This window comes from Oncorhynchus nerka, linkage group LG2, assembly GCF_034236695.1.
Source record: "Oncorhynchus nerka isolate Pitt River linkage group LG2, Oner_Uvic_2.0, whole genome shotgun sequence".
In the NCBI taxonomy this organism is placed as follows: Eukaryota; Metazoa; Chordata; class Actinopteri; order Salmoniformes; family Salmonidae; genus Oncorhynchus; species Oncorhynchus nerka.
In genome coordinates this window covers 70,238,530-70,382,708 of record NC_088397.1, presented here as the reverse complement: position 1 = coordinate 70,382,708, position 144,179 = coordinate 70,238,530, and the positions used below count along the sequence as shown (strand labels likewise).

The window sequence follows — 144,179 nt, the reverse complement described above, 5'->3', positions numbered from 1 at the left end:
TCATGTATCTCTACCAGTAGCTAATGGGTCTTCTGCCTTCACTCCTCATCAATCAACCAAAGGTGACACCGTCGTCCGTCTCTGATCAAAAGCGCATAATTTAAAAACAAAAAAAGGACCAAAAGCATCACTTTGGTGATGACAAGTCAAGACCTTTGACGAGGAACCCAACTTCGAGACACCAGGAGCTAGCTGGCTGTGGTCCTCTGGTTGACCCATGGCGCCACTGTGTCCAGGAAAACCCTGAGAGGAAGAGACCAAAAAAAGACGTGGTCCCAGTTAGCAACCTTCACACCCTCCACGTCTGGTTTTCCATTTAGCCCAAAGACTTCATTAAGCTCTTGAACATTGCTTTGCCTCACTCCACACGTTTCCTGTGAGAATCCACATCCTGAAGAAATATCACAGTGCAAACCAGTTGTGGAACTTCAGACGCGCTGTCGGCTGTGTAACTGGCAAAAGAGATGATATTAATAATAAACTGTTTTGATTGCTTCTCTACCGTTGTAAAAAATACAAAACAACATGATTGTGAACAGTCTCGCTATCAAGCACCAGTTTCTCCATCTGGTAAACCAATGTGAGTGTCTCTCGCTCTGCCTCTATCTCCAGCCCACTGCCACCAACGCAACTCTTCCCTGTAGGCAATGAATGCATGATCAAGTACCCAAGCATCTTCTATGACCTATATTCATGCAGCAACACCAGAGACTTGTCAAGTTGTCACTGATCCCCACTCTTTACCATTTGGTATTTTAATTAAGCAATGCTTTCCTGACAGTTTCTGCCACTCTCCCAAGGCTAATACAAGATACCATATGACTTTTTGACTGTCACCTACATTAAATTAGAGCATCTGCATTATGATTATGACCAAATGTAATACATTACATGCACTCCATATACATTGAGTATACCAAACATTGGGAACACCTTCCTAATATTGAGTTGGGTGGTGGACCATTCTTGATACACACGGAAAACGGTTGAGCGTGAAAACCCAGCAGCGCTGCAGTTCTTGACACAAACCGGTGCGCCTGGCACCTACTACAATACCTCTTTCAAAAGGCACTTCAATAGTTTGTATTGCCCATTCACCCTTTGAATGACACACATATACAATCCATGTCTCAATTGTCTCAAGGCTTAAAAATCCTTCTTTAACCTGTCTCCTCCCTTTAATCGACACTGGTTGAAGTAGATTTAACAAGTGGCATAAATAAGGGATCAGAGCTTTCCCCTGGATTCACCTGTTCGGTCTATGTCATAGGAAGAGCAGGTGTTCTTACTGTTTTGTACACACACATATATGCATTCAAGAAAGAGATGGTCCGAGAGAGTCAAAGGGGAAAGGAGTTACAGAGTCAGGGTAGGGCCCAAGAAAGAGTGAAGGAGTGACAGAGTCAGGGTAGGGCCCAAGAAAGAGTGAAGGAGTGACAGAGTCAGGGTAGGGCCCAAGAAAGAGTGAAGGAGTGACAGAGTCAGGGTAGGGCCCAAGAAAGAGTGAAGGAGTGAATGAGTCAGGGTAGGGCCCAAGAAAGAGAGGAGTGAATGAGTCAGGGTAGGGCCCAGGAAAGAGTGAAGGAGTGAATGAGTCAGGGTAGGGCCCAAGAAAGAGTGAAGGAGTGACAGAGTCAGGGTAGGGCCCAAGAAAGAGTGAGGGAGAAGTACCTTGACAGAGGGACAGACAGCTGGTTACATCTGCATGGAAGACTTTGCAACTTGGCATTGAGTGTGCTTCAATGCCCTGTAATCTGGTTGAGCTAGCCCCCACCGAAACATACACACTGATGCTCACACTGCTGCTCAAGCTCACACACACACTAACCATCCAAAAGGTAGTGGAGCAGGCAATGTGTGCGTGCACCAAGTCCACTAGATCAAATCGCTTGTTTCTGAGCAAGCAGTCATACATCAGGCCTAAAATACTGTGGGGCTCAACGGTCGGTCACACATCCCAAAAACTGCTTGCCTTAGTGTAACACAGCTATTGTTCCTAAAACTCTATTCGAGTCACAAGGTTTTAGACTACTAATATACACACTTACATTTTCCAATATCTGTTTATATAACATTTGTGTTTGGTCAGAAAACTGTCCCCCTTTCCTGTGACAATCAAATTCCATCACTCAGTTGATGCCTTAAGAAATGTATTGAAAAAGGCATTTTTGCTTTTACTGTACCTGCTTTCCCAATGTTTAAGCTTTTTTCCTTATTCATGCCGCAAAATGTGCAAATATGCCAAAACGGCTACTTTTTGTCAGTTGAAGACTTGTACTGTGATAGAGGTGATCTTAAAGAGTTCTAAATGTGGTTTATACGACTACCAATGATTTATCGTTTGTATATGCCACCAAATATAGAACCAAAGAAAGAAGGGACTTTCTCCCAGAAATGAGTGTATATCTGAGAACTCCCCATAATGCACTGCTCTCCCACCCCACCCCACCCTTCCTTCCACCCATTAGGTCATGGCACACACCTATACAAAAACATTGCCTTCGCTTGTACACTGTTGACCAGGATGATTGAGGCAGGAGAGGGGGAGGGGTGGAGGAGGGAGGGAGAACCAGTGCTTTCCTCACATCTGCAAGTAATAATCTATACTATGTGAATGCTTGTGGGCTGGATTAGCAGGCCTGTTGTTTTAAAAGCACAGTAACCGCAGAGAGACACTGGTATTAACGGTGGGGTAGGCGGGGTAGAAACCAGAGGCTGTTAATCTTCTTAAGGGAATGCTTTGGCCTTGATTACCAGACCACTGTGCTCTGACAGACGACCCTTCCCTTTTCATTCTGCCACAGACATTCCATACATACAGTGGGGCAAAAAAGTATTTAGTATTTAGTGGGAGTTTCATCTGACCATATGACTCGTCTTTTTAAGTGGGAGAACTTGCACAATTGATGGCTGACTAAATACTGTTTTGCCCCACTGTATGCTGAGCACTTGTTGGCTGCTTTTCCGTCACTCTGCGGTCCAACTCATCCCAAACCAATTTGGTTGAGGTCGGGTGACTGGAGGCCAGGTCATCTGATGCAGCACTCCATCGCTCTCTTTGGTCAAATAGCCCTTACACAGCCTGGAGGTGTGTTTTGGGTCATTTGAAAAACAAATGAGTGGGACTAAGCGCAAACCGGATGGGATGGAGTATTGCTGCAGAATGCTGTGGTAGCCATGCTGTTTGTGTGCCTTGAATTCTAAATAAAATTAGTGTCACCAGCAAAGCACCCCCACACCTCCTGCATGCTTCACGGTGGGAACCACACATGCAGAGATTGTCCATTCACCTACTCTGCGTCTCACAAAGACACGGCGGTTGGAACCAAAAATCTCAAATTTGGATTAACCAGACCAAAGGTCAGATTGCCACCGGTCGAATGTCCATTGACCATGTTTCTTGGCCCAAGCAAGTCTCATCTTATTGGTGTCCTTTAGTGGTTTCTTTGCAACAATTCGACCATGAAGGCCTGATTCACACAGGTCTTGAAATTTTCAGGATTGACTGACCTTCATGTCTTAGAGTAATGGACTGTCATTCCTCTTTGCTTATTTCAGCTGTTCTTGCCATAATACAGACTTTGTCTTTTACCAAAGAGGGCTGTCTTCAGTATACTACACCTACCTTGTCACAACACAACTGATTGGCTCAAACGCATTAAGGAAAGGAATTCCACAAACTAACTTTTATCAAGGCACACCTGTTAATTGACATGCATTCCAGGTGACTACCTCATGAAGCTGGTTGAGAGAATTCCAAGAGTTTGCAAAGCTGTCATCAAGACCATGGGTGGCTACTTTGAAAAATCTCAAATATATTTAGATTTGTTTAACACTTTTGTTGGTCACTACATGATTCCATAGGTGTTATTTCATAGTTTTGATGTCTTCACTATTATTCTACAATGTAGAAAATAGTACAAATAAAGAAAAAACCTGGAATGAGTAGATGTGTCCAAACTTTTGACTGGTACTAATATATATATATATATTATATATATATATCTCTTTTGGGGGGGGGGTGCACACCCCTTGCGCACCACCCCTACTTGGTTTTGTCATTGTGACATTCCTCGTAAGGATGTGTCGGCACGTCGCCAACTGATCCAGAGATCATATCAGTCCTCGATGTGCAGCCTAACAAACAGGGAATGCGTCCCAAATGGCACCCTATTCCCTATATATAGTGGACTACTTTTAAATGGGGCCTATAGGGCTCTGGTCAAAAGCAGTGTACTATACAAGCAATAAGGTACTATATAAGGAATAAGGTGCCATATTGGGAGGCAAACAGGCTCCTCGCATAGAGAAACAAAACTGATCAAAAGGCTCTTTATGACCACATCTACTGCAAACCTAGTGATGATGAATATCAAAGATGATGTGCTAAAAGGTGTCAACACAGACAGACACAGTGCCTTCTGCACATCAAGAACAAACCCCGTCTATAAATAACTCTGGTCCCTTTGCGTTTCACACAGCCTTATGTAACAGCACAGCAGCTCCAGGTTTAGAAAGACACACACTAATAATAAAAGAGCAAGAATGAAATATACATTAGTTATGTGTAATGTGACGTGATAGAGCTGGGCAGAGAGCCTTTGAAATATACTATACATTAGTTATGTGTAACCTGGCATGTGATGGAGCTGGGCAGAGAGACTTGAATTACGTCCCAAATGGCTCCCTATTCTCTATATATAGTCCACTACTTTTGACCAGGACACATATGGATCTATGTAGGGAATATTGTACCATTTAGGAGGCAAACAGTGTTGTAATCAGAAGCTTTGGGTCTTTCATATCACCTTCCTGCTGGTTGACCACAGGAAACCTCTATCTGGGGACAAAGCAGAGCACAACTCCATTGCCTTGCCACCCTCCAATAATGCAGATTACACATTCCAGATGTGAGATCAAATGGATGAATCCAGTGGATGTGCTGTTGGATATTTCATATGAAATCCAACAGGCCAGAGTCACAGAGAACACGCATTCAAACGTGTTCTCAGGGAAATGTGCCGAGCAGATGATGTTTCATGGAATGGCTCATTCAACATGGCTGCTGGATAATGAGGATGACTTATTGAGTCACGGCCAAACAAAGCACATTCCTATAAAGTCAGAAATCTGGGCTGTTACATTACCACGCATGCTGTAAGCCAAATTCAAATTGCTGCTCACATTCACTGCTCACAGACAAGAGACGATTCAGTGTGCAAAGTGCCCTGGCAGACAGACATGCAGTGCACTTGGAACTTTTAATAAGACCCCATTCTTTATTGCAACTTACTTACAAAATCTGTAACCAATGTTTTGAATGATAACGCCCACTGTGGTTAAATCAAGCTCTGCTATCCCACATGCATAGGATGGGGTGATGACATTCAATTTTGGCGTGGATTTTCACAAGCTAGCACAGGAGGCTCAAAGTTCAATCTGTTTGCAGCTAGCCTATGGGGAACATTTCTCTCAACAACACTCTGATCAGTTCAGCTGACCTCATTATTGCGACCACCATGTCGACGGAGAGAGCATCCCAAATGGCACCCTGTTCCCTACATAGTGCACTACTTGAGATCAGAGTTGTTTAAAAGTAGTGCACTATGTAGGGAATAGGGTGCCATTTGGGGGACACACTATACGTTTGGAATATCTGGAATACATATTCATACACTGAGAGAACCCTTTCAAAACACAGTCTACAGGTCGACATTATAGCGTGCCTTCAGTATGAGAAGAAAATCAATTATTGGTTTGAATAAACCTCTTGAACAACAACAAAAGTCCACTCACTCCATCCATCCCACCCAGGCCATTGAACACGCAGCAAGGAGGGCTGTTTCTGCTGTCATCGAGGGCTGGGGCAGATCCCTTAAGCAGGATTTGGGATTTTAGCAAGATTAGAAAAGAGTTGCAGATCAGGGAGAGGAGGAGAGAATATGGAAACCAATTTCCTTCTATGGAGAACCAGCTGTGATGGGCATGTGAAAGTTCAGAATATACACTGAATGTACAAAACATTAGGAACAGCTGCTCTTTCCATGACAGACTGACCATGTGAATACAGGTGAAAGATATGATCCTTTATTGAGCCACTTCAATCAATCAGTGTAGATGAAGGCGAAGAGACTGGTTTTAAAGAAGGGTTTTTAAGCCTTGAGACATGGCTTGTGTATGTGTGCCGTGCAGAGGGTGAATGGGCAAGACAAAATATGTAAGTGCCTTTGAATAGGGTGCCAGGGGCACAGGTTTAAAAGTGTGTAAAGAAGTGCAACACTGCTGGGTTTCTCACACGCAACAGTTTGCAGTGTGGATCAAGAATGGTGCACCACCCAAAGGACGTCCAGCCAACTTGACAACTGTGGGAAGCATTGGAGTCAACATGGGCCAGCATCCCTGTGAAATGCTTTTGACACATTGAGGCTGTTATGAGGGCAAGAAAGGGGGTGCATCTCAACTCAGTATATATTGCTTGTGTGTTAATCAAAATAGGGCTGTGACGGTCATGGAATTATTTAGGCAAGATGCAGTAGATGGTATCGAGTACAGTATATACATATGAGAGGAGTATGTAAACAAAGTGGCATAGTTAAAGTGGCTAGTGATACATGTATTACATAAAGATGCAGTAGATGATATAGAGTACAGTATATACGTATACATATGAGATGAATAATGTAGGGTATGTAAACATTATATTAGGTAGCATTGTTTAAAGTGGCTAGTGATATATTTTACATCATTTCCCATCAATTCCCATTATTAAAGTGGCTGGAGTTGAGTCAGTGTGTTGGCAGCAGCCACTCAATGTTAGTGGTGGCTGTTTAACAGTCTGATGGCCTTGAGATAGAAGCTGTTTTTCAGTCTCTCGGTCCCAGCTTTGATGCACCTGTACTGACCTCGCCTTCTGGATGATAGCGGGGTGAACAGGCAGTGGCTCGGGTGGTTGTTGTCCTTGATGATCTTTATGGCCTTCCTGTAACATCGGGTGGTGTAGGTGTCCTGGAGGGCAGGTAGTTTGCCCCCGGTGATGCGTTGTGCAGACCTCACTACCCTCTAGAGAGCCTTACGGTTGTGGCCGGAGCAGTTGCCGTACCAGGCAGTGATACAGCCCGCCAGGATGCTCTCGATTGTGCATCTGTAGAAGTTTGTGAGTGCTTTTGGTGACAAGCTGAATTTCTTCAGCCTCCTGAGGTTGAAGAGGCGCTGCTGCGCCTTCTTCACGATGCTGTCTGTGTGGGTGGACCAATTCAGTTTGTCTGTGATGTGTATACCGAGGAACTTAAAACTTGCTACCCTCTCCACTACTGTTCCATCGATGTGGATAGGGGGGTGTTCCCTCTGCTGTTTCCTGAAGTCCACAATCATCTCCTTAGTTTTGTTGACATTGAGTGTGAGGTTATTTTCCTGACACCACACTCCGAGGGCCCTCACCTCCTCCCTGTAGGCCGTCTCGTCGTTGTTGGTAATCAAGCCTACCACTGTTGTGTCCTCCGCAAACTTGATGATTGAGTTGGAGGCGTGCGTGGCCACGCAGTCGTGGGTGAACAGGGAGTACAGGAGAGGGCTCAGAACGCACCCTTGTGGGGCCCCAGTGTTGAGGATCAGCGGGGAGGAGATGTTGTTGCCTACCCTCACCACCTGGGGGCGGCCCGTCAGGAAGTCCAGTACCCAGTTGCACAGGGCGGGGTCGAGACCCAGGGTCTCGAGCTTGGTGACGAGTTTGGAGGGTACTATGGTGTTAAATGCCGAGCTGTAGTCGATGAACAGCATTCTCACATAGGTATTCCTCTTGTCCAGATGGGTTAGGGCAGTGTGCAGTGTGGTTAAGATTGCATCGTCTGTGGACCTATTTGGGCGGTAAGCAAATTGGAGTGGGTCTAGGGTGTCAGGTAGGGTGGAGGTGATATGGTCCTTGACTAGTCTCTCAAAGCACTTCATGATGACGGAAGTGAGTGCTACGGGGCGGTAGTCGTTTAGCTCAGTTACCTTCGCTTTCTTGGGAACAGGAACAATGGTGGCCCTCTTGAAGCATGTGGGAACAACAGACTGGGATAGAGATTGATTGAATATGTCCGTAAACACACCAGCCAGCTGGTCTGCGCATGCTCTGAGGGCGCGGCTCTGGATGCCGTCTGGGCCTGCAGCCTTGCGAGGGTTAACACGTTTAAATGTTTTACTCACCTCGGCTGCAGTGAAGGAGAGGCCGCATGTTTTGGTTGCAGGCCGTGTCAGTGGCACTGTATTGTCCTCAAAGCGGGCAAAAAGGTTATTTAGTCTGCCTGGGAGCAAGACATCCTGGTCCGTGACGGGGCTGGTTTTCATTTTGTAATCCGTGATTGACTGTAGACCCTGCCACATACCTCTTGTGTCTGAGCCGTTGAATTGAGATTCTACTTGGTCTCTATACTGACGCTTAGCTTGTTTGATTGCCTTGCGGAGGGAATAGCTACACTGTTTGTATTCGGTCATATTTCCGGTCACCTTGCCCTGATTAAAAGCAGTGGTTCGCGCTTTCAGTTTCACGTGAATGCTGCCATCAATCCACGGTTTCTGGTTTGGGAATGTTTTAATCGTTGCTATGGGAACGACATCTTCAACGCACGTTCTAATGAACTCGCACACCGAATCAGCGTATTCGTCAATGTTGTTGTCTGACGCAATACGAAACATATCCCAGTCCACGTGATGGAAGCAGTCTTGGAGTGTGGAATCAGATTGGTCAGACCAGCGTTGAACAGACCTCAGCGCGGGAGCTTCTTGTTTTAGTTTCTGTCTGTAGGCAGGGATCAGCAAAATGGAGTCGTGGTCAGCTTTTCCGAAAGGAGGGCGGGGCAGGGCCTTATATGCGTCACGGAAGTTAGAATAGCAGTGATCCAAGGTTGCCAGCCCTGGTTGCGCAATCGATATGCTGATACAATTTAGGGAGTCTTGTTTTCAGATTAGCCTTGTTAAAATCCTCAGCTACAATGAATGCAGCCTCAGGATGTATGGATTCCAGTTTGCAAAGAGTCAAATAAAGTTTGTTCAGAGCCATCGATGTGTCTGCTTGGGGGGGAATATATAGGGCTGTGATTATAATCGAAGAGAATTCCCTTGGTAGATAATGCGGTCTACATTTGATTGTGAGGAATTCTAAAATCAGGTGAAAAGAAGGACTTGAGTTCCTGTATGCTTTTGTGACCACACCACGTCTCGTTAGCCATAAGGCATACGCCCCCGCCCCTCTTCTTACCAGAAAGATGTTTGTTTCTGTCAGCGCGATGCGTGGAGAAACCAGCTGACTGCACCGACTCCGATAGCGTCTCTCCAGTGAGCCATGTTTCCGTGAAGCAAAGAACGTTACAGTCTCTGATGTCCCTCTGGAATGCTACCCTTGCTCGGATTTCATCAACCTTGTTGTCAAGAGACTGGACATTGGCGAGAAGTATACTGGGGAGTGGTGCACGATGAGCCCGTCTCCGGAGTCTGACCAGAAGACCGCTACGTTTCCCTCTTTTACGAAGTCGTTTTTTTGGGTCGCCGGCTGGGATCCATTCCGTTGTCCTGGGTGAAAGGCAGAACACAGGATCCGCTTCGCGAAAGTCATATTCTTGGTCGTACTGATGGTGAGTTGACACTGCTCTTATATTCAGTAGTTCTTCTCGACTGTATGTAATGAAACCTAAGATGACCTGGGGTACTAATGTAAGAAATAACATGTAAAAAAACAAAAAACTGCATAGTTTCCTAGGAACGTGAAGCGAGGCGGCCATCTCTGTCGGCGCCGGTAGTGTCCCCCTTCGGCGCCGGAAGCGCCGGAATGTCCCCCTTCACCGTTTATAGCCAGTGTTGCCAACAATTTTTCAGTGAGAATCGCTATTGGCGCCTCGATTTGTCGATAGAAGTCGCTAGATGACGACGCTTGCTGATGTACAACTGTGAGAGCCTCATATGAAGCATCCTGTTCTCACTAGTTTATATTCTGCTTCGCAAGATCGGGATGTTAGTAAGAGGCTACAACGGCGGTCCTCGACGTAGCATTCACCCCCTCTCGCTTCTCTGCCTAAATACTATAAAAATGATAGAAATCCTCAGTGTCAAAACTCCTCAAAAGGTAGCTTGAAAAGTAGCCGAATCGCTAACCTCTTACCAATAAGTCGCTGGAGGGGTCTGAAAGCTTGCTAAATATAGCGACAAACCCTAGCAACCGCAGTAAAAAAGTAATCAAGCAGTGTTCATGCAGTTGCACAGATATTACGCCTGCTAGCCTAGCATAGATTTCAACTTCGGTTTTCATCACTTTGTCTCGGATTCACATTGATTTATAAATGTCCACACACCAAGAATGACATTTGGTAGTTCATTCAGTAGATATGGTGGCTTTTAGCATTGTTTTTGCATCTTTACAAACCAAATAAAATGTATAGCCAGAGCACTATGCATAAGGTAGTATAGCGGACTAAACTCCACGTGAAGTAAGTTTCTAATTAATTCCAACGGAGTAGAGGAGAGATGAGGGGTTGTGGAATTCAGCTCAAACTACATCAATTCGGCCAAGATCAATACTTTCAAAAAACAATATTATGAAACGCTAACCTTGTACCTTTGTTTCCTGAAATCCATACTTTATCAATAAATGTTAATCAAATACAACCACCGAATGTTTGCTCATTAATGTTGCTCTAAGATGGCAAATCAGCGCAAATGCATGTGCCAATTGAATCACAACGAAACAGTCAGTGGTTGTACAGTATTTGAATAACGTTATTTGAAAAAGTATGGATTTCAGCAACCAAAAAGGCATGCAACTACAGAGGACAAACATAGGTACAAGGTTAGCTTTTCAGAATAAAAAAATAATAATAATTGATTTTGGGCGAAATCGATGTAGTCAGGGCTGAATTCCAAAGCCTGGTCTCTGCTCCACTCCATTGGTCGAGTTCATCAGAAACGTCCTTCACTGGAGTTTAGTCAGCTAAAAGGTAGTAAAGATAAAGATCATGTTACAGCATCAACAAAACTCATGTCTACTCCCGCTCTCCTGCACGAGACTTTGCCGGTCTCCGGTCTACTTACCACCAATCCTCGCAACCCATTACGCACGCCTGCACCTCAGTCACACCTGGACATCATCACTTCCTGATTACTCCCCCTTTATCCAGCACGCCATTGTATTCAACCCTCAGGTAGTATTGATTGTTTCCTTGTCAGGCATTGTTCATTCGTATTAAAAACACTCACTAACTGCACCTGCTTCCTGACTCCCTACGTCGATGTTAAAAAAGTGAGCACATTTTTAAGGACATTGGAGGGAGGAGATGGAGACAGTTTGATGGATTAAGGTACAAAAACAATTGTTAGTTCATTTACACTACTGTTATTGGTTATATTGATAAAAATATAATTTAAGTAAATATATTGGATTATGACGGTTATTTTAATCACGGCCTTCATCCAAAATCATCGGTAAGGCTACACGGTTATACAATTACAGAGCCAACCCTAAATAGGAACAACCCTTGCATTCAATAATTAGAACACAAGAGTCACGTGGGATAGCCGAAAAAGACTGCAGCACGTTAGAGAGCTCCTAATACCCGAATGTAAATACTGAAATTCAACGGCATACACTTTCATTTATCTTAATATATTGACCTGAAGTACAATTTAATATAAAGAATTTACATTTTGAAATATCTCGCAAAAGTGGTGTTATTGGAACATCAACACACGCTAAACTTTCTGCCTAACACACGGTATTCACAGAAAGCCACCGACTAGCAAACAAACAGCAAATCCTCCCGAATCCCCCCACCAAGACATGGATAAACACGGAGACCCAGAGAAATCTGTAGGATCTATGAGACAAATGGGACAGATGAACACAATTTTGTTGGATGTTGTATCCCATGTCTCCACGATAAAAACAACTACCAAGATAAAGGAAAAAGGTGATGCGATACAAGAGGATGGTTGGGGAAGAAGGACGGATTTTGACAGTCGAGGATGCCATCTACAATCTGGAGAAGGGTAATGAGAATCATGAGAAAAAGCTGGATATATTGAGGAATCGTGTCAAAGAATTTGAGTACAGAAGTAGGAGAAATACGGTGAGATCTGTTAATCTGAAAGAGGAGAGTGAGGCTGGCGGTGGACTAATCTTGTGTGTGCAGAATAATTTTATGACAGGCACAAATTCGAAATTGAACAAACTCATCGCAGTTTAACCATGCCTGACGAGAATAGGCCCCAGAGAACAGTTCTCATCCGCTTCCTACAATCTACAGCCCGGGACAAAGTACTAATAGCGGCAAAATAAAAGGGTGGCGTTCAGTGGGAAGGCTGCCGGATGTCTTTTTTCCCAGACCTGTCCAAGGAACTGGCAATGAAGAGGAAGAAGTTTGCAACGGTGAAGAAACAACTACACGAGAAGAATGTCAGGCACACACTGGCATTCCTAGCGACCCTGCTCTTTTCTTGGAAGGGAAAGAAAATGATTTTAAGGACAATGTGGAGGTAGAGAGATTCTTGCTAGAGCAAGGTGTTTAGCCTAGATAAAGACGAGACAAGGTAAAAATACAAGTTGAATTGTATGCTGTTTACTATACAAATGAAGGTAGCCTGTGTTTGCGGGACTCTGGGGAGTGTTGCCAATTTAGCCTTGGCTCTCAAGCACCTCACGGACCATAAGTCATTTAGAGTTGACTAAGTTCTTCTGCAGCAGCAAAGACCGTTCTGTGATGATTGAATCATTGAGAAGCAACGTTCCGTTCCCACGTTCCCAGGTGAGATTTATTTTGGGATTGGTTTTCTGTTTATTTACACGGTTTTATTGTACTTCTCGAGTATATATATATATAGTGAAGTGTTATGACGTTCATTAGAGTTGTCACGTGTTAAATGAGCCACTTCACAGGCTATAACTACTCAGCGCAAATATGGCTAATGGTTATGTAAACACTCTTGGAATATAAAATGGTTGTGGTAACCAAGTGAAGAGGAAAAAGATTGACATTTAAAATAAAAGGCGAATATTGTGTTTATACAGGAATCATTTTTAACAGATAGAGGCACTGAAATTTAGGAGGCTGCGTTGCAGAACTTTATCATAGCTCTTCTAATTCCAAACAAAATGGGGTGAAAATTCATAATTTTGTAAAGTTGAAGCAACACTGAGTTTGGCAGGCTTATCTGCATTGAGGCTCTTATAAAATGGGATTAAGGTAGTATTATGCAACATTTATGCTCCAACAAGGAGGACCCCAATTTCTTTCCATGAGGTCAACGTTATACTAGGAAATATGGAGTGGCAGATCATCCTTGGAGACTTCAACCAAGTGATTGACAAGATGATTGATGTAAGTACATTTACAGGTAACTCCTCGCCAAAGTATAGACTTGCAATATATTTGCTAACAGAAGATATGGGCCTTACAGACATAAGGAGATTAGTCCATCCGAATGATAGAGAATACCTTTTCTCCCAGTGTCATAAGACACACTCCAGAATAGATTTATTGATATATTAACCAATTGCATGGTTAATAATGTGATTGATTGCAAGACTGGGCCTATTGCCCTCACAGATCATGCTAGATTAGAGTTACATAATGATATTGTCACAAACAGTCTCAAAGCCCATAACAAAAAAGGGAGACAACGTGGAGATAAGGAATAACAAAAATATATATTTATTAACAGAGGTAACCTATGTACAAATAAACAATGGTGTGTGTAGTCAGTAATCAGTAGTTGCATGTATAGATGTGATAACAAGGAGTGTTGAAAGATGCCAAATCACGCAAACAAACTGGCCACAAAAATGCCACAACCAAAATCAAACAGTGTCTGCATGGAGAGAGTCTCCTCAATGAATGGGGAAAAGGGTTATTTATCCCGGGACAGGTATGTCCCATTTCACTGATGACCCTCCCAGCTCCGTCCACCGACATCCTAATTTAGGAAAACAAGAGCAAAGAGAGAATTCGGCAGACAGAGTGGGAGGGTCGTCACACTCCACCCCATAAAACCCAGGGACCAACAAGGACCCTTGAACACCACACCAATCACACAAACAAAATACTGCCTCAATGACGCAGCCGGCGTCCCAAATGGCCCAGCCGGCGTCCCAAATCTATGAGGGGTACGTGTTCACACTTCCACTTGCCCCAGCCAACCTCGTCCTCCCCAGACCTCAGCAACCTTTGCACACAGAAAGCAACCTTTAAGAGGAAAGAAGAAAACGAGACTAGAAGGGAACAGACAGGAGCGACAGAACAATACCAAACAAAAGGTCAGTCACAGACATTCAGGAACAGGGCGCATGGGAGAGCGCGTCAGCAACAAGCTCCCAACGAAAAGAACATCTCAGGGTCCTTCTCATTAAATTTTGGCAACAACCATAAGTTCCCAACAATATCAAATGAGTGCGGGGCACGACAGAAGCGACCTAGGTAAATCTGGGTCACGTCCCCAGAGCAAACTTTCCCCTGAGAGCTTTCCTTCCCTAAATCTAGCCGCTCTTGATTTTAGTACACTCCAAATCCTGTTTAAATGCCAATTACTATTATTTATATTTTTAAGTCCTCGGCACAGGCTGCCCCAGAGGTAACTTCAATAATACCCCTCTCCATCAGAAAGGTTCATATTAAAGGCCAATGTTTTTGGGGACATTTGTCACTAATTTCATCCTGGTAGTGATCAGTGATCTTCAACAGCTGTTGTTTAGTACATAATTCTAACAGTTCCTCTGATGGAAAGCGAATGAACTTGTCTACACATTAAACGCCATAGTCACAAGTAAATACAAACACAAATCTCGCTCTTCCCCTCTGCTGAGCACACCAGACCACAACAAGAGAAATTAGATATTGTAGGATTTAGGGAAGCACCATATAACTCAATCTTAGTCTTTGTGCGGATTTGCGATCGGTAAATACGCACTGTAGCCGGCTGGGCATGGGGGAAAACAGCACGCTGGCAGATTACCCCTGTCACGAACCGGCTCAAATCCCGTAACAAAAGGGAGACAACGTGGAGATAAGGAGTAACAAAATATATATTTATTAAATAAGTAACTAAGTATGATACACACACTTTGTATAATCAGTAATCAGTAGTGTAAGTGAGTGTTTTGCATGTATGAATGTGATAATGCAGGGTGTTGAAAGATGCTAAAGCAAACAACCAAAAAACCACCAAGAAACACAACAAAATCTATAAAGGTGTCTGCATGGAGAGTCTCCTCCATGAATGGGGAAGTGGTGTATTTATCCTGGGAGACACTGGGCCCAGGTGTTTCCCATGTAGCTGACGACCCTCCCAACTCCACCCACGAGCATCCTAATAAGGAAACAACAAAGAGCGAATACGGCAGACAGAGTGGGAGGGTCGTCACATCCCCCCCATAAAACCGGGGACCAACAAGGACCCCTGAACAAAATACCAGCTTCTGAGTTCCAAATTTACACAGCTTCTGCGCCACAAATTGATGAGGGTTTACGTGTTCACACTTACAATTTGCCCCAGCCAACCTCCTCCCCAGAACTCAGCAACCTTCGCACAGGAAGCAACATGACAATAGGAAACAATGATCAGTCACGTAAACATTTAGGAACAGGGCGCACGAGAGAGCGCATCAGCAATTACGTTTTCAGTCCCCCGGATGTGCCGCACATCGAGATGGAATGATTGTAAAAATAAACACCATCGCATTATCCTCTGGTTTGGACACATCATGGAACTCAAAAAAGTGAGGGGGTTATGGTCGGTGTAGACCACAATAGGTAATACCCCCGACCCGACATACACTTCGAAGTGTTGTAGCACCCAAATGAGTGCTAGCGCTTCCTTTTCAATAACCGAATAGTTCAACTGATAATCGTTAAACTTTTTGGAAAAGAAACTAACAGGCCTCTCAACTCCAGACACATCGGCTTGCAACAAAACTGCACCTGCCCCCACATGACTAGCATCCACCTGCAAGGTAAATGACAAATCCACGCGAGGAGCGGCCAGCACCAGAGTTGAGGTAAGCAACCTTTTTACATCTTCAAAAGCGTGTTGACAACGAGTAGACCAAACGTAAACAGCCTTAGCTTTCAGCATATCTGTCAAGGGAGCGACCACAGTAGAGAAGTTATTACAAAAACTACGGTAATAACCAATCATGCCCAAGAAACGCATCAGTTCCTTTTTAGTAGTTGGTGGTGGAAAAGCATCAATAGCCACCACTTTAGCCCGAACAGGACACACTTCACCCTGCCCAACCACTTTTCCAAGGTATGTAACGGTCGCCTGAGCAAACTCACATTTAGCCAGATTGCGGGTCGCCTCACAATCAGCCAGACGTTCGAACAAGGCTTGAATACGGGACAGATGTTCTTCCCAAGTATCTGCATATATCACTACATCGTCCAGATAAACAGCGCACCCGGTCAGACCGGCGACAACCCTGTTCATAAGTCGCTGAAAAGTGGCAGGTGCATTACGCAGACCGAAACTCATAACCGAATACGAGTACAGACCAAAGGGTGTAATAAAGGCAGAGATTTCACGTGCCCTAGTCGTCAGTGGCACCTGCCAATATCCTTTTAACAGGTCATATTTGCTCACAAACTTAGTTGCACCGACTTGATCAACACAGTCCTTCATCCGAGGAAGAGGAAATTAATCTGGCTTTGTGACACTGTTTACCTTCCGGTAGTCTGTACAAAATCGGTTTGTTCCATCTGGTTTACTGACCAATATGCAGGGAGAAGCCCAACTGGAGAAAGAAGGCTCTGCTATCTTACTCTCCAGCATGTACTTGACCTCAGCATCCAGACAACGTAGTTTCTCTGAAGAAACTCTATAGAACCGCTGACGAATGGGATCAGCATCTCCAATGTCAATATCATGTTCTATTAAGTTTGTATGTGTAGGTGTATCAGAAAACAAACCTGGAAATCTCTGAATCAGACCAACCATCTATTTCCGCCCATCAACAGGTAGGTGAGTGAGAAGACTGTCTAAAATATCCAGTGTTTCTGAATTTTTCAATCTACCCTGCAATATACAATTGTCAGGACCAGGAACATCTTCCTCCTCGTGCACAGATCTAGCACGACAAGAACCCAAGGAAACAACGGTATCAGCCAAAAGAACAGGTTTGCCGTCCTCTGTAGAATCCCACTGTTCAGTCTGAGGAACGTGCATAATAGGGTTTTAACAGATTTACATGGCACAACTGGTGTGCTTCCCTCCGTTCTGGAGTGGCAACTAGATCATTTTGCTCAGTGTACTGGCGCACCACTGTATATGGACCTTGAAACTTGGCTTGAAAAGGAGAACCAACAATTGGCAGCAGAGCAAGAACCTGGTCACCCGGACTAAAGTGACGAGGCTCAGTTCGGCGATCAAATATGCCCTTCATCCTCTCCTGTGAAGATAACTTCTCTTTAGCCATTTCACCAGCGGCTTACAGCCGTCGCCGGAAATCACACACACATACGATAACAGGGACTGAGGAGGCTCGGGAGACTTCCAGTCATCCTGGAGAACAGCTAACAGTCCACGCGCCCTATGCCCAAACACAAGGTCATTTGGACTGAAACCCGTGCTCTCCTGTGAAACCTCCCTAGCGGCTAACAGTAACCAAGGCAACCCCTCCTCCCAATCCTTATCCATCTCAGTACAATAAGCTCTCAAAGACTTAAGTGTTTGATGGAAACGTTCCAGTGCTCCTTGACTTTGCGCGTGATAGGCGCTAGACAAATTGTGTTTAATATGGAGCTGTTGAAGAACCTGACTAAACAGATTAGAGGTGAAATTAGATCCTTGATCACTCTGAATGACCTTAGGGATTCCAAACAATGAGAGAAACGGAGTCAAAGCTTTTAACACAGATTTAGTCGTGATAGATCGGAGAGGATAGGCAGCAGGAAACCTAGTGGTCTGAAACATCACAGTGAACAGATAACTGCTACCCTTTTTAGAATGAGGCAGAGGACCCACACAGTCAATAATCAGTTACTCAAAAGGTTGGCTGAGTACAGGAATAGGAAACAATAGTATTGGTTTAATAGCTTGATTAGGCTTACCAGTTAATTGACAGGTGTGACAAGTTTTGATCAAATCAGAAACATCACTCTTTAATCTAGGCCAAAAGAAATATGAGATTGTAGGTTTTCCTCACCCCCATATGTCCAGCAACGTCGCTGTGAGAAGTTTCCAACACCAACTCACGAAGCTTAACTGGTACAACAACCTGACTAATTGCCTCCCCCAGAAAACCACTATCATGAGACACCCACTTTCTCATCAGGACATCCTCTTGGAGAAAATAGCCATGGGCGACATCTCCCAACTGTTCTACAGGCACAATTTGGTCACGCAACTCTTCCAACGTGGGGTCATCCCGTTGCGCATTGATTAGATGTGAGCAGGTTACAGATAACGGGATAACAGGGAAAACAGTGACATACTTTGTATTATTATCATTAGTCGGCGCAGTGACCAGTTCGCCACAGCGCATAGAACGTGTCACTGCACAAGCAGAGAATACCTCTGGGAAAATCTGTACACTCATCAGGAATCCCAACAAATGATGGCTTAGTGGAAACCACTAGAGATGGAAACACGACAGGCCATACACGCTCACCAGCCAAGTTATTCCCAAGGATAACGTTGATACCCTCAATAGGCAACGAAGGACGCACCCCCACAACAACTTCACCAGCCCACAATCCAACATCAGTTTATGCAATGGAACTGACAGTGTTCAAACCTATTCCCCTCTAATAGAACACTATTCCCCGAATCAGTCTCAGCAGAAAAGGGTAACACAGACTCCAACACAAATGATTCAGAGGCACCTGTGTCTCTCAGGATCTTCACTGGCACTAGGTCTTTACTTCCTAACAGACACAAAACCTTCCGTAATGAAAGGTAAATAGTCTGGATCAATATGGACTTTCACATTCTCCTGTGCCTGAGGAAATGAGTCATGAGTGAACTGATGTGGAACAGGTGCAGCTAACGCGGTAGGCTTAGATTTAGCGTAAGCACCCTTTGACCCGAGAAGTGGACATTCGTTTTTTCCAATGACCTGAACCTTGACAGTAGTGACACTCCTGCCCAAAGTCAGCTTTACCATGGGAGTCAGGCTCAACCCTAGTTGAATAGAACTCTGCCCGTGAACCAAAGTATCTCGGTGAGCGAAGCCCAAATCTATCCGAACGCCCCCACTCTTTCCGAATACGGGGCTCTGCAAAGACACTTTTGTGAGTCAACACATACTCGTCCGCCAAAACCGCAGCTTCAGCGACATTCTTTACTTTCTGTTCGTTAATATACGTGGCAATACGATCAGGAATTGTCCTTAAATTGCTCTAACATAATCAGATCACACAGCCCTTGGAAAGTCACAACTGCAGAGGCGAAACACCAGCGATTAAACTGTAAAGATAGTTGTCGAGCAAACTCAACACGAGTCTGCTTATCATCCCTTTTTAAAGTTCTAAATCGTTGGCGGTAAGCCTCCGGGACCAATTCATAAATCTGTAACACAGCGGTTTTAACTTTATCATAATTGGCACTGCCGTGTACACTAAGAGCTGAATATGCTTCCTGCGCTTTACCAGTCAGCACACACTGCAACATTAAAGTGCGGTCAGAATTAGGCCAACTCCTAGTGTCAGCAACCCGCTCAAACAACGAAAATAATTTCTCGAGGTCCCTTTCATTAAACTGAGGCAATAACCGTAAGTTCCCAACAATATCAAATGTCTCTGGGGCACGACCAAAAGCGGAACTACCCCTAGGTAAATCTGGGTCACCTTCCCAAAACAAACTCTCCCCTGAGATCTTTCCTTCCCTAACCAACTCTATACGTTCTTGTTGCAACTTGATTTTAGCACTCTCCATATCTTTGTTTAAATGCCAATTCCTTTTCATACTTTACACGATCATGCTCTCTCTTCTCCCGATCATGCTCCAGCTGTAACAGAAGCAGTTCTTTCTGCTGTTCAAAAAGAAGGCTACTAGGACTAACCGATGGAATGGCCATTGTAACTTTATGGGGAGACGACAAATCCTCAGCAGAGGCTGGCCCAGTGGTAACTTCAAGAATACCACTCTCCATCAGATTGGCCTTCAATATCAACCTAATAGAATTCAGACGTTTATCACTAATCTCAACCTTGTAGTGTTCAGCGACCTTCAACAGCTGTTCTTTAGTACCTAAATCTAACAATTCCTCCGATGGAAAGCGAATGAACTCATCTAAATAAGACACCATAAACACACAAAAAAATTCTCGCTCTTCCCCTCTGCTGAGCACACCAGACCACAACCCGAGAATTGACAATCACCCTGAGCACCACAGAAGAGAGATGAGATACGGAGCTTCCCCAAAACCTACAATAACTCAACCCTAGTCTTCGTGCAGATTTGCAGTGGGAATTTACGCACTGTAGCCCGCTGGCAAGGAAAAACTCCCCAGCATGCTGGCAAATTCCACCAAGCCACGGATTTGCCCCCGAGACAACTGCTCAGTCCACAGACACCACACAAAAATAACAAACATTAACCATGCCCAACATATTCCAAAAAATGAAACACTAAGCCTATCAGGGGAAAAAAGGCTATAGCTCCGGGTAGTAAGTTCCACTACCCTACCCAAATCTCCCACCGAGGTACACAGCCGATTACTCACCTCAGACTGACGTCCCAACAGAAAGTAGAACAAGAGTTCAGGCTAGGCAGGGCCTGTAAACTAACCATTATACTCTCTCCAACACAGCACACAAACCAAACAACAAAGGCAACCAATACTGGGCCTATCAAACTCAAACAAAATATGCAAACCAAACACGTACCTCCACGATCTCCCAAACCAATAGTTCAAATATCCCAGATGAGCCCCCACTTGTCACGAACCGGCTCAAAGCCCGTAACAAAAGGGAGACAACGTGGAGATAAGGAGTAACAAAATATATATTTATTAAATAAGTATGATATACAATAGTGTGTGTAATCAGTAATCAGTAGTGTAAGTGAGTGTTTTGCATGCATGAATGTGATAATGCATGGTGTTGAAAGATGCTAAAGCAAACCAAAAAACCACCAAGAAACACAACAAAATCTATAAAGGTGTCTGCATGGAGGGAGTCTCCTCCATGAATGAGGAAGTGGTGTATTTATCCTGGGAGACACTGGGCCCAGGTGTTTCCCATGTAGCTGACGACCCTCCCAACTCCGCCCACCAGCATCCTAATAAGGAAACAAGAGGGAATACGGCAGACAGAGTGGGAGGGTCGTCACACCCCCAAGCCACAGATGTGCCACCGAGACAACTGCTCAGTCCACGGACACCACACAAAAATAACAACCATGCCCAACGTATTCCAAAGTGAAACACATCGCAAAGCCTAACAGGGGAAAAAGAAAGGATATAGCTCCGGGTAGCAAATGGCACTACCCTACCCAAATCTATTCACCTCAGACCGATGTCCCAACAGCGAGTAGAGCAAGAGTTTCCAGCCTGGGTAGGGGCCTGGAAACTAACCAATGTACGCTCTCCACAACCAACTATCCACCGCAGTGGCAAGTTTACCAAACAAAGGCAACCAATACTGGACCAACCAAACATTACAAATTTAAAAAGCTGTCACAGATGCAAACAACACACCTACAGAGTTTAACATTAACTCAGTTGTTTTCTCCCAAAACACAAATACCAGTAAGCCCCAACAACACTAGTATTAGGCCACTGGCATACTCTACCAGGCAACACACTTGTTTAATGACATCAGTGGTTTTGGTTGTCCGGTGACATGTATCTAAGGCACTATACCACTATAACACTTAAGAATATGCCGTGAATACCAACCAAAGCTCATTCCAATAAGCATTAACGCATCATAATGCAACAAAATACTACACACAAAAATGTCTAGGAATCAACATTATGATCCCGGATGACTCGCACCACAACGCGAGAAACATACCTTTCAGATCCCGGGATGAGATCAATATCCTTCCATGATACCCGGGCCAGGTCGATTAGAAAGGCCTGCTGAAGTGTTTTAGGGAGCGTTTGACTGATGAGGGGGTAGTCATTTGACCACGGACCCATCACCCACACAGGCAATGAGGCAGTGATCACTGAGATCTTGGTTGAAGACAGCAGAGTTGTATTTAGAGGGCAAATTGGTCAGGATGATATCTAAGAGGGTGCCCATGGTTACGGATTTAGTGTTGTACCTGGTAGGTTCCTTGATAATTTGTGTGAGATTGAGGGCATCTAGCGTAGATTGTAGGATGGCCGGGGTGTTAAGCATGTGCCAGTTTAGGTCACCTAACTCGTACAGACTATGAAGATGGATGAAGGGGCGATCAATTCACATATGGTGTCCAGGGCACAGCTGGGGGCTGAAGGAGGTCTATAAGAAGCAGCAACGGTGAGAGACTTTTCTGGAAAGGTGGATTTTTATAAGTAGAAGCTCGAATTGTTTGGGCACAGACGTGGATAGTATGACAGAACTCTGCAGTAGATAGAACTCCGCCCCCTTCGGCAGTGCCATCTTGTCGGAAGATGTTATAGTTGGATGGAATTCAGGATTTTTGGTGGCCTTCCTAAGCCATGACTCAGACACGGCTAGGATATCAGCGTTGGCGGAGGCTGCTAAAGCGGTGAATAAAATATAAACTCTGAAAATGTGAGGAAGGGTAGATTTAGACTCAACACCATGCTATTACAAGAGATATTTAGCCAATGATCTTAGATCAACATAGGCTCAACAAAATATTTCCACAGTACAGGAAACCTCTAATGCATATATTAGAGGGAAATAATAGCACATGCATCCAAAAAGAAGAGAGAAGGGGCTGAAAGCAGTAAAGAAATATTAGAAACCGAGATATGTGGTTTGGAAAGGGATTTGGCAAGACATTTCACGGATATCACATTTCAAACTGACTGCAAATTGAACTTTTTGTTGCAAGAAATGTATAACCAAAAAAAGGCAGAACATGCACTGTTTAGACTTTGAACCAGTTTTTAATGAGGGAGGTGAGAAGACAGGCAGGCTACTAGCAAGACAACAAAAAATGCGTAACACTTCTAACATTCGTTCTGCCCCTGAACAAGGCAGTTAATCCACTGTTCCTAGGCAGTCATTGAAAATAAGAATTTGTTAACCGACTAGCTTAGTTGAATAAAAGGTTAAATTAAAAAATTCCAGCAATTAAGATGGACAATAAGATGATGATCTCCTCCAAAGAGAAAGTGTGTTTCAATGTTATGAAGATTTATATACATCCTGTTCAGCGAGCACAATAGATATGGATACTTTTTTGTATGGTATAGAATTACCTAGATTATCAGATCGTACAGTCCAGGTTAGAGGTCGGCCGATTATGATTTTTCAATGCCGATGATTGGAGGACAATGCCGATTTGTTTTATTTATAAAGGGAACACTAAAATAAAACACATCCTAGATCTGAATGAATGAAATATTCTTATTGAATACTTTTTTCATTACATAGTTGAATGTGCTGACAAATCACACAAAAATTATCAATGGAAATCAAATTTATCAACCCATGGAGGTCTGGATTTGGAGTCACACTCAAAATTAAAGTGGAAAACCACACTACAGGCTGATCCAACCAAGACTCTGGGACAGTTGTCTGAATTTGGGATCTAGCGTCCCACAGCAAGTTTTTACTTTGAAAAGCAATGAGTCTGATGCAACACATCAGAACAATTAGCTTAATGTTGATAAACTATTATAAGCGCAGCAATGCTCATAGGGCAGTAGGCTACGTGCGAATCTTCGTTGCAATTAGCCGGAAAACACATCAAAAGGGCACTGCACATCCGAGTGGTTTCATGTGAGAGAGATGAAAATAGCCATTAGAAAGAGATCAAACAGGCTACTTTGAAGCAAGGTAAGACATGTCTCATAATACAGTATGTATTAAAAAAACTGAAGTGTCAAACAATTAAGTGGGCTATACGTTTTCAAAATGCATAGCCTACTGCCTCCAGCTCATTGCAAAAGGTGTGCGATGTGCTGATGCCGCATTCAAAACAACTCAGAACTTGTAAATCGCCGACTTCAGAGCGTTCAAGACACGTGGGAAAAAACAAGAGCCAACTGGGATTTTTTGTTGTCATTGCAGTCATCCAACCCGGGAACTCAAGCCTCTTTCTAGAGCGCCGACCTTCCAACCTGAAGATCATTGACATGATTTGACCTTGTATTTTTCCAGAGTTTCCAGCGGCCTTGAATGAACCAGAAGATGCTGCAACAAGAGCTTGTGCGGTCTGACAGATTTTCCACTCAAAGCCGCTGTATCTGTATGCGTGTGATAAATACATACCCCACACACACACACACACACACACACACACTTAATTACATTTTGCAAATTAACCTATATATAAGCATGACCAGTTAAAAAAGGTACACACACATACACTGCTCAAAAAATAAAATAAAGGGAACACCACAATAACACATCCTAGATCTGAATGAATGAAATATTCTGATTAAATACTTTTTTCTTTACATAGTTGAATGTGCTGTGCTGACAACAAAATCACACAAAAATTATCAATGGAAATCAAATTTATCAACCCATGGAGGTCTGGATTTGGAGTCACACTCAAAATTTAAGTGGAAAACCACACTACAGGCTGATCCAACTTTGATGTAATGTCCTTAAAACAAGTCAAAATGAGGCTCAGTAGTGTGTGTGGCCTCCACGTGCCTGTATGACCTACCTACAACGCCTGGGCATGCTCCTGATGAGGTGGTGCATGGTCTCCTGAGGGATCTCCTCCCAGACCTGGACTAAAGCATCCGCCAACTCCTGGACAGTCTGTGGTGCAACGTGGCGTTGGTGGATGGAGCGAGACATGATGTCCCAGATGTGCTCAATTGGATTCAGGTCTGGGGAACGGGTGGGCCAGTCCATAGCATCAATGCCTTCCTCTTGCAGGAACTGCTGACACACTCCAGCCACATGAGGTCTAGCATGGTCTTGCATTAGGAGGGACCCAGGGCCAACCGCACCAGCATATGGTCTCACAAGGGGTCTGAGGATCTCATCTCGGTACCTAATGGCAGTCAGGCTACCTCTGGCAAGCACATGGAGGGCTGTGCGGCCCCCCAAAGAAATGCCACCCCACACCATGACTGACCCACCGCCAAACCGGTCATGCTGGAGGATGTTGCAGGCAGCAGAACAGTCGACCGTGTCAGCATGCACTGCGCCCGGTCCGACACAGTAGTTGCTAGTGCGCAATGGGACAAGGACATCCCTGCCGGTCAAACCCTCCCCTAAGCTGGACGATGCTGGGCCAATTGAAAGCCACCCCATGGGTCTCCCAGTTGCAGCCTGCTGTGACAGAGCCTGGACTCAAACCCAGAATCTCTAGTGGCACAGCACAGTCCATTAGACCACTGCGCCACTCGAGAGGCCCAGACCAGAGCATCTTGTTTCTCATGGTCTGAGAGTCCTTTAGGTGCCTTTTGGCAAACTCCAAGCAGGCTGTCATGTGCCTTTTCCTCAAGAGTGGCTTCTGTCTGGCCACTAATACCATAAAGTCTTGATTGGTGGAGTGCTGCAGAGATGGAAAGTTATCCCATCTCCACAGCGGAACACTGGAGCTCTGTCAGTGTCCATCGGGCTTTTGGTCACCTCCCTGACCAAGGCCCTTCTCCCCCGATTGTTCAGTTTGGCTGGGTGGCCAGCTCTAGGAAGAGTCGTGGTGGTTCCAAACTTATTCCATTTAAGAATGGAGGCCACTGATCATGGGGACCTTCAATGCTGCAGAAATGTTTTGGTACCCTTCCCCAGATCTGTGCCTTGACACAATCCTGTCTCGGGGCTCTACCGACAATTCCTTCAACCTCATGGCTTGATTTTTGCTCTGACATGTACTGTCAACTGTGGGGCCTTATATAGACAGGTGTGCCTTTCCAAATCATGCCCAATAAATTGAATCCAAACCAGTTGTAGAAACATCAAGGAAGATCAATGGAAACAAGATGCACGTGAGCTCAATTGAGTCTCACAAAGGGTCTGAATACTTACATAAATACAATTTCTGTAGATTGAGGAGGATTTGTTTTTATTTAATCCATTTTAGAATAAGGCTGTAACGTATCAAAATGTGGAAAAAAAAGGTAAGGGGCCTGAATACTTTCCGAATGCACTGTAAATCAGACACTAAAACCATCTTGACTCAAACGATCCGATTTCAGCTAAATAAAAAAAACAGTGAAGGAAACTGACGAAGGACAATTTGGTTGGGCTGAAACTATTAGTAGAACGAATAGGGGGGGGGGGGCACGCCATAGTGCTCACACCAGATGTTCCCCATTTATAGCAATGCAAGCCCCAGCCCTGACAACCACACTTACAGCACAGTCAGACGAAATTAAAAGGAGCTCACATTAAAATAGCTTTCTCATTTTTAAAAATTGTTTTAGAGGCAACCAGCGATTGGGTGATAGTTAGCAGCGCGGAAAACTGAGTTTTTCTGTGGGGGGTCTGAGTATTAGCCTGCTCAACAAACTGGTCAGATACTCACTTTACCCTACATATCAAACACATTGCTTTCTAACAAGGTCATGTTGGCGCTGTAACTGTGGAAGAGGATCTACTGGCGATATTCCATCTGAAAACAATGGTGTCCCAAATGGCACCCTATTCCCTATTTAGTGCATTACTTTTCATTAGGGCCCTGATTAAAAGTAGTGCACTATATAGGGAATAGGGTGCCTTTTGTGACTTAAACAAGCTGGCAGTCATAAGAGGAACCAAGTCTGGCACGAAAGCAGGTCAAGTTGGGCCATGTTACACGTATCTCAATGACTCCATCCAACACAGATGGTAGTTGAGATCAGACTTCCCCATCGCTTGGCCAGTACATGATTGGATCTCCTAAAAAAGGTTCAGAGTAGGATTTCCCTTAGGAAAATGTGGGGCCGGACATTTGTCCGCCAACATTCATACTGGACATTTGAGAAATTTACCGGACCCATATGCATTAGGTGCGTAACCGGTTTAGGGCATCCACCCACAATACTCAGAATATGGTAATTCATGTTAACAGAACACGCAAGTCGAGGATGTAACGATATGCGGTCCTCGTTATCAAATTCTGATGTGCACTTTGAACATGTCAGAATAACTGTTCACATTTACTTTTCCTCAGCAAAATCACTAGCCTGTGCCAATCTACTTTAGTAGAACGGTTTAGGCTGCTTATTCTATTGGTCAGCTTGTTGAGAAAGAAATATCCCTTTCCAAAACAGACTCTGGGACAGTTGTCTGAATTTGGGATCTAGCGTCCCACAGCAAGTTTTTACTTTGAAAAGCAATGAGTCTGATGCAACACATCAGAACAATTAGCTTAATGTTGATAAACTATTATAAGCGCAGCAATGCTCACAGGGCAGTAGGCTACGTGCGAATCTTCGTTGCAATTAGCCGGAAAACACATCAAAAGGGCACTGCACATCCGAGTGGTTTCATGTGAGAGAGATGAAAATATCCATTAGAAAGAGATCAAACAGGCTACTTTGAAGCAAGGTAAGACATGTCTCATAATACAGTATGTATTAAAAAAACTGAAGTGTCAAACAATTAAGTGGGCTATACGTTTTCAAAATGCATAGCCTACTGCCTCCAGCTCATTGCAAAAGGTGTGCGATGTGCTGATGCCGCATTCAAAACAACTCAGAACTTGTAAATCGCCGACTTCAGAGCGTTCAAGACACGTGGGAAAAAACAAGAGCCAACTGGGATTTTTTGTTGTCATTGCAGTCATCCAACCCGGGAACTCAAGCCTCTTTCTAGAGCGCCGACCTTCCAACCTGAAGATCATTGACATGATTTGACCTTGTATTTTTCCAGAGTTTCCAGCGGCCTTGAATGAACCAGAAGATGCTGCAACAAGAGCTTGTGCGGTCTGACAGATTTTCCACTCAAAGCCGCTGTATCTGTATGCGTGTGATAAATACATACCCCACACACACACACACACACACACACACTTAATTACATTTTGCAAATTAACCTATATACCAATAAGCATGACCAGTTAAAAAAGGTACACACACATACACTGCTCAAAAAATAAAATAAAGGGAACACCACAATAACACATCCTAGATCTGAATGAATGAAATATTCTGATTAAATACTTTTTTCTTTACATAGTTGAATGTGCTGTGCTGACAACAAAATCACACAAAAATTATCAATGGAAATCAAATTTATCAACCCATGGAGGTCTGGATTTGGAGTCACACTCAAAATTTAAGTGGAAAACCACACTACAGGCTGATCCAACTTTGATGTAATGTCCTTAAAACAAGTCAAAATGAGGCTCAGTAGTGTGTGTGACCTCCACGTGCCTGAATGACCTCCCTACAATGCCTGGGCATGCTCCTGATGAGGTGGCGGATGGTCTCCTGAGGGATTTCCTCCCAGACCTGGACTAAAGCATCCGCCAACTCCTGGACAGTCTGTGGTGCAACGTGGCGTTGGTGGATGGAGCAAGACATGATGTCCCAGATGTGCTCAATTGGATTCAGGTCTGGGGAACGAACGGGTGGGCCAGTCCATAGCATCAATGCCTTCCTCTTGCAGGAACTGCTGACACACTCCAGCCACATGAGGTCTAGCATTGTCTTGCATTAGGAGGAACCCAGGGCCAACCGCACCAGCATATGGTCTCACAAGGGGTCTGAGGATCTCATCTCGGTACCTAATGGCAGTCAGGCTACCTCTTGCGAGCACATGGAGGGCTGTGCGGCCGCCTAAAGAAATGCCACCCCACACCATGACTGACCCACCGCCAAACCGGTCATGCTGGAGGATGTTGCAGGCAGCAGAACGTTCTCCACGGCATCTCCAGACTGTCACGTCTGTCAAATGTGCTCAGTGTGAACCTGCTTTCATCTGTGAAGAGCACAGGGCGCCAGTGGCGAATTTGCCAATCTTGGTGTTCTCTGGTAAATGAAAAACGTCCTGCACGGTGTTGGGCTGTAAGCACAACCCCCACCTGTGGACGTCGGGCCCTCATACCAGCCTCATGGAGTCTGTTTCTGACCGTTTGAGCAGACACATGCACATTTGTGGCCTGCTGGAGGTCATTTTGCAGAGCTCTGGCAGTGCTCCTCCTTGCACATAGGCGGAGGTAGCGGTCCTGCTGCTGGGTTGTTGCCTTCCTACGGCCTCCTCCACGTCTCCTGATATACTGGCCTGTCTCCTAGTAGCGCCTCCATGCTCTGGACACTACGCTGACAGACACAGCAAACCTTCTTGCCACAGCTCGCATTGATGTGCCATCCTGGATGAGCTGCCTTACCTGAGCCACTTGTGTGAGTTGTAGACTCAGTCTCATGCTACCACTACAGTGAAAGCACCGCCAGCATTCAAAAGTGACCAAAACATCAGCCAGGAAGCATAGGAACTGAGAAGTGGTCTGTGGTCCCCACCTGCAGAACCACTCCTTTATTGGGGGTGTCTTGCTAATTGCCTATAATTTCCACCTGTTGTCTATTCCATTTACACAACAGCATGTGACATTTATTGTCAATCAGTGTTGCTTCCTAAGTGGACAGTTTGATTTCACAGAAGTGTGATTGACTTGGAGTTACATTGTGTTGTTTAAGTGTTCCCTTTATTTTTTTGAACAGTGTATATATACACACACACACAAAAGTATTTGTCACACCTGTTGCTGATGGGTGTATAAAATTGAGCACACCGCCATGCAATCTCCATAGACAAACATTGGCAGAGAACAGCTTTACTGAAGAGCTCAGTGACTTTCAACGTGGCACAGTCATAAGATACCACCTTTCCAACAAGTCAGTTCATCACATTTCTGCCCTGCTAGAGCTGCACCGGTCAACTGCAAGTGTTATTGTGAAGTAGAAACGTCGGAGCAACAACGGCTCAGCTGCGAAGTGGTACACCACACAAGCTCAGAACAGGACCACTGAAGTGTGTAGGGGGTAAAAATAATCTGCCCTCGGTTGCAACTCACTACCGAGTTCCAAACTGCCTCTAGAAGCAATGTCAGCACAAGAACTGTTCGTTAGGAGAATTATGAAAGCGTTGGCTGGAGTGGTGTAAAGCTCGCTGCCATTAGACTGGAGCAGGGCAAACGCGTTCTCTGGAGTGATGAATCACGCTTCACCATCTGGCAGTCCGACGGACGAATCTGGCTTTGGCAGATGCCAGGAAAACGCTATCTGCCCCAATGCATAGTGCCAACTGTAAAGTTTGGTGGAGGAGGAATAATGGTCTGAGGCTGTTTCATGGTTCAGGCAATTTAGTTCCAGTGAAGGGAAATCTTAACGCTACAGCATACAATTACATTCTAATCAATTATGTGCTTCCAACTTTGTGGCAACAGTTTGGGGAAGGCCCTTTCCTGTTTCAGTATGACAATGCCCCTGTGCACAAAGCGAGGTCCATACAAAAATGGTTTGTCGAGATCGGTGTGGAAGAACTTGACTTGTCTACACAGAGCCCTGACCTCAACTCCGTCGAACACCTTCGGGAAGAATTGGAACGCAGACTGCAAGCCAGGCCTAATCACCCAACATCAGTGCTTGACCTCACGAATGCTTGTTGCTAAATGGAAGTAAGTCCCCACAGCAATGTTCCAACATCTAGTGGAAAACCTTCCCAGAAGAGTGGAGGCCTGTTATAGCAGCAAAGGACGGATCAACTCCATATTAATGGTCATGATTTTGGAATGAGATGTTCGGCGAGCAGGTGTCCACATACACTACATGACAAAGTATTCCCATCAATTAATAGGCTAAAAGGCATTATTTCGCAATGGGATTTTCTTCTTCTCCTGGACAATTGGCTGGCACCAAATTTTATTTAAAAATCAGCTTTTCTATTTTAATCTGACAAAAGCCAGCTATTACCAGCTAACGGAAACCCTGGTTGAGTTACTGTAACTACATGACTAGAAGGATTACTTTTGGACATTGTTAATTCCTCTCTACGCCCTCTCGTTGAACTAATGAAACCAAGACGTAAATCACTCTTAGCGAATCTAAAAGTGTCTATGAAATGTAGTTGCACGCCAACTCTCAGAAAAAAAAGTATAACTTAGTTAATCAGCGGCACAAATATCAAAGTAAATACATTTATGAACTTCTTATATCAATATAGGTATAATGTATGCAAGCACAAGATCACCAATTGAGTTACTCCGCTTTTGATCAAATAGAGAAAGGACTACACCAATCCAATTAAATGTAAAGTGGAAATAGTCTTCTACAAGCTGGAATGTTGAATAAAATTACATTTGTACTTACTGTACCATCATCTTAATACCATCTCCACAGTGGAGCTCTGCAGACTGACCATCAGGTTCTTGGTCACCTCAATGACCAAGGCCCTTCTCTCCCGATTGCTCAGTTTGGCCGGGTGGCCAGCTCTAGCAACAGTATTGGTGATTCCAAACTTCTTCCATTTAAGAATGATAGGCCACTGTGTTCTTGGGGACCTATGCTGCAGAAATAGTTTGGTATCCTTCTCCAGATCTGTGCTTCTACACAATCCTGTCTCAGAGCTCTATGGACAATTCCTCCGACCTCAAGGCCTGTTGTTTTTGTTGCTGTGACATGCACTGCCAACTGTGGGACCTTATATAGACAGGTGTGTGTCTTGGTGGACTCAAATCAAGTTGGAGAAACAATGGAAACAGGATGCACCTGAACTCAATTGAGTCTCATAGCAAAAGGTCTGAATAATTAAGTAAAATATGTGACAGATGTTTTTGCAAAACTTTCTACAAATTCTGTTTCCACTTTCTCATTACACAGAATACCCCATATATTGAGAATTATTTTTTTTAAATCCATTTTAGAATAAAGCTGTAGCGAAAAAGTGAAGGGGTATGAATACTTCCCAAATGCACTGTATATACAGGGGCTACCAGTACCGAGCCAATGTGCAGGGGTACAGGTTACACAAGGTAATTGATACATGTAGGTAGGGGTAAAGTGACTATGCATAGTCAATACAAATAGTCCGGGTGGCCATTTGTTAATTGTTCAGCAGTCTTATGGCTTGGGGGTAGAAACTGTTAAGGAGCCTTTGGACTTGGTACGCCAGTACCGCTTGCCATGCGGTAGCAGAGAGAACAGTCTATGACTTGGGTGACTGGAGTCTGACAATTTTTTGGGCTTTCCTCCGACACCACCTAGAATAGAGGTCCTGGGTGGCAGGAAGCTTGGCCCCAGTGATGTACTGGGCCGCACGCACGATCCTCTTTTTGAGGATCTGGAGACCCATGCCAAATCTTTTCAGTCTCCTGAGAGGGAATAGGCATTGTCGTACCCTCTTCACGACTGCCTTGGTGTGTTTGTACCATGATAGTTTGTTGGTGACGTGGACACCAAGGAACTTGAAGCTCTCAACCCACTCCACTACAGCCCTGTCGATGAGAATGGGAGGGGGGGGGGGTATTCGGCCCTCCTTTTTCTGTAGTCCATGATCAGCTCCTCTGTCTTGCTCACGTTGAGGGACAGGTTGCGGTCCTGGCACCACACTGCCAGGTCTCTGACCTCCTCCCTATAGGCTGTCTCGTCATTGTCAGTGATCAGATCTACCACCATTGTGTCGCCAGCAAACTTAATGTGTTGGAGTCGTGCTTGGCCATGCAATCATGAGTGAACAGGGAGTACAGGAGGTGACTAAGCACACACCCCGAGGGGCCCCCGTGTTGAGGATCAGTGTGGCAGATGTGTTGCCTACCCTTTACACCTGGAGGGTGGCCTGTCAGGAAGTCCAGGATCCAGTTGCAGAGGGAGGTGTTTAGTCCCAGGGCCCTTAGCTTAGAGATGAGCTTAGTGGGCACAATGGTGTTGAACGCTGAGCTGTAGTCGATTACCAGCATTCTGTTGGGGCGGGAATGCGAAATTGGAGTGGGTCTAGAGTTTCCGGGTAATGGTGTTGATGTGAACCATGACCAGCATTTCAAAGCACTTCATGAGTGCTACGGGGCGGTAGTCATTTAGGAAGGTTATCTTTGTGTTCTTGGGCACAGGGACTATGGGTGTCTGCTTGAAACATGTATGTATTACAGACTGTCAGGGAGATTTTTTAAATGTCAGTGAAGACACTTGCCAGTTGGTCCAAGCATGCTTTGAGTACACGTCCTGGTAATCCGTCTGGCCCCACGGCCTTGTGAATGTTGACCTGTTTAAAAAGGTCTTGCTCACGTCGGCTACAGAGAGCGTGATCACAGTCGTCTGGACCAGTGTTGCTCGAAGCAAGCATAAAAAAGGCATTTAGCCAGTCTGGTAGGCTTGCGTCTCTGGGCAGCACATGGCTGGGTCTCCCTTTGTAGTCTAATAGTTTGCGAGCCCTGCCACATCCGATGAGCATCAGAACCGGTGTAGTAGGATTTAATCTTAGTCTTGTGTTGACGCTTTGCCTGTTTGATGGTTTGTCAGAGGGCATATAGCAGGATTTCTTATGAGCATCCGGATTAGAGTCCTATTCCTTGAAAGCGGCAGCACTAGCCTTTAGCTCGGTGCAGATGTTGCCTGTAATCCATGGATTCTGGTTGGGATATGTACGTACGGTCCCTCTGGGGACGACGTTGTCGATGTACTTATTGATGACGCCAGTGACTGAGGTGGTTTGATGTCATCGGATGGGGCCACAGTGTCTCCTGACCCCTCCGGTCTCAGCCTCCAGTATTTATGCTACAGTAGTTTGTGTCGGGGGGCTAGGGTCAGTTTGTTGTATCTGGAGTACTTCTCCGGTCCTATCCGGTGTCCTGTGTGAATTTAAGTATGCTCTGTCTAATTCTCGCTCTCTCGGAGGACCTGAGCCCTAGGACCATGCCTCAGGACTACCTGACATGATGACTCCTTGCTGTCCCCAGTCCACCTGGCCGTGCTGCTGCTCCAGTTTCACCTGTTCTGCCTGTGATTATTATTATTATTATTTGACCATTCTGGTCATTTATGAACATTTGAACATCTTGGCCATGTTCTGTTATAATCTCCACCCGGCACAGCCAGAAGAGGACTGGCCACCCCACATAGCCTGGTTCCTCTCTAGGTTTCTTCCTAGGTTTTGGCCTTTCTAGGGAGTTTTTCCTAGCCACCGTGCTTCTACACCTGCATTGCTTGCGGTTTGGAGTTTTAGGCTGGGTTTCTGTACAGCACTTTGAGATTTACATTTACATTTAAGTCATTTAGCAGACGCTCTTATCCAGAGCGACTTACAAATTGGTGCGTTCACCTTAAGACATCCAGTGGAACAGCCACTTTACAATAGTGCATCTAAATCTTTTAAGGGGGGGGGTGAGAAGGATTACTTTATCCTATCCTAGGTATTCCTGAAAGAGGTGGGGTTTCAGGTGTCTCCGGAAGGTGGTGATTGACTCCGCTGTCCTGGCGTCGTGAGGGAGTTTGTTCCACCATTGGGGGGCCAGAGCAGCGAACAGTTTTGACTGGGCTGCGCGGGAACTGTACTTCCTCAGTGGTAGGGAGGCGAGCAGGCCAGAGGTGGATGAACGCAGTGCCCTTGTTTGGGTGTAGAGCCTGATCAGAGCCTGGAGGTACTGAGGTGCCGTTCCCCTCACAGCTCCGTAGGCAAGCACCATGGTCTTGTAGCTAGATATCAGCTGATGTACGAAGGGCTATATAAATAAATTTGATTTGGTTTACTTCTCAATACAATTGGATGAATCCCGGAACATATTCCAGTCTGTACTAGCAAAACAGTCCGGTAGTGTAGCATCCACGTCATCTGACCACTTCCGTATTGAGTGAGTCACTGACACTTTCTGCTTTAGTTAACCATATTACGGTTTTAATGTCCCGTTAGTAGGATAGTCTTAAACGGAGCTCATCCAGTTCATTCTCCAGTGATTGCACGTTGGCAAATAGAACGAATGGTAGAGGCGGGTTACCCACTCAACAACGAATTCTCACCAGGCACCCGGCTCTGCTCCCCCTGTATCACTGTATTTTCTTCGTGCGAATGACAGGGATTTGGGCCTGACCCGGGTCCAACAGTATATTCTTCGTGTAAGACTCATTGAAAAAAAATGTAGGAGCGAAAGGAAAAATGGCTACCTCTATTTTACGCGAGAATCACTCTGAGAGCCATCAGGTGACCACTTACACAATGTAGCCACTTACGGGTATTCTTCAACATAAAGGCGTAAAACTATGTCACAATGCTGTAGACACCTTGGGGAATACGTAGAAAAAGTCATCTGGTTGATAGCCTATTCACTGCTCAATAGGGACGCATCGGAACGCAGAGCTTTCAAAACATGAGTCACTTCCGGATTGGATTTTTCTCAGGCTTTCGCCTGCAATATTAGTTCTTTTATACTCACAGAAAATATTTTTACAGTTTTGTAAACTTTAGAGTGTTTTATATCCTAAGCTGTCAATTATATGTATATTCTAGCATCTTGTCCTGACAAAATATCCCGTTTACTACGGGAACGTTATTTTTCCAAAAATGAAAATACTGCCCCCTAGTCACAACAGGTTTTAATCAGCTTCTTGATATGCCACACCTGTCAGGTGTAACCCAAAAGGATCTACCTGGAAACAAAAGGATTCTACCTGGAACCAAAAGGGGTTATTCAAAGGGTTCTCCTATGGGGACAACCAAAGAACCCTTTTTGGTTCTAGATAGAACCTTTTTCTATACTGAACAAAAATATAAACGCAACAATTCCAAAGATTTGACTGAATTGCATTTCAGATAAATCAGTCAGTCAGTCAATTTAAATAAATTAACTAGGCCCTAATCTATGGATTTCACATGACTGGGAATACAGATCTTCTTTTTTTTAAGTTAGGGGCGTGGATCAGAAAGCCAGCCAGTATCTGGTGTGACCACCATTTGCCTCATACAGCGTAACACATCGCATAGAGTTGATCAGAGTCCTTTGCATAGAGTTGATCAGACTGTTGATTGTGGCCTGTGGAATGTTGTCCCACTCAATGTCTGCGCGAAGTTGCTGGATATTGGCGAGAACTGGAACATGCTTTCGTACCCATCGATCAAGAGGTTCCTAATCATGCTCAATGGGTGACATTTCCGGTGAGTATGCAGGACTTGGAAGAACTGGGCCATTTTCAGCTTTCAGGAATTGTGTACAGATCCTTGCGACATGGGGCCGTGCTTTATCCTGAAACATGAGGGAACGGTGGCGGATGAATGGCACAATAATGGGCTTCAAGATCTCATCACAGCATCTGTGCATTCAAATTGCCATTGATAAAATGCAATTGTGTTCATTGACCATAGCTTATGCCTGCCCATACCCCCACCATGGGCACTCTGTTCACAATGTTGACATCAGAAAACCGCTCGCCCACACTACACCGTCTGCCTGGTGCAGTTGAAACCGGCCTTCATCCGTCAAGAGCACACTTCTCCAGCCTGCCAGTGGCCATAGAATTGAGGTCGACAGATTTAAAATCGGCATGGCTGATTATTTAGGGCCGATTTCAAGTTTTCATAAAAATCGGTAATCTGCATTTTTGGACACCAATTTTGGCCGATTACATTGCACTCTACGAGGAGACTGCGTGGCAGGCCTGTAATGCAAGTGCAGCAAGGTGCCATGGTAAGGTGCTAGCTAGCATTAAACTTATCTTAACATAATCACTAGTTAACTACACATGGTTGAGGATGTTACTAGTTTTTCTAGCTTGTCCTGCGTTGCATATAATCGATGCGGTGTCTGTTAATTTATCATTGAATCACAGCCTACTTTGCCAAACGGGTGATTTAGCAAGCGCATTTGCGAAAAAAAAGCACTGGCTTTGCACCAATATGTACCTAACCATAAACATCAATGCCTTTCTTAAAATCAATACACAAGTATATATTTTTAAACCTGCATATTTAGTTAATATTGCCTGTTAACTGCCTGTTTATTAATTTATTTATTTTAACTAGGGTAATTGTGTCACTTCTCTTGCGGTCTGTGCAAGCAGAGTCAGGGAATATGCAGCAGTTTGGGCCTCCTGGCTCGTTGCAAACTGTGTGAAGACCATTTCTTCCTAACAAAGAACGTAATTAATTTGCCAGAATTGTACATGATTATGACAAAACATTGAAGTTCCGGATTTCACTGAAAGAATAAACGTTTTGTTTACGGATTTGACCCTATTAATGACCTAAGGCTCGTATTTCTGTGTGTTATTATAATTAAGTCTATGATTTGATAGAGCAATCTGGCTGAGCGGTGATAGGCAGCAGCAGGCTCGAAAGCATTCATTCAAACAGCACTTTCCTGCATTTGCCAGCAACTCTTTGCTGTGCTTCAAGCATTACACTGTTAATGACTTCAAGCCTATCAACTCCCGAGATTAGGCTGGCAATACTAAAGTATCTATTAGAACATCCAATAGTCAAAGGTATATGAAATACAAATGGTATAGAGAGAAATAGTCCTATAATAACTACCACCAGCTTTCATATGTTCTCATGTTCTGAGCAAGGAGCTTAAACGTTAGCTTCTTTTTTATTTTACATGGCACATGCTGCATTTTAACTTTCTTCTCCAACACTGTTTTTGCATTATTTAAACCAAATTCAACATATTTCATTGTTTATTTGAGACTAAATTGATTTTATTTATATATTATATTAAGTTAAAATAAGTGTTCATTCAGTATTGTTGTAATTGTCATTACTACAAATATATATAAAAATCTGCCGATTAATCACTTTCTGCTTTTTTTGGTCCTCCAATAATCGTTATCGGCGTTGAAAAATCATAAAATCGGTCGACCTCTACCATAGAAGGTGAGCATTTGCCCAATGAAGTCGGTTATGACGCCAAATTGCAGTCGGGTCAAGACCCTGGTGAAGACAATAAGCACGCAGATGAGCTTCCCTGAGACGGTTTCTGACGTTTGTGCAGAAATTCTTCAGGTTGTCCAAACCCACAGTTTCATCAGCTGTCCGGGTGGCTGGTCTCAGACGATCCCGCAGGTGAAGAAGCCAGATGTAGAGGTCCTGAGCAGGCATGGTTACACCTGATCTGCGATTGAGAGGCAGGTTGGATGTACTGCCAAATTCTCTAAAATGACGGTGGGGAGGCGGCTTATGGTAGAGAAATTAATACAAAATTATCTGGCAACAGCTCCGGTGTACATTCCTGCATTCAGGATGTCAAGTGCACGCTCCTTAACTTGTCATCTGTGACATTGTGTGACAAAACCAAACATTTGTACTTTTTGTCCCCCGCACAAGGTGCACCTGTGTAATGATCATGTATTTTAATCAGCTTCTTGATATTCCACACCTGTCAGGTGGATGGATTATCTTGGCAAATGAGAAATGCTCACTAACAGGGATGTAAACAAACTTGTGAACAAAAATTTGAGAGAAATAAACTTTGAACGTATGGAACATTTCTGGGATCTTTTATTTCAGCTGATGAAACACGGGACCAACACTTCACATGTTGCATTGATATTTTTGTTCAGTGTAAGAATGTAGCTGTGTAAGTAAAGGCAGATACACTTGTAAAATGTGGCATGCCTTAGAGTACTAACTGTAGAGAGAATCAAGGCTGGTAGTTTGAGCAGATGTTGTGCCCTATATATTTTTATTTATTTAACTAGGCAAGTCAGTTAAGAACAAATTCTCATTTACAATGACAGCCTAGGAACAGTGGCTTAACTGCCTTGTTCAGGGGCAGAACGACAGATGTTTACCTTGTCAGCTCCGGATTCGATTTCTAGCAACCTTTCCGTTACTGGCCCAACGCTCTAACAACTAGACTAACAGCCACCCATGTAGTCCTTCATGTTATATAGCCTCAGAAAATGATCACGTTTGTATCATGTTCCAAAAAGAAGAAAAAAACAGCAAACGACTTATTACTAATGACAGCCAGTATCCTATCAATACTGGCACTTACATGCACTTAGGCTATAGCAAATGCTACATGTTTAGGTATTTAATAGGTATTTTGTTATTGAAACAAATATTAGGTGATGTCCAATACATAGCAAGATTTTAATTTGGGATAATATCGTGACCGTCTGGGCGCGATAATTCGTGTTCGCTGACTAACCGGTTTCATGCCCACGTTTAAATTAATGCAGCGACATGAACGTCACATATAACAGTTAACGGTTCATTGTGTTTACATATAGCCACCGCGTACGACAGGCACCGCCAAGTACATGGGAGTATCGGTAGTCTACTACAAACCTGTTTGCACACCATTGTTTGCAACGTTCATTACATTAAATACCCAGTCAAAGGTTTGTCCCACGACCGTACTCGCAAGTATTTTTCTAAACAGCACATCGGTACACGGTGGTGAAAATAACATTCACTTACCTAGAAAAATGGTGCATAGGGAGAGACACGGACAGTAATGTAGAACCAACGTTAAATAGGGCACGTCTTAAAATGCATATTTAAGTCAAGAGAGAATCCGTATTGCTTATAAAATAAGCTGCATTCATTATTTTACTCGGACGGAGCAAGCTTGAAAAAAGTCACTCTCCGAGATTTTTTCGCATTTGGAAGCCGTAGTCAGGAAATGTGATGTCATGGCTTTATATTGCTCTCGCCTCCGAGTCCCCGCGCTCTCATTGGGGCAGCCAATGTCCGTGTGGTCCTTATCTTATTTTGAAAAGTAACCAAAAGTAACCATCTTAGTCCATTTAAAAAAAAAAATGTACAGTACATCCCGTGGCAATATTATGTTGTTATACTAAATTCATGACTACTATCCTATACTATATGTACACTCTATTACAGCCTACTATAAAGCATACTAGCCTATACTATATGTACACTCTATTACAGCCTACTATAAAGCATACTAGCCTATACTATACTATATGTACACTCTATTACAGCCTACTATAAAGCATACTAGCCTATACTATATGTACACTCTATTACAGCCTACTATAAAGCATACTAGCCTATACTATACTATATGTACACTCTATTACAGCCTACTATAAAGCATACTAGCCTATACTATACTATATGTACACTCTATTACAGCCTACTATAAAGCATACTAGCCTATACTATACTATATGTACACTCTATTACAGCCTACTATAAAGCATACTAGCCTATACTATATGTACACTCTATTACAGCCTACTATAAAGCATACTAGCCTATACTATATGTACACTCTATTACAGCCTACTATAAAGCATACTAGCCTATACTATATGTACACTCTATTACAGCCTACTATAAAGCATACTAGCCTATACTATACTATATGTACACTCTATTACAGCCTACTATAAAGCATACTAGCCTATACTATACTATATGTACACTCTATTACAGCCTACTATAAAGCATACTAGCCTATACTATACTATATGTACACTCTATTACAGCCTACTATAAAGCATACTAGCCTATACTATACTATATGTACACTCTATTACAGCCTACTATAAAGCATACTAGCCTATACTATACTATATGTACACTCTATTACAGCCTACTATAAAGCATACTAGCCTATACTATATGTACACTCTATTACAGCCTACTATAAAGCATACTAGCCTATACTATACTATATGTACACTCTATTACAGCCTGCTATAAAGCATACTAGCCTATACTATACTATTTTGTCCCCTTTGAGATGATATCCAAGAGGGGTAAATGCTAAGAAAGTCCTGTGCTCCAGTCATTGTGATTTATTTCTCACTATGTAATTATCTGTTTTACCAGGTAATTCCCTGTGTCTAACCTCCAGACATACACTACCGTTCAAAAGTTTTGGGTCACTCAGAAATGTCCTCATTAAAAAATATATTTTAAAAAGTCCATTAAAATGACAGCAAATTGATCAGAAATACAGTGTAGACATTGTTACTTTTGTAAATGACTATTGTAGCTGGAAACAGTACAGAGGCCCATTATCAGCAACCATCACACCTGTGTTCCAATGGCATGTTGTGTTAGCTAATCCAAGTTTATCATTTTAAAAGGCTAATTGATCATTAGAAAACCGACTCCGGGATGCTGGCCTTCTAGGCAGAGTTGCAAAGAAAAAGCCATATCTCAGACTGGCCAATAAAAAGAAAAGATTAAGATGGGCAAAAGAACAGACACTGGACAGAGGTACTCTGCCTAGAAGGCCAGCATCCCGGAGTCACCTCTTCACTGTTGACGTTGAGACTGGTGTTTTGCGGGTACTACTAGCTATGCTAACATAATTCCAAAAGGGTTTTTAATGATCAATTAGCCGTTTTAAAATGATAAACTTGGATTAGCTAACACAATGTGCCATTGGAACACAGGAGTGATGGTTGCTGATAATGGGCCTCTGCACGCCTACGTAGATATTCCATAAAAAATCAGCCGTTTCCAGCAACAATTGTCATTTACAACATTAACAATATCTACACTGTATTTTTGATCAATTTTATGTTATTTTAATAGACAGAAAATGTGCTTTTCTTTCAAAAACAAGGACATTTCTGAGTGACCCCAAATTTTTGAACGTTGGTGTACTTTTGACAAATAGAAGTCTGTGGTTTGATCATTTGACCCTGTGCACATATAGAACTAAATTGGCACTGGAGAGGAAGGCAGATGTTTTACGTGTCCCCAACTGATTGTGTTTTTTTGTTTTTGTTTATTTGCGTTGTTTGTAACTTATTTTTTTACTTATTTTGTACATAATGTTGCTGCTTCCGACTCTTATAACCGGAAATAACTTCTAGACATCAGGACTGCGATTACTCACCACGGACTGGCAGAATCCTTTTTTTCCTTTCACGAGTCTGACGAGCATGACGGAAGGATATACTGCTTTCTCGGGAACAGGCCCAGATCCCCATGATTTGCGCGAAGGGGAGGCAGCGATAAAGGGGCCGAAGGGCGGGCTGCCTTCTAAGAATTCATAGGCAATCAAATAAACCCCCACTTCCTTCCATTCTGCTACCAAACCTGCAATCTTTGGAGAATAATATCGATGACCTACGCAGATGATTTAAACTACCAACGGGACATTAAAAACTGTAATATCTTATGAATTACAGAGTTGTGGCTGAACGATGACACTATCAACATACAGCTGGCTGGTTATACGCTGTACCGGCAGGATAGAACAGCGGCATCTATTAAGACAAGGGGTGGTGGACTATGTATTTTCGTAAATAGCAGCGGGTGCACGATATCTAAGGAAGTCTCAAGCTATTGCTCACCTCAGGTAGAGTGTCTCATGACAAGCTGTAGACCACACTACCTACCTAAAGCGTTTTCATCTGTATTTTTCATAGCTGTTTACATACCTACATACCACCACAGTCAGAGCCTGACACTAAGACATCACTGAATGAGCTGTATTCCACCATAATCAAACAAGAAAATGCTCACCCAGAGGTGGCGCTCCTAGTAGCCGGGGACTTTAATGCAGGGAAACTTAATCCATTTTACCAAATTTCTATCAGCATGTTAAATGTGCAAACAGAGAAAAAATTCTGGACCACCTTTCTCCACACACAGAGACGCATACAAAGCTCTCCCTCGCCCTCTATTTGGCAAATCTGACCATAATTCTATCCTACTGATTCCTGCTTACAAGCAAAAATCAAAGCAGGAGCACCAGTGACTAGATCAATAAAAAAGTGGTCAGATGAAGCAGATGCTAAGCTACAGAACTGTTTTGCTAGCACAGACTGGAATATATTCCGGAATTCCTCTGATGGCATTAAGGAGTACACCACATCAGTAATTGGCTTCATCAATAAGTGCATCGATGACGTCGTCCCCACAGTGACAGTATGTACAAACCCCAACCAGAAGCCATAGATTACAGGCAGCATCCGCACTGAGCTAAAGGCTAGAGCTACCGCTTTCAAGGAGCAGGACTCTAACCCGGAAGCTTATAAGAAATGCTGCTATGCCCTCCAACAAACCATCGAACTGGAAAAGCGTCAATACAGGACAAAAATCGAATCGTACTACACTGGCTCTGACGTCCGTTGGATGTGGCAGGGCTTGCAAACCATTAGAGACTACAAAGGGAAGCACAGCCGCGAGCTGCCCAGTGACACAAGCCTACCAGATGAGCTAAACTACTTCTATGCTCGCTTCGAGGCAAATAAAACTGAAACATGCATGGGAGCACCAGCTGTTCCAGGAGACTGTGTGATCATGATCTCCGCATCCGACGTGAGTAAGACCTTTAAACAGGTCAACATTCACAAGGCCGCAGGGCCAGACGGATTACCAAGACAGGTGAAGAGGGCACAACAAAACCTATTCCCCCTCAGGAGACTGAAAAGATTTGGCATGGGTCCTCAGATCCTCAAAAGGTTCTAAAGCTGCACCATCAAGAGCATCCTGACTGGTCAAATCACTGCCTGGTATGGCAAGTGCTTGGCCTTTGACTGCAAGGCACTACAGAAGGTAGTGTGAACGGCCCAGTACATTACTGGGGCCAAGCTTCCTGCCATCCAGGACCGCTATACCAGGCGGTGTCAGAGGGAGGCCCTAAAAATGGTCAAAGACTCCAGCCACCCTCGTCATAGACTGTTCTCTCTGCTCCCGCACGGCAAGTGGTATCGAAGCACCAAGTCTAGGTCCAAGAGGCTTCGAAACAGCTTCTACCCCCAAGCCATAAGACTCCTGAACATCTAATCAAATGGCTACCCAGACTATTTGCATTGCCCCCCTTCTTTTACACCACTGCTACTCTCTGTTGTTATCATCTATGCATAGTCACTTTAATAACTCTACCTATATGTACATACTACCTCAACTAACCGGTGTCCCTGCACATTGACTCTGTACCGGTACCCCCTTTTTTATATTGTCTCGCTATTGTTATTTTACTGCTGCTCTAAATTACTTGTTACTTTTATTTCTTATTCTTATCCGTATTTTTTAAAACTACATTGTTGGTTAGGGGCTCGTAAGTAAGCATTTCACTGTAAGATCTACCTACACCTGTTGTATTCGGTGCATGTGACAAATAAAATTCGATTTGATGTAGATGCACAATTGTATATCATGTACATTATGAACCTACTCAAGCCTCAAGGGAGTTTGCTACATCCCTTGACTGCTTTGAGAGAGTTAGAAATGGAGGAGATATAAGAGGTAGGATAAGGTTTTTATTATGGCTAGTCCAGTGGAGGCTGCTGAGGGGAGGACGGCTCATAATAATGTCTGGAATGGAGACAATGGAATGGCATCAAACACATCAAAGACGTGGTTTCCATGTGGTTGATATCACTCCATTGACAGCAGACAGCAGCCTCCACTGGGCTAGTTAGTCCCTAATGGCATTTTCCCCATACAATAACAGGACACACTTATTCCCATCCTGCATCCTTTCATCTCCAGAATAACCACTAATAAACACTACCCAGTATATGTGTCTAATCAACCTCAAGGGAATAAAAACAAGGGAAGTACATCAACTTCCCAGATACCGCTTACTTTCACAACAACTGTTAACAACAGGTCCAGCATGCAATATGTCCTGAGTCTAAATTGGACAGTCCTGAGTCTAAATGGGACAGTCCTGAGATGTTTTTGTTAAGGTCACCTCATGTGACGTAAAAGAGAACAGGCTCCGACACACCAACATCACAGCAGACCTCAGTTCAAATAATATTTGAAATCTTTTAAAAGCTTTGAGCCTGCCTGGAGTGCCAGGTGAGCAGGGTTTTTACCTTTTAAGACTTTTCTATTGTTCCATTGCAACAGGCAAGATCAAATGAAGCACAGCTAAAATATTTGTTATTATTTCAAATATTATCAGTACCAAGGTTTGCAACACAGTAAGGCTGTGATGGACACAGTAGCAGTCTTTCACAGTATCCAATGTGAGTAGTGGTTGATGTTTATAATGGTGATTTCCATAAGTAGGACAGATGTCCCAAGGTTCCGTAAACAGGAAACAGATACACTGTATTCTGGCTTCCTCTCAGAGCGACAGGGTCAACACTTGTCTAAGGCCTAAAAATACCTGACTTCAGGAAATTAGGACATTGTGCTACTACAGTGCATTACACTGTCCTGACATCATTGTACATGTTAATTTACAAATATGCTAGGTAGGCATCTGAAGTTAAATACCAAAGTTAAATGACAGTGGCCAGTTAAACAAAACCAAAGAATGGTTTTGTTTACAGAAGATAGCCGTATTTGGTAAAAGACCAAGTCCATTTTATGGCAAGAACAGCTGAAATAAGCAAAGAGAAACGACAGTACATCATCACTTTAAGGCATGAAGGTCAGTCAATATGGAACATTTCAAGTTTCTTCAAGTGCAGTCGTAAAAACCATCAAGCGCGATAATGACACTGGCTCTCATGAGGACCGCCACAGGAAAGGAAGACCCAGAGTTATTTCTGCTGCAGAGGATAAGTTCATTAGAGTTACCAGCCTCAGAAATTGCAGCCCAAATAAATGCTTCACAGAGTTCAAGTAACAGACATCTCAACATCAACTGTTCAGAGGGGACTGTCTGAATCAGGCCTTCATGGTCAAATTGCTGCAAGAAAACACTAGTAAAGGACACCAATAAGAAGAAGAGACTTGCTTGGGCCAAGAAACACGAGCAATGGACATTAGATCGGTGGAAATTTGTCCTTTGGTATGGAGTCCAAATTTGAGATGTTTGGTGTTTGGTGTCTTTGTGAGACACGGTGTGGGTGAACGGATGATCTCTGCATGTGTATTTCCCACTGTGAAGCATGGAGGAGGAGATGCTATTGTGTGGGGGGTGCTTGCTCCTGACACTGTCTGTGATTTATTTTGAATTCAAGGCACACATAACCAGCATGGCTACCACAGCATTCTGCAGCGATATGCCATCCAATCTGGTTTGGGCTTAGTGGGACTATCATTTGTTTTTCAACAGGACAATGACCCAACACACGTCCAGGCTGTGTAAGGGCTATTTTACCAAGAATGAGAGTGATGGAGTGCTGCATCAAATGACCTGGCCTCCACAGTCCCCCGACCTCAACCAAATGGACATGGTTTGGGATGAGTCGGACCGCAAAGTGAAGGAAGAGCAGTTAACAAGTGCTCAGCATATGTGGGAATTCCTTCAAGACTGTTGGAAAAGCATTCCAGGTGAAGCTGGTTGAGAAAATGCTAAGAGTGTGCAAAGCTGTTATCAAGACAAAGGGTGAAATATATTTAGATTTGTTTAACACTTTTTTGGTTACTACATGATTCCATGTGTTATTTAACAGTTTTGATGCCTTCACTATTATTCTACAATGTAGAAAATAGTAAAAAAAAGAAAGAAAAAAAAAGAAAAAGAAAGTAGGTGTTCTAAAACATTTGACCAGTAGTGTACCCATTGATTCTTAAAGAATATAATTTCAAGATGCCTCATAAGCTTAGTTCTACTGTTGCAGGCCATCAGAACCCAAAATATAAACTTGTTCATTTGTTTGAAAACAATGTAAGTGTAAGCCAACCCTGTAGAGAATCAAAACATGGTTAAAACTATAATTTAATATCATGGATGGTCTGCCCTTTTATCCATAGCTCTGCCCATGATTTGAGAGTGGTTACATTTCTCCAGTCCCAGCCGGCAGCTGTTTACCAGAACAGTGGTGGGGTGTCCACTTTGTAATTTGTTAAACGCATATTGCCCCTTTAATGCCTTTATGAGTTTATTACAACTGTCTTACCACATCATAACAAACAAATTAAGGACTTACATTTTTAGTTTCAACTGATGTCAAAAGACAAAAAGAAGCAATTATATTATACATTTTTTTCTCCTCAGCTCTATTCTGCTCATATCTAGCCTATTCTATTCTTTGCTCAGCTCTATTTTGCGTAGCTCTTCTATTTTATTATGCTCAGACGTAGTCCTATTCTGTTCTAGCATTTTCGTTCACTATTAAGTGATAGCATTTTGAGAACTGTTTCAAAGGACAAACGTTTATGATGCGAATAAGAGTTGATAGATATTTTATTATATTCTGCTCAGATCTATTCTATTGTAGAGCATTTGATCATTTTTGCCCACCAAAACCTTCACTGCCTCGACCATAGGAGTTTTGTACTGGGGGTTTCATTTCAGAACACTACTCTGGAGGACGAGACTACTTTGCATCTCTTCCCCGAAAGTTTCTGTGGAGGAAGGATAGACTTTTACCAGTAGACAATTGGGTAAAAAGCTGTCAATCTGTTACCGCCCCAAAACACCGGAATTACGAGATGGGACAACGCAGACTGTATCTCAACTAAAAAGACAAAGGATAAACAGCAACATTTGCCAGGTATAGTCGCAACGGAATTTAAAACAAACAAAATCTGAAGTTATTCTGTGTGGAACGACGCTCTGATGTGACCACTTTGGGGCGCTGTCGACAGATTCCTTACGGACGGGGTCGTGTTGACTTGCGGTATATGACCTAGGGACAGGAATGGGGTTTATCACTAATGAGTGGACTGCAGAAGTGGGGGAGGGATTGATAACTTATTAAATGGTTATTAAATATGTATAGCATATAGGCTTTATGTCAATCAACCATCTGTAGGCCTATTCCTAGTAGGGAATAGTAAGTAACATGTTACATTGTTGCGGGGTAGCCAACCTGGACTCCGCGGCCGACGTGGGGCCTATAGTCAACGTAAATTAGTCTTTGAGGCGAGGGCAGGCGGAGGTACCTATAAGCCTAATGGTCAACTCAGTGTTGCAGAAAAAGATGAGAAGAGAAAGTCTGTTTTGAAAGTTATTGTCTGCTACATTTGCCACGTAATTATTGATGCTATTGAATTATTTTATTTTCACTCATTGTTCAGTTGTAGGCTAACAAATAAGAGATGGTTTTATAAATCAGGTTTTAGTAAGTAGCCCAGACTTTTAATGCTTCCTAAATACTAGTGGCTATTCCCTAGATTAAAACTGATTACAGCAGCATGCAAACTAGAGTGTAGATATATTTTGATTTAATATGTGTTTCACGGGTGATTGTGTGACAGGTTGCCATTATGATAAAAGTCCAGATTCTGGGATACATCTGTTGTTTTTTTGTATTTTTTGTCTTATAGATTTCCATTTTTCATCTGGCAGACGTGTTCCATTGTCCTTGAGAGCGGTACCCCCCCCCCCCCCCCGCACACTGCTCCTCTCTCCAGCTGTCACTTGAACCTCCTTTTCCTTCTGTCCCCCCACTCTCAACACCCCCCACCCTCAATTTCCCCAACAACCCCCTCACGGATACACAGCCCCGATGGCAGGGCGCCCATCCCGACCCAGTGGCCAGCCCCAGTCCAGTAAGGTGAGCCAGTTTAAATTGGTTCTACTGGGGGAGACATCAGTGGGGAAGTCCAGCCTGCTGCTGCAGTTTGTCAAAGGCCAGTACCAGGACTTCGGGGAGAGCACCATTGGGGGTAGAGTACCAACCATACACCAGAATACTCTCCTCTGTAGACCAATATGACTTCTTCTTCAGGTCATATTTTACATCTGGTCATCTGACCTCCTCCTTTCTGTTTGTCCATATGTTAACATTTTCCACAGAGACTTTTTCACATTTTGCACACTTTTCCTCTATCGTTCTTTTCTATCTGACCCACAAGGTTATCTTTTTCATCAATTTACGTATCCGTTAACTCCGCTCACTACTATTTTGTAGGCTAAAGCATCTCCCATGTTCGCCTTCTCTCAGCGGCCTTTCTGACTCAGATGGTGAGTGTGGACAGTGCCATGGTGAAGTTTGAGATCTGGGACACGGCTGGTCAGGAACGCTACCACAGCCTGGCACCTATGTACTACAGAGGAGCTCAGGCAGCCATAGTGGTCTATGACATTACCAACACAGTATGTACATCTTAGATGATAACATATCTCTCTCCTTTATCAAATGCTCCATCTACCCCTTTATCTCGCTCTCGCTCTCATCCCCTCTCACAATCCTCCTGTCCAGCCCATCTCCTTCCTGCACAATGACTCCTATCTCTTCCTCTCACTTTTTCCACTCATATGTAGTGAAGTCTTTAATTAGCGTCAGTTAATTATTCTCGCCAGAAATTTCGCAATATCCTACATTTACACTATACCACATGGGCACAGGTTTGAGCCAGATGTTTGAGAAGGACATGCATTTCAGGCTAGTATATCTTCCCTGTTCCTTCTGGCCATATCTGATCTTTATTTTCTGCTCTGGATAGGAGACCTTTGTACGAGCCAAAGCCTGGGTGAGCGAGCTCCAGAAACAGGCCAGTACAAACATGGTGATAGCCTTAGCGGGCAACAAAGCCGATTGGTCTGCTAACAGAGCGGTGGAGTATACGGTAGGCTCCTGTGTGTATACCTCACACCCAAGATAGTGAGATAATGGCCAAATGCTTGTGCAGTGATGTGTGTGTGTGTAGCAGGTCTGTATGTCTGTTGTGTTTTTTCAGGATGGTCAGGGTTATGCTGCTGACAACAGTCTTCTCTTCATGGAGACCTCTGCCAAGACAGCCATGAATGTCAACAACCTCTTCCTGGCCATAGGTGAGTCACATCTGACACGCCATCATCCAAATTCATAGTGTTGAAATGGGCTGTTGGAGATGTCACTGACTTTCTTTCTCGAGGGCTTCCATATTTAATGTTATGTACTCGTTATCAGTCAAAACTAATCATAACACAATTCCTAACAGAGCATTTGTTTTTGCTATGGATAGTTTACTCCTTACCTTGACACATCTAAGGGATAATGTCCCTCTGTATCCACAAGAGGGTGATAAAACCTCGCTGTACACCCAAATATGAGCAGCGGTCTCCTTGTGTATACCATTGCCATCTCAACTATAAGCAACACATACTATAATTGTTCTAAGTGGTATACAGTACCATGATTTGTTGTCTCTCTTTTTTTCTAGCCAAGAAACTGCCCAAGAGTGAGCCACTGGGTGGAGTAGCTGGCAGTGCTGGGGTTCGAGGAGGACCTCCAGTGGACCTCAGACAGCCTACCCAGACCAGCCCTGCCCATTGCTGTGGAAACTGAGGAAGGATGTGGGAGAAGAGAAGCAAGCTCACATCTGAGGGAGGAGGGAAGTTTAAAGAGATTTTCCAGAGAAAAGAAAGGAGTGTAAAAGAGAGAAGTGTAGCATGCAAATGAGTTAAAGGAATGATAAGGGACAAATACACTGAGTGTACAAAACACCCACCCAACTGGTCAAGTTATGTCATGGAAAGAGCAGGTGTTCTTAATATTTTGTATACTCAATGTATGTAGATCAATGGGAGAAAAACACACTACAATAAGATTAACTTCTCTTAAAGTTATCACTTCCCTACATGTTTTTGTCAACTCGGCACTACTGGACAGCCAGATAAAATACACTTACTGTACGGTCTGTACCTTTCCACATTTTCGTGGGTTTATTTGATATTATGAAAATAAATGAAATGATGTTGATATACAGACTGCGCTGTCCCACCTCGGTGTTTACACTCAGCAGTTATCCCAGTAGGCTAGAAACTAAGGCCAATTGAACACGTGGTGTGGGGTTATGAAGTTCTTGGCAAATGCTGCCAATCTGAGGACACAAACAGGAAGTGACATCACATTGGTCTTTCAGGCAGTGCGATCACACTAGGCCAAAGCGATTAAAAGAGGCGGAGGCCAAATGTCTGTTTGCACAAAGCACAGATCATTTCTGAGAACACATGGTCAAATGAACATGGTCAAAGCTCCCAGCAGTCCCTCCTATGACTGCATATCAAATTGCATTTATCCATGTTCATTTGCCTCTCAATCTTAGTTGGACATTTATATTATCAGCTCTGCTGCACAGTTTCTGAGCCTCTCACCAGTACTATGTAGTCCCTAAAAGAGGAAGTGACATCAAATGTAAAAAAAACTTTTTTTTTACCACATCTCCTTTACTAATAAATGTGCAATACTAAGGTGTACTCAGCTGGCCTGTACTATAGGAACATTTTCTATGTTGAAGTTAGAAATAGAATGTATAGAACCATGTACAGTACAGGTAACCCTAATGTTACAGACTGTTCACCAGTGATGGTTGAACAAAATTATTGGCCAATTGCATAGAGATGGTGATAAAAACAGTGGAACTAAGACAATGAGAAGATCATTTCTTGTGGTTTGACAAAATCAATGTCCTTTATCCGATTTGCCTCTTTTGGTTCTGTCCTGTTTTAATTACGACGCAATGCCCACTGCAAATATTACTGTGTTATAGTTTCGTAGAATTCCCTGGCTGTGTATTGTTTTATAAACACAAAGTATATATTTGTCTAATGGTGTTCCAATATAGCATCATAAAAGGCACTATATGCCCACTGGATCTCATTTCAAGTCTTGTATTATCAAGCTTTTTATAACAATGTGCATTGCCCATGTATGCATATCCTATATCGCAGTCTCAATGTCTTGTTTTAAAATGTTTACAAATAAGTGCCTTTCTTTTTTTTTATCTTTAATTGTTTGTTGGTCTATTCATGTGCAGTTTGATAATACATCATTGATGTGATAAGATAACATGTTGTAAGATGAAATATTTTATACACCTGCACATTTCTCTATTTCTCCTTTAAAATAATCAAATTCATTCTAAAAATACATACAATTTCTTATTAGATAACTATTTGGTGAAAACATGATGATAAAGCATAAGCATTACCTCTCAGGAAGGAATATAGCTGTTTTTTTTGTGAAACATTTATTTGTGCCATTTTAGAGCATGTCATATGATTTTTATGAATTTCTATTTAACCTTTATTTAACTAGGCAAGTCAGTTAAGAACAAATTCTTATTTTCAATGACAGCCTAGGAACAGTGAGTTAGTTAACTGCCTTGTTCAAAGGCAGAACGACAGATTTTTACCTTGTCAGCTTAGGGATTCGATCTCGGCTACCTAGTGGTTAGCAGTAAATCCAGTAAATCCTGTTTGCAAGTGCAAACCACAAAACTAGTTGTGCAAACCTACTGCAGCATGCTTCTGCTAATATATCACACAATTTGTGCCAAGTATAGAAATCATTTTGTATTAAAGATACAGCTAGCACTGCGATGCAGTGCCTTAGACCACTGCGCCACCCGGGAGGCCTTCAACTGTATCTTTTCTGAGCCTCTCACCCAGACTCTGGGTTCGAGCCCAGGCTCTGTCGCAGCCAGCCGCAACCGGGAGCTCCATGGGGCGACGCACAATTGGCCTAGCGTCATCCGGGTTAGAGAGGGTTTGGCCGGTAGGGATATTCTTGTCTCATAGCGATGAGACGAGACAGTAACTACTAACAATTGGATACTACGAAATTGGGGAGAAAAAAGGGGGGTACAAATTTATTTAAAAAAAGAAAAAAAGAAACAGTTGAAGTCGGAAGTTTACATACACTTAGGTTGGAGTCATTAAAACTCGTTTTTCAACCACTCCACAAATGTCTATAGTTTTGGCAAGTCGGTTAGAACATCTACTTTGTGCACGACACAAGTCATTTTTCCAGCAATTGTTTACAGACAGATTATTTCACTTATACTTCACTGTATCACAATTCCAGTGGGTCAGAAGTTTACATACTCTAAGTTGACTGTGCCTTTAAACAGCTTAAAAATGCCAGAAAATTATGTCATGGCTTTAGAAGCTTCTGATAGGCTAATTGACATCATTTGAGTCAATTGGAGGTGTACCTGTGGATGTATTTCAAGGCCTACCTTCAAACTCAGTGCCTCTTTGCTTGACATCATGGGAAAATCAAAAGAAATCAGCCAAAACCTCAGAAAAAACATTATAGACCTCCACAAGTCTGGTTCATTCTTGGGAGGAATTTCCAAATGCCTGAAGGTACCACGTTCATCTGTACAAACAATAGTACGCAAGTATAAACACCATGGGACTACGCAGCCGTCACACCGCTCGTGAAGGAGACGCGTTCTGTCTCCTTGAGATGAACGTACTTTGGTGCGAAATGTGCAAATCAATCCCAGAACAACAGCAAAGGACCTTGTGAAGATGCTGGAGGAAACCGGTACAAAAGTATCTATATCCACAGTAAAACGAGTCCTATATCGACATAACCTGAAAGGCCGCTCAGCAAGGAAGAAGCCACTACTCCAAAACTGCCATAAAAAGCCAGACTACGGTTTGCAACTGCACATGGGGACAAAGATCGCACTTTTTGGAGAGATGTCCTCTGGTCTGATGAAACAAAAATAAAACTGTTTGGCCATAATGACCATCGTTATGTTTGGAGGAAAAAGGCGGAGGCTTGCAGAACATCATTCTAACCGTAAAGCACGGGGGTGGCAGAATCATGTTGTGATGGTGCTTTGCTGCAGGAGGGACTGGTGCACTTCACAAAATAGATGGCATCATGAGCCAGGAAAATGATGTGGATATATTGAAGCAACATCTCGAGACAACAGTCAGGAAGTGAAAGCTTGGTCGCAAATGGGTCTTCCAAATGGACAGTGACCCCAAGCATACTTCCAAAGTTGTGGCAAAATGGCTTAAAGACAACAAAGTCAAGGTATTGGAGTGGCTATCACAAAGTCCTGACCTCAATCCTATAGAAATTTTGTGGGCAGAACTGAAAAAGTGTGTGGGAGCAAGGAGGCCTACAAACCTGACTCAGTTACACCAGCTCTGTCAAGAGGAATGGGGCAAAATTCACCCAACTTATTGTAGGAAGGTTGTGGAAGGCTACCCGAAACATTTGACCCAAGTTAAACAATTTATAGGCAATGCTACCAAATACTAATTGAGTGTATGTAAACTTCTGACCCACTGGGAATATGATGAAATAATTAAAAGCTGAAATAAATCATTCTCTACTATTATTCTGGCATTTCACATTCTAAAAATAAAGTGGTGATCCTAACTGACCTAAGACACAGAATTTTTACAAGGATTAAATCTCAGGAATTGTGAAAAACGGAGTTTAAACGTATTTGGCTAAGGTCTATGTAAACTTCTGATTTCAACTGTACATCAGTAGTTTTTCAGAAAATACTTAAATTGTTCCTCAAGATAAATTGTGACATCAAGTTGCTTTAGAGATATAAGACTCAACCGTTCATCAACATAACAGGTACTGTATTGGTTGTTTAGAAACCTTAAGTACATATTGAACAATAATATAAACACAGCATGTAAAGTGTTGGTTCCATGTTTCATGAGATGATTTTTTTTTTAAATCACAGAAATGTTCCATACGGACAAAAAGCTTATTTCTCACAAATGTCTTTATATCCCAGTTAGTGAGCATTTCTCCTTTGCCAATATAATCCATCCACTTGACAAGTGTGGCATATCAATACGCTGATTTGTGCTGGGGACAATAAAAGGCCACTCTAAAATGTGCAGTTTTATCACACAACACAATGCCATATATGTCTCGTTTTGAGGGAGGGTGCAATTGGCATGCAGACTGCATGAGTGTCCACCAGAGCTGTTGCCAGAGAATATCATTAACATTTCTCTACCATAAGCTGCCTCTAATGTTGTTGTAGAGAATTTGGCATTACATCCAACAGGCCTCACAACCGCATACCACATGTAACCACACTAGGACCAGGACCTCCACATCAGATACGGAGTATTTCTATCTGTAATAAAGCCCTTTTATGGGGAAAAACTCATTCTGATTGGCTGGGCCTGGCTGCCAAGTAGGTTGGCCTATGCCCACCCATGGCTGCACCCTTGCACAGTCATGTGAAATCCATAAATTAGGGCTTAATGAATGTATTTCAATTGACTGATTTCCTTATATGAACTGTAACTCAGGAAAATCTTTGAAATTGTTGCATGTTGCAATTATATTTTTGTTCAGTATATCTCCAGCAGAAACAGAAATTCAGGCAACAGAAACAGAATAGAAGTAGTAAACATGTAAATCACAAGTATCAAAGTTAGAAAGTAACATAATTAAATCTTATTCCTAACTTCACATCCCTTCCACTAAGAGCTACATTCTGACTTGAGATACACACAAAGCCCCAACAATACACAAAACCTAGTGTTGAAGGCAGTGTAAGATTTGCACCCAAGTTCACATTCATATTACACACGCAGTAAAAAAAAGACTCCTAGGTAGCCATGGAAACTTAGCCATAAGAAAATGTATAGGTAGCAACTCCAAGTCAAAAGATTATCATCAGGTCTTGTGTTAATGGTTAGCGGTAGAAAAATTATAAAAACAAAGGATATATTGTCCAGCAATGTCAGATACAAAAAGATAACAAGTTTCTCCCAATTCAGTAGTTTCACTGCAACCACGCAAGCATGACCTTAAAAGCACTGAGTAGCATACAGTACTGTTACTGTATGTGTCAGTAGAAAATATTATCAGAAATCATTAAAGTTTTACAATTAAATGGATTGTTCCCTTTGTCAATCATGCTAGTATCATACTAACTTCAAATGATGGATGTCTGATAATAACTAAAGCTAGATTAGATTCAGTAAATTCCTATTAAATCTTTCATATTTATAAAATGCCTTAAGGTGAGGCAGGAAAAGCACCAAGTACTTCTTAGATAAAATAACTGTCGACGTGAGACAATGATGGTTTAACACCCATAAATTCCCTAAAAACATTCCCTGTAGTATAGTAGCTAGCTCCTTGGCTGCCTGCTATTGTTATTACAATCTTGCCAGCATCTCATCTTATAAGAGCACAAAAACAGCTATAATCGTTTTACAACTCTAAAGTATGTAGAGCTGAGCAATTAGTGCTTTTTGAGGTCGGTTTGGTTTTGGTTCAATTATTTAAAAAATAATCACGGTTTTCGATTTTGGTTTAGATAATTTCTTTAGACATTAAATGCACTGTGTGTGTTGAATTCTGTAACACAGAAAAAAACTATGAATAAAGTCCCATGGTAGTGACTGCCCATTACTGCTTATCCATAATTTATTCACATGACTTTCATAAAATATTTCAGTTGTGTATTTTACAAGATTATTATTATTTAATTCCATGTCATCATCTCATCTCTATAGAGCTGCTGTATATGCAGTCTGACAAAATCACTATTTTAGTAGTTCTTCAAAGTAAATAAGGCATATTTTTATGACTGCTGAATACAAACTATCAATCGCTAAGATCACGTATTTTCAGATAGAGCAGTTGTTTCGCGAGGTATCTCTATCACTCTCAATCACATGTTCTGCGCAAAACTAAGTAGTATATTGGCCTGTTGGAAACTACAACTCCCTACTACATCGCACAGTTCAGCTTGATCGGATTTATCTCTAGAGAAACTGCGCATTGAGCTCATAGGAAGAAAAAAAACAGAATGAAATGGAATTCAAATAATTGAACCTTAAACATTTTTGTTAATCGCTCAGCACTATCAGTATGTGGTCTATAAATCACATAATTTGACTGTTTAGAATGCTAGAGGTCTGTGGTGTGTCCTGAAACATCTGATAGTTCAGTGTACGCAAACAGTCTTAAGTGATCATCAGTCACTAATAAACCGAGGGAGGTAATTTGCCTTTTGTTCCAAACGGCAGGAAAACTAAACACTTAAGTGCGACCTTGCAAGTCATGCCGATGGAGAAAGATTGACTAAAGAGACATCTGTAGACATTACTGGAATTCCACCGTGCCGGATTGCGCTAAAACAACTCTCAATGTTGACATTACCCTTTTATAAACACTTGATTGATGTATATATCATAGAGGAGTGTAATTGTCTTTAGGCCAGCTGTTTTTAGTCAAGACCTTCGTGTTTTTAATGTAAAATGTTTTTGTTGTACTGTATGTGTGTTTACAGTTTTGTTTAATGTTGTGTTAGTAAGTTGTTTTGGCTGAAACGTTGTTCCCCCGCTGTTATTGGACCAGGTCTCTCTTGGAAAAGAGATGTTATCTCAATGAGAAAAACCTGTATAAATAAAGGTACATTTAAAAAAAAAAATATATATATATATATATATTAAAAAATAGGTGTCAATGAGCGCACTGATCCAAGAACAGATTTTTTTTAACCCTTTTTCAAGATGTAAAAAAAGGTATGCACGCATGACTAAGTTTCTTTGAATAAAAGCTAAATTGCATATATTATATTATCAAGAGGGCAGACAGAGTGAGAGCACATTTGACCTTTCGTACCACAACAGTTCTGCAGCTCTTACGACAGAATGCAAGAATCATTGGTGTTTTTGGGGTTCTTGGGATCGTTGCCATTCGACGGTTCTCCCTCATCATCATCCACCGGGGATCCTTCATCATGGGGCAGCCTTGGCCCGTCTCCCTCATCATCATCCACCGGGGATCCTTCATCATGGGGCAGCCTTGGCCCGTCTCCCTCATCATCATCCACCGGGGATCCTTCATCATGGGGCAGCCTTGGCCCGTCTCCCTCATCATCATCCACCGGGGATCCTTCATCATGGGGCAGCCTTGGCCCGTCTCCCTCATCATCATCCACCGGGGATCCTTCATCATGGGGTAGCCGTGGCCCGTCTCCCTCATCCAGCTCGGGCGTGTCAGCGCAGGCATCCTCGTAGGCGCTGATGCTGTCGGTGTCGTTGTTCCTATCTGGAAAGATGTCACGCCTGTTCTCCTCCTGACTGTTCCCTGGGGTCTGGCTACCCAGCATCAACGGTCCCAAGGTCTTGTTGACCATCTTAGTGAACTTGGTGAAGCTGTCCTCTGTCCCTTCTTCTATGTCCTCAGAGTCCACAGAGGACCACAGCCGGGCGACGAGGAGAGAAAGGGGCCGGTTTGGACTGTCAGAGGGCGGCTCCTCCCTCTCCTTTTTGAAGGAGGCGGCGAGCAGCCCTCCAGCGCTGGTCTCCAATGTTAGTCCGTTGTTGGGCCCGGGGCTCTCACTGTCCAATCGGATAATAGAGAGAGGCGCATCTTTGGTAGAATTGTCCTCATCCCCTGGTGTATCACTGACTTGTTCCTGTGCTTCTTTTTTTATTTTCATCTCTTGTGCTTGTTGTCTAGCCATCTCCTCCTCCATCTCCTGCTCCTTGACGAGTGTGTACACTGGTACTGCTGGAATGGTCTTCCTCTCCTGTGGAACAGGATGATATAACATCTATATTAACCATTTTCACATAGTGCACTACATAGGTCGGCATTAGGGACGCAAACCCTGAACAGACCTCATTACAGCAGGGAAACAGGCAGGTGTTACATCTTGAAGCTCACAGACCTAAGATTTTCATACTGTAAAACTAGATGCAAATGTCAACAGGACACTCCAGGCTAGAAGTGGGTGATATGAAAACCAAATTCAACAAGAACAGTCATATTATAATGACTTACACAGTCTGGGCTGTTACTATTACGAATGAGTCCAAATCTCTGTCAAATACATTTTATAGCCTGTAGTACATTTTGTGCTATACTATCAATATATTAATAGCTCTATTTGCATGGTTTGAGGCTAAATCAAAAATATACAGGTTAAGACAACGTCGTCATTAATCTCGGACCAGTGCAGTTGCTAACTACTAGCGCTGTTGTTAACTAGCATAGTTAGTCCCATTGTTGCAAAATTATGGGATATTAGAATCCCGTTGTCTTCACCTGTATTTCTTCAACGCAGGTTTGAGGCATGGTCTGGGAAAGTAGCCAGGCCAATTGTCACATTGCCCGATTACAAAAGGAAACAGACAGCATCTGCATATCTGTCAGTAAGTGGGCTGTGTGCAAGCCATCCTACTGCAGAGCAGAGTGCGTTCTGGCTACAAGGCCAATGCCATTTGACAAGACACACACACACACAGCCTTGGGTCACATTGGACTTGCCCAACCACAAGACCATGCTGATGATCAGATGTCCAAATTATTACAACCAGTCTCTGAGTCACTGCAAATATTTATTTGTTTGAAAATCTACTGAGATTTCTTAAAGTGAGGAGGATATAGACTGCCAGCTAGAATACAATGTTTAGCACTTCTTAGGGCTTTAAAGGGATAATCCACCCCCAGAAATAAAAATCATGAAAGTCCTGTGAATTTGGTGAAAACCTATGTTCTATCAGTGGGTAAAATTTTACTTCCATCTATGAAATCAGAAAATCATGTAGAAAAGTTCTATAAGGGCGGCAGATAGCCTAGCGGTAAGATCGTTGGGACAGTAGCCGAAAAGCAACATACTCTGCACTCGCTCTGGGCAGAGAGGAACTGCAAGCTTGACTCGGTGAGATAAGATTCCTAAATTGATAGTGCAGTTAGCCAGCTGATTCACATGCTAATATTGACTTTGGTATTATTGTGTGTAGATACATTTGCTAGCTAACTACCTAATTATTGTGGGTTTTGTAGTTGATTTGAGCTGCAACAGATTTCCACAATAATTTTCACATGTTGCTACCAATATAAACTAGATGACAGAGAGGGGCGCTTTTCTAAAGCCAGCGTGCCACCATTTTGACCTCCCCCCACCACCATAGTAAGAAATATTTGTTTTTTGCCACATTTTTTCTATTACAGACAACTTAATGCATACTTTTAAATTGTATTATGTGAGCTAAACAAAGTATATTTTTTCCTTAAAGTATAAATTTCTTAAAGTACAATAAAATGTCCAAAGTTCTAATGTTACTGTCACCACTACAACAACAAAAATACATGTACATTTGTCCTTGAAACAAGACACTAACAGCTTACAGATGGTAGGCAATTAAGGTCACAGTTATGAAAACTTAGGACACTAGAGGCCTTTCTACTGACTCTGAAAAACACAAAAAGAAAGATGCCCAGAGTCCCTGGTCATCTTCGTGAACGTGCCTTAGGCATGCTGCAAGGAGGCATGAGGACTGCGGATGTGGCCAGGGCAATAAATTGCAATGTCCGTACTGTGAGACGCCTAAGACAGCGCTACAGGGAGACAGGACGGACAGCTGATCGTCCTCGCAGTGGCAGACCATGTGTAACAACACCTGCACAGGATCGGTACAGCCGAACATCACACCTGCGGGACAGGTACAGGATGGCAACAACTGCCCGAGTTACACCAGCAACGCACATTCCCTCCATCAGTGCTCAGATTATCTGCAATAGGCTGGACTGAGTGCTTGTAGGCCTGTTGTAAGGCAGGTCCCCACCAGACATCACCGGCAACAACGTCGCCTATGGGCACAAACCTACCGTCGCTGGACCAGACAGGACTGGCAAAAAGTGCTCTCGCTGACGAGTCGCGGTTTTGTCTCACCAGGGGTGATGTTCGGATTCGTGTTTATTGTTGAAGGAATGAGCATTACACCGAGGCCTGTACTCTGGAGCGGGATCAATTTGGAGGTGGAGGGTCCGTCATGGTCTGGGGCGGTGTGTCACAGCATCATCGGACTGAGCTTGTTGTCATTGCAGGCAATCTCAACGCTGTGTGTTACAGGGAAGACATCCTCCTCCCTCATGTGGTATCCTTCCTGCAGGCTCATCCTGACATGACCCTCCAGCATGACAATGCCACCAGCCATACTGCTCGTTCTGGGCGTGTTCTGCCATGGCCAGCGAAGAGCCCGGATCTCAATCCCATTGAGCACGTCTGGGACCTGTTGGATCGGAGGGTGAGAGCTAGGGCCATTCCCCCTAGAAATGTCAGAACTTGCAGGTGCCTTGGTGGAAGAGTGGGGTAACATCTCACAGCAAGAACTGGCAAATCTGGTGCAGTCCATGAGGAAGAGATGCACTGCAGTACTTAATGCAGCTGGTGGCCACACCAGATACCGACTGTTACTTTTGATTTTGACCCCCCCCCTTTGTTCAGGGACACATTATTCCATTTCTGTTAGTCGCATGTCTGTGGAACTTGTTCAGTTTATGTCTCAGTTGTTGAATCCTATGTTCATACAAACATTTACACATGTTAAGTTTGCTGAAAATATATGCAGTTGACAGTTTCTTATGGTTATTTAACACTGTTTAACATTATTAATCATAACAATGTGGTTTATATGGAAATCTGTTATGTCGAGATTACAATTTATTTATCTCATTATCACTACATAAAAGTTTTGTCAAGATTTCAAGAAAATCTAAGCACCACGGATCATCCATTAATTTGTTAAGAGACGCTGTGGCTGCGTTGATCACAAATGCGCTTGTGGGGCATTTAATCCCTAAACAATGCCTGACAGGCAGTGCGGTCTCCCAGGCTGTGTGCCTCCCGCATGACTACAGCCAATCTCACGCAAGAATCAATGCAGCTAACTGGGCTAGTCTCGTGAGCTAGGTAGTCTTGTTAGCTAGCTGGCAAGCAAGCGATCTCGTTATCAATGCTGATTGTTAGCTGCGTTGCATAACTGATATGTGTATAATTAAGGGACACTTCATGTTTTGTGGATATAACAATTTGAAGTGAGTGACCTCCATTCCTGACATACTTATCAGATTCAATTTCTGATAAATCAGGATGCTGCCTTGCAGGCCATTTTATAGGCAAGGCTCCTTGCAGGCAGATTAGCTGTCAAAGTGCTTTATAGGCAGATGCATACCTGATCCAGGGGGTTAGCTCTATGGAGCTCCACAGTGGATGTGTCATAATACCCATAAAACATAGCGGTGAAACAGGAATGGTTCCAATCGTTTTTTCCATAGGGGATTTCAGAACCACTTCAAACAAGGTCTGTGTTTCATGTAGGCTTTCCCTGCCATGATGTTTTCATAGAGATTTACACTTATCGAACAACATAACTTTTACAAATATATTAATCTCTATTAACGCAGATTAGAAAATGGTAATTATCAAAGTAGACATCATGCAAGACTAAAAATCCTTGCAAGCACCCCATCTATCTTCAGAGTTCGTTCTGCTAGGCGACCAAAACTGGGATATGCTTAACATCCCGGAAGCCCTACAGTCTAAGCTAGATGCCCTCAATCTCACACAAATTATCAAGGAACCCACCAGGTACAACCCTAAATCCATAAACATGGGCACCCTCATAGATATTATCCTGACCAACTTGCCCTCTGCTGTTTTCAATCAGGATCTCAGCGATCACTGCCTCATTGCCTGCATCTGCTATGGGTCCGTGGTCAAACAACCACCCCTCATCACTGTCAAACACTCCCTAAAACAGGCCTTTCTAATCGACCTGGCCCGGGAATCCTGGAAGGATATTGACCTCATCTTGTCAGTCGAGGATGCCTGGTCATTCTTTTTTAAATTTATTTTTTATAATATGTTTATTATTTTACAATAAAAAATCAAATAAAAAAGACAGCAATACTAACAATGACATTCATTGTACTGTTGAATGGGACGGCCAATTTAGAGGACAAAACAAAACTTAACTCACACATACACAAAATAAAACAAAATCCTATTAGGTGGTACATGTATAAGAAGACAGCATATAGTCATTACAAGCAGTGTAGTTAAGCCAAAAATAAATATTGAGTGGAGTGCAGCACAGAGGAGCAGCAGATCGACAACCCAGTTATGAAGCGGGACTAGACCATTTATCCAATATCGGCTGCCATATTTTGTAAAACATTCCCTAAATCCCGTAACCACATTTCAAAGGTAGGTACAGTCTCCAGTTTCCAAAATTGCAATATGAGCCTTTTGGCTAATAGAGTACAAAGAGAGACAGCTTTCCCTTCGTGGTTATTCCCATCAACTGTACCAAACAGAGCAGTCAATGGGTCTGGGGCTAGAACTCTATCAAAGGCTCTAGATAAGTAATCAAAAATGAGAGCCCAGTAAACATGTAACTTGGGACATGTCCAGAATAAGTGGGTCAACGTCCCCTCATCCTGCTTGCACCTCTCACACAGTGGTGAGGTGTCCGGGAATATTTTATGCAGTTTCACTTTTGAGTAATGTAACCTGTGTATCACCTTAAACTGTACAAGGTTGTGTCTGGCATTCGCTGAACTATGGTTTATATTCCTGAGAGCTTCTACCCAGTTCTCAATTGAGATTTCTGACCCAAGTTCTTGTTCCCAAGCCCTTTTAATGGTGTCTGTGGATACCTCTATGTGGGCCTGTAGCACATCATACAGTCTAGAGACCGACCCTTTTGAATGGGGTTTGACAAGGATCAAGCTATCTAATGTAGGACTATTTGGCTTCATGCCATACTGTGGGATATGTGTCCTTACGGAATTCCTGATTTGGAGGTATCTGAAAAAATGTGTTGTTGGCATGGTCGTTCTTTAAAAGGAATTTCCTCACCATCTTAAATAAGCAAGCCCCTTTCAAAAAATGTAGAACAAAGAACAGATATAGCCCTCGGTTCACTCCAGACCTGACTGCCCTCGACCAGCACAAAAAACATCCTGTGGCAGACTGCACTAGCATCGAATAGTCCCCGCGATATGCAACTTTTCAGGGAAATCAAGAACCAATACACGCAGTCAGACGATACGAGAGGTTGAACAGACTGGTAATAGGGGTTGCAACAAAGCAAAGGCTAGCTTTTTCAAACAGAAATGTGCATCCTGTAGCTCTAACTCCAAAAAGTTTTGGGACACTGTAAAGTCCATAGAGAATAAGAACACCTCCTCCCAGCTGCACAATGCACTGAGGCTAGGTAACATTGTCACCACTGATAAATCCACGATAATGGAGAATTTCAAAAAGCATTTCTCTACAGCTGGCCATGCTTCCCTCCTGGCTACCCCAACCAACAGCCCCACACCCCCGCAGCTACTTGCCCAAGCCTCCCCGCTTCTCCTTCACCCAAATCCAGACAGCTGATGTTCTGAAAGAGCTGCAAAACCTGGACCAGTACAAATCAGCTGGGCTAGACAATCTGGGCCCTCTCTTTCTAAAATTATCCACCGCCATTGTTGCAACCCCTATTACCAGTCTGTTCAACCTCTCGTATCGTCTGAGATCCCTAAAGATTGGAAACCTGCCGCGGTCAGACACTCTAGACCCAAACTGTTAGAGACCTATATCCATCCTGCCTTTCTTTTTTACCCCCTTTTTCGTGGTATCCAATTGTTAGTAGCTTCTATCTTGTCTCATCGCTACAACTCCCGTACGGGCTTGGGAGAGACGAAGGTCAAAAGTCATGCGTCCTCCAAAACACAACCCAACCAAGCAGCACTGCTTCTTAACACAGCACACATCCAACCAGGAAGCCAGCCGCACCAATGTGTCGGAGGAAACACCGTGCACCTGGCGACCTTGGTTAGCGTGCACTGCGCCCAGCCCGCCACAGGAGTCGCTGGTGCGCGATGAGACAAGGATATCCCTATCGGCCAAACCCTCCCTAACCCGGACGACGCTAAGCCAATTGTGCATCGCCTCACGGACCTCCCGGTCACGGCCGGTTGCGACAGAGCCTGGGCGCGAACCCAGAGTCTCTGGTGGCACAGCTAGCCCTGTCTTTTTAAAGTCTTTGAAAGCCAAGTTAATAAACAGATCACTGACCATTTCGAATCCCTCCGTACCTTCTCCGCTGTACAATCTGGTTTCCGAGCTGATCACGGGTGCACCTCAGCCATGCTACTAAACGATATCATAACCGCCATCGACCTTGCCAAGGCTTTCGACTCTGTCAATCACCATATCCTTATCGGCAGACTCAACAGCCTTGGTTTCTCAAATGACTGCCTCGCCTGGTTCACCAACTACTTCTCAGAGTTCAGTGTGTCAAATCGGAGGGCCTGTTGTCCGGACCTCTGGCAGTCTCTATGGGGGTAACGGTTCAATTCTAGGGCCGACTCTTTTCTCTTTATATATCAACGATGTCGCTCTTGCTACGCAGACAACACCATTCTGTATACATCTGGCTCTTCTTTGGACACTGTGTTAACTAACCTCCAAACGAGCTTCAAAGCCATACAACTCTCCTTCCGTGGCCTCCAACTGATCTTAAACGCTAGTAAAACCAAATACATGCATTTCAACCGTTCGCTGCCTGCACATGCCCGCCCGACTAGTATCACTACTCTGGACGGTTCTGACTTAGAATATGTGGACAACTACAACTATCTAGGTGTCTGGCTAGACTGTAAACTCTCCTTCCATACTCATTTTAAACATCTCCAATCCAAAATGAAATCTAGAATCGGCTTCCTATTTCGCAACAAAGCCTCCTTCACTCACGCCGCCAAACATACCCTCGTAAAACTGACTATCCTACCGATCCTTGACGATGTCATTTACAAAATACTCTACTCAGCAAACTGAATGCAGTCTATCACAGTGACATCCGTTTTGTCACCAAAGCCCCTTATACCACCCACCACTGCGACCTGTATGCTCCAGTCGCCAGACCCATTGGCTCCAGGGCATCTGTAAGTCTATGCTAGGTAAAGCTCCGCCTTATCTCAGCTCACCGGTCACGATAACAACACCCACCCGTAGCACGAGCTCCAGCAGATATATCTCACTGGTCGTCCCCAAAGTCAACACATGCTTTGGCCACCTTTCCTTACAGTTCTCTGCTGCCAATGACTGGAACGAATTGCAAAAAAATATATACTAAAAAAATAAAAATAAAATCGCTGAAGCTGGTGACTTATATTTCCCTCACGAACTTTAAACATCAGCTATCTGAGCAGCTAAACGATTGCTGCAGCTGTACATAGCCTATCTGTAAAATAGCCCACCCAACTACCTACCTCATCCCCATATTGTTTTTATTTACTTTTCTGCACACCAGTATTTCTACTTGCACATCATCATCTGCTCATCTATCACTTCAGTGTTAATTTGCTAAACTGTAATTACTTCCCTACTATGGCCTATTTATTGCCTTACCTCTTCACGCCATTTGCACACACTGTATATAGACTTTTTCCTATTGTGTTATTGACTGTACGCTTGTTTATTCCATGTGTAACACTGCTTTGCTTTATCTTGGCCAGGTTGCAGTTGTAAATGATAACTTGTTCTCAACTAGCTTACCTGGTTAAATAAAGGTGAAATACATTTTTTTTAAAGCTCCTAATTTCATCTCTAGCTGACACCTTTGCTGTCAGCTAGCTAGCTATAGCTACCTTGATCCAAAACAAGATATAATTAACATTTCATTTCCATATTTTAACTAATATTTGTTGCTTATTTATGCATCTGGTGGTGTCTTGTACAAAATACTATCCTAGTAGCAGTCAGATATTTGCGATGTGCCATGAATACCAGGCTAGTTGATATTAGCAACATACCCTTACTTTACCAGATGTGCTTCTCCTACAGACAGTGAAGGGATATATTTAATACCTTGTAATTTCTGCCAACTAGATGAATGTGGTGAAACCTATTTAAATGTATGATGTCAGAATGCACTGCTGTATTAAAGCAATTCAGAACTTGTTGACATCTTCTGTTGCAGATTCAAAGCCAGATTAACTAATTGCAGAATATATCCACAATCATGAATGAATAAGCATATTTATTTGACAAGAACGCACCTAGTCCTCCATCAATCACCCGAACTCCAGCAATCACATTGTTTTAAAGAAATCAAAATAGCAAACAATGCCTTGTAAACACAACATATAAACAGCTGACTTGATGTAATTATATTAATCAATGCCACAAACCTGGGACATAGTAATAATAGTTCATATGGTGCTCTTCTACCAGAGCGCACACAGATTCTTCTGCTTTTCTATTTTAGAAATTAGCTCAGCAAAAATAAAAAATGTAAAACAGCAGTGATTTTTGGTGGGTGAGTTACAAACGGAGAACCAACTGAATGCATAAGGCAGGTTTAATATAAATACTAGGTCAACCCCAGCAGAATGAGAAACACACTCAAAACAAGGAAGACATGCCGAAACGCAACTATATCAACAGCTTTCTTGTCAATTTAACAAGTCAATGTTGCTGCTATCAATTGTGAGCAGCACATTTACCACTGCATTCAATCTGAACCTCAGAATAAGCAGGAAGACCGCATCACCAGAGTAAAAAAAAGCTGGCAAAAACAATACACAACAACACTTTTAAACGTGTTACTGAGTCTAGATGTTATCAAATCAGGAGGAGTGAAGGAAGCAGCATAGGGAAAATGGATGAAGGTAGATGAGATGGAGAGTTCCAAAGTGTCCAAAGTTGAGGGACCATGGGGCATAAAAGGCAGTGTGGAATAAGGGGTTGCTAGAGGGATGGTTGGCCATGGAATAAACATAAAATTGGGTGCTGGTGTGCTTCTGCATCCCTTATAGGTTGTCGCCACAAATATCCGGCCCAGGTCCAGTTACACATGGGGTCTCAGCGGGTCCCTCGACATCATTCTGTCTCAGTTGCAGATTTCAAATCGTGGTCAATTTGTGTCTGTGAATCACAATTAAAGACAATGAGTGATCACAGCGTTTCCACCAATTGAGCCATACACAATACAACTTAAGCATTGAGGACAACACTGTTGACAACATGGGTTATACTATGTCTACTGTGTGTGAATGATGGAAGAATCTTATCCCAGCTGTAGGTCCATTTGAGTGTGTGGTCACTTAGGCCTGCACATCAACCAGTACGGGGACCTTTGGAGACTTGGGATGCTTGTTCTCAAAGTGCTGCTTGAATGTCTTCAGGTCTGCGTCTATAAAAAGGTGAAAGACAAAATGGAGGAAGTTATCTGTGGTTTAGATTGAATTCAAAGTCGACACAAATGATAAACTAAGCAATTTGATACCACACTACTACACATATGAAAGACTGCACCACACAGGTCAGTATAACAGCCTACACATGGAGAGGAACCTAAAGGCACATACAGTACCAACCAATACTACTTTCCCGATAGACAGGGCAGGTGTGGACCAGTGCTGCCTTGACTAAGTCTTCTGGTCCGCAGCTGCTACCTTCTTCTTAGCAGCCGCAGCGTTGGCATTAGTCAACAAGTTGACTTGAGGGTGGAGTATGCGTTATATATCAATACCGGGAAATTGAACCCCCCTCCCCGATTGTACCCGTACTGAATAATGACTTAAGAGAGTGTATAAGTTTTTGTTCCAGCCCAGCTCATGCCGGATTACAAATCATAGCCTATCGCTGTGATTCGTCATGTTGATCATTTAAGTCAGGTGTTAGGGCCGGGCTGGAACAAAACCCTTCACACTCACACTCCTGCTCTTCAGGAATTGCTGCAATGACTGAAACAGACCAAAGCAGGTCGAAACAGCTTGCCTAGTTGAGAGGTGATAAGACCTATTGATTCTGGAATACAGAAGGAGCAAATAAGGTTAATAATTATACTTAGGGGCCTCCAGAGTGGAGCAGCGGTCTAACAGTGCTAGAGGCGTCACTACAGATCCATGTTCGATCCCGAGCTGTGTCGCAGCCGGCCGTGACAGGGAGACCGATGAGGCAGTGCACAATTGGCCAAGCATCGTCCGGGTTAGAAGAGGGTTTGGCCGGTTGGGATGTCCTTGTTCCATCTTGCTCTAGCGACTCGTTGTGGCGGCCGGGCGCAGTGCACGCTGACTTTGGTTGCCAGCTGTACGGTGTTTCATCAGACACATTGGTGCGGCTGGTTTCCAAGTTACGCGGGCAGTGTGTCAAGAAGTAGTGCGGTTTGGCGGGATCGTGTTTCGAGGATGCATGGCTCTCAACCGTCGCCTCTCCCGAGTCTGTACGGGAGTTGCAGCGATGGGACAAGACTTTAACTACCAATTGGATATTACGAAATTGGAGAGTAAAAGGGGTAAAAAGTATATACATACACACACTTGAAAAAAAATGATTCATTTAAAACCCATCATAGTTGGTAGGACTAAATAGAGTTACATAACCTTCCCTACTAGCTATACTAATGATATGCTGTCTAGAGGTGAAACAGCAAACAGGTCAATGTTTCCTCGCAGTAAAGTACATACACTTGCTAATGATTAGGATGCTAATCAGTCCATCTCTGAAACCTCTAAAAAGCCAGACTAAAATAATACTGCTAGCCTAGGATAGCTGCAAGTCAATCATTACCCACAGACACAAACAAACATCATCTAGAATGTTATGTGGTGAAACTAAGTTAGCTAGCTAGTTCAGTAGCAAGCTAAACTGTTGGTTTATGAAAGCTTAACTAGTTGTGAACTTCATGCATTTATCAGGTGTGTTTTCATTTTTTACTTGCCCAATATAGTTCAGACTTCTTCGTTTAAACAAATTTACACAAATTACCATATTTAGCCAACATTGGATAGAATCTCAGGATAAACTTACTTTTGCCTCGATTCGTCAGTCTCGTCCAGATCATCATGGCAAATGACGTGAAGCTTGAGACGGGCATTTGTAGTTCTGTATGATAGCCACATAAGCATTTCCTTTTTGGGAGGGGTAAATACAATGTGACGTTTATCAATATATAGAGCATTCTGACATCAGCCTCTGATGCTGCTATTGAATCTGAGCAGCCTGTCAGGAATAGAGCGCACCCACTCATGATCATCTACATGATGCACTGACTGCTAATCTGCCTGCAAGGAGCTTTACTTATGAAACAGCCTACAAGGCAGAATCCTAACATATCAACCTCAGAGGCTGCTATTGAATCTGATCAGCCTGTCAGGAACTCTGTACATTTTTATATTATCCATAAAACATGAAGTGTCCCTTGCAATTATACACATATCAGTTATGCAAACTAACAACCAGCAAAGACAACTAGCTAGCTAGCAAGACTATCTACCTAGCCAGCAAAGTCCTGGGGGTGGCATACAGCCTGAGAGATCAAGTTGCTTGTCAGGCATCATTCAGGGCTTAAATCCCCCACAAACTCTTAGTGCTAGGTAATGGACATTTAGCTTGCTAACATTCTAATTTATAAACTGATAATGAGCTCCAAACACAAATGAAAGCATGAAATGTACCATCCATCAGTCTGGCAATCAATAAAAATGTATGAGCTGATCCACCGTGAGCTCTGCTGCCTCAACCACTGTCATTCTCTTTACTAAGTACATTCCTATTTATATAGTTGACCTAGACAAAACAACTTTGTTTTATTTTAACCTTTATTTACCTAGGCAAGTCAGTTAAGAACAAATTATTATTTACAATGAAGGCCTACCCCGGCCAAACCCTAACGATGCTGGGCCAATTGTGCACCACCCTATGATACAGCCTGGAATCGAACCAGTGACACAGATGCAGTGCCTTAGACCGCTGCGCCACTTGGGAGCCCTAAATGTCATGGTCAACAAAACAACTTTTGTTATGTAGTGACCATGAGATAAATAAATTGTGCTCGACATAACAAGGGAATACATTTTTCCTCCATATGCCCTCTGGACTTTCGTAGGTTTGAGGTGGATTATCCCATTTAATTGCAAACAAACGACTCCCTTCTAACCTGCCACAAGCCTCAGTAGCAGATAGCGCTGACTTTGCTGATAGCTATTCTGAGGAAAAGTGTATTTACTATGCCTGTGATGTGGTTGTCCCACTTAGCTGTTTTAAGATGAATGCACGAACTAAGTCGCTCTGGATAAGAGCGTCTGCTAAATTACTAAAATGTCAATGTTAAAATGTAATGTAAATGTAACCGAGTGAAATGTGCTGTTCTCATTAGAACACAAAATGTACTCCACATGACATTAGTCAACATGTAGCAAGCAGAACACCTTTATCAAACATCCTTTGGGACAGAACAAATATCTATCAATCATTTACATACCCTATTTTAGGAAAGGTAATGTACACAACACACACTGAGAATAACATGCATGGTGAGAGGCTGAAATTTCCCAGCAGTGGAAACACTTCATTCTGTCAAGTTCAGCAAAGCACAGAGCCGAGAGAAAGAGAGAACACTCCCCTGACAAAGGACAGAGATACGCAATAAACCAGAGCTGGCATGAAGCTACAAGCTATTAGTCACTCTTTATTTTTACATTTTAGTAATTTATCAGACACTCTTATCCAGAGCAATTAGGGTTGCGCAAGAGGACATACTATTTTTTCACCAAGTCAGCTCAGGGATTAGATCCAGCGACATTTAGGTTATTGACCCAACACTCTTAACTGCTAGGCTACCTGCCGTGGATATGTCCAAAACCAGGAATCCTGCTGTACTTGTGCCCCTCTGTATGATTATGTAAGCCCCTCCTCCTCATACTTCATTACCTCTTTTAGCCTCTCCACCTCCTGCATCAGAGAGCTGACCATGTCCTCCAACTTCCTCTTGGCTTCTCTCTCTTGCTCCAACTCCTACAAATACAGAAAGACACATCCATTTATGACTCAATGCAGCTGAGGGTTGTGAATTGTTTTAGAGCAGTGATTCTTCAACAGTAGGAGAACCACAATTGGGTCACAGGAATTAACACATTCCTACTATAAACATTGTTTTGCTCCTCCAGGATGTTTTTACATGTTCATTAGATTTTGTTTATTTAGTAGACACCCTAATCCAGAGTGACTTACAGTCAGTGCATTTCACTAAGGTAGGTCATAACCACATATCTCAGTCATTGCAAGTGTGTATGACTGTACCATGGTGGCATGGCTGGCCTCTCTCTGAGCCTCGGCCAGCATCTCCTCAGCCCCCTCCAGGGCGTCATGCAGAACGTCCACCTGGAACAACACAGTCTCCCGCTGCAGCTCCAGCCCACGGAGCTCTCGCAACACATCGTCGTAGCTCGCCTGCAGATCAAGCTGACAAACACAGGCATATCCGTGGGAAGATCCAATTAGTCATCACGCTCCCAACAAACACAGACATGGCAGTGGGCAGCTTCATCTAGTCACACAAACAACAATACTGGTTTAATTAACATGTAATTTGATATTCAACTGTTGGATATTGCTTCATGGAGATGTAATTTTTTTGATAGCTATTGCTTGTCTATGGTCCTTATTTGAGTCATACCAGGTTCTTTATAAAGCAACAAGTTGCTGGCATGACAACCCATAATTGCACTGGAGCTAAATTCTTTCTTCCTGGGTTATTTTGTGTGAGTTTCATAAAGAGTATGCACCCTCTGAATATGCAGCACAGGCAGTGAGAAGGTTGACATCCAGTAGAACTGGTTATACTGCTCAAATATGAGAAAAGCTATTCTGAAATTTAAAAAAAAAAAGCTTGCGCAGATAATCACCATCTCAGGGAGTTCCATCATTAGTTCCTGATCCTCAGACTGCTGGCGGGAACAAGACAAAGAGAAAGGTCAACAACACTCAAGCAAGTAATATAATAAGAAGTTCTAGCATACTCTTAGTATGGTTCATAGAATCAGAGGTAATCATGTTTAAATGTCAGATCAGTAGTGTAGGGCTGCCCTGTGGGGAATATGGTGCCATTTAGGACACATACTAAATATACCAGTAGCTTCATCCATTGCTCTTATTATACCTGACTCCCACTTCTCCTCTTGAGGGTCCCCCCTCTGCTCTCACTGCGTGTCAGACGCCTGGCCGAACTCTCCGTCTAACAAAATAACAAAAGACATCAGACAGAGCCATAATAATGTCTACAAAACATGTGGGAATAACTGTTTGCATGCTTTTTACATTGTTCCCACATCCCATAGTCAGCTGGTACACGCAGAGTGTACCAAACATTAGGAAAAGTTACCTAATATTGAGTTGCACCCCCTTTTGCCCTCAGAACAGCCTCAATTCATCGGGGCATTGACTCTACAAGGTGATGAAAAACGATGGCTTTTGGCCGATAAAAAATGAAAAGCCAATAAATAAAACTATTTCCAGCCAATTGGCAAAATCATGTTTTTATTCATTGCTGGAAAGACAAGTCAATGTGCTCCAACTTCAAAGGCAAATATACTTCATAGGCTAATAAATTCTCAAGCTGCTTGAAAATTAGTGTCGGGTGTGTGTTTATTTTTACTCACGCAAAAGACACGAGGTCCTTATAACACAGAACCCAAACCGGCTGCGCGCGTGCGCCATTGTGCACAAATTTATTTTGTCCACCTACACCAAACGCGATCACGACACGCAGGTTAAAATATCAAAACAAACTCTGAACCAATGACAATTCGGGGACAGGTCGAAAAGCATTAAACATGTATGGCAATTTAGCTAGTTAGCTTGCTAGCTAATTTGTCCTATTTAGCTAGCTTGCTGTTGCTAGCTAATTTGTCCTGGGATATAAACATTGAGTTGTTTTTTTACATGGAATGCACAAGGTCTTCTACTCCGACAATTAAGCCACACATAAAACGGCCAACCGAATCGTTTCTAGTAATCTCTCCTTCCAGGCTTTTTCATCTTTGAACTTATATTGTGATTGGCATCTACACTTTTACCACTACAACCGGCAAAACATTTCATCTTTCATTCACCCACGTGGGTATAACCAATGAGGAGATGGTACGTGGGTACCTGCTTCTATAAACCAATGAGGAGATGGGAGAAGCAGGACTTGCAGCGCGATCTGCGTCAGAAATAGGAATGACTTCTATTTTAGCCCTTGGCAACGCAAACGGTCGTTGGCGCGTGCGAGCAGTGTGGGTGCAATAAATTAATAACATGGATTTCTACATTTATTTTGCGACGTGTCCGGTCTGGTTAGCATGTAAGGGACTACAGCTAAGTTGTGAAAATTGGCAAAGATTGTGTTGATTATCCCAGTTTCCAGTGTGCCTGCCAGAAGGGGATTCTTTCTCCAAAACAGAGTAAAGACGGCCTCGAAGACAAAGTGACAAGGCTGATGCACATAACAAGCTGCTCCAATGAGTTGGACAGTTTTGACTTCCTGACAGCTCACTTTGAGCAGACCAAGGTCCGCCGCAGACGCAAGTAAATTAGAGGCAAATTGTGTTCATCTCGCATGGTCCAAGCAGCTATGCTACAGCCCTAGGCAAGATCACCAAAATGCCGCCCATGTGTCATGTATAGTATCTAGATATGGAATGGATTGATAGACTAGAGTAGAGTAATGTGTATTTCAGTTGAGCTTCTTCAGTAGCACTTGGAAACTAAACTGCATTGCCAACTATTTACATCGGACAATTACCAATCACTAGGCAGCCAACTGCCTATAGTAGGACACAGAGTTGTTATCAATAAGTTATGTACATCACACATGACAAGAGGCACGTGCTTTCATAAATGCACTGTGCGGGCCTCGTTTCACAGGAGCATTGTAAAATAAGCTCTCTCGCAATGAACCAGCTGAATTTAGTCAATTTACATATCGAATTTGATTGTCCAACATCAGTTCTATAATTTCTTAATTTTGTAGCCACCAAAGAGTGTCCTCTTTCCACTGCTTTGGTGCTGAATCGCAGGGGGAAGGGGGAGTGGGGCAGGCCAAGCCCAGTCATGGCTAGAAGGGACCCAGTTTTTTTTTTGTGCATTTTAGCTAACCATAACCTAATTTTCCTAACCTGCTACGTTAACTCTCGCAAATTATATTATACAAATATAATCATTTATAGCAGGGATGACGCCGCAACGGGTAACGTTTTCAATAAGACTTAATTTTGGTACAAGAACGTTCAACTTTACAGACTAAATTATATTCTGTTAAAATGAATTACAATAATCTAAATGTGATTTTGAGCACAGTGGGTGGACGCCCTAATGCGTTATGCATATGGGTATCTGGCAAATTTCTCAAATGTCTGGCAAATTAAAATCTGTCCAGTCACGTTGCCCGGTGCCGTATTTTCCTAACGGAAACCTTGATGCTAGCCCATGTGGACTCTAATGCTTCCCACAGTTGTGACAAGTTGGCTGGATGTCCTTTGGTTGGTGGACCCTTATTGAATAACATGGAAAACTTGAGCATGAAACACCCAGCAGCGTTGCAGTGATTGACACAAACCGGTGCTCCTGGCACCTACTGCCATACCCCGTTCAAAGGCAATTAAATATTTTGTCTTATCCATTCAACCTCAATGGCACACATACTGTACACAATCTGTCTCAAGGATTAAAAATCATTATTTAACCAGTCTCTTCCCCTTCATCTACACTGATTGATGTGGAATTATCACTTGCTAAGGTAAGAAGTCTTCCGTGATGGTCAATCCAATGAGTGGCCTACCCACTGTTACTGAATATTAGCATTTCGGAGAAAGGCTTGATAATGATGCCGGAGGATTGTTTTACAGATGGATTCATGAATGAAGCGCAATCAAATGAGTGGGTTATTGCATAATAGCCTATGGGTAAATCAATTTGAATTAAAAGCAGGTTGACAGCACCCCTTTTGAGTTGAACGAAGAGTTCCCATTGTAGAAGTGCTCAGAAAATGACTTTTTGGACCTGAATGCCAAACATTCAAGAGATAAAGATGCTTAAAGTTGACCCATTTTGCATACCCCACCATACTAAGAGACATCCATGTCTTCATCACTGGAAAAGATAAACGGCTGAAAATTGTCTTTTTGTTTTTATACCTTAAACTCAATTATCAAAAAAACGTGTAAAGTCTTATTTTTTTCACATAATTCAAATCCAAGTTGCCACATGTGCTGAATACAATAGCGCAAAAAAGGTATTAGGTGAGCAATAGGTAGGTAAAGTTATAAAACAGTAAAAAGACAGACTATATACAGTAACGAGGCTATAAAAGTAGCGAGGCTACATACCGACACCGGTTAGTCAGGCTGATCGCACCTTGACGACTGTTCAGTCATGTGGTCAGAGCCATGACTACATGGAACTCTATTCCACATCATGTAACTGATGCAAGCAGTAAAATTAGTTTTAAAAAACAGATACAAGAAACACCGCAGGGACTGTGAAGCAACACAAACATAGGCACTGTCGGCTGGCCCTCGCTACATAGTCGTCGCCAGACCCACTGGCTCCAGGTCATCTACAAGTCCATGCTAGGTAAAGCTCCGCCTTATCTCAGTTCACTGGTCACGATGGCAACACCCATCCGTAGCACGCGCTCCAGCAGGTGTATCTCACTGATCATCCCTAAAGCCAACACCTCATTTGGCCGCCTTTCGTTCCAGTTCTCTGCTGCCTGTGACTGGAACGAATTGCAAAAATCGCTGAAGTTGGAGACTTTTATCTCCCTCACCAACTTCAAACATCTGCTATCTGAGCAGCTAACCGATCGCTGCAGCTGTACATAGTCTATCGGCAAATAGCCCACCCATTTTTACCTACCTCATCCCCATACTGTTTTTATTTATTTACTTTTCTGCTCTTTTGCACACCAATATCTCTACCTGTACATGACCATCTGATCATTTATCACTCCAGTGTTAATCTGCAAAATTGTAATTATTTGCCTACCTCATGCCTTTTGCACACAATGTATATAGACTCCCCTTTTTTTTCCCCTACTGTGTTATTGACTTGTTAATTGTTTACTCCATGTGTAACTGTGTTGTCTGCTCACACTGCTATGCTTTATCTTGGCCAGGTCACAGTTGCAAATGAGAACTTGTTCTCAACTAGCCTACCTGGTTAAATAAAGGTGAAAAAAAGAAATAAATAAATAAAAGACACGATAACATACATAGACATGGATTTAGTACTGTAGATATGTGGTAGTGGTGGAGTAGGGGCCTGAAGGCACACAGTGTGTTGTGAAATCTGTGAATGTATTGTAATGTTTTTAAAATAGTATAAACTGCAATAATTTTGCTGGACCCCAGGAAGAGCAGGATTCATAATAAATACAATTTAAATGTAAACTTTCAAATGGTACCGCAAAGATGAGAATGTTGACTTTAAATGGGAATATTTGTTTTAAATCATACTGGCAATCCTCCATAGGAAACCTAATACAATCATAGAAATATAAATAATAGAATATACCTTACCATTTAAGTTAACATTCAACAGAAGCTGGACTGGCGGTCATCTTTGTGGTAATAATTCAAAGTTACAATCTTAATTGAATTTCAATTGTGTACTAGCTAAATTGCAGTGGTCTGAAGGGATAGGCCCATTCTATAAATTATATTTCTATGATTGAAATGTCACCCACCCTGTATTCAAGAGCATGGGTCTCAACCAATGGACAGCACAACAAACTCAAATGATGTGAAATAGACTCTAAGCTACAACATATGTGAATATGAAAACAATCAGAAATCAGTTTAGTTAATTAACATTAAAGGTTTAAAATTCATTTTTTCAAATAATAAAACAGTTTGAAAACATTTATATCAAACTCAACCATTTATATTTTCCAGTGATGAAGACATGGATGACTATGGTATGGAGGGGTATGCAAAATGGGTCAACTTTGAGCACATTTATTTCGTGAATGTTTTGACATTCAGGTCCAAAAAGGGACTTTCTAACCACTTCCATGGACAGACATGTATGGAAAGTTTTGTTTAAATTGAATTAAAAATGGATTTAGGCCTACCCTTAGGCTACATATCAACACAATTTGGCAAACCTCTAGATCCAGTTCTCATGGACTGTAAGTTTACTGTACTCTACCAATGATTTTTTTTTAATTAACTTGTGATGAACCACTGATGACTGAATTCTAACTACATTAGTCATGCAATGTCCATATTCTATGCACACTGTAACGAAGTATCCATTCTGTTTTACTTGTGCCCTAACGGGAGACACTAAGGTTTGTCAGAGATTAGAAGCCACTTTTCTCTGGTGTTTTAAGGAACTAGCTAAACGTAAAGTCATTTGAAGGCAATTCAGTTGTGGGTAGAGTGGCTACAATGTAACACTGCTCGAAAGGAAGTCATTGTAGCAATGTTAACGTTTTCCGTCAGTGAACTTGAAACCATGTAAACCCGCATGCTACAGTAACATTGGGGTGAGAGTCTAAATGAAAATGAGTAGGCTACACAACAGTAAAAACAAAGTAAACATCTTAAAAATAGAAAACATATGTAGTGGCTTACTGTAACGCTCGAGGATGAATCTTCTCGACTGTAGCCTAGTAATGTCAAATTAGACTCTATAAAAGTAGATAATAGCCTACAGATAATAGACTGCATGACTCTTGTAAATGTCGCAATATACAATAACGACGTGATTGCTCGACGCTCACCTCTTTGATAATGTTACGAAGTGACTCGTCCTCACTCACTCCCCGAGAAAGCGTCCTTTTTATCGGCGACCCGATTCTTTCCAAAGTCCCGGAATGCATTTTTATAGTAACCTACGATACACAAAAATATAAATCATTTTATTAGAACTAGATGACTGACATGAGTACTGTAGTCAACGAGTAATGTTTTGTTTTGTGCGGATGAAGGGATCGCGACAGAATGAACTGACGCCCAGGTTGTGGGCGGAGGACTAACTGTAATGTGAGCGGAATGTTTTTTTTTCTCTGGGTTGCCTCCCAATGACGTACATAAACCTTGGATTGCTATTCCCCACAGCATGTTTAGGACATTGAGGCTATGAAACCAATGGTCGGCTGTATTGGCACTCTTCGGAAAAGCAGTCTTCCATAGAAATGAATGGAATTCTACAGTATTTCATTTGAATGTTTCAAGGACAAAATTACATGTATGCAAGTATTTTTGTTGTTGTAGTGGAGACAGTAAAATTATACTTGAAGGAAAATGTTTCATATTTGTTTAATGTTAGTTCACATAATATAATTTATAAGTATGCATTAAGGTGTCTGTAATATAATAAACATGGCAAAAACAAATGTAGACATTAGTAAATTAATTTATATAGCTTCCAAATGTTTTATTTAACTAGGCAAGTCAGTTAAGAACAAATTCTTATTTACAATGACAGCCTACCCTGGCCAGACCCTAACAACACTGGGCCAGTTGTGCACCGTCCTATGGCACTCCCACAGCCGGTTGTGATACAGCCTGGAATTGAACCAGGGTCTGTAGTGACACCTCTAGCACTGCCTTAGACCGCTGCATCACTCGGGAGCCCAAGGTTTTACAATGGTGGGGGAGTGCCAAGACGGAGGTGGAACATGTTACGAGTAAATATGGAGTGCTGCACAAGGAAATTGAACATGACGAAAGTGAGGATGAATTCACTGCGGTGGCAGGTGTGGTGAAGAACGCAGAGTTTGAGCCTTGTCCTGACAGTGACAAAGATGTTCTTTGCCCAGTGGGAGTGAGATTTTTTGGAGAGAATGGATGCTTGCCTTCTGGCTGATCCATATGTGGTGTCAGGTTGGGAAATGTTGGGTAGGTGAAAGTGACTCGAGGTGGAATCGTGTTGTTTTTTTGTGTTTCTGTCATCCAGAGGGAGTGTCCACTCCGCACCATGCAACTGGGGACAAGAACTGTGACTTGCTTTCCTCTCCGGAGCAGGGCCCTGTTGAAAGGAGTGATAACTGGAGTGGTGTTAAGTGTTGAGGAGGGTCAACTGAAGTTGAAGATTCCCGGTATCTGCGACGCCCGCCGTTTGGTACGGTGCAGACCCGGTGGAGAGCGTGGTGAAACAGAGAAGATATGGTCGAGTTTTGATGCAGAGTTTTTACCAGATAAAGTCAAGTTAATTAAGATGTGTCAGTTATCCCGTGAAAGCTTTTTAACCGAACATATTACAGTGTTTTAGGTGTCAAGTTTATGGTCATGTGGCAGCAGTGTGTAGGAGGGAGATTTGTAGATGTGAGAAGTGTGCAGGAGGACATGAGAAAAAGGAATGTGTAGTATCGGTAGAACAAGTGGTGTGTAAACTGAAGGGTTACCCATGATGCTGAGGATCCGAGGTGTCCAGTGAGAGAAAGGCAGATTGAGGTTGCCAGAATCAGAGCAGTGAATGGAGTAGTAGAGGAAGATGGGTCCAGGGTGAGGAATTCTAAGAAGATCCCTGTGAGTAGGCCGTGGTCAATAGAGAGTGATTGGAATAACAGGAATACGGTTTGTTTTTTTGGCATTTATGGCCATGGATCTCAACTGTACCACAGGAATGGAATGTAAATCACAGAGGATAGATGTTGTGGTGACAGCTGCAGAGAAGGTGTTTTGAACGATAGTGTCCCGTCCTCCCAGGCTGCTGGCCTGGTGCATGATCAGACAGGGCCAAAGTAGCGGAATAGTGATGAGGTTTTAATGGGTGTAGTGTTAGTTGTTGGGCAATTTTTTCACAATACAGTATGTGGCGGCATGCACCTATAACATTTGTTTGCGGACCTCCATAATACCAAAGAAGAAGAAGGAGCCAAAACAGCCGAATACTGCATCTAAACGTGCATCGATCAGTGGCGACTTAAGCATGTAAATCTTGGTGAGGCAAACAAAAACAAAAAATGTTTAGATACATGCCAGCAAACCCACTACACAACACCAAACAATACATTAATTGCACTATAACGGTGACAAACGGTGCCCACACACTGTTAGGGCCTACATAATGCTGTCCCAACAGCAGAGTCCCAACAGCAATCCCAACACCTTACCACTGCTACACCTGGCTATCAGCGGAGCCTTGTCTGGCAGCAAAACAGTGGGCAAAATTAGGAGGGGAAACGGGACCAAATGATTAGGGTTGGCACATAGACTACTAACAGCTTAATACACAGCATACACTTAGTTTTACTTTCTTAGCTACAGTATACATGTCTCCCTGGCATATTACATAATTTATGCAGAAGCATGCAATATATTTTTGTGCTTACTTGAACAGGAAGGTGGTGCGGAGGTCCTTCATGGGGAAATTTTGTCATTAAACTTTGATTAGTCTGGCATTCTCTGGATTGTCATAACAGGTGACCCAACTGTAGTCTGTGACTATTATGATTTCCCTTTGTAGCCAATTCACTTGCAGTAATTCCGTTACAGATATTTTGGTAATTCCTTTGCCAATTTGGTAACATAATTACGAGCTTTAATCACTTAATAATTCATAAATCAATTTGATATCAGTAAAATCACTAACTAAAGCAATATTTCTTAGACTTACAGAAGGTAAACAATTTCTCCAAAACTAAATATTTGTGTTGAGATTAGTTGGTAGGGGTCTTTACATCAACATGATTGTGTTTTGATGCATTTCTGATACCTTTTTAAGAGTTTTTATGGTAGATGTTATCTAAGACCCCTTTTCAATCTGTTTATCCAGAAATCAAGGCCTTTAGTTACACTTACTTTTTAAGATGGAAAATGGTTGAAAAATGTATCTATGCCTTAATTTCCCAAAAATATAGACTGTTCACTTTCATTTGACACCCAATTTTATATACTCCTATGAACTTCACATGTTGGTGCGCATGAATCCTTTTTGATGGAAATGCCAGTACCAAACTTTAACTCTGCACTGCTCTTTAAGTAAATGTGTTTATGTAACATTTTCTGTGGAAATTGTTAAAAGTAGTGCTTCTTCATAGAGTTGTATGGTTTAACTTTGCAGTCATTGGTTTTTGTTTGACATTTTAAAGTGAGAAATCTGAGTCTCTGCATCATTCGGTTACCATGGAATTGCGCAGCAGCAGTATCTGCTTGAGCAGCACTGGTGTAGTCACTAGTTTGATCATGTAGGCGATTAAATGAGCAGGTGGATACTTTCAATCACCACTATACACTGAGTATATCAAACATTAGGAACACCTTCCTAATATTGAGTTGCACCCCCCCTTTGCCCTCAGAACAGCCTCAATTTGCCAGAGAATGGACTCTACAAGGTGTTCGAAAGCGTTCTACAGGGATGCTGGCCCATGTTGACTCCATTGCTTGTCAAGTTGTCTGGGTGGTGGACCATTCTTGATACACACAGGAAACTGTTGAGCAAACCCAGCAGCATTGAAGTTATTGACACAAGCTGGTGCACCTGGCACCTACTACCATACCTTGTTCAAAGGCACTTAAAATCTTTTGTCTTGCCCATTCACCCTCTGAATGACGCACATACACAAATTATGTCTCAACTGTCTCTATGCTTAAAAATCCTTCATTAACCTATCTCCTCCCTTTCATATACACTGATTGAAGTGGATTCAAGCCTCAAGACATGGATTGTGTATGTGTGCCATTCAGAGGGTGAATGGGCAAGACAAAATATTTAAGTGCCTTTGAACAAGGTATGGTAGTAGGTGCCAGTCTATGTCATGGAAAGAGCAGGCGTTCTTTATCTTTTGTACACTCAGTGCAGTTCACCTGTGACAATTTTTGTGGAAGTCTGAAATACAGTGGCCCACAGACTCCTTTACTACTTTCACATGCAAACCAATAAATACCTTCACATTACCAGAGACCGTTTTGAGGAAAATAATTGGATAGGACTTTATGTCATGATATTGAAATGGCCATGTATTTAATAAGAATGTACATGGTAAAATGACCGTATTAATCTATCAATTACTTGTTGGTTAATTTAGGATTCATTAAAATTCATTTTAAATTCATTTTGAAAAGAAGGTCGACGACATCCGATCCTCGTTTGCTAAGTCAAACGACACCGCTGGTTCTGCTCACACTGCCCTACCCTGTGCTCTGACCTCTTTCTCCCCTCTCTCTCCAGATGAAATCTCGCGTCTTGTGACGGCCGGCCGCCCAACAACCTGCCCGCTTGACCCTATTCCCTCCTCTCTTCTCCAGACCATTTCCGGAGACCTTCTCCCTTACCTCACCTCGCTCATCAACTCATCCCTGACCGCTGGCTACGTCCCTTCTGTCTTCAAGAGAGCGAGAGTTGCACCCCTTCTGAAAAAACCTACACTCGATCCCTCCGATGTCAACAACTACAGACCAGTATCCCTTCTTTCTTTTCTCTCCAAAACTCTTGAACGTGCCGTCCTTGGCCAGCTCTCCCGCTATCTCTCTCAGAATGACCTTCTTGATCCAAATCAGTCAGGTTTCAAGACTAGTCATTCAACTGAGACTGCTCTTCTCTGTATCACGGAGGCCCTCCGCACTGCTAAAGCTAACTCTCTCTCCTCTGCTCTCATCCTTCTAGACCTATCGGCTGCCTTCGATACTGTGAACCATCAGATCCTCCTCTCCACCCTCTCCGAGTTGGGCATCTCCGGCGCGGCCCACGCTTGGATTGCGTCCTACCTGACAGGTCGCTCCTACCAGGTGGCGTGGCGAGAATCTGTCTCCTCACCACGCGCTCTCACCACTGGCGTCCCCCAGGGCTCTGTTCTAGGCCCTCTCCTATTCTCGCTATACACCAAGTCACTTGGCTCTGTCATAACCTCACATGGTCTCTCCTATCATTGCTATGCAGACGACACACAATTAATCTTCTCCTTTCCCCCTTCTGATGACCAGGTGGCGAAACGCATCTCTGCATGTCTGGCAGACATATCAGTGTGGATGACGGATCACCACCTCAAGCTGAACCTTGGCAAGACGGAGCTGCTCTTCCTCCCGGGGAAGGACTGCCCATTCCATGATCTCGCCATCACGGTTGACAACTCCATTGTGTCCTCCTCCCAGAGCGCTAAGAACCTTGGCGTGATCCTGGACAACACCCTGTCGTTCTCAACTAACATCAAGGCGGTGGCCCATTCTTGTAGGTTCATGCTCTACAACATCCGCAGAGTACGACCCTGCCTCACACAGGAAGCAGCGCAGGTCCTAATCCAGGCACTTGTCATCTCCCGTCTGGATTACTGCAACTCGCTGTTGGCTGGGCTCCCTGCCTGTGCCATTAAACCCCTACAACTCATCCAGAACGCCGCAGTCCGTCTGGTGTTCAACCTTCCCAAGTTCTCTCACGTCAACCCGCTCCTCCGTTCTCTCCACTGGCTTCCAGTTGAAGCTCGCATCCGCTACAAGACCATGGTGCTTGCCTACGGAGCTGTGAGGGGAACGGCACCTCAGTACCTCCAGGCTCTGATCAGGCCCTACACCCAAACAAGGGCACTGCGTTCATCCACCTCTGGCCTGCTCGCCTCCCTACCACTGAGGAAGTACAGTTCCCGCGCAGCCCAGTCAAAACTGTTCGCTGCTCTGGCCCCCCAATGGTGGAACAAACTCCCTCACGATGCCAGGACAGCGGAGTCAATCACCACCTTCCGGAGACACCTGAAACCCCACCTCTTTCAGGAATACCTAGGATAGGATAAAGTAATCCTTCTCACCCCCCTTAAAAGATTTAGATGCACTATTGTAAAGTGGCTGTTCCACTGGATGTCTTAAGGTGAACGCACCAATTTGTAAGTCGCTCTGGATAAGAGCGTCTGCTAAATGACTTAAATGTAAATGTAAATGTAAAACAAGTGCCACTAGGCCCCATTACATGTAGAATTCTACCTATTGTGTAGAATTCTTTAAAGTGTCAGAAATCCCAAATTCTACAGAAGACTTATGGTGAATATGCTCTACCAAGGATACGTTTGCATATGGAATCTTACTAAGTTGTGAATATACCTTGTTCAACTGAACCTTCAACTGCAACTGTATATTCAACCAGTAGGTGACAGTAGTAAGCTAGTTCTGCACTATACTACATGCTTGACGACTCAACTGATGAACAAGTCATTACCATAAGTGGTGCAATACTTACCATTAGGAATTAGCCAGAGATAATTACAAACTTAATTAAGAGTCATTACATTGATTCAGAGAATTTAGCATGTAATAGCTGGGGGTTCTTTATGGCAGGCAGAGGTAATGCACTTAATTTACAAGTGAATTGAAGTTAGCCTGCTGTAGACGTTCAATTGTGTGGCTTCACATAGAGCCCTCACTAAAGTGATAACTATCAGTTGTGTATTCCAGGATTGAGTAACAATATAACTTTAATGTTTATTGAGAAAATTAGGACTTTAGAAATAATGAAAGGGATTCATTTAAAAACAATGATGCATAAAGTATATAGATTGATTGACTTATTGATTGATGTGGTTTGGTTGATTAGCGCCATTGCTAGTTTGGAATATTCTTTAGAAAGACCAAAACATTGACAACAGGCATTTTTCACTCAAATTGAGATCCTGTATTTAAATCTAACAGTTGTTCCTATTGTACTGACCATGCACATAATGGTTCAAGTAATCATAGATTGTCTTATTGGATATGGTAAGGCTTGACAGCAAATCATCATTTTTAGGCTACAACAAAAGTCAGTGATAGATCACTAATAGCCAGACCCACATTACTTGACCATTTTGTTAAAACCACAGATATTTCCAGTTATCTCAATAACAAAAGCACTAATGGCATATTACTCCCTTAATGTCATTACTCCCATAATGTCAACTTTTTAGGTGCAATTGAAAATGTTATGGGATGCATTTGCTCCATTGTTTTCTTTTGTTGAAATATTCCACTGTTTTATCATAAGTGCCTGTATGTTTGACAGTCTAAATGATAAATTATGCATTGCCTTGCATGTTGTTGCTGCTACATTTGTACATCTGGATGTAAAAATCATTGCGTTAAATGTCCAGGGATTCTAACACAAAATGAGTGTCACTATTGTCAAATTAATGCTTCTTAAATTCCAAAGACGGACCCCAATGCCCAGGGGCGGACTGGGACCAGAAATTGGCCCTGGCATTTCTAACACACCAGCCCACACTGGCCCAGGCCCCCACACTAGCCTATTTTTCCCCTCAAGGCCCCCACACCGGAACATTTTTTCACCTTGAGAACCCCATTTTTAGCCAGATAATGATAATTTTGTGCAAAATACCCTAGTTACACAGGAACACCGGGTTAAACATGGACCAGCCCATCTGGCATTTGCCCGAAATGTCCACCCCTGCCAGTGTCATTTAAGATAACCTGTCACTCATCAGTCAATTTTGAAGGTTTCACAATTCTATGGGTGCAGGACAGATTCCATTGATCCTTTTATGCATACATCTGACTCCTTTTACGCATTATAATATAAAATAGGGGCATATTAGAAGTGAGAGAAGAGAAAAGGGAGGATAATTCCTTGTGGAAATGTCCATTCACTGCTTATCAACAACACCATCAAAATAAAAAATAAATGTAAGCTCCATATCACTAATGATATGTAATGACTTGAAATGGCCTCTTACAGGTTCGAAACCTTGTCTGAATATAGTAAAAAAATGCAAACTGGACAAACTACACTCCAGTCCATTCTGCATTCTCCCTTGTGCCCTCCCTCTTGCTCCCTCTCTCTCTTGACTTGGTGACAGACCTAAAAGCCTTTTGTTGCAATCTTAGCCAATGGAGATAGATTACGACACGGAGGAGCAGAGATATATAAAGAGCTCTTTTAGGACGTACTTGCACACTTTTCAATGACACATCTTCTCATTCGCACATATGGACTTAATTGTTATCAGATATGGCAACCAAAACAACAACCATAGCATAAAAACGGGTTATGCTTAAAATCGATAGATAGGCTAAAGTAAAATACTGAGAAAACCCACTAGGACGGACGCACCTTCCTACGTTTACTGCTGTCCTGCAATACAACCGTTTTAAGAGGCGACTATTTGAGTAGTTGCATATCATTGGTACCTTTGCAAGGTAAGGAAACACAGGTTAAGACAAGCAACATTTCAGGGGAGGGGATAACGCGAGCACAAAGTTCTATAGCCTCACCAGTCATCATTATGCCGAGGTATAACTTTTTTCTGTGTTTGATGGTTTATGTTTGTATGGGACTGTCTGGGAGTGACGAACCTAACCTTTTTCTGCCACCAACGAGCGAGATGCCCACGGACGCTGGGCTGTCGCTCCTTGATGAGGAGGCAGGCGCTCACGAATGTTCAGCATGCGTTTGGAGAGAGCAAAGTAAAGTCCTGAGGCTGGAAACCATCAAATCTCAGATCCTGAGCAAGCTGCGGCTCAAGCAGGCTCCTAACATTAGTCGGGAGGTGGTGAACCAGCTGCTCCCAAAGGCGCCCCCGCTCCAGCAGCTTCTGGACCATCACGACTTCCAGGGAGACGCGTCCTCCCAGGATGAGTTTATGGAGGAGGACGAATATCACGCCACTACAGAGTCCGTCATCACTATGGCCTCGGAGCGTGAGTAATGCAACTTTGCCCCATAGCTGCTGAAAATGATTAATTAGTTTGTAAACCAATACTGAGAGTGAGCAGCAAGTCGCTGTCAAATGTGTGGTGATTGTTATGGTTATTGACATGCTTGGACAGAGGATATCCTGGTAACATCGGCACTTTGGACTTCTGAACATACTGCTGATGATTTTATGACCATCTTTTTACTCAAGTAAAATATGACAATCCACCCACAGAACCGTTTAAATAGGACAAATGATGCAGTGTCAGCTGTTTGTTACGGCTGTCAAAATATCCCAATGGATTAAGTGTGAATTTGATAAACCACTCAAGTCAATAAAGGGCCTCGTCACTATATGACAGAACCAGAGTAATTCACTTTGAGTAAGTCAAGCCATTATTATTATTGTTATTATTATTAATATGATGCATGAATGCAACTCTCTTGCTCATTCTATCTAGTCCTATGTGCATGAAGAGGGTGATTTGTTGGAGGATGGACTTCTAGGCTACAGCTGTGATAGCCTGCACTGACAGTTCGTACGCGGCTTTAGCCCACGGTGTGCCCATGAACATAGACCGCGGAAGTATAGCCGACCCGAAATGATAGCATGTGTTCTTACTTTTCGTATTATTTCAGGGCCATACTTCTTGTGGTATACTTTTAAGTAACTCTGTATCATGTTCGTATATTTCGGTGACTTCTATTTGAAATTTCAGTCATGTTTTGTGATTTGACTTATTAAGCGTTTGGAGTGCATAAATCAATAATGATAATGTAACATTTGGTAGGCAGATGCATTGCACGGAGCCTATGCACATGAAATCTTTACATATCCTGCATTTGTATGGCCAAAGTATAGGCAATCCTAATAGGCCTATATGGTTTACATAGCAGAGGGACCGTTAAGGCCTAATATGCCCTATTAAATAAGTATTAAATATCACGTTCAATGGACAGGAAGGTAGGCCTCTAGCCTACTGAACAAACCCTAACAACATTCCCTAAAATTATAGAGCCACAGCAGCTGTTCTCTATCGGTCCTTTATATGAGGGCTCCATCGGATTCCCTGCTGTTCATCGCAGTGAGAAAAAGTGTGTCCAAAAAGCTGCCATTGTGTCCCGCATGCAGCAATCCCCCTCGACCGCACTTGCCTTTTTAAATGCGAGGTTTATAGGCACAGCTCGTTTTTCTCTGTGAGAAAACAAAGCCAGAGAAACAGTTGGGGTCGAGGGGAGTGTGTGACCTTTTCGCTGCGAATTGCTAGGGTTCAACAACATTTACACACGTAATGTATTCCGCACAAGGCGGACGAAAAGCCGTGCAAATAATCAGTTTTTTTTTTCCAAGAGGGAACAAAGGGTGCGTTTACACAGGCAGCCCAATTCTGCTATTTTTTTCACTAATTGGCCTTTTTACCAATCAGATCAGCTCTGAACAAGAGCTGATGTGAACTATCTGATGTGATTGGTCAAAATACCAATTAGTGGAAAAATATTAGAATTGGGCTGCCTGTGTCGACGCAGTCAAATATATGTTTGTGTTGCCTTAACTAACCTCCCCGTCAATTGTCATACAGCCCACGTCGTGCCCTTTCTTTTTGTAATGAACTTCACCAGTTTAACTGCTGCTTGGTGAGCGCCAAACGCCTGTGAGATGATTTTTCTGTGGCCTATTATTGTCAGATGTTCGTTCTTCAAATAAGCAGTGGTTTAAACGTCAAGAAATTACTTCTAATCGCCCTTATCCGTTAGGGTTAAGACTGTCCCCTCCAATTAATCGCCAATTTTACTCATCAAAACTCCTTGTGATGGTAGCTGATCGTTCATGAATGATCCTCGTTATGCACATATTCCTACTTTGTGATGAATGACCTATTCTTGAATATCTGCTACCAAAACAACTGTGGCCCATGGTAATGAATATCTCAGTGTCAGTTGCTATTGACAACCCTCTAAGCAAGTTCAGCCTTTGGTTTGGTCCTCTGTGGGATGCATAGATGTTCTTGCCAGGCATGAGATCTTGACTGCTGTTGCATGCTGGCAGGCAGCTCACCATTGTGGAAAATGATTCCTATGATCAAGGGCAATGTTTTTTTTAAACAAGTAGTGCCTATAGTTTATGTTAGAGAATGGAGATGTGGAGGAAACATGCACAATTGTAGAGCGGTATCACATTTTGAAGCCTTTATCAAATCCTATGCATTACCATTTACATAGACTGATCCTCATGCAGAGCATCAAAGTTGTAGGATAGAAGCATTTATCAATATAATGATATGACTTATGTGATTGTCATGGCTCAGGTTTTTGAGGTCAATAATGTGATGTAGAATGGTCAATGTAGGCTCTCCTCCGGGATTAGTATGTCCAGTTGACAACATAGCTGTTTTCCCCATCACTCTGCATGTATGTTGTTAGTGAGACAAACCGCCAAGGTTTTTTTCCCCTCTTCTCATGACCGAACCTGCGTAACATTGTATCTTGTGTTTGAGGGTTAGATAGCTGTGTTAGATAGATAGCTCCCTTCCAGTATTTTCTATCCAGGGTTGTTCTCTTTTTGTGTATGGACGTTTTGAACCTGTCTCTGCACTCTTCCTCGGGCCGGATGACATGACACAGCTGCTCCTGTCTGTTAGAAGAGAGATATGATATGATGGGACTGGGCATTTAGCAGAGCTTTTGTTTTGCTGGGGAATGTGCTTTGAGCGGGATGGATGTAAACCCCATGTTTCTGTTTCTCAATGGCTTGTTTTTTAGACAGTTGTGGGCCATGGTTATTGATAGGTCCATAAATATCTCTATTAAAATGTCAGGCGTGGGAGCTGCTGCTTTGTTTTGAATGAATGGGAGTGCACTCACTGACACTGGTGCAAGAAACATGTACTGTGCTGCTCTGCTCTGCACAGTTAGCAGGATGCCATGGGGCTACATTAGCATCTTTCCCCCTCTTTTTTTTCTCCTCGGTTTTCTCCTCTTCCTCCCACTCTGCATTTTATCCTTTCTCATTTCTCACTTCGCTCTCTTCTCTCTTTATTCCTCATCTCTTTACCTCTCCCTCTGAACTCCCTCCATCATCACTCTCCTCTGGTGTTCACATTGAGAGGAGAAGGACTGCATCTCTCTTGCCTGTGGCGCTTCAGCAATCCCACAAGATGAAAAGCCCCTTTTCCGTCTCAGATAAAGCCAGGGAGGACTTCAAACGCTATTCCCTGCGCACCTCGAACCCAATCACCCTCACATGGGCGTGCACACTGCCTTTGATGGGCCGTGTAGGTTCACACAGTACATGCTGAACTGGACCGGTGCCAGAGTTGCTTCTTAGTATTCGCTCAAGGTACGTGGGTGCCGCAGTGGGGGTTGAGAGGGTCCATGCTTTCTGGTCGCTAATTACACTATGAAATTTAATGGAAAAGCTATTTATATCCCAGTGCGGCACTGTAACGTATTGTAGTATTCCCTCCGCATACCGTGTGTTGGAAAGAATATCGATGCAGTGCACTACCCATGTACGTGGAGCGAAGCTGCACACATAGAAGCTGCATTGGCCCTATGTGGTTCATTTGTATCACAAAATTGCGAATCACAGTGCAAATGATTTGAAACTCTTTGTATATGTTTGTTTAATACACAGAAATCTGTCTGATTTTGTACATGAGCTGAGGTGTGTGTGTGTGTGGTCTGCCTGGGCCAAGGAGGGGTAAGGTTTGACCCCAATAGGCCCTCATTTGTTGCCTGTCCATGGCATTGAGACAAGATCTCTCTGTCGCTCTAAAACTGTGTACATTTGGAAAATGTTTGTTGATAATTTGTCATTCCCCGTATCTGAATTGTTTTAGTAATTGGCCCATCTTATTGCAATTTGAACACTTAAGTCCAACATCTGTTTAAGTTGCGATTCTAGCGCTAGTCTTAAGCAGGGTTCACAACCACAGAGCAAACCGTTTGAGTTTTAAACAGGTTCGCTCCTTTGACTCCAGAACAATCAAATCAAAGTTTTATTCATTTATTAAGTGCCTTTGAACGGGGTATGGTAGTAGGTGCCAGGCGCAGGTGTCAGGTGTCAAGAACTGCAATGCTTCTGGGTTTTTCACGCTCAACACTTTCCTGTGTGTATCAAGAATGGTTCACCACCCAAAGGACATTCAGCCAATTGTGGGAAGCATTGAAGTCAACATGGGGCAGCATCCCTGTGGATTGCTTTCGACATCTTGTAGAGTCCAGGCCCCGACGAATTGAGGCACTTCTGAGGGCAAAAGGAGATCCAACTCAACATTCGGAAGGTGTTCCTAATGTTTTGTACACTCTGTCTACACAACCCATGTCTCATGGCTTAAAAATCCTTATTTAACCTGTCTCCTCCCATTCATCTACACTGACTGAAGTTGATTTAACAGGTGACATCAATAAGGGATCATAGCTTTCACCTGGTCAGTCTGTTATGGAAAGAGTGTGCGCGTGTAGAGAGTATGTGTGGATATGACGAACAATCCTCTTCATTCTTTTCATTAGCATCTGTGCATCAAACATTTGAATGGAGTTATTTGAATGGAGTTATTGCTTTATCAGTCATCCTCAGTTCCATGACACAAGTTTCATCAGAGCTTTTTGACAGGGGATCCAGCAGTGCAGAACTTCTCTCTCTCATTTGACACTTGCATTTTCAGTTGCCGTATTAGTAATGTTAAGTTCTTTCAATTTTTGTACACTGAACAAAAATATAAACGCAACATGTAAAGTGTTGGTCCCATGTTTCACGAGCTGAAACAGAAGATTGCACAAATTTGTTTACATCCCTGTTAGTGAGCATTTCTCCTTTGCCAAGATGATACATCCACCTGACAGGGGTGGCATATCAAGAAGCTGATTAAACAGCATGATCATTACATAGGTACACCTTGTGCTGTGGACAATAAAAGGCCACTCTAAAATGTGCAATTTTGTCACACAACCCAATGCCACAGATGTCCCAAGTTTTGAGGGAGCGTGCAATTGGCATGCTGACTGCAGGAATGTCCACCAGAGCTGTTGCCAGAGAATTTCATGCTAATTGTTCTATCATAAGCCACTTTCAATGTCATTTTACAGAATTTGGAAGTACGTCCAACCAGCCTCACAACTACAGACCACGTGTAACCACGCCAGCCCAGGACCTCCACATTCGGCTTCTTCACCTGCAGGATCATCTGAGACCAGCCACCCGACAGCTGCTGAAACGGTTGGTTTGCACAACCGAAGAATTTCTGCATAAACAATCTCAGGGAAGGTCATCTGCGTGCTCGTCGTCCTCGCCTGGGTCTTGACCAGTTCAGCGTCATAACCGACTTCAGTGGGCAAATGCTCACCTTCGATGGCCACTGGCATGCTGGAGAAGGGTGCTCTTCACGATGGAATCCTGGTTTCAACTGTACAGTATGTATGGCATCGTATGTGCGAGTTTACTGATGTCAACATTGTGAGCAAAGTGCCCCATGGTGATGGTGGGGTATGTGCAGGCATAAGCTATGGACAACGAACACAATTGCATTTTATAGGTGGCCATTTGAATGCGCAGAGATACCGTGACAAGCTCCTGAGGCCCATTGTCGTGCCATTCATCCACCTTCTCCTCATGTTTCAGCATGATCATTGAGCATGTTTGGGATGCTCTGGATCAACATGTAGGATAGCATGTTCCAGTTCCCACGAACTTCCAGTAACTTCACACAGCCATTGAGGAGGAGTGGGACAACATTCCACAGGTCACAATAAACGACCTGATCAACTCTATGTGAAGGAGACGTGCCACGCTGCATGAGGCAAATGGTGGTCACACCAGATACTGGTTGGTTTTCTGATCCATGCCCCTACCTTTTTTTAAAGGTATCTGTCACCAGCAGATGCATATCTGTATTCCCAGTCATGTGAAATCCATAGATTTAAATTGACTGATTTCTTTATATGGGCTCCCGAGTAGCGCAGCGATCTAAAACACTGCATCTCAGTGCAATAGGTGTCACTGCAGTCCCTGGTTCAAATCCAGGCTGCATCACATCAGGCTGTGATTGGGAGTCCCATAGGGCGGCGCACATTTGGCCCAGCATCGTCCTGGTTTGGCCGGGGTAGGCTGTTATTGTAAATAAGAATTTGTTCTTAATTAACTGACTTGCCTAGTTTAAATAAAGGTTCAATAAAATAAATTAATATGAACTGTAATTCAGTAAAATCTTTGAAATGGTTGTGTTTTATACTTTTATTCAGTGAGTATTAACAATGGAGAAACATAAGAAAATAGGTAATCTGGTCTACACACGTGTGGGCACATGCAGGTAAACGTATGCCCCCCCACACACACACACACACACACTGGACAACTGTCTCCCTTTTGACAAAAAGGATCAGAGTTCACAGCTATGTGATATATTGGACGAGAAGCCAATTAACCTCACCGGGCCTCTTTCTTTGGCAGCAAAGGAACCTGGTAGTAGCTTACACAGCATTTACCCCCACCCCCAAGCACACACACACACCAACCACTCCCACCAAAAACCCAAGTCTTTTATAGTGTTGACCCTATAAAAGGGTCATTTCCTGAAGGTGCAGGAACCATAAACATTAAGAGGGAGAGCGCTAAAAGAACAGGCCAGCAGAAGCTGGACTGCCTTCAGCCTACTGGCCAGTGATTGCGGGAAGTCGATGAGTATGTGAGGTTTTTATCCATTCCATGGAAGGCTATATTTGATGGTGACACCTGTTCCCGTCCACTGAGGGAGCCACAGAAGGGAAAGACATGCCACAGAAGGGAAAGACATACCACTGACGGAGCCACAGAAGGGAAAGACATACCACTGAGGGAGCCACAGAAGGGAAAGACATACCACTGAGGGAGCCACAGAAGGGAAAGACATACCACTGAGGGAGCCACAGAAGAGAAAGACATACCATTGACGGAGCCACAGAAGGGAAAGACATACCATTGACGGAGCCACAGAAGGGAAAGACATGCCACAGAAGGGAAAGACATACCACTGAGGGAGCCACAGAAGGGAAAGACATACCACTGACGGAGCCACAGAAGGGAAAGACATACCACTGACGGAGCCACAGAAGGGAAAGACATACCACTGAGGGAGCCACAGAAGGGAAAGACATACCACTGAGGGAGCCACAGAAGGGAAAGACATACCACTGAGGGAGCCACAGAAGGGAAAGACATACCACTGAGGGAGCCACAGAAGGGAAAGACATACCACTGACGGAGCCACAGAAGGGAAAGACATACCACTGAGGGAGCCACAGAAGGGAAAGACATACCACTGAGGGAGCCACAGAAGGGAAAGACATACCACTGACGGAGCCACAGAAGGGAAAGACATACCACTGACGGAGCCACAGAAGGGAAAGACATACCACTGAGGGAGCCACAGAAGGGAAAGACAAACCACCGAGGGAGCCACAGAAGGGAAAGACATACCACTGAGGGAGTCACAGAAGGGAAAGATAAACTTTGGTGATGACTTGTTGGGATGCCTGGTCATTACTGGTTTGTTTAAGAAGAAAATAAAAATGTCTAGGCCTGTTGAAATAGCACAACACGCTGTCAATTATATGGCTAATAAAATTACAAAGGGCCAAAGTCTTAATACGAGGGGCGAAATTTCACCAGCACTTTCAGGAATCTCACTCCCTCCACCTTTCATTCCGTATTCCCACGCTCCCATGTCCCCACCACACCAACTAGTGCCCACCCTTTCTCTGAGAGACTTATCTTAAAACGTGGGTCCCGTGCACACACACACACGCACATGTGCACATGCACACACACTATACATTCAGGAATCACGTTTATAATACACCTTCCTTACCTCAGCAGATAACATGTTACAGTACATTGCACCGATATCAACTATACATTAAGAGTTCGATGTGCATAGCAGTATAAAAAGGGACATTTTTTATGAGATCCTGGATCATTGTCACAATTATGGACCAATAAATGCATAAATTCCTCCTGCCGTGTGTGTGTGTGTAGTGAGCTGGAATGCTGCTGAGTGCCTGTTAAAAGGGATTCAGGGAGCTAGCATCCAGCTTGCTGCGCTGTATGTGCCCCATAGTGCGTGGGTATGCAGTGATGGAGGAGTGATGGGGAGGGGGTCCACAGGGAGCAACAAGCAGCCTAGTCCTATTCTTAAGGGACAAAATCACGGAGGGGCTTTTATAGGTACACTTAAAAAGACCTGAAACAGATGTTATGTCTCACTAATAAAGGAAATAATTACTTCCCACCAGTAATTAAGCACTGTGTACAGGAGGGACATGAGGGAAGAAAGGAGAGGAGGAGAGAAAATATAAAATGGAGAGCATTGAGGGGAAATTACTGACTGGCGAGTCGGGCTGTGCTGCGGAGACGTTTATGGAGGAGCCCATTAATCCTAAATGAAGGAGTCTCTGATCAGAGGAAATACATCGTGGACACAACGTCGGATCCCACCAGGATTCCGATGTGCCTGAAAGAGGTTTGGACGGTGTGCAATTGAGTGGATCGCCGGCACCACAGCTGATGAATATTTAAATGAAATGTTAATTAGAGCCCTTCTAAGTGGCCCTGAGAGTTACTATATTCATCCATCGCCTATGGCTGCCTGCACATCAGTTTCAGTATGCCAAGAGCCGAGATCAACTCAGGAAGTTCATTATATTTAAGCAGCACATTGTCCAAACGTCAAAATGTTCTTTAGGCCTGGAGCCAAGTTTGATTCTATTAATGTACAGTGCTGGTAGAGAAAAAAAAGAGCTGTGACAGATTTGAAATGGGATAACAGATACTCCCACATTGTACGGACATTGTCGAGTGAATAGTATGGACAGAAAAGGGATTCAAAGGAGGGGGGGAACGTCACTCTGGCTGACAAGGCCTGGTCACACTGACTTTGTCCACAGTGAAAATCCTTGGCCGAGGATTTGGGCTTTGAGTGTGCTTCAGGGAGGCAAACAGAGAGGCCAAACTCACATCATCACCCAAAGACGGGGCAAGGAGGGAGTGCATCAAAACATCTTGCCCTTTGTGGGTCCCTCTGGCCTCTGCACCCCCTCAGCCCATTTGGGTGCAGGAGAGCGGGACGGGGAGAGGGATATGGGGAGAGAGCAAAGGGGTCAAAGGACACACACTAAAGCAAAGCTTTGTCTATGTCATCAGTCCTTCTCTGTGCTGTTTGTGTTGTACACTGACTTAGCTCACCTCATGCACTCACTAAGGGACTTTAACTGATATATCATCTCATGCAGTAGGGTGGCAGGTAGTCTAGTTTAAGAGCATTGGGTCAGTTATCAAAAGGTTGCTGGTTCAACTCCCAGAGCTGAATAGGTGAAACATCTGTCGACGTACCCTTGAGCAAGGCACTTAACCCTAATTGCTCCTGTAAGTCACTCTGGATAAGAGCGTCTGCTAAATGAACAAAATTTAATGAATTATGGATTTTGTTGCAGAATACTTTCTAATTCTAAGTATGACGCTGTATATGACGCAGATTGCCTGTGGGCTCAAAGCGTTCATTTCATTAGTGACACTACTGGTGTGATTCACTTAGGTGAGAATCTCCATGCAGGAGTTTATGGGTTACATTCAACAGCTAATCTTACTAACACCATAGAGGACGCCATAAGGACATAATGCAGGGTATAATGTAGGAGAGATTAAAAAGATGTCATTCAGGACACCACGCTTCTGTCAGGAGACAGAATGTAGCTGAAATGAATGGACATTGTGGTGTTAAAGGATTTGGCAGTAAAAACCCAAGCTATTTTTCTTTGTAATCAGTTGCTTTGCAGAATTGATCATAATATCCCTTCTCAGTCAGAATATATCAGAACACACATGCGCACGCACGCACACAAAACCCTGGTTGTTTCCTGCTGTCCAGCTGTCCGGCTTATTTCAGCTCACTGCTTTCTCTCTCTTTTTCTCCCTCCTGCAGTTCTACATGCATTTCTATGGTTCAGTTCTTTTCTGTGTAAGGGTTATATTATTATTGTAAGACTCCTATCGCTGTCTTGAGGAGAGAGTCTGTTTGGGGCCTCTGTGTGTTGTGTGTGTGTGTGTGCCCTCACTGGGTTGGAACAGGGAGTATTAGGAGGTGTCTTTTGTTGCTCCTGGGGGGCTTCTGTGCTCAGTCCTAATAGGAGTCTTGTGCCTGCCGTTGTCCCAGGGGAGGGGGTCTGAATGAGGGGTCCAACTTCACCCCCCCCCACTCTCCTCCCCCTTTGGGACAGGCTGGGAGACAAAGAGGGAGTGAGGCTGGGATGGTTGAGGGGGTGCACTGTGGCCTCTGTCTTATTAGAAGGGTCGTGAACGTGTCACAATGATTAATTTGCTGAGGTGCGCAGGGATACCCTAGAGTCACATTTATCTAACGCCAGGGCTCCCAAACGCACACTCGCCACAAAATGGCACATTTGCATTTCCCATTAAGAAAAGAAAATACAGATATATATATGCAAATGCAATCCCCATCTTGGTTTATGCCATTATGCTCTATCGTTTCGGACATTCACAATGGATGACCGTTTTTCTTTATTTTTTCACAAATTTTTTGGCAGTCTATCTATTGAACCTGATTGGCATGCTGTTCCTTTTTTACTGCACGTGTGGACATGGACACACTCTCACACAGCCCAGAGTGCCTTCATACAAATAGGACTGGAGAGGTTGGATGTGGTGTCTCCATCAAATATTCCATCAACTTAATTTACATTCTCAATGTGCCTCCTATCAGACCAAGCAGAAGGCTCCATTGTGAACTGTGCATAACAAAGCAATGGGATTGTCTGTTTGCCATCTTTCAATCTAATGTCAGCCTAGTTGTTTTGTGTCTGGTTCGGGGACACTCTCTCTGAGGTCAGCTCATATGGTGAAATGTTCTGATGTGTTGTTGTGTTTTGCAACACAGCATATGGTGTGAATAATATAGCCTACACTCTGTGTAAAACATATATACTGTGTGTGGTCATCACATTCATTCTTCTCTTGCCATATTCACGCAGCACCACCTGGTAGTATTACTGCCAACCATTAAAACATGGCATGCTTTGAAATGGCCTCAGAGGTATTTGAATGAACAGATGACAATGGTGAATAAACCCTTACACTTAATAAGTGTTCCCTTACATGAACACATAGGGCGCCTCGAGCTAGCATTGGAAAACATGTACCCAGGGAGTGGCCAGATGTTCAGTAGTCCCACCTGCAGACCTGCTGTGCCTTGGCAGTTAAAACTCATGTGCTACATATGCTCCCATCACACCGTAGGGAAATAAGCTGCGACAGTAATGAAGCAGAGCAGCACTCCACACTGCAGTAGTGGAAACAGGAGAGAAGAACAAAACAGGCACATGTCCGATAGGAAAAACACTGCTCACACTCACTTGCATGCATCCTTCTTGGTTGTCTTTGTAACCAGAAGTAGGTGAAGGTTGATATCTCAGTCAGCAATTGAATTGTGTTTCTGAGAGGAGGTAGGTAGAAGGGACCTGATGAGAGAGGGGTTGTCATTGCACCAGTAGGTGGTGCTGTATGCAAAACCTGCGCTTGTGCCCCCAGGTTTGGATAAAGGGGTAAAGGTACTAGGGGATTGGGGAGGGGTCTTCTGTTTTAAAGAAATGGGTACAGGAAATGAAGACACATAAATGTTACTACACCCCACGGGCAGGAAAATACTAAACTCTTTTCATCAGTAATATTTCCTGGCAACGGGGATTGAGCCATTTCAGGTCAGGGCTTAAAATCCCCTTGGTTTTGAGTGATCTTTACAAGCCTCCCTCATTTAATATGGGTGGAAAGTTCTGCCAAGATATATGGCATAATTAGGCTGCAGGTATGCACGTTTCACTGAGTTCCCTTCCAGTTTATTCCCATTCACTCTCTATGAAGGCACATTGATATTACCCATGGATGCTCTCATTGATGTAGCTCATATGTTGTGCATGTGTGTTTAATAACTTCCTGTTATATGGCACTACATTTAGCATGACCAGCAGAAACCTGCTTCTCAGATTACGTAGGAAACTGTAGGTCTTATTGCAGGCAACATATTAGAGAAAGTGCTTTGCCAAAGCATCTCAAACTGGTTGCTTCAAGTGAGTCTTTCAATTCAGCTGTTGGTTAGTTGTTCATGTGGATAAAAGAAAGTGCGGAAAGGCATTGTCATAGTTTCATCATTCACTATGCAGCAGAAAAACAACAACAAATAGTAATCTCAAGTAAACCCGGGGAAAACTGCAGAATCATTCATTCCCGGTTTGGTGCTGATGAGCAAACACAACAACACGTTAATTGCTGTGACCCCAGCAACCTACCAAAAGGAACATTGACATATTGTTTGTCCAGCGTGAGACACTGTTTAATTTACACTCACTAATGACTGGCCCTCATAATACAGGCTGAAGGACCTTGGCACTCATTCAATGTTCCTCTGGACTCTTCTAATGGATATGGTTTTATCTTTACCTCATTGAATTCATATCCCTCTATGCATGCCGGCTAAATCAATTACAACACTTTGGTAAACAAATCACCATTGGCTGCTAAAACCCTGCCCCAAACACAACAAAAACTAATTACGGCTGAGTAAGCTGAGTTGTATATCTTTGAAATATCAAATGGGTGTGAATAGGTGAAAGGACTGTTGTGGAGAAAAACATATATTACCATCGCCATAGGGTCGACCTTGACCTTCAAACTCAATTTGGCTATTAGGACTACCCCTCCCCAGCACCCTGGGATGTAAAAGGCTGACGGTTTTGACCCCTGATCCCATTTCTTAACTAGGCCGAGGTGCCAAAATGACCTTTTGACCCAGGAAGCCTTTGCAGGTTGCCTGAGCAACCTCCGATTTAACAATGATTGACAGGTCCCTGCGCTTTCTGTTTAAAATGAGGCAGCAACACACTTCTCAGCAGAGAACAATGAGCGGGAACACAAGCCTCCATTCAGCTCAGTCTAGATCATTAACACTCTCGGCTGTCTGCTTCAAAACCAAACTATCGGCAGTCTACCAACTGGTGAATTCAGTGGAAAGTTGCTGTCAATGTTGAATGTATAGTACCTCATTGATAATATTTGGCTCCATTTAAATGTAAGTACTGGATTTAGGAAGGGGCCCTTCAATGCATTGAAATAAATATGTCAACAGAATAAATGCATTTTTTTAAATATGCATGCCTCTTTTAAAAACAACGTGCTTCCATTTATGGACGGCAGGTACCCTAGTGGTTAGAGCGCTGGACTAGTAACCGAAAGGTTGCAAGATCGATTATCCCGAGCTGACAAGGTACAAATCTGTTGTTCTGACCCTGAAGAAGGCAGTTAACCCACTGTTCCTAGGCCACCATTGAAAATAGGAATTTGTTCTTAACTGACCTGCCTAGTTAAATAAAGATAAAATAAAAAATACGTTATCTGGTATTTTATCTTTATTTAACTAGGCAAGTCAGTTAAGAACAAATTCTTATTTTCAATGACGGCCTAGGAACAGTGGGTTAACTGCCTGTTCAGGGGCAGAACGACAGATTTGTCAGCTCGGGGATATGAAGTTGCAACCTTTCGGTTACTAGTCCAACGCTCTAACCACTAGGCTACCCTGCCGCCCCGGTGTTGTTAAAAACAAGATTATCTGCTAATAAATCTTGACGGCATACATTTTCACCTAATTCATGATAGACAGAATGCTTTACATTGAAATAGGCATTGGGTGCATGTCATTATTCTTGATGGGCAGTCTATGCAAATGAGTCAGAATGCGAATGACATATGTTGTACACAGCCACAGCCAGTCACATAAGTGGTAGCCTACATCAGTGAAATACTCTGAATGAAGGCCAAGTACTAAGATATGAATAGTCAATGGATATCCAATGGTTTAAAAGCTTCTCTCTTTTCTTTCAAATTTTTATTTTTTTTTGCTTCTGAGACTGCAACAGTAACCATAACTTGTCATTTGGGTGTTACAGAGAGTATGTAATGTCCCCAAATGACTTTATCATACAGCTCAGCTCTACAGAGCCCATTTAAAATCTCCACAAATATTAGTTAATCTAGACTGGTAGTGGCTCCAAAACGGCAAATTATTTCGAACTGATGGCTCCATCATGAGTTTGCTCAGGGGATCTAGTAACCATTTTATGGTTAGTGCTGCTTAGATGAGAGTCAGAAGAGGCAGGAAAACAGCTAACTCCCCCTCACTCCTCCTGCCTGTGATTTTGGTGGCAGCTGTGCAGAGATCGGTTTTGACCTGTGAACCCCACATTAGGCGGGATCTCCATGCTGCATCAGACATTTACTGATGTAAACCAATGGCAGCTCTTGGATTTGGAGAGTGGAGAACTTATATCATTCGGTGATATAAGTCAGTTGCAAAATGTTAAATCGACCCTAGCCAATTCTCCCTAGGCACCGTGTAGAACTGAAAGGATTGGATAGGTATAAAGCAATGCGATAATATCTCCCGTGCACCACAATGATATCTGATATCTTCATTATGACTTCTGGCAAATTCACTCATTAGATTTAGAGGCTTCGTTTGACCAGTCTTCTTAGTTAGTTGTAACATTTACTACATTTTGTAGTCTCTCAAATGTTTCTTTGAAGCTGTTTTTTCAAAGGCAATCCTTTTTTTTCTCATCTTAAAGTATGAAAGATATTGACAACATAGACAAAACAAGGTTTAACCCTTATTTAACTAGGCAAGTCAGTTAAGAACAAATTCTTATTGGCAATGATGGCCTACCAAAAGGTAAAAAGCCTCCTACTGGGACTGGGCCTGGGATTAAAAATAAAAACGAATAGGACATAATGCACATCACGACAAGAGAGACACCACAACACTACATAAAGAGAGACCTAAGACCTAATGTCATGTGTTGCTGCCATGCTAACAACACAACATGGTAGCAGCACAAAACATGGTGCAAACATTATTGGGCACAGACAACAGCACAAAGACAGAGGTAGAGACATCAAGCGAAGCAGCCACAACTGTCAGTAAGTGAACATGATTGAGTCTTTGAATGAAGAGAGAACTGTCCAGAGATAAAACTGTCCAGTTCGAGTGTTTTTTTGCAGCTAGTTCCAGTCGCTAGCTGCAGCAAACTGAAAAGAGGAGTGGCCCAGGGATGTGTGTACTATGGGGACCTTTAACCTTTAACAGAATGTGAGTGTTGTATGTGGAGGATGAGGGCTGCAGTGGAGGATGAGAGCTGCAGTAAGTATCTCAGATAGGGGGGAGTGAGGCCTAACTAAGAGGCTTTTATAAATAAGCATCAACCAGTGGGTCTTGCGACGGTATAGAGTGCAGTGATGTGTCCTATAAGGAGCATTGGTGGCAAATCGAATAGCCAAATGGTAAAGCGCATCTAGCCGCTCAAGAGAACCCATACCTGCAGACGTATAAATTACGTATACGTAATCAAGCATGGGTAGGATAGTCATCTGAATCAGGGTTAGTTTGGCATCTGGGGTTGTAGAGAAGCAATTACAATAAATTAAACTAAGTCTAAATTTAACCTTAGCCTGCAGCTTTGATATGTGCTGAGAGAAGGACAGTGTACCATAATCCAAAGTACTTCTATGAGGTGACTACCTCAAGCTCTAAACCCTCAGAGGTAGTAACCACACCGGTGGGGAGAGGGGCATTCTTCTTACCAAACCACATGATTTTTGTTTTGGAGGTGTTCAGAACAAGGTTAAGGGCAGAGAGCTTGTTGGACACAAAGAAAGCTTTGTTGTAGAGCGTTTAACACAAAATCCGGGGAGGGGCCAGGTGAGTATAAGACTGTGTCATCTGCATATAAATGGATGAGAGAGCTTCCTACTGCCTGAGCTATGTTGTTGATGTAAATTGAGAAGTGTGGGTCCTAGGATCGAGCCTTGGGGTACTCCCTTGATGACAGGCAGTGGCTGAGACAGCAGATGTTCTGACTTTATACATTGCACCCCTCAGAGACACCAATACTCCTTAGCCAGCCCACAAGAATGGAATGGTCTTCCATATAAAAAGATTTGGCCAAATCAATAAAAATTGAGCACAACACTGCTTAGAAACAAAAGCAATGGTGACATAATTTAGGAGCTTTAAGGTTTCAGTGACACATCCATAACCTGAGCGAAAACCAGATTGCATACCAGAGAGAATAGTATAGACATCAAGAAAGCCAGTCAGTTGATTATTGACAAAGGACGCACTGAGGCTGCCTTCCAAGCAGTGGGAACCTCCCCAGAGAGGAGAGACAGGCTTGGTGATGATAGGGGCAGCAAACTTAAAGAAGAAAGGATCTAAACCATCTGACCCAGAGGTTTTTTGGGGGTTAAGTTTAAGGAGCTCCTTTAGCACCTCAGACTAAGTGAATGCCTGCAGAGAGAAGCTTTGTATCGGGACAGGGGAAAAAGAGGTAGTCAGTCACATTAGAAGGGGTGGGAGATGAGGAAATATTGGATGGGCAATGAGGCATGGCTGAGTCAAATAGGAATCCTGACTTAATGACGTGGTGATTAAAGAGCTCAGCCATGTGCTCCTTGTTAGTAACAACCACATCATCAACATTAAGGGACATGGGCAGCTGTGAGGAAGAGGGTTTATTCTCCATTTCTTTAAGTCACTAACTTTGGCCTTCCGGATCCAGTCAGCCTGAGTATGCGTGTGCTGAGCCTTTCGTCAAATAGAATTCTTGAGGTGGAGTAACTCTGCCAAATCACAGTCGAACCAGGGGCTGAACCTGTTTTTAATTCTCATTTTCTTTATGGGGGTGTGTTTGTTAACAATACCACTGAAAATAGCAAAAAAGAAGGTCCAAGCGTCTTCGACAGAGGGGATCAAGCTTCTATACCAATTTTCTATACCAATTCTAAACCAGGTCATGAAGGAAGGCTTGCTCATTAAAGTTTTTTAACAAGCGCCTATGACAAATCAGGACAAGTCGTTTCACTGAGCAGCCATTACGAACACAGGCTGTAAAACAGTGATCACTAAGGTCATTACAAAAAACACCAGACTGATACCTATCAGGATTATTTGTGAGGATAACGTCAAGGAGAGTATCCTTTTCTGGGTGTTTGGAGTCGTACCTTGTGGGATTGGTAATAATCTGAGAATTTTAGGGAGTCCCATTGCTTTAGGACTTGGTCAGGGGGTTTAAGCATGTCCCAGTTTAGGTCACCTAGCGGGACAAATTCAGACTTAGTGTAAGGGCCCAGGAGAGAATTTAGGGTACAGGCCAGTTTAGTGCTTAAAATCAGCAAATCAAGTTGTTTGGGGACAGACTTGGCAGAGACAACCGAGCACTGAAAGTGTTCCTTGATAAAGTTTGCCACTCCACCACTTTTGGATGATCGCTCTTGCCGAAAAAGGTTATAACCAGAAAGGTTAACATCAGTGTTCAAAACACTCTTCCTTAACCACGTCTCAGTAATGACCAACACATTTGGATTGGAGCTGTGGACCCATCTGTACCAGACAAGCCAAGGCAGGCGGTGATCAGATCGCCAGGTGGAATCCAAGCAGCAGTGCAGCAGGCAACGGGAGTAGGTGTCACACCCACTTGGGAGAAGCTTTTTTCTGGAGGCAGATTCCATGCTAGCAAGTCTCTGTCCACTGTTTTTTCCACATGCAAAAGGAGTTAGTTAGCTAGCTATATCTCTTCAGTTTCAGTGAATGGTCCTTTACAACATCCAAACAAAGTTGTTGTATTTTGGAGATTACGAGACGGATGTGATCAAAGCAACAATATTGTTTCTTATTGAGGTCATTTACAATTAAAGCATACAATGCTATAATTATATATTTGTAAAGCCATGCTCCAGTCCAGTGTCATTTGAAAAAACATGTTTTACCTTTATTTAACTAGGCACGTCAGTTAAGAACAATTTCTTATTTTCAATGATTGCCTAGAAACAGTGGGTTAACTGCCTGTTCAGGGGCAGAACGACAGATTTTCACCTTGTCAGCTCAGGATTTGATCTGGCAACCTTTCGGTTACTAGTCCAGCGCTCTAACAACTAGGCTACCTGATGCCCCATTGATCATCCTTTGTATTGACACCTTGTTTGATCTCTTATGTAGAGCTATATTTCTACAGATATTAAGGATCAGATATCTTTTTCATTTTTCACCTAAAATGACATATCCAAATCTAACTGCCTGTAGCTCAGGACATGAAGCAAGGATATGCATAGTCTTGATACAATTTGAAAAAAAAAATGCAAGAGAAAGATCACAATGTATTATTCCAGGTTAGGCATAATTTTGGTTTTGGCCACTAGATGGCAGCAGTGTATGTGCAAAGTTTTAGACTGATCCAATGAACCATTTCATTTCTGTTTAAAATGTTGTATCAAGTCTGCCCAAATGTGCCTAATTGGTTTATTGATACATTTTCAAGTTCATAACTGTGCACTCTCCTCAAACAATAGCATGGTATTATTTCACTGTAATAGCTACTGTAAATTGGACAATGCTTTCTGCAGTTAGATTAACAAGAATTTAAGCTTTCTGTCCATATCAGATATGTCTATGTCCTGGGAAATGTTCTTGTTGCTTACAACCTCAGGCTAATATGATTAGCATATGTTAGCACATCCGTCCCGTGGGGGGACACTGATCCTGTAGAGGTTTTAAACCTTTATTAATGTAGAAACCCTGTCTGTCTTTCTCTATCCCACAGCGGAGCCCTTGGTGCAGGTGGACGGCAAGCCCAGCTGCTGCTTCTTTAAGTTCAGCCCCAAACTCATGTTCACCAAGGTGCTGAAGGCTCAGCTGTGGGTGTACCTTCGGCCGCTGCAGCAGACTTCCACCGTCTACCTGCAGATCCTCAGGCTGAAGCCTGTCACGGAGCAGGGCAGCCGCCACATCCGCATCCGCTCATTGAAGATCGAGCTCAATTCACGTGTGGGCCACTGGCAGAGTATCGACTTCAAGCACGTGCTGCAGAACTGGTTCAAGCAGCCGCACACCAACTGGGGAATCGACATCAATGCCTTCGACGAGAGCGGCAACGACCTGGCAGTGACCTCGCTGAGACCAGGGGAGGAAGGGCTGGTAAGGACCCTCAGACCTGTCGCATCCTTACACACTGACACTTTGTCAACTAATCTGTCCTCGATTCCTGGCATCCGCTCTCCACACCTCCTATTCAAAATGCATTGGAGAAGTAGGTCCAAAGGGAGGGACCTTGGACCTTCTCCTCCAATACGGTTGAGAATTATGAAGGGAGATATGATGCAAGGAATTGAGGAAAGACCACTTGAGATACAGTTGAAGTTTACATACACCTTAGCCAAATACATTTAAACTCAGTTTTTCACAATTCCTGACATTTCATCATAGTAAAGATTCCCTGTCTTAGGTCAGTTAGGATCACCACTTTATTTTTAGAACGTGAAATATCAGAATAATAGTAGAGAGAATTATTTATTTCATCTTATTTATTTCATCACATTCCCAGTGGGTCAGAAGTTTACATACACTCAATTAGTATTTGGTAGCATTGCCTATGAATTGTTTAACTTGGGTCAAATGTTTTGGGTAGCCTTCCACAAGCTTCCCACAATAAGTTGGGTGGATTTTGGCCCATTCCTCCTGACAGAGCTGGTGTAACTGAGTCAGGTTTGTAGGCCTCCTTGCTTGCACACGCTTTTTCAGTTCTGCCCACAAATTTTCTATTGGATTGATGTCAGGGCTTTGTGATGGCCACTCCAATACCTTGACCTTGTTGTCCTTAAGCCATATTGCCACAACTTTGGAAGTAGGCTTGGGGTCATTGTCCATTTAGAAGACCCATTTGCGACCAAGCTTTGATTTTCTGACTGATGTCTTGAGATGTTGCTTCAATATATCCACATAATTTTCCTTCCTCATGATGCCATCTATTTTGTGAAGTGCACCAGTCCCTCCTGCAGCAAAGCCCCCCACAACATGATGCTGCCATCCCCGTGCTTCACGGTTGGGAAAGTGTTATCCGGCTTGCAAGCCTCCCTCTTTTTCCTCCAAACATAACGATGGTCATTATGGCCAAACAGTTCTATTTGTGTTTCATCAGACCAGAGGACATTTCTCCAAAAAGTACAATCTTTGTCCCCATGTGCAGTTGCAAACCGTAGTCTGGCTTTTTTATGATGGTTTTGGAGCAGTGGCTTCTTCCTTGCTGAGCGGTATGTCATTTATAGGACTCGTTTTACTGTGGATCTAGATACATTTGTACCTGTTTCCTCCAGCATCTTCACTGGGTCCTTTACTGTTGTTCAGGGATTGATTTGCACTTTTCACACCAAAGTATGTTTATCTCTAGGAGACAGAACGCGTCTCCTTCCTGAGTGGTATGACGGCCGTGTGGTCCCATGGTGTTTATACTTCCGTACTATTGTTTGTACAGATGAACGTGGTACCTTCAGGCGTTTGGAAATTGCTCCTATGGATGAACCAGACTTGTGGAGGTCTACAATTTTTTTTCTGAGGACTTGGCTGATTCCCTTAGATTTTCCCATGATGTCAAGCAAAGAGGCACTGAGTTTGAAGGTAGGCCTTGAAATACATCCACAGGTACACCTCCAATTAGCCTATCAGAAGCTTCTAAAGCCATGATACCATTTTCTGGAATTTTCCAAGCTGTTTAAAGGCACAGTCAATTTAGTGTATGTAAACTTTTGACCCACTGGAATTGTGATACAGTGAAATAATCTGCCTGTAAACAATTGTTGGAAATATTACTTGATGTCCTAACCGATTTGCCAAAACTATGGTTTGTTAACAAGACATTTGTGGAGTGGTTGAAAAACGAGTTTTAATGACTCCAACCTAAGTGTATGTAAACTTCCGACTTCAACTGTAGTTATTGACGTTTGTGTTTATTAGGGATCCCCATTAGCTGATACTCTTCCTGGGGTCCAAAAACATTAAGGCACTTACATCACACATAAAACAAAAGATAACAGTACATCATATAACATTATTACACCACTACATAAAGTGTATAATACCACCATACAATATTTCAATGTACGTGTGTGCTAGCTTATGTATGCGTGTGTTTGTACCTGTGTGTGTGTGTCTCTTCACAGTCCCCACTGTTCCATTTGTATCTGTTTTTACCTGATGTGGAATAGAGTTCCATGTAGTCATGGCTCTATGTAGTACTGTGCACCTCCCATAGTCTGTTCTGGACTTGGGGATTGTGAAGAGACATGTCTGGCATGTCTTGTGGGGTACGCATAGGTGTCTGAGCTGTGTGCTATTAGTTTAAACAGAAAGCTCAGTGCATTCAGCTTGTCAACACTTCTTACAAAACAAGTAGAGATGAAATCAATCTCTCCACTCCAGCCATGAGAGATTGACATGCATGTCTTAATGTTAGCTCCCTGTTTACATTTAAGGGCCAGCCGTGCTACCCTGTTCTGTGCCAAGTGTAAGCCAATTCACCATCCCTCTGTGGTGAACAGACATTTTAGCTACTGTTGTATTAACATGTTTTGACCATGACAGTTTACAATCCAGGGTTACTCCAAGCAGTTTAGTCACCTCAACGTGCTAAATTTCCACATTATTCATTACAAGATTTAGTTGAGGTTTAGGGAAATATTTTGTCCCAAATACTTAAAATTCCTCAAAGCAAGTGGCATGTCATTAAAGATTGAAAAAAGGGGCCTAAACAGCTGCCCTGGGGAATTCCTGATTCGACCTGGATTATGTTGGAGAGGCTTCCGTTAAATAACACCCTCTGTGTTCTGTTAGACAGGTAACTCTTTATCCACAATATAGTGGATGGGTGTAAAGCCATAACATAAGTTTTTCCAGCAGCAGACTGATGTCAAAAGCCGCACTGAAGTCTAAATCTTTTCATCAATTTGTCTCAGCCAATCAGTGTAAGTGCTGTGCTTGTTAAATGTCCTTCCCAAAAGTTTACTATGGGTTGGTAACTGGTTGATTGGATGGCTATTTAAGCCAGTAAAGGGGCTTTACTATTCTTAGGTAGCATAATTACTTTTGCTTCCCTCCAAGCCTGAGGGCACATTTTCTAGTAGGTTTAAATTGAAGATATGACAAGTATGAGTTGCAATATCGTCCACTATTATCCGCAGCAATATTCCATCCAAGTTGTCAGACCCCGGTGGCTTGTCATTGTTGGTAGACAATTTCTTCACCTCTTCCACACAGAATTCAAAATTACGATGCTTGTCTTTCATAATATGGTCAGTTATACTTGGATGTATAGTGTGTGTGTTTGTTGCTGGCATGTCATGCCTAAGTTTGCAAATATTTGTTTATTACTTTTACCCCTTTTCTCAATTTCGTGGTATCCAATTGATAGTTAGTCTCTCATCGCTGCAACTCCCCTACGGACTTGGGAGAGGCGAAGGTCGAGAGCCATGCGTCCTCCGAAACACGACCCTGCGATGCCACGCTACTTTTGACATAAGCTGACACGGAAGCCAGCCGCACCAATGTGTCGGAGGATACACTATCCAACTGACGACAGAGTTTAGCTTGCAGGTGCCTGGCCCGCCACAAGGAGTTGCTAGAGTACGATGAGACAAACCCTCCCCTAACCCGGACGATGCTGGGCCAATTGTGCACCACTTCATGGGTCTCCTGTAACCAGAGGCTGTAGTGACACCGCAGCACTGATGCGCTGCCCCACTCAGGAGTGGAAGTTTGCTAATCTTGCCAATTTTTTAAAAAAGTAGTTGGCAATATCAGTGGGTTGTGTGATGGATGAGCCATCTAATTCAATGAATGATGCAGCTGAGTTTGCCCAAAAAGTATTGAAGGTGCTCCAAAGCTTTTTACTATCATTTGCTTCATAGTATAATTATTTTTTTTTGTCAGTTTAGTCACACGATTTCTCGATTTGCAGTGTTTTCCCAATCGGTTGTGCAGCCAGACTTATTTGCCATTCCTTTTGCCTCTTCCCTTTCAACCATACCATTTCTCAATTCCTCATAAATCCAAGGGTATTTAACAGTTTGCAGTAATTTTCTTAAATGGGTGCATGCTTATTAGTAACTGGAATAAGCAATTTCATAAATGTCAAGTGCAGCATCTGGTTGCACCTCATGACATCACAGAGCAGAAAATATTATTTACATCAACATAGAAATCACTACAAAATGTATTGAATTCTCTCTTATACACTATATTTATCAGGTATGAAGGGAAGACCCAGATTAACAATAGTTTAATGTTCCAAACAGGGGCATGCAATAGACAGGTCAAGGCAGGCAGGCAGAGTGGTCAGGCAGGCAGGCAGAGTGGTCAGGCAGGCAGGCAGAGTGGTCAGGCAGGCAGGGTCAGAAAACCAGAGGTGGGACAGCAGGCAGGCTCAGGGTAAGGCAGAGATCGCTAATCCAGAGGGGGGCAGAGGTACCTGTCGGCAGGCAGGCAGAGTGGTCAGGCAGGCAGGCAGAGTGGTCAGGCAGGCAGGCAGGCAGAGTGGTCAGGCAGAGTGGCAGGCAGGCAGGCAGGCAGAGTGGTCAGGCAGGCAGGCAGGCAGAGTGGTCAGGCAGGCAGGCAGAGTGGTCAGGCAGGCAGGCAGAGTGGTCAGGCAGGCAGGCAGAGTGGTCAGGCAGGCAGGCAGGCAGGCAGAGTGGTCAGGCAGGCAGGCAGAGTGGTCAGGCAGGCAGGCAGAGTGGTCAGGCAGGCAGGCAGAGTGGCCAGGCAGGCAGGCAGAGTGGCCAGGCAGGCAGGCAGAGTGGCCAGGCAGGCAGGCAGGCAGAGTGGCTAGGCAGGCAGGCAGAGTGGTCAGGCAGGCAGGCAGAGTGGCTAGGCAGGCAGGCAGAGTGGTCAGGCAGGCAGGCAGAGTGGCTAGGCAGGCAGGCAGAGTGGTCAGGCAGGCAGGCAGAGTGGCTAGGCAGGCAGGCAGAGTGGCCAGGCAGGCAGGCAGAGTGGCCAGGCAGGCAGGCAGAGTGGCCAGGCAGAGTGGCCAGGCAGGCAGGCAGAGTGGCCAGGCAGGCAGGCAGAGTGGCCAGGCAGGCAGGCAGAGTGGCCAGGCAGGCAGGCAGAGTGGCCAGGCAGGCAGGCAGAGTGGCCAGGCAGGCAGGCAGAGTGGTCAGGCAGGCAGGCAGAGTGGTCAGGCAGGCAGGCTCGGGGCCATAACCGGGAGGGCAAGAAAAGAGACTGGGGGGAAAAAGCAGGCACTGAAATACAAACTGCTGGTTGACTTGAACAAACAAGACAAATTGGCACAGACAGACAGAAAACACAGGTATAAATACACAGGGGATAATGGGGAAGATGGGTGACACCTAGAGGGGGGTGGAGACAATCACAAAGACTGGTGAAACAGATCAGGATCTGACAATATTAGGCTCCGCCTTTGGAACTTTGATATGGCTACTATATTGTGATTGCTACAGCCGATGGCTTTAAAGCTAATTTCAGCAGCATTAGTAAAGATGTTGATGATTTCAATCCTGTGCAGTTTGTAACTACGTTTGTAGGTTGACTGATAACCTGAACCAGGTTGCAGGCACTGGTTACATTTTGAAGCTTTTTCTTGAGTGGGCAGCGTGATGAAATCCAGTAAATATTTAAAATCACCCAGAAAATGTACTTCTGTTGAAATCACATATCAAGCATTTCAAACATATTATCCAGATACTAACTGTTAGCACTTGGTGGTCTATAGCAAGAATGGGCTTTAGGTGAGGCAGATGAACATGTAGACATATTACTTCAACAGTATTTAACATGAGATTCTCTCTAATCTTTACAGGAATGTGGTTCTGAATATAGACCGCAACACTTCACCCATTGGCATTTCTGTCTTGTCTGTAGATGTTAAAGCCATGTATTGCTACCACTGTATCAAAGGTATTATCCAAGTGAGTTTCAGAAATATAATATTAATGTCATCTTTTACGAGCAAGTTATTGATTTCATGGAACTTGTTTCATAGCCCACGTTAACAGATGTAGCCTATTTTTACCATTTTTCTGGGATGCTTGTTTTTATTGCTTTATTGGGAAGCTTATCAGAAGTAGACATGACAATGTTATTTATATTCGAGCTGATAGTGCAGGGTGAGCGGCACACAGTGGACTTCCTAGTAGGGCACACCGCATCCGTGGTATTAGTAAAACTCTGGTTTATAGGCACATGATTACTGCATACAATAGCTGTAGGATCAACAGAGGCATTCAGGGCAGTTAGAGGGACATAAATGAAGTTACTTACATTGTGTCTGCCAACACCCCTAGGACAATGTACATTAGCAGCAGCACTACAACAACCTAGCGACACAACGGTAGGGATCATCTGAGCTGGGCTTGGGTCATTTGTCTCAACGCAGCCTTGAAATGTGTGGACAGGAGCCAAGATGATTTGGATGGACTCCGTCATTCCTGAAAAGCATCTTCTGTTTTCAGAAACTGTCAAAGTGATCTATGAAAGTGATTCCAACAGAGCTAGCGTAATCTTTTAGCCAGGTGTGTAATGCCAGTAGCCAGTAAATATTTCACACCCACGGCCCAACGATGGTACCGGACCTGAAATAATTGGCCGCTTTAAAAAAAATCTTTCACTGCTAGAATCAGTTCTTTAAAATCAATTTTCAGCAGCTCCGAGCTAGTCCTCCTAATATCGTTTGACCCCACATAGACTACGACAGCATCAGCTCCCGGCATAAGTCATAGAACGGTCGAAAGCAGCCTTGTAATATCCTGTACTTGTGCTCTAGGATAGCACAGGATTTTTGCCCCAGGAACCATGATGTTTCTTACCATAGAACTGCCAATGATGACAACTGGTGCAATGGCAGAGGAGGTCCAGCCGTTGTTTCGCCTCAAGTGGTTTCGAAAACCCCTCGAGGACCGAAGGGCGGTGGGGCCAGATGGACCCGAGCCAGCTGTAGTATCCACCATGGATGGTGAATTGGCCAGAGTCTTGGACAGCCTCACGGTCTGATGAGGGTGAATGCTCTGAGGATCTGAACCCGAGGTAGAAGCCACCGGAGAGGGGAACAGAACAGAGGACGAAGGCGCAGGTACCTCTGGATACGATCTCGAATCGGAAGCACCCAGGGAAGAAGGTGCTGGAACCTCTGGATCCAGGACGGAGAAGCTATTTCTGGTCTGTGTCCACTCCGGGCTTAACATCTCCAAGGAGGCCTCCGTTGCCAGAGGACGCTGTTTTCGACTTCCACGGCAGGTGACATATTTCCATGGCTGATTGGTAGGATCAAGAACAGGAACATACACCAAGTCATCAAGGAACATCCTACTAGCTCCATTCTCCAGGGAAGGGGGGACCCCTTCGGGGAGGGATACCTGCAGAGTACCGGCCAGTTGGCTGTGGAGATCTGACACTGTGGCAACACTTTCACGAGGCCAGAGCGGCGTCTGGCTACTGGGGTGGAAAAGAAAGGTAGGCAGGTGTGGATTCTCCTGTAGCTTGTGTAGGTTCGCTACTTGTTTGCTGAGAGTATCCACTTTACCCCTGTAAGTCACGGCAGTCCACATTGTCTCAGAATAAAGCAAAAATAAACACAGATCCTGCAGCTTTTAAAATGTTTGTTAGTGTCCTCCATTTGAGGCTCCGGGCTAGCTAGGCTAGTTAAGCCATCCGGGCCTACATGTCTCTCGTCTTGACAGGGAATTCTCAACTTATCCGAGAGAGAACCACACTGCTATTAAAAACGTCAGGCCAAGGTAAGCCTACACAATTAATATAATTTGTTTTTACATTGACGATGTGAAAAATGAATGGCGGTTTAGAGTTTTATAACTCAGGTTAGCAAAACACGTTTCATCAACAACACAGTGTGTTGATGGAGTGATTTGGTTTGTTAAAATTAGATTGACCCATCCAATGGTTGTTTCTGACTATTAAAACAAACAACAAATTCACCTCTTTTCTTGGATAAAAAAGTATCCAAGACTTGGTATTGTCTACTCAAATATAGCTTAGCATTAGCATTGTTAAGGGCAACACAAGCCAATGCCAGCAAACAAGTTATTTTACATGACAATTTAAAGTAACAGTTTACTTGAATGATGCAAAATCCAGCCTGCAAACTGTCTTTATAGAACTCGCCACCTTGTAGTCCTAAAAAAACAAATAATTTTTCTCTGGTTGTTCAGCCATTCATATTGGCAAAATTAATGGGGAAAGAATAGGGTTTTGGAATAATTGCCGAAAAGGTCTGCGAATAACAGGCTTATGAAATCTTATACATTTTGTTCTATGAGATATCACTCAGTTAACATGACCTTTATGAATTATGAAGCCTTTATGTGCATGTTTATTTTATTACGTAAAATATTCAAAATTCACAAAAAGTGACATTAGCTGTTGAAGATTATCTCATAGAACAAAACGTATAAAAAGCCCATGTTTACCACGGACCTTATTTTCGGCATTTATCAAAAAACCCTACAAAAATGACATTAATTTCTCCATAGGCTTTGTTCAACGAACCATGGCATAGTGCCTACAAAAACCATTACGATTGCTCTCTATAATACCCAATCCTTTTATCAATGCAAAACATGTTTCATTATCTGATGTGCATTATGCATCTGAAGTCAGCTTTACTATTCATAAACTGTCCATACAGTTTGCTGCTATAATAGGTTTCACTCTTCTGGGAAGGCTTTCCACTAGATGTTAGAACATTGCTGCGGGGACTTGCTTCCATTCAGCCACAAGTGCATTAGTGAGGTCGGGCCCTGATGGTGGGCGATTAGGCCTGGCTTGCAGTTGTTACGTTACAGCCTTATTCTAAAATGTATTAAATTATACCCCATAATGACAAAGCAAAAACAGGTTTAGAAATGTGTGCTAATTTATTACAAATAAAAAAATGAAATGCATAATACATAAGTATTCAGACCCTTTACTCAGTACATTTTTGAAGCACCTTTGGCAGCAAATACAGCATAGTCTTCTTGGGTACAACACTACAATCTTGGCACACCTGTATGTGGGGAGTTTCTCCCATTCTTCTCTGCAGATCCTCTCAAGCGCTGTCAGGTATTTTCAGGTCTCTCCAGAGATGTTCGATCAGGTTCAAGTCCGGTCTCTGACTTGGCCACTCAAGGATATTCATGGAGTGTTTCCCATGCTTGTTCAATGAACCATTAACAATTAATGAACATGCACCTGTGGAACGGTCATTAAGACAATAACAGCTTACAGATGGTAGGCAATTAAGGTCAAAGTTATGAAAACTTAGGACACGAAAGAGGCCTTTCCACTGACTCTGAAAAACACCAAAAGAAATATGCCCAGGGTCCCTGCTCATCTGTATGAACGTGCCTTAGGCATGCTGCAAGGACGCATGAGGACTGCAGATGTGGCCAGGGCAATAAATTGCAATGTCCGTACTGTGAGACGCCTAAGACAGCGCTACAGGGAGACAGGACGGACAGCTGATCGTCCTCGCAGTGGCAGACCACGTGTAACAACACCTGCACAGGATTGGTACATCCAAACATCACACATGCGGGACAGGTACAGGATGACAACAACTGCCCGAGTTACACCAGCAACGCACAATCCCTCCATCAGTGCTCAGACTGTCCGCTATAGGCTGAGAGAGGCTGGACTGAGTGCTTGTAGGCCTGTTGTAAGGCAGGTCCTCACCAGACATCACCATCAACAACGTCGCCTATGGGCACAAACCCACCGTCGCTGGAACAGACAGGACTGGCAAAAAGTGCTCTTCACTGACAAGCCGTGGTTTTGTCTCACCAGGGGTGATGGTTGGATTCGCATTTATTGTCGAAGGAATGAGCGTTACACTGAGGCCTGTACTCTGGAGCGGGATCGATTTGGTGGTTGAGGGTCCGTCATGGTCTGGAGCGGTGTGTCACAACATCATCGGACTGAGCTTGTTGTCATTGCAGGCAATCTCAACGCTGTGCATTACAGGGAAGACATCCTCCACCCTCATGTGGTACCCTTCCCGCAGGCTCATCCTGACATGACCCTCCAGCATGATAATGCCACCAGCCATATTGCTCGTTCTGTGCGTGATTTCCTGCAGGACCGGAATGTCAGTGCTCTGCCAGCGAAGAGCCCGGATCTCAATCCCATTGAGCACGTCTGGGACCTATTGGATCGGAAGGTGAGGGCTAGGGCCATTCCCCCCCAGAAATGTCTGGGAACTTGCAGGTGCCTTGGTGGAAGAGTGGGGTAACATCTCACAGCAAGAACTGGCAAATCTGGTGCAGTCCATGAGGAGGAGATGCACTGCAGTACTTAATGCAAATGGTGGCCACACCAGATACTGACTTTTGATTTTGACCCCCATCCCCCCTTTGTTCAGGGACACATTATTACATTTCTGTTAGCCACATGTCTGTGGAACTTGTTCAGTTTGTCTCAGTTGTTGAATCTTATGTTCATACAAATATTTACACATGTTAAGTTTGCTGAACATAAAAGCAGTTGACAGTGAGAGGACGTTTCTTTTTTGCTGAGTTTAGAAAAGTGCCTTTCTAAATCATGTCCCAATCAATTGAATTTACCCCGGGTGTGGACTCCAAGTTGTATAAACATCTCAAGGATAATCAATGGAAACAGGATGCCCCTGAGATCAATTTCCAGTCTTACAGCAAAGGGTCTAAATACTTATGTAAATAAGGTATTTCATTTTTTTATTTGTAATAAATTAGCAAACATTTCTAAACCTGTTTTCACTTTGTCATTATGGGGTATTGTGTGTAGGTTGCTCAGGATTTTTATTTATTAGAATAAGGATGTAACGTAACAAAATGTGGGAAAAGTCAAGGGGTCTGAATACTTTCCGAATGCACAGAACAAAAATATAAACGCAACAATTTCATTGATTTTACTGAGTTATAGTTCAAATGAGGAAATCAGTCAATTTAAATAAATTCATTAGCCACTAATCTATGGATTTCACATGACTGGGAATACAGATACGCATCTGTTGGTCACAGAAACCTTGAAATGGGGCTCACAATGGGCCTCAGGATCTTGTCACGGTACTTTTGTGTGTTCAAATTGCCATCGACAAAATGCAATTGAGTTGGTTGTCCGTAGCTTATGCCTGCTCATACCATAACCCCACCTCTGTTCACAACGTTGACATCAGCAACCCGCTCGCCCACATGACGCCATACACATGGTCTGCAGTTGTGACTCTGGTTGGACGTACTGCCAAATTCTCTAAAACGACGTTGGAGGCGGCTTATGGTAGAGAAATTAACATTCAATTCTCTGGCAACAGCTCTGGTGGACATTCCTGCAGTCAGCATGCCAATTGCATGCTCCTTCAAAACATCTGTGGCATTGTGTTGTGTGACAAAACTGCACATTTTAGTGTCCACAGCACAAGCTGCACCTTTTTATTTATTTAACTAGGCAAGTCAGTTAAGAACTAATTCTTATTTTCAATGACGGCCTAGGAACAGTGGGTTAACTGCCTGTTCAGGGGCAGAATGACAGATTGTACCTTGTCAGCTCAGGGATTTGAACTTGCAACCTTCCGGTTACTAGCCCAATCACTAGGCTACAATGCCGCACCTCATTAATGATAATGCTGTTTAGTCATCTTCTTGATATGCAACACCTGTCAAGTGTGGCATGGATTATCTTGGCAAAGGAGAACTGCTCACTAACAGGGATGTAAACAAATTTGTGCACAAAAATTATTTCAGCTCATGAAACATGGGACCAACACTTTACATGTTGTGTTTATATATTTTTTCAATGTATATATTCTGGACATTGCTCATTCTTTAATTTTGCTTCACCTGCGATTCCATATTAAAAATATGCTTACACGACCAATACAATTTTATTTGATATGAGCTAGCCAATCTCAAACCCAAATGACTACATACAGTATGTAAAGTTTATGCTAGTAATACAAACACATGAACTGTCTGTTACAGGCTTTGGTTTATCCATTTATTTTTTAGAGATTGCACATTAGCACGTTAGCACGTGGGGCGCACAGATTGGTGTCACCTCATTAGTCAGTATGCGTTACACCTGTGCTGGTTTGTCCATATCGTTAGTCGGAAGCTGTTTCACTTGTGCTGTCCCAGGTGATATGTAAGGCCCAGTGCTCCAGTTGGCTTGAGAGATGTGGAGGGTTAACACCATTAGTTGAAGCTCCCGATTTGATTTCTAGAAAAACAATCCTTTATCTGATCTTCCCTGTGTTCCTTTTGCTTCCTGACTAAGTTTGGTGTGGGTTTGCCTCTTCTTTGTGGGCGCTCATGGTGCGTGTCTTAGATCCCAGTTGTTGTTGCTAGTCAACTTCAGTGGACACCCCCATGAGTGTCTTTCTGAACCCCTCCTAAAACCCCACCTATTTTGTTTTGGTTGTTAGTGACTCTGTTAGCTCCCCTTTCAGTTTGAGTGACAATTTTTGATTTCCTTGCTGGGGAAAGTAACAAAATGTGGGCTCGTCCAGGATATTGTTTCCCATGAGTATGGTAGTCTCTCTAATCACCTACTCTGAAGCTCTGCTGTGTCCAGATATTTAAGTGTCACTGAGGGGTAACCCTGAAGGGTTAAGATTGGTGGAATAATTTTGAAAGTTGCATAAACACACAAGATTATTAAAAAAATAGCCATGGACTTTAAGTTGGAAGTGTTTGTGGAAAACTCTACATGGGAGATGCTAGATAAATGTACAAAGGCGAATCAGCTCGTCATTGCAAAGCATTATGACATAAAAGTTGCACATGCTGATTCAAAAGCAGTAATCCGCTTTGGTGGAGGAGGAAATCTGTCCGGAGAGGGGGGATGATGAAATATGTCCTAAAGATGGTAGAGTACACCCCATAGATGTGCACCTGCAAAAGGTAGAACTAAAAGCAAAATGGGGGCTTGAGAGCTTGAGCATAAGGAGCGCACAGATGAAAATGAAAGCAACTGTGAAGAGATTGGAACAAGAATGTGAGCATGCCATTCAACTAAGAAATACACCAGTCCCAACTGATCTATCTCCTTAACAAGATTTTGGATCAGATGTGAAACCCTTTGTTTCAGATGTGTTCCTGTCTCTGTCGAGTAGCAATGCTGTTAAGCAGCCAGTGAAGATACTGTGACAGCCCAGTCCTTCATTTTGGAGGGTGTTTTGCCTTTGTCTGATACTTCAGCAACTGGTTACAGTGTGTTAGGACAAGGCACGGAGATTGGTTGCATGGAAGGTCCTTTGTATAATGTGGAATTCAAGTCTGATCTTATTTCTGGTTCCGTTGGAGTGAGGTCTAGCCTACCGGTGAAGGGGTCTCATTCATTTTGAGAAATAATTTGGCTGGAGGGAAGGTCGTGCCAAAACCTGTCATTTGTAAGGAACAGAGTAGAGGAACCTAATGGGTTATCAGGAAAGTACCTTAGCATGTTCCCAGCGTGTGCCGTTACACTCGTTATGTCTAAGAAAGTTGCTGGGAGCAAGTTTAGTATTGAGGAGGTTGTCAACGATCCCACCATGGTTGATCTCTCTGAGACATTTATGTGTGATCCTGATTTCGGTAAAACTCCTGAGTTGACCTCTCCTTTGAAAACCCCAAAGGTGAGTGAGTTTGTACAGTTGACACTTACGTCTAGGAAGCAGCTGATTGCTGAACAGAGAAACGCAGTTTCCCTCTCCTCTCTTTTTGCTGAGATACATCCAGAGGAGGAGTTTGATTAAGTTTGTGGGGGTTACTTTGACAGAGATGGTGTTCTAATGAGGAAATGGTGTTCTCGCACCACTTCTGGGCAAGACGATTGGCCCAGTGTACCTCAAATTGTCGTTCCAGTTATGCTTCGACATTGGCTCACAATGGTAGTATGGCAGGTCATCTTGGGGTCAAAAAGACGTATGACCGTATCTTGCGTAACTTCTTCTGGCCTGGTCTAAAACATGATGTTGTGTCTTACTGTAAATCCTGTCACGTTTACCAGCGGATGTGTAAACTGAACCAAACTGCATTGGTTGCACCTTTGCAGCCTATTCTTGCTTTTGACAATCCTTTCCGCAGGGTTCTGGTGGTCTGCGTTGGTCCTTCGCCCAAAGCCAAGAGTGGTAACCAGTTTCTCTTAACCATAATGTGTGCTGCTAATCATTTTCTTGAGGCCAATCCACTGAGAAAAATCACGAGGGGAAAGTTACTGTGGATAATGCAGGAGTTTCCCCTTGAAATCAGACATGTCTGTGGTAAGGACAACTTCATTGCTGATTGTCTTTCGAGGGTGGGCAGTCATTACGTTTTGTATTCAGCCAGTGTGTAGCCCTGGCTCACAATTTATTTTGACGCACGCTTTGCCATTTTGGTTGGGCTTGCTCCAAGGGGATGAGAGTTATAGAAATGTATGTGATTTTACCTATGTTTCTCAACTTTAGAGTTTTAGGCAGTAAGATTGTAAAAATAAAATGTATATATAAAATAAGTGGCAGTTTTGTCTTGTATTTAATTGTCCAACAAAAAATAACAGGCTTCCGTTTTTTCATTTCTATTTCGAGGTTGGACATTAGCACGTGGGTATCACCTTGTTATTCGGAAGCTGTTGCCGTGTTTACTGAGGACGCCTCAGCTTGTTATTCAGAACCTTGTTATTCGGAAGCTGTTTCACCTGTGCTGTCCCAGGTGATATTTAAGAGGGGCTGGCCCAGGGCTCCAGTTGGCTTGAGAGATGCGGAGGGTTAACGCTTTTAGTTGTCTCTCCCTCGTTGATTTCTAGATAAATAATCCTTTATCTGATCTTCCCTGTTTCGTTTTGCTCCACGTCCTGTCTTTAAGTTTGGTGTGGGTTTTTATTTAGTTTGCATCTTCTTGGGCAAAGGGGGAACTAGCAAAGAGTCACTGACAACAACCAAAATGAAATAGGTGGGGTTTTAGAAAGGTTTCTGAAAGACACTCATGGTGGGTGTCTTAGATCCCAGTTGTTGTTGCTAGTCAACTTTCAGTGGACACCCCCGAGTGTCAATCAGAAACCTTTCTAAAACCCCACCTATTTAATTTTGGTTGTTGTCAGTGACTCTTTGTTAGTTCCCCCTTCAGTTTGAGCGACAATTTTTGGTTTCCTTGCTGTGGAATGTAACACTGTCATGAATGCATATGAAGTGTCATGTGTATGACAGCACTATATAGGCCACATTATTGTTCCCATTAAGCATTACGAAATGGTATCCCACTGGTCATTTCATTTGGGTCAGTTCTTCACAGCACGGCCCAGGGGCTGACTCTGGCCTGTCGGACAATGAATCCTTGCACAGCAGCAAGCTCTGTTTTCCTTCAGGAGAAGAAAGAAAAGATCAGAGATACAGAGGCCCGTGTACAAAAATAAAACAAAACACAAATCTAAGAACAAGGTTAACCCCCCGATCCTTTGCCCCCCAAAGAAAGCCCTAAGCTGACGTGGGTTGACCCTTCTGGCCTCTAAGCTTATTTCTTCTGTTGAAAGCGTCACAAAAAAACTGTGCTCAAGTCCAGCTGGGTTTTCTGTGGAGAGATGAGGATTTTGTAAAATAAACATGCTTGTCACGTATACTCCCCTCCAACTCTCGAGGTCGTCAGGCTGCTCATTATTACGCACACGAGTCACCATCGTTACGCGCCTCATCAGACTCACCTGGACTCAATCACCTGCCTGATTACCTTCCTTATATATGTCACTCCCTTTGATTCTTTCCCAAGGCGTTATTGTTTCTGTTCCGTTGTTTCATGTCTGTACGCTACTCGTGTTTCTTGTTTTATTTATTATTAAAGTCACTCCCCGAACTTGCTTCCCGGCTCCCAGCGTACACATTACAGAATAACCCCTCACCAAAGGGGAGCATCAGGGAGTTTTTTTTTCTGTGACTGTAGGTGACGTTGGGTCCGAGTGCCGCAACCAGGGATGCCTCAGCTGGCTTCCATGCCTCAGCTAGTTCATCAGATTTACAAGACTCGGTTGCCCTGTCAAGTGTCTGTTGCCATGTTTACTGAGGACTCCTCAGCTAGCTGGTCAGGCTCCCATGCCTTGGCTGGCGCGACCGGCTTCCCAAGACTCGGTTGGCTCGCCAGGTCCCCGCGCCTCGGCCGGCCTCGCCAGGTCCCCGGGATCATCTCTCTGGTCGGCGTCCTGCAGCTGGAGCCATGCGTCAGGGAGGGGGTACTGTCACGTATACTCCCCCTCCCGACGCTCAAGGTCATCAGGCTGCTCATTATTACGCACACCTGTCACCATCGTTATGTGCATCAGCGCCTCATCAGACTCACCTGGACTCAATCACCTGTCTGAATAGAGGAAGATGATCATCCACGGCAAGATCCCTGGTATGGTGGTAGACAGGTGTGGCTGCTCTTAGGCCCAACGGAAGTCATGCATACTCATGCACACCCAACTCTGCATTATTTCCACCCAGAACCCTGACTGAGACCTCCTCTGGCAGCAGACTCTCACTCCCCTCTCCCCAGACTCTCACTCCCCTCTCCCCAGACTCCCCTCTCCCCTCACTCCCCTCTCCTCTCACTCCCCTCTCCCCAGACTCTCACAACCCTCTCCCCAGACTCTCACTCCCCTCCCTCTCACTCCCCTCTCCCCAGACTCTCACTCCCCTCCCCTTCTCCCCAGACTCTCACTCCCCTCCCTCTCCCCAGATTCTCACTCCTCCTCTCCCCAGACTCTCACTCCCCTCCCACTCCCCTCTCCCCAGACTCTCACTCCCCTCCCCTCTCACTCCCCAGACTCTCACTCCCCTCCCCTCTCCCCAGACTCCCACTCCCCTCCCTCTCCCCAGACTCTCACTCCCCTCCCCCTCCCCTCTCCCCAGACTCACTCCCCTCCCCCTCTCCCCAGATTCTCACTCCCTCCCCTCTCCCCAGATTCTCACTCCCCTCCCCTCTCCCCAGATTCTCACACCCCTCCCCTCTCCCCAGACTCTCACTCCCCTCCCCTCTCCCCAGACTCTCACTCCCCTCCCCTCTCCCCCCAGACTCCCTCCCTCCCCCTCCCCAGACTCTCACTCCCCTCCCCTCTCACTCCCCTCTCCCCAGACTCACTCCCTCCCCTCCCAGACTCTCCTCCCCTCCTCCCCCTCTCACTCCCCTCCCCAGACTCTCACTCCCCTCTCACTCCCTCTCCCCAGACTCTCACTCCCCTCTCCCCAGACTCTCACTCCCTCCCCTCTCCCCAGACTCTCACTCCTCTCCCCCTCTCACTCCCCTCCCTCTCCCCAGACTCTCACTCCCTCTCCCCAGACTCTCACTCCCCTCCCCTCTCCCCAGACTCTCACTCCCCTCCCCTCCACTCCCCTCTCCCCAGATTCTCACTCCCCTCTCCCCAGATTCTCACTCCTCCCCTCTCCCCAGATTCTCACTCCCCTCCCTCTCCCCAGATTCTCACTCCCCTCCCCTCTCCCCAGACTCCTCACTCCCCTCCCTCTCCCCAGACTCTCACCCCTCCCTCTCCTCTCCCCAGACTCTCACTCCCCTCTCCCCAGACTCCCTCCCTCCCCTCTCCCCAGACTCTCACTCCCCCCCTCCCCTCTCCCCAGACTCCCCAGACCCTCTCCCCAGACTCTCACTCCCTCCCTCTCCCCAGACTCTCACTCCTCTCCCCAGACTCTCACTCCCCTCTCCCCAGACTCTCACTCCCCCTCCCCAGACTCACTCCCCTCTCCCCAGACTCACTCCCCTCCCCTCCTCTCCCCCAGACTCTCACTCCTCCACTCCCCTCTCCTCACTCCCCTCTCCCCAGACTCTCACTCCCCTCCCCTCTCCCCAGACTCTCACTCCCCTCCCCTCTCCCCAGACTCTCACTCCCCCCCAGACTCTCACTCCCCTCTCCCAGACTCCCCCCCTCCCCAGACTCCTCCCCTCCCCAGATTCTCCTCCCCCCCCTCTCCCCAGACTCTCCCTCTCCCCAGACTCTCACTCCCCTCAGACTCTCACTCCCCCCCTCTCCCCAGACTCTCACTCCTCTCCCTCTCCCCAGACTCTCACTCCCTCTCCCTCTCCCCAGACTCTCACTCACTCCCCTCTCACCCCCTCTCCCCAGACTCTCACTCCCCTCCCCTCCCCAGACTCTCACTCCCTCCCTCTCCCCCTCCCCTCTCCCCAGACTCTCACTCCCCTCCCCCTCTCACTCCCCTCCCCTCTCCCCAGATTCTCCCACTCCCCTCACCCCTCTCCCCAGATTCTCTCTCCCCCCTCCCCTCTCCCCAGACTCCCCTCCCAGACTCCAGACTCCCCTCTCCCCAGACTCTCACTCCCCCCCTCACTCCCTCCCTCTCCCCAGACTCTCACTCCCTCCCCTCTCCCCAGACTCTCACTCCCCTCCCCCCCTCTCACCCTCTCCCCAGACTCACTCCCTCTCCCCCAGACTCTCACTCCTCTCCCCAGACTCTCACTCCTCTCCCCAGACTCTCACTCCCTCTCCCCAGACTCTCACTCCCCTCTCCCCAGACTCTCACTCCCCTCTCCCCAGACTCTCACTCCCCTCTCCCCAGACTCTCACTCCCCTCCCCTCTCCCCAGACTCTCACTCCCCTCCCCTCTCCCCAGATTCTCACTCCGCCACAAAACATCCCACTGGACCTTCATCTCTTAGTTATTCATTTTAGTCAAACATGTAAAACGGTAATATGAAATGAAGATAGGAGTGAGGCTGAGTGGTAGAAATATATGTGTGTGTATATAGACGATTATGAAGGGGGTGTATATGTGGAGCAGCTTAAGAAATTGATGGTAAACCTTCCCTACATATGTCACTCCCTTTTGGTTCTTTCCCTAGGATTTATTGTTTCTGTTCTGTTTCATGTCTGTACGCGTGTTTGTTGTTTTGTTCCTTTTATTATTAAAGTCACTTCCTGAACTTGCTTCCCGGCTGCCAGCGTACACGTTACAATGCTGGAGTAAAATATTCACTGCTCTTGCAGTGCACAAGGGTCAAGGTTATGGTAACTTGCGGATCACCTCAGAGGTCATAGATCAAGCTAACCATATAGAATGTTGGCATTTCCATTGATGTTAAAAGGTCAGCTTTGCATCAACCGATACTACTCACATCTTCCTCTCAGTACTCTGCTTTGAAACCAAAGTTAGTAAGGGTTATTTAGAGTGCATCTTTTTTTTCCCCCTCCAGTGATGTTAATTGGTCACAGTACCCCAATATTTGTTTTAGAAGCGTTACTCGCCTCACTGTTTTGATTTCTCTTTTAATCACCTCCATTCTCCTCCTGTTCCCCCCTCTCCCCCCTCCCCTGACTCCAGCAGCCGTTCCTGGAGGTTAAGGTTCTCGAGACGACCAAACGTTCCCGACGTAACCTGGGACTGGACTGTGACGAGCACTCCACCGAGTCCCGCTGCTGCCGCTACCCGCTGACGGTGGACTTTGAGGCCTTCGGCTGGGACTGGATCATTGCTCCTAAGCGCTATAAGGCCAACTACTGCTCGGGCCAGTGTGAATACATGTTCATGCAGAAGTACCCACACACCCACCTGGTACAACACGCCAACCCCAGAGGCTCAGCAGGGCCCTGCTGCACCCCCACCAAGATGTCACCCATCAACATGCTCTATTTCAACGACAAGCAGCAGATTATCCACGGCAAGATCCCTGGTATGGTGGTAGACAGGTGTGGCTGCTCTTAGGCCCAACGGAAGTCATGCATACTCATGCACACCCAACTCTGCATTATTTCCACCCAGAACCCTGACTGAGACGTCCTCTGGCAGCAGACTCTCACTCCCCTCTCCCCAGACTCTCACTCCCCTCCCCTCTCCCCAGACTCTCACTCCCCTCTCCCCAGACTCACTCCCCTCCCCTCTCCCCAGACTCTCACTCCCCTCCCCTCTCCCCAGACTCTCACTCCCCTCCCCTCTCCCCAGACTCTCACTCCCCTCCCCCTCCCTCCCCAGACTCTCACTCCCTCCCTCTCCCCAGACTCTCACTCCCCTCCCCTCTCAATCCCCTCTCCCCAGACTCTCACTCCCCTCTCACTCCGCCACAAAACATCCCACTGGACCTACATTCTCTTAGTTATTGATTTTAGTCAAACATGTAAAAAGGTCATATGAAATGAAGATAGGAGTGAGGCTGAGTGGTAGAAATATATATATATTGACGATTATGAAGGGGGTCTATCTGTGGAGCAGCTTAAGAAATTGATAGTAAATAAGACAACTATGTTTTTGTTAGTTTTTCTTTTTTTCTTTGAAAAGATGGTGTCTTTATTGAGATGTCCTGGATAGTGGATCCAGACTGATGGAGGGAGACATTTCTAAGCAGTTACAGTATATTATCATTTTTCCACAACTTTCACTTTTAGCATCATTACAACAAAAAAATCCCTTGTCTACTTTTAGACTAAAAGTTCATGAAATGAATCGAAAATGTTGTTTAAAAAAAATAGTAATGTTCTAGAGATTGAGATCCAAAAGCAAACTCTGTGCCCTCTGTAGATGTAACTACCACCCCAGTGTGACATTCTTGAGAATCCAAGAACCCTTTCACAGTTACTTTGATCTTATTTTACCTGTAATCTTGTAAAACATTAACATAAGAAAATAGTTTTCACTACCTTAAAGTGAACAGGAAAGGGTTTGTTATACACTTTCTCCCTATGTTTTACTGCAGAAGCTCACATAACAGTTTAGATGACCTCCAATATCAACCTGTGCACAAGTTTAGATGAACTAAGACATGTCAAAGTAACTCTTAAAACTGTGTGTGGTCTAGATTAAGAACACACAAAAAAAAATCAGGTTTTGGCTTGTTAGATCTTTGTATAGATCATCTTTTATATGTAATAGACTAAATCCAAGAGCATTTTAAAATCAACAATATGGGAATCATGCAAGGGTGCCAGTTTACACTACTGTAATTGTCAGATTATTTTGTATGGAGTAAATTCCGAGTGAAAGGGAACCCCACAAGTACCTTGACAAATGTGGACCACATGAATATAGCCTACTTATATACTTTTGTCATTTTCACTCTGCACACTGTGCAATTACCATTCCCACTACTATCCTCTCACATTAATTTACACAAACAAACCCAATGAGTAGAGGACCAAATGTATTCTGCCAAGTTGCTATGGTGGGAATGTTATGATGGTTGTGACAAAGAAGAGAACCTTGTGTTGGAAAGAAACTGCTTGATTGATATAGGCCTTTGTGCTACTAAGGGAAGAAGAGCTAGGTTGTGCATCATAAAGATAAGGAAAACACTGATACAGATAATACAGCTGAAATGCCATTTCTAGTTTAGAGAACATATTTTGATTGAATATCCCAGAGCCCCCATCCCCACCTGTAATATGCAGTAAATATTGGACGTGCTTGAAAGACTGTAGATAAGAAGCTTGAAGTCTGTCTTGTTTCCTGGATGTGAATATATCCCTTTGTTGTAAACGAAAGCACTACGCTGTTGGGAAAAGGAAGAGCCTTCTGACATAAATAATATATGTATATAATTAAAAGGGATACAAAAAATCCTTTCTGGGCACTACCTTACCAACAATAAATTTTGCACTATGGGACGTTCATAGCGTGAGGAGTCATGTTGTTGTTTGTGTTTGTATTTTACCTAATCAAGCACGAGCGTTTACAATTGAAAAAAGAACTGTCCAAGCTTCTGGCACCGTGTGGATAAACTAGTCAGCCTCTCACTTCTTTTGTTACCATCACGCTTTCCTGACTTCCTTTTTGTCTGAAGCGGAGGCCTGTCCATATTCTCACGCTCTTCCTACACCCAGAAACCTGGACTGACCAGCGGCCAAAAGGCCTCCTCGGCCTCCCGGGGTGATAAGTAATGTGTGTTACAAGTGTCTGGACTGATGAACATAGAACGCTTTAAACTGGAAATGCCCCTCCATCAACTTCAATCAATTTGTTATCAACTTTGACAGACTTTTGTCCTTTTGAATTTGAGCTACTTTTTGTGTTGACTGTCTAACACAGACACGTTTTGCCTTTGTGTGTTTTGAGTGAGAGTGCCCATATTAGAATGGGAAAAGGTATCCAGGGATCGTTAGCCAAAGTAGAGGATGACATGTTGTGTGCTGTAACTTTTGTAACTGCAGGAATATGCTAAACAATTTCAAAGGGAGAAAAAAATGTGGTATGGGCAGTGGTTGGAAACAATTCAACTGGTCAAGTGTATATTTATTCAGATCAAATCAATGAATTTCAAAGTATGTCTACCTCACTTTAGCATTGTGAAACCTTGCTTAAAAAAATTGACAGTTAGGTTTTGTTATGAGTTAATATGTACAAACATGTAACCAGAATAGTAAACCCCAAAACATAGACTAAAGCCACAGGGTCACCTTGATCTCAGATCCAGATTGAGACATTTACAGTGGAGTTCAAAAGAGTGACTGAAGCAAATAACTAAAGGTCATTTGTGCTGACAAATGAATAATAAATATCTGTGCCCAGGACCATTGGTTAACTCTGGTTAATGCAGTGGATAAAGTTGCATCTTGACTTTGTGTATGTATACTGGTATGTACAGTGCCTTCAGAAAGTCTTCACACCGCTTGACTTATACCACATTTCATTGTTAGAACCTGAATTCAAAATATATCAAATCTATTTTTCCTCACCCATCTACACACAATACACCATAATGACAAAGTGAAAAAATGTTTTTAGACATGTTTGCGCAGTTATTGAAAATGAAAAGCAGAAATATCTAATTTACATAGTATTTCACACCCTAGAGTCCATACATGTTAGAATCACCTTTGGCAGCGATTACAGCTGTGAGTGAGCGCTTCGCACACCTGGATTGCACAATATTTGCACATTCTGTTTTTAAATTCTTCAAGCTCTGTCAAGTTTGTTGATTATTGCTTGACAGCCATTTTCAAGTCTTGCCATAGATTTTCAAGCTGATTTAAGTCAAAACTAACTAGGCCACTCAGGAACATTCAATGTTGTCTTGGTAAGCAACTCCAGTGTATATTTGGCCATGTGTTTAAGGTTATTGTTCTGCTGAAAGGTGAATTTGTCTCCCAGTGTCTATTGGGGAAAAAAACTCCCTAGTCTTTGCCGATTACAAGCATACCCATAACATGATGCAGCCACCGCCAATGCTTGAAAATGTCGTGTTTTGTTTTCAGCAAACATAACACTTTATTCAGGACATAAAGTTAATTTCTTTGCCATATTTTCTGCAGTTTTACTTTAGTGCCTTATTGCAAACAGGATGCATGTTTTGGATTGTTTAAAAAAAAATCTGTACAGGCTTCCCTTCTTTTCACTCTGTGCTTTAGGTTAGTGTTGTGGAGTAACTACAGTTGTTGATCATGGTGAAATCCCTGAGCGGGTTCCTTCCTCTCCGGCAACTGAGTTAGAAAGGACGCCTGCATCTTTGTAATGACTGGGTATATTGATACACCACCCAGTGTAATTAATAACTTCACCATACTGAAATGGACATTCAATGTCTGCCTTTTTAAATGTTTACCCATCTACCAATAGGTGTCCTTCTTTGCAAGGCATTGGAAAACCTCCCAGGTCTTCATGGTTGAATCTGTGTTTGACATTTACTGTTCGACTGAGGTACTTCACAGATAATTGTATGTGGGGTACAGAAATTAGGTGGTCGTTCAAAAATCATGTAAAACCCATGCAACTTATGTGACTTTTTTACTCCTGAACTTATTTAGGCATACCATGAAAGGGGTTGAATACTTATTGACTGAAGACATTTCAGCTTTTCATTTTTAATTAATTTCTACAAAAAAAACGGGTATTGCGTGTAGGCCAATGACACTCAATTTGATCAATTTTAAATTCAGGCTGTAACAAAATGTGGAAAAAGTCAAGGGGTGTGAATACTTTCTGAAGGCTCTGTATGAGAAAGTGTTTTCATATATTTAAATATGAGAGGAAAAAATCTATGTAAATAAATACCCAAATGTTAACATTTTATAATGTTTTGGACAGGTTCTCCGCTTCTAATGTTTTTGCCCAGTTTTATTTCTCTTTCATTTGTTCACGTTATGTAGATAAAATTCAACCCAATGTTGTAGTTGAATGGTTTTGCATATGAATAACTGTTCCATTGTTATTTTGTTTTATTTTCTGTCTTATTTTGTACAATAAATCATTTATTTAGCTTACGAAATTCACAGCTGATTGGTTGTAATTTCTCCTTATCTCTGGCTACCACTACCCTAGCCCACTGCCACACCTTAATTGAAAAGCATTATCCAGCTCCTAACTCATCCACATGCCTGTATTGGCTTACATAAAATGAGCTTAGGAGGTCAGTGACTGACTGCCTGGTGGTGCCCTGAATCTTGGGATGGGGGTGGGGTGGGGGACAGGAAACAGATTAATTCTGAGTCTAATTGGTGGAAGAGAGAGAGGAGGAGAGCAACCAGCCCGAAGAGAAAGGTTTAGTGTTGGGAGGCCATTGTTTGGATTTCGTATGGGATGCAGTATGACCCAATTAATATGTCACCTGATAGGAGGGCCTCTCATCAGCCTAATTTAGGGCAGCAATGAGGGACAAATAAGACTGAAGACGGAGCTCTTTACTGATGCAAATGCACAGATCACCCACCACAGAGAAGAGAACACGGACACCACCAATGACGAACCTTACATGCTCAAACAGAAACCTTACCAAACAAACATTCACACACTCCTCTACCCATAATCACACACACTGACATAATCACAAACTTCCACCTATGCACACACACACACTGTAGCTACATATTCAAAACTCATTTCTGGCCTATTGGACTACAGCTGCGGCTCATGCCATTCAAGATTAGGGAGGAAGTATTTTTTTTATATAAGCATGGCCTTATTTCTATTGCAGCATATTAGATGACTGTCATTCATATTCTATTCACTTAGCTAAATGTAACATCAATAGGTTTAGGTTACTACATGGTACTTGAATTTTCTCTATATAATACCCATCACGAGGTTGCTACAACCTAACCTACAAATTAAAGTTTAAAATGTAGGTGCACATGGGGCGGCAGGGTAGCCTAGTGGTTAGAGCGTTGGACTAGTAACCGAAAGGTTGCAAGTTCGAATCCCCGAGCTGACAAGGTACAAATCTGTCGTTCTGCCCCTGAACAAGCAGTTAACCCACTGTTCCTAGGCCGTCATTGAAAATAAGAATTTGTTCTTAACTGACTTGCCTAGTAAAATAAAGGTAAAATAAATAAACAGGTCGAGAGGCAAATTGGAGTAATCAAGGTGAGACAGATATTCACTCTTGCCTGAATCTAGCCGATCTAGGGTCTAATCATTAGTCCACAGTTGCAACTAAAATTTGAGTTTCTATTGGACAAATTCAGGTACATCTCTCCCAGTTTGCTTCCATTTAAGAAATGTTTTGCAACAGAATTGGTGGAATGAATAAACCCCTGATCACCCGCACACACAATTCACTTTCATAGCAGACACATACAGCATAATCACTTTGCTAGTTGTATAATTCCTTCTCGCACCTACACGTTCTCCTCTCACCTTTTTCCTTCGCTTGTAGACTTCAGTGCACAAGACAACAGCGGTCTGTGACCAGTCGCAAAAACCTGTACAAGCCAAACCTTCATACCATGTTAACGTTATAGTCAACAAACTAGTAAACCCACAATCCAATCCATGTGTACAATCACGAAGTACAGTGTACAGCAAGCAGTTTAACAGTTACACCGGCGGGCCCGGTGCCAATAAATGTATAAAACCGAAAGCTTACTTTGACTTGAAAGAGTTGCAGTGTTGGATTGCCTTAGCCAGCTAGCTAACATAAACAGCATTAATCTCTGCTCGAGTCAGGTTGTGGAGTAGGCTAAATTAGTTGTTTTAGCTGAGGAGGTGAAAGGTAAATTAATTTAAAAAATATTAATTAAATATAGCTAGCTCTCGCTCTGCTGCTTCTCAAAACTGTTCAACTATTGTTTACTCACCACACTTTATGTACTGCAGTGCTAGCTACTAGCTGTAGCTTATGCTTTCAGTACTAGATTCATTCTCTGATCCTTTTATTATATGGACAAAATGTTAGTTCATACTGCAAGAGCTCTGATAGGTTGGAGGATGTCTTCCAGAAGTCATCATAATTCCTGTGTAAGTCTATGGAAGGTGGTGAGAACCAAGAGCCTCCAAGGTTTTGTATTGAAGTCAATGTGCCCAGAGGAGGATGGAAAACAGCTGTCCTCTGGCTACCCTAGAGGGTGCTGTTGAAGCTACTGTAGACAATTGCAAAACTGTTTTTAAATCAGTTATTTGGTGACGTGAATATTTAGAATAGTTTGATCTAAAAAAATAACAAATGTTTCACTTTTTTCCCCCCTAATATTCAACGAGTAGGATGGTTCTCCCCTAACTTTGAGGAGCCTCCACTGATGGACCACTAAAAGCCACAGTTTTCTGTGATGTGTTCCATGAAAAACCATCAAACTAGCAGTGCAAAGATAATTTGATGGAGAGCGCTCAACTTCATGCTATTAAAGGTCAATCAGATCACGTCAGGTAAGCTACAAGTAACAGGCACTGGTTAAAGTGGCAATTGTTTAGCCACTAACACTTTGTCCAACTTGCACATCTACCCCTTATTATCATTAGTCATTTTCATTGGTACCACAAACATTACAGCTAAATTTGTCACTATACTTTATTACATAAAATATTAAACCAATAATGGCTTCAAAGGAGATGATCGTGAACTACAGGAAAAGGAGGGCCGAGCACACCCCCATTCTCATCGACAGGGCTGTACTGGAGCAGGTTGAGAGATTCAAGTTCCTTGGTGTCCACATCACTAATGAACTATCATGGTCCAAACACAACAAGACAATTGTGAAAAGGGCACGCCAACATCTATTCCCCCTCAGGAGACTGAATAGATTTGGCATGGGTCCTCAGATCCTGAAAAAGTTCTACAGCTGCACCCTCGAGAGCATCCAGACAGGTTGCATCACCGCCTGGTATGACAACTGCTCGGCCTCCGACTGCAAGGCACTACAGAGGGTAGTGTGTATGGCCCAGTACATCACTGGGGCCAAGCTACCTGCCATACAAGACAGTGTCAGAGGAAGGCCCTAAAAATTGCCAGACTCCAGCCACCCTAGTCATAGCATTAAGGCTTCTTAACAACTTATACCATGCATAGTCACTTTACCTCTACCTATATGTACAGTACCAGTCAAAAGTTTGGACACACCTACACATTCAAGGGTTCTTTTATTTATTTTTTACTATTTTCTACATTGTAGAATAATAGTGAAGACAAACAATGAAATAACATATATGGAATCATGTAGTAACCAAAAGAGTGTTAAACAAATCCAAATATAGTTTATATTTGAGATTCTTCAAAGTAGCCACCCTTTGCCTTGATGACAGCTTTGCACACTCTTGGCATTCTCTCAACAAGCTTCATGGAGGTAGTCACCTGGAATGCATTTCAACTAACAGGTGTGCCTTGTTAAAAGTTCATTTGTGGAATTTCTTTCCTTGATGTGTTGGAGCCAATCAGTTTGGTTGTGACATGGTAGGGGTGGTATACAGAAGACAGCCCTATTTGGGAAAATACCAAGTCCATATTATGGCAAGAACAACTCAAAGAGAAACGACAGGCCATTACTTTAAGACATGAAGGTCAGTCAATGCGGAACATTTAAAGAACTTTGAAAGTTTATTCAAGTGCAGTTGCAAAAACCATCAAGCGCTATGATGAAACTGGCTCTCATGAGGACCGCCACATGAAAGGAAGACCCAGAGTTACCTCCGCTGCAGAGGATAAGTTCATTAGTCACCAGCCTCAGAAGTTGCAGCCCAAACAAATGCTTCAGAGTTCAAGTAACAGATACATCTCCACATTAACTGTTCAGAGGAAACTGCGTGAATCAGGCCTTCATGGTCGAATTGCTGCAAAGAAACCACTACTAAAGGACACCAATAAGAAGAAGAGACTTGCTTGGGCCAAAAAACATGAGCAATGGACATTAGACTGGTGGAAATCTGTCATTTGGTCTGATGAGTCCAAATTGGAGATTTGTGGTTCCAACCGCAGAATAGGTGAAAAGATGATCTCTGCATGTGTGGTTTCCACCGTGAAGCATGGAGGATGAGGTGTGATGGTGCTTTGCTCGTGACACTGTCAGGATTTATTAATTATTCAAGGCATACTTAACCAACATGGTTACCACAGAATTCTGCAGCGATACACCATCCCATCTGGTTTGCGCTTAGTGGGACTATCATTTGTCTTTCAACGGGAAAATGACCCAACACACCTCCAGACTGCGTAAGGGCTAGTTGACCAAGAAGCAGAGTGATGCAGTGCTGCATCAGATGACCTGGCCTCCACAATCACCCGCCCTCAACCCAATTGAGATGGTTTGCAATGAGTTGGACCGCAGAGTGAAGGAAAAGCAGCCAACTAGTGCTCAGCATATGTGGGAACTCCTTCAAGACTGTTGGAAAATTATTCCAGGTGAAGCTGGTTAAGAGAATGCCAAGAGTATGCAAAGCTGTCATCAAGGCCACAGGTGGCTACTTTGAAGAATCAAAAATCTATCATATATTTTGATTTGTTTAACACTTTCATTTGGTTACTACATGATTCCATATGTGTTATTTCATAGTTTTGATGTCTTCCCTGTTATTCTACAATGTAGAATAGCTTTTGACTGGTTATGTACATATTACCTCAACTAACCTGTGCCCTCACACATCCCCTGTATATAGCCTCGTTAGTGTTATTTTATTGTTGCTCTTTAATTATTTGTTATTTTTCCATTTTCTTTAAATGTTTTACTTCAGTTCATTTCAGTAAATAATTTAACACTTATTTTTCTTAAATGCATTGTTGGTTAAGGGCTTGTAAGTAAGCATTTCACTGTAAGGTCTACATCTGTTGATTTCAGTGCATTTTTTAAATTTTATTTTACCTTTATTTAACTAGGCATGTGACATACAATTAGATTTGAACTATAAAATACCTGTTGAAATGTACAAGGGGAAAATACATTTTTTATGAATGTTACAAAACTCCCAAGAAAGGGTTTGGGAAGTGTATGATTGCAGCAATAGCCATAAAGTGAACAAAGGTCCAGGGAAGGTAAATTGGGGGAAGCATTCAATAGGACTGATTGTTGGACACAGTAATTTGTAACACTTTAGTGTACGGCTCAATAATGGACCAGTGTTCAGAGAGGGAGGTTGGTTTAGGAAAAAAATCACACTTGTTCACCCATTTCAGGAAAGCTTCAACTTCAAGTGATAATTGCCTCCCTCCCAAATGACTGTCTCAGGCAATAATCAAGTGTTTTGGTTAAATTGTTTAAACATGAAAAATAAGTAGTAGTGGTGATAGTAGGTAATGCTGTTGTTATACCATATGGTTTCGAAGACTTTCAGCTGAAGTTAAGCAATTCAAGATGGCGTAGCAGTCGGATGTCTGTTATGTTTGTCTTGTCCCGCCCTGAACATACTCTCCTGCAACCCACCTCACCCAATGTGGTATGGATCTGCTATTTTTTATACTTTAGAACCGGAACCCCCTTCAGAGGCTAGCCAGCTAACTAGCTACTAGCCAGTTAGCCACTGCTAGCAGTCATCACCGTTAACTCAGACATCTGACAGCCTCAGCCCGGTCAATTCCTGCCAGTCTGCACAGCGCGATATCAACCCAGATATTTTTCTCTACCACATCTCCAGATTCCTACTGCAAGCTCTGAACCTTTACTCCGGATCATCGCAGCTAGCTAGCTGCTATCCGAGTGGATACTCCTGGCTAACGTCTCTGTCCCGAAGCAAGCACCAGTAAGCCTGGAGCTAGCTTCGAGCTAGGCCCATCTCCCGGCTAGCCCAAGAGATCCATCAGACAATTCCTGGGCTTCAATTACCTCTTTTGCCAATTGGCCTGGAACCTTTGCTGCCGACATGGAGCCCCGCCGATCCATCACGACTATTCTGCCGACGTAACCGTCCGAGGGGGTTTCTATCCCGAAGCAAGCACCAGCTAGCCTCGAGCTAGGCCCATCTCCCGGCTAGCCGAAGAGATCCATCAGACAAGTCCTGGGCTTCAATACCTATTTTGCCAACTGGGCTGGACCCTTTGCTGAGTCCCGACGATCCTTCACAACTGGTTTGCAAACGTAACCATCCGAGGGGGTTTCGACAGGCTCTCCCGCTGCGATGTCCCCCCCGAGGCCCGCCCGGCCTGCTAGCTGTCTGAATCGCCGTGCCTCCAGCTCGCCTAGCTACTCACTAGACCCTATGATCACTCGGCTACACATGCCTCTCCCTAATGTCAATATGCCTTGTCTATTACTGCTTTGGTTAGTGATTTTTGTCTTATTTCACTGTAGAGCCTCCAGCCCTGCTCAATATGCCTTAGCTAGTCCTTTTGTTACAAACCCCCACACATGCAGTGACCTCACCTGGCTTAAATGGTGCCTCTAGAGAAAAAACCTCTCATCATCACTCAATGCCTAGGCTTCCTCCACTATACTCACATCCTACCATACCATTGTCTGTACATTATGCCTTGAATCTATTCTTCCGCGGCCAGAAATCTGCTCCTTTTACTCTCTGTTCCGAACGCACTGGCGAATCAGTTCTTTTAGCGTAGTCTTATCCTACTCCTCCTCTGTTCCTCTGGTGATATAGAGGTTAACCCCTGCAGAACCCAGCATCATTCCCATTCCCCAGGCGCTCTCATTTGTTGACTTCTGTACCGTAAAAGCATTGGTTTCATGCATGTTAACATTAGAAGCCTCCTCCCTAAGTTTGTTTTATTCACTACTTCAGCACACTCCGCCAACCCGGATGTCCTAGCCGTGTCTAAATCCTGGCTTAGGAAGGCCAATTTCCATCCCTAACTATAACATTTTCCGACAAAATAGAACTGCCAAAGGGGGCGGAGTTGCAATCTACTGCAAAGATAGTATGACAGAACTAAACAATTTCAGCTTCTACTTTTAAAAATCCACCTTTCCAGAAACAAGTCTCTCACCATTGCCGCTTGTTATAGATCCCCTTCAACTCCCAGCTGTGCTATGGACACCATATTTTTTTATTTTTTTTATTTCACCTTTATTTAACCAGGTAGGCTAGTTGAGAACAAGTTCTCATTTGCAACTGCGACCTGGCCAAGATAAAGCATAGCAGTGTGAACAGACAACACAGAGTTACACATGGAATAAACAATTAACAAGTCAATAACACAGTAGAAAAAAAATGGGTAGTCTATATACAATGTGTGCAAAAGGCATGAGGAGGTAGGCGAATAATACAATTTTGCAGATTAACACTGGGGTGATAAATGATCAGATGGTCATGTACAGGTAGAGATATTGGTGTGCAAAAGAGCAGAAAAGTAAATAAATAAAATAAAAAATAAAAAACAGTATAAAAACAGTATGGGAATGAGGTAGGTGAAAATGGGTGGGCTATTTACCAATAGACTATGTACAGCTGCAGCGATCGGTTAGCTGCTCGGATAGCTGATGTTTGAAGTTGGTGAGGGAGATAAAAGTCTCCAACTTCAGCGATTTTTGCAGTTCGTTCCAGTCACAGGCAGCAGAGTACTGGAACGAAAGGCGGCCAAATGAGGTGTTGGCTTTAGGGATGATCAGTGAGATACACCTGCTGGAGCGTGTGCTACGGATGGGTGTTGCCATCGTGACCAGTGAACTGAGATAAGGCGGAGCTTTACCTAGCATGGACTTGTAGATGACCTGGAGCCAGTGGGTCTGGCGACGAATATGTAGCGAGGGCCAGCCGACTAGAGCATACAAGTCGCAGTGGTGGGTGGTATAAGGTGCTTTGGTGACAAAACGGATGGCACTATGATAGACTGCATCCAGTTTGCTGAGCAGAGTGTTGGAAGCCATTTTGTAGATGACATCGCCGAAATCGAGGATCGGTAGGATAGTCAGTTTTACTAGGGTAAGCTTGGCGGCGTGAGTGAAGGAGGCTTTGTTGCGGAATAGAAAGCCGACTCTTGATTTGATTTTCGATTGGAGATGTTTGATGTGAGTCTGGAAGGAGAGTTTGCAGTCTAGCCAGACACCTAGGTACTTATAGATGTCCACATATTCAAGGTCGGAACCATCCAGGGTGGTGATGCTAGTCGGGCATGCGGGTGCAGGCAGCGATCGGTTGAAAAGCATGCATTTGGTTTTACTCGCGTTTAAGAGCAGTTGGAGGCCACGGAAGGAGTGCTGTATGGCATTGAAGCTCGTTTGGAGGTTAGATAGCACAGTGTCCAATGACGGGCCGAAAGTATATAGAATGGTGTCGTCTGCGTAGAGAGGTGGATCAGGGAATCGCCCCAGCAAGAGCAACATCATTGATATATACAGAGAAAAGAGTCGGCCCGAGAATTGAACCCTGTGGCACCCCCATAGAGACTGCCAGAGGACCGGACAGCATGCCCTCCGATTTGACACACTGAACTCTGTCTGCAAAGTAATTGGTGAACCAGGCAAGGCAGTCATCCGAGAAACCGAGGCTATTGAGTCTGCCGATAAGAATATGGTGATTGACAGAGTCGAAAGCCTTGGCGAGGTCGATGAAGACGGCTGCACAGTACTGTCTTTTATCGATGGCGGTAATGATATCGTTTAGTACCTTGAGCGTGGCTGAGGTGCACCCGTGACCGGCTCGGAAACCAGATTGCACAGCGGAGAAGGTACGGTGGGATTCGAGATGGTCAGTGACCTGTTTGTTGACTTGGCTTTCGAAGACCTTAGATAGGCAGGGCAGGATGGATATAGGTCTATAGCAGTTTGGGTCCAGGGTGTCTCCCCTTTGAAGAGGGGGATGACTGCGGCAGCTTTCAATCCTTGGGGATCTCAGACGATATGAAAGAGAGGTTGAACAGGCTGGTAATAGGGGTTGCGACAATGGCGGCAGATAGTTTCAGAAATAGAGGGTCCAGATTGTCAAGCCCAGCTGATTTGTACGGGTCTAGGTTTTGCAGCTCTTTCAGAACATCTGCTATCTGGATTTGGGTAAAGGAGAACCTGGAGAGGCTTGGGCGAGGAGCTGCGGGGGGCGGAGCTGTTGGCCGAGGTTGGAGTAGCCAGGCGGAAGGCATGGCCAGCCGTTGAGAAGTGCTTATTGAAGCTTTCGATAATCGTGGATTTATCGGTGGAGACCGTGTTACCTAGCCTCAGTGCAGTGGGCAGCTGGGAGGAGGTGCTCTTGTTCTCCATGGACTTCACAGTGTCCCAGAACTTTTGGGAGTTGGAGCTACAGGATGCAAACTTCTGCCTGAAGAAGCTGGCCTTAGCTTTCCTGACTGACTGCGTGTATTGGTTCCTGACTTCCCTGAACAGTTGCATATCACGGGGGCTATTCGATGCTATTGCAGTCCGCCACAGGATGTTTTTGTGCTGGTCGAGGGCAGTCAGGTCTGGAGTGAACCAAGGGCTGTATCTGTTCTTGGTTCTGCATTTTTTGAACGGAGCATGCTTATCTAAAATGGTGAGGAAGTTACTTTTAAAGAATGACCAGGCATCCTCAACTGACGGGATGAGGTCAATGTCCTTCCAGGATACCCGGGCCAGGTCGATTAGAAATATCTGAATTGATCGACCCCCATCTATCGTCGTACTGTTAGGTGACCTAAACTGGGACATGCTTAACACCCCGGCCATCCTACAATCTAAGATAGATACCCTCAATCTCACACAAATGATCAAGGAACCTACCAGGTACAACCCTAAATCCGTAACCATGGGCATCCTCTTAGATATCATCCTGACCAACTTGCCCTCTAAATACACCTCTGCTGTCTTCAACCAGGATCTCAGCGATCACTGCCTCATTGCCTGCGTGCGTAATGGGTCCGTGGTCAAATGACCACCCATCATCACTATCAAACACTCCCTAAAACACTTCAGCGAGCAGGCCTTTCTAATCGACCTGGCCCGGGTATCATGGAAGGATATTGACCTCATCCTGTCAGTAGAGGATGCCTGGTTGCTCTTCAAAAGTGCTTTCCTGTCCATCTTAAATAAGCATGCCCCATTCAAAAAATGTAGAACTAAGAACAGATATAGCCCCTGGTTCATCCCAGACTTGACTGCCCTTGACGAGCACAAAAACATCCTGTGGCATTCTGCATTAGCATCAAATAGCCCCCGCGATATGCGGTATTTAGTCAGCCACCAATTGTGCAAGTTCTACCACTTAAAAAGATGAGAGGCCTGTAATTGATGCACTCTGGAGGAGTTACAGGTCTGTGAGCGCCAGAAATATTGCTTGTTTGTAGGTGACCAAATACTTATTTTCCACCATAATTTGCAAATAATCCAGATTTTGCAGCTCTTTCCTTTCCTACAATGTCATTTTCTGGATTTTTTTTCTCTCATTTTGTCTGTCATAGTTGAAGTGTACCTATGATGAAAATTACAGGCCTCTCATCTTTTTAAGTGGGAGAACTTGCACAATTGGTGGCTGACTAAATACTTTTTTGCCCCACTATAGTCAGTTAGGAAAGCTATGGCTAGCTTTTTCAAACAGAAATTTGCTTCCTGTAGCACTAATTCTAAAAAGCTTTGGAACACTGTAAAGTCCATGGAGAATAAGAGCACCTCCTCCTGCACTGAGGATAGAAAACATTGTCACCACCGATAAATCTACGATAATTGATAATTTCAATAAGCATTTTTTGACGGCTGGCCATGTTTTCCACCTGGCTACCCCTACCCTGGCCAACATCTCAGCACCCCCTGCAGCAATTTGCCCAACCTCCCCACTTCTCCTTCACCCAAATCCAGACAGTTGATGTTCTGAAAGAGCTGCAAAATCTGGATCCCTATAAATCAGCTGGGCTAGACAATCTGGACCCTCTCTTTCTACAACTATCCGCCAAAATTGTTGCAACCCCTATTATGAGCCTATTCAACCTTTCTTTTGTATCGTCTGAGATCCCCAAAGATTGGAAAGCTGCCGCGGTTATCCTCCGCTTCAAAGGGGGAGGCACTCTAGACCCAAACTGTTATAGACCTATATCCATCCTGCCCTGCCATTCTAAAATCTTCGAAAGCCAAGTTAATAAACAGATCACCGACCAATTCGAACCCACCGTACCTTCTCCACTATGCAATCTGGTTTCCAAGCTGGTCATGGGTGCACCTCAGCCACGCTCAAGGTCCTAAACAATATCACAACCGCCGTCGATAAAAGACAGTACTGTGCAGCCGTCTTCATCGACCTGGCCAAGGCTTTCGACTCTGTCAATCACCGCATTCTTAATCGGCAGACTCAATAGCCTTGGCTTCTCAAATGACTGCTTCACCAACTACTCAGACAGAGTTCAGTGTGTCAAATCGGAGGGCCTGTTGTCCAGACCTCTGGAAGTCTATGGGGGTGCCACAGGGTTAAATTCTCAAGGCCGACTCTTTTCTCTGTATATATGAATGATGTCGCTCTTGCTGCTGGTGATTCTCTGATCCACCTCTACTCAGACGACACCATTCTGTATACATCTGGCCCTTCTTTGGACACTGTGCTAACAAACATCCAAACGAGCTTCAATGCCATACAACAGTCCTGCTTCCGTGGCCTCCAACTGCTTTTAAATGCTAGTAAAATAGCCCCCAACACTCTACTCGGAAAACTGGATGTTGTCTAGCACAGTGCCATCCGTTTTGTCACCAAAGCTCCATATCCTACCCACCATTGCGACGTGTATGCTCTTGTTGGCTGGCCCTCACTACATATCCATCGCTAAACCCACTGGCTCCAGGTAATCTAGAAGTCTTTGCTAGGTAAAGCCCTGCCTTATCTCAGCTCACTGGTCACCATAGCAACATCCACCCGTAACAAGCGCTCCAGCATGTATAATGCACTGGTCATCCCCAAAGCCAACACTTCCTTTAGCCGCCTTTCCTTCCAGTTCTCTGCTGCCAATGACTGGAACGAATTGCAAAAATCTCTTTGGCTGGAGTCTTATATCTCCCTCACTAACTTTAAGCATCAGCTGTCAGAGCAACTTACCAATCACTGTGCCTTGTACACAGCCAATCTGTAAATAGCACACTACCTCATCCCCATATTATTATTTACTCTCTTGCACCCCAATATCTCTACTTGAACATCATCTGCACATCTATCACTCCAGTATTAATGCTAAATTGTAATTATTTCGCCTCTATGGCCTATTTATTGCTTACCTCCATACTCGTCTGCATTTACACACACTGTACATAGATATTTTTTATTTTCTATTGTGTTATTGACTGTACGTTTATTTATGTGTAACTCTGTTGTTTTTGTCGCACAGCTTTACTTTATCTTGGCCAGGTCGCAGTTGTAAATGAGAACTTGTTCTTAACTGGCCTACCTGGTTAAATAAAGATGAAATAAAAAATAAAACAATTAAGTAGGAGTTCAATTTTAAATTATACAGTGAAATGTAGTAAGAACATTTTGTTGGAAGTCCAATAAGTCCCAAAAACATATTACATATTTATAAACAGTCTAATTATGAACTGTTTATATTGTAAGTAGTCTTTGGACAAGCAGTGACCAATCCATGCTTTAGTTTTGTTTACCTGGCTCCCGCCACCAAATGCCAACTAGCATTTCTGTCCAAAAAACAATGCCAAGTCAATACAGCATATTTGAAATTCTATGTCTAAATCATCCCAAAGTTTCTGAAATGTGTGTAGCACAATTAAGTTAATTCAAGATGATTTGTGCATTTCTTGTTATGAAGTTAGCTTAATAAGTGTGCAACCAGGAATCTAAACTGGCAAACTATTGAAGATATTTGATATAAAAATTCCCAACTGAACAGTACCTTAGTGCCTCCACACTTGTTACATTATGTCCATTGAGTGAAAAATGTCACAAACCAGGAGCAGTGGTACCCTACCACCTGGTTCCCAGGGGACTATTGCCAGGTTTAGCTAAGGTTTCTTAGCCATTATCCAACGGGGCTGGGTCACACCCAAATCCCTACCAGGGCACGTCAGCCGCTTCTCCGCTAGAGCAGAGAGCATACACTATCCCTCCCCTGGTCGAGTTCCTAAGACGTTTTTGCGAGAAGAGCGATTTTTGGGATGTCTCCTTGGTCTGACAAACAGTGCTGTAGATCTTCCACTTTCTACCGCAGGCGCTGAAGGATGACATAGACAGATGTGGTGGATTGAGACGCAGCCCAAACAAAAATTCCGATATCTCCAGTTTAAAACAGATTGATTTTGATAGGGGTTTGTTTATTATGCGTCAAACGACTCTTAAGGATTAAGCCCTGATAGGAAAGTCTATCCAGACTCTACATGATCTTATTCCCCAACAGCTATAGGACAAGTTTACTCATGGGTTATTAGGACACTTGTGGGAAATTGAAAAAAAACCTTCAAGCTGCATACTGGACCCTATTCCAACTAAACTACTGAAAGAGCTGCTTCCTGTGCTTGGCCCTCCTATGTTGAACATAATAAACGGCTCTCTATCCACTGGATGTGTACCAAACTCACTAAAAGTGGCAGTAATAAAGCCTCTCTTGAAAAAGCCAAACCTTGACCCAGAAAATATAAAAAACTATCGGCCTATATCGAATCTTCCATTCCTCTCAAAAATTTTAGAGAAGGCTGTTGCGCAGCAACTCACTGCCTTCCTGAAGACAAACAATGTATACGAAATGCTTCAGTCTGGTTTTAGACCCCATCATAGCACTGAGACGGCACTTGTGAAGGTGGTAAATGACATTTTAATGGCAACGGACCGAGGCTCTGCATCTGTCCTCGTGCTCCTAGACCTTAGTGCTGCTTTTGATACCATCGATCACCACATTCTTTTGGAGAGATTGGAAACCCAAATTGGTCTACACGGACATGTTCTGGCCTGGTTTAGATCTTATCTGTCGGAAAGATATCAGTTTGTCTCTGTGAATGGTTTGTCCTCTGACAAATCAACTGTAAATTTCGGTGTTCCTCAAGGTTCTGTTTTAGGACCACTATTGTTTTCACTATATATTTTACCTCTTGGGGATGTTATTCAAAACATAATGTAAACTTTCACTGCTATGCGGATGACACACAGCTGTACATTTCAATGAAACATGGTGAAGCCCCAAAATTGCCCTCGCTAGAAGCATGTGTTTCAGACATAAGGAAGTGGATGGCTGCAAACTTTCTACTATTAAACTCGGACAAAACAGAGATGCTTGTTCTAGGTCCCAAGAAACAAAGAGATCTTCTGTTGAATCTGACAATTAATCTTAATGGTTGTACAGTCGTCTCAAATAAAACTGTGAAGGACCTCGGCGTTACTCTGGACCCTGATCTCTCTTTTGAAGAACATATCAAGACCATTTCGAGGACAGCTTTTTTCCATCTACGTAACATTGCAAAAATCAGAAACTTTCTGTCCAAAAATGATGCAGAAAAATTAATCCATGCTTTTGTCACTTCTAGGTTAGACTACTGCAATGCTCTATTTTCCGGCTACCCGGATAAAGCACTAAATAAACTTCAGTTAGTGCTGAATACGGCTGCTAGAATCCTGACTAGAACCAAAAAATTTGATCATATTACTCCAGTGCTAGCCTCTCTACACTGGCTTCCTGTCAAAGCAAGGGCTGATTTCAAGGTTTTACTGCTAACCTACAAAGCATTACAT

General features: G+C 43.6%; 3 protein-coding genes across 7 annotated transcripts; 2 read left to right on the top strand and 1 right to left on the bottom strand.

Annotated features, from left to right (window-relative positions):
- Positions 1-47,117: 47,117 nt before the first annotated feature.
- LOC115141121 (ras-related protein Rab-5B-like) lies at positions 47,118-51,520 on the top strand. Its single transcript, XM_029679784.2, has 6 exons — positions 47,118-47,296; positions 48,072-48,413; positions 48,692-48,843; positions 49,194-49,316; positions 49,428-49,521; positions 49,893-51,520. The coding sequence occupies exons 2-6, from the start codon at positions 48,254-48,256 to the stop codon at positions 50,015-50,017; spliced, it is 654 nt and encodes a 217-aa protein (XP_029535644.1). The 5' UTR covers positions 47,118-47,296; positions 48,072-48,253; the 3' UTR covers positions 50,018-51,520.
- Positions 51,521-52,295: 775 nt separating this feature from the next.
- LOC115141109 (unconventional myosin-XVIIIa-like) lies at positions 52,296-78,059 on the bottom strand. 4 transcript variants are annotated; one of them, XM_029679761.2, is made up of 7 exons: positions 77,812-77,886; positions 77,663-77,697; positions 72,202-72,276; positions 71,948-71,989; positions 71,343-71,504; positions 70,974-71,057; positions 52,296-58,007 (listed from the first exon to the last, which is right to left on the bottom strand). In XM_029679761.2, exons 4-7 carry the CDS (start codon positions 71,966-71,968, stop codon positions 57,114-57,116), a joined length of 1,161 nt encoding a protein of 386 aa, XP_029535621.2. In that variant the 5' UTR covers positions 71,969-71,989; positions 72,202-72,276; positions 77,663-77,697; positions 77,812-77,886; the 3' UTR covers positions 52,296-57,113. The 4 variants fall into 4 exon arrangements, with proteins under 4 accessions (XP_029535621.2, XP_029535630.2, XP_029535603.2 ...); XM_029679770.2 differs by having other exon boundaries at positions 71,948-71,986; XM_029679743.2 differs by lacking the exon at positions 77,663-77,697 and having other exon boundaries at positions 77,812-78,059.
- A 7,862-nt stretch (positions 78,060-85,921) lies between these two features.
- Positions 85,922-125,437, top strand: LOC115141099 (growth/differentiation factor 11-like). 2 transcript variants are annotated; one of them, XM_029679728.2, is made up of 3 exons: positions 85,922-86,647; positions 105,330-105,703; positions 124,821-125,437. In XM_029679728.2, exons 1-3 carry the CDS (start codon positions 86,233-86,235, stop codon positions 125,196-125,198), a joined length of 1,167 nt encoding a protein of 388 aa, XP_029535588.1. In that variant the 5' UTR covers positions 85,922-86,232; the 3' UTR covers positions 125,199-125,437. The 2 variants fall into 2 exon arrangements, with proteins under 2 accessions (XP_029535588.1, XP_029535579.1); XM_029679719.2 differs by having other exon boundaries at positions 124,818-125,437.
- The last annotated feature ends 18,742 nt before the right edge of the window (positions 125,438-144,179 follow it).

Bases quoted from the DNA above. Each gene is read 5' to 3' on its own strand.
- LOC115141121 (XM_029679784.2), top strand. From the start codon at position 48,254: ATGGCAGGGCGCCCATCCCGACCCAGTGGCCAGCCCCAGTCCAGTAAG. The intron at 48,414-48,691 runs GTAGAGTACCAA...GCCTTCTCTCAG, and splicing joins CGGGGAGAGCACCATTGGGG to CGGCCTTTCTGACTCAGATG. The intron at 48,844-49,193 runs GTATGTACATCT...TGCTCTGGATAG, and splicing joins TCTATGACATTACCAACACA to GAGACCTTTGTACGAGCCAA.
- LOC115141109 (XM_029679743.2), bottom strand. From the start codon at position 77,910: ATGCATTCCGGGACTTTGGAAAGAATCGGGTCGCCGATAAAAAGGACG. The intron at 71,990-72,201 runs GTATAATAAGAG...TGTTCCCGCCAG, and splicing joins AGAGGAGAAGTGGGAGTCAG to CAGTCTGAGGATCAGGAACT. The intron at 58,008-70,973 runs GTAATGAAGTAT...CCTGTTCCACAG, and splicing joins AGGTGGAGAGGCTAAAAGAG to GAGAGGAAGACCATTCCAGC.
- LOC115141099 (XM_029679719.2), top strand. From the start codon at position 86,233: ATGCCGAGGTATAACTTTTTTCTGTGTTTGATGGTTTATGTTTGTATG. The intron at 86,648-105,329 runs GTGAGTAATGCA...TCTATCCCACAG, and splicing joins CATCACTATGGCCTCGGAGC to CGGAGCCCTTGGTGCAGGTG. The intron at 105,704-124,817 runs GTAAGGACCCTC...CCCTGACTCCAG, and splicing joins GACCAGGGGAGGAAGGGCTG to CAGCCGTTCCTGGAGGTTAA.